General features: G+C 45.8%; 2 protein-coding genes, 2 long non-coding RNA genes and 2 other non-coding genes across 8 annotated transcripts; 3 read left to right on the forward strand and 3 right to left on the reverse strand.

Annotated features, from left to right (window-relative positions):
- The first annotated feature begins 20,169 nt into the window (after window positions 1–20,169).
- On the forward strand, window positions 20,170–50,016 carry Fbxo47 (F-box protein 47). Of its 3 annotated transcripts, XM_048450852.3 has the most exons (11): window positions 20,170–20,308; window positions 23,544–23,748; window positions 26,652–26,819; window positions 31,487–31,563; window positions 35,060–35,137; window positions 37,933–38,041; window positions 39,471–39,647; window positions 43,163–43,309; window positions 44,488–44,630; window positions 45,429–45,588; window positions 46,563–50,016. In XM_048450852.3, exons 2-11 carry the CDS (start codon window positions 23,568–23,570, stop codon window positions 46,673–46,675), a joined length of 1,353 nt encoding a protein of 450 aa, XP_048306809.1. In that variant the 5' UTR covers window positions 20,170–20,308; window positions 23,544–23,567; the 3' UTR covers window positions 46,676–50,016. The 3 variants fall into 3 exon arrangements, with proteins under 3 accessions (XP_048306809.1, XP_048306810.1, XP_085551860.1); XM_048450853.3 differs by lacking the exon at window positions 43,163–43,309; XM_085695734.2 differs by lacking the exon at window positions 35,060–35,137.
- Window positions 50,017–56,345: 6,329 nt separating this feature from the next.
- LOC125411011 (uncharacterized) lies at window positions 56,346–58,035 on the reverse strand. Its single transcript, XR_007235221.3, has 2 exons — window positions 57,743–58,035; window positions 56,346–57,218 (listed from the first exon to the last, which is right to left on the reverse strand). It is a non-coding gene; the product is annotated as an uncharacterized LOC125411011 (long non-coding RNA).
- LOC146893274 (uncharacterized) lies at window positions 57,214–59,363 on the forward strand. The gene is made up of 2 exons (XR_015003803.2): window positions 57,214–57,348; window positions 57,658–59,363. It is a non-coding gene; the product is annotated as an uncharacterized LOC146893274 (long non-coding RNA).
- Window positions 59,364–60,578: 1,215 nt separating this feature from the next.
- Window positions 60,579–100,149, reverse strand: Lasp1 (LIM and SH3 protein 1). The gene is made up of 7 exons (XM_087910038.1): window positions 99,946–100,149; window positions 93,400–93,494; window positions 84,016–84,100; window positions 74,345–74,452; window positions 65,551–65,701; window positions 65,106–65,197; window positions 60,579–63,193 (listed from the first exon to the last, which is right to left on the reverse strand). The coding sequence occupies exons 1-7, from the start codon at window positions 100,012–100,014 to the stop codon at window positions 63,020–63,022; spliced, it is 774 nt and encodes a 257-aa protein (XP_087766164.1). The 5' UTR covers window positions 100,015–100,149; the 3' UTR covers window positions 60,579–63,019.
- A 657-nt stretch (window positions 100,150–100,806) lies between these two features.
- Window positions 100,807–100,878, forward strand: Trnac-gca (transfer RNA cysteine (anticodon GCA)). The gene has a single exon. It is a non-coding gene; the product is annotated as a tRNA-Cys (tRNA).
- A 1,655-nt stretch (window positions 100,879–102,533) lies between these two features.
- Trnac-gca (transfer RNA cysteine (anticodon GCA)) lies at window positions 102,534–102,605 on the reverse strand. The gene has a single exon. It is a non-coding gene; the product is annotated as a tRNA-Cys (tRNA).
- Between the last annotated feature and the right edge of the window lie 10,098 nt (window positions 102,606–112,703).

Genomic DNA, 112,703 nt, shown 5'->3' on the forward strand with positions numbered 1-112,703 from the left:
GGCTAAGCCCAAGCTCTCCTGGGAAAGGGAGAGGATGCAAGAGCAGGAGGAGATCAAGAGGAGGTGACTTTAGCTGAGTCTGAAAGACCAAAAAGGAAAGATTGACTGACAAGTGAGTGACAGTCCCGACAAACAGGATTAGTATGCACAAGCCTGAGCCTCTGGGAACCGTGACCAATTCACTGTTCCGGAAGACAGGGTAGGTGTGGCTGGGTACAGGAGAGCAGGGTGCCAAGACAGACGGGGGGTGGAGGAAAATGGCACAGTGTGCTGACGAATTGTAATGTTTTCCCTTGATCAAGCAAGGAAAAAGGATCAGATTTGCATCCTAGGGCAATAGCCTTGGAGATCTCCTGGGAGCAGCATGGAAAATGGATAAAAGGAGAGAACCACGCGAAGCCAAGGAACCAATGACAGTGCAGGTAGCCTAGGCAAGAAAGGACGGACTGAGGCGACAGATGTGTAATACAATAGAGAATGAATATATAGTATGTTCATATATGTTTATGTGCACACACTGTAAGTATGTGTGTGTGCATATACACAGTATGGTGGTTTGAATGAGACGCCCACATTGACTCAGGCATTTGGATACTCGGATCCCAGTTGATGGCATTATTTGGGTAGGTTTAGGAGGTGTGGTCTTGCTTTAGGAAGTGTTTCGGGGGAGGACGAGACAAGAGGTGGGGGGCACTTGAGGTTTCAAAGCCCGTGCTGTTCCCAGTTCACTCTTTTTCCTGCTTGGGGCTCAAGATGTCAGCCCTCAGCTTCCAGGTCTAGCCACCATGCTTCCTCCACTCTACCGTCATGGCCTCTTATGCCTCCAGAACGGTAAGCCTAAATCCTGCCTCTCTAAGAGGTCTTGGTTACGTTGTTTTAACACAGCAATAGAAAAGTGACTGAAGCACACAGATACTCACATATATAAACATACATGTATGTGTACGTACACATGTGTACACATGAAGCAAGTCTTGGCCAGCCTCAGAGGCTCTAAGCTGGTGTGCATGGTAGTTCCCTCCTGCCGTCTCAGCATTGGGAGCTGAAGCCAAAGGAGGACACTGAGTTCAAGCCAGAGGTCCTGTTTCAAAACAGACAGACAGACAGCATGATTACCAGGTATGGCTCGAACAGAAACAGATGGGGAAGTGGTACTACAGGGTGGGGAGGACTGGGGAGAAATAAATCCAGGATGCTTTGGTTGAGAAGCCTGTGACTGTCCAGGAGGAAGTGTTGGGCCAGCACGTGGATGTGAGGGTCTGGAGCCCCGGGAAGAGGCGGAGCTGCGTGGGAGTCCTTTTCATAAGGTAGTGATTGGAGCCACTTGCGGGGTGAAGACAGCCAAGCCCCACTCCACACACACACACACACACACACACACACACACACACACACACACACTCTGAGTAGTGGCCGCATTTATGGAGTAGATGGAAGAGAAGGATGTGAGAAGGGGAGGCTGAGAGGGAAGAGAGGAAAGGAGAAAAGGATGTCCTCTATCAAACACACAGAGACCCAGGGGTCACATGAGAAGTGACGCTGAGAAGCAGACATGGCGCTCACTTGTTTCCTTTAAGAAGAACAGCTTTCCTAGGAAGAAGGAGGAAGAAGACCCTTGTGCCCTAGGAATGGAAGAAGAAAAGTGCAATCTCTAGACCCTCCCCTCCCCTTACATCCCCTCCGCTCTTGACTCTCCCCTTCTCTTTCATCCCCTCCCCTCCTCTCACATCCCCTCCCCTCTCATTTTCCCCTCCCCTCCCGCCCCTCCCCTCCCTTCTCTCCTGTTTGCTTGACTCAGGCTACAGTAAGCAGTACATTCACAGAAAATGAAGCATGGTGTTTAACAAAGGCATTGAGTCAGAGGTTCCAAATGTTTCCACTGTGTACTTCAAAACTAGACAGGCTACCAATGGAGATCATCCAGTACGATCACGCTGTCCCTAAAAAGTCCCTTTGATAATCATTAAACTGTTCTGTTTACCAGAAATGTTCACGAGGAAAATAAACAACAGGGCCATTTAGGAGAATTTCAAAATTGAAGCTTAAACCATAAGAGAAAACAAGAACAGAAAAAAATGTTTTAACTGAGTGAACAGTGCAGACCTCAGCTGCCCCTGAGTATTTTTCTCCAGCTAACTAGCATTACATAATTCTCCATCAGCGAGCAGTCTCTGATGCTAAAATTCACAATGTATGTGTCATACTTAAAACAATAGAACCAGGTGGTTGTGGCGCACACCTTCAATCCCAGCACTTGGGAAGCAGAGGCAGGTGGATCTCTGTGAGGTCAAGGCCAGTCTGGTTTATAGGGCAAGTTCCAGGATAGCCAGAGCTACGCAGAGTAACCCTGCTGCCTTTTGTTGGGTTTTGGTATTTTGTTTTGTTTGTTTGTTTTTAGTTTTTCAAGACAGGGTTTCTCTGTAACTTTGGAGTCTGTCCTGGAACTTGCTTTTAGACTGGCCTCAAACTCACAGAGATTCACCTGTGTCTGTCTCCCGAGTGCTGGGATTAAGGGTGTGTGCCTAGCTGAGAAACCTCTTTGAAAAAAAACAAAAACCAAAACCAAAACCAAAAACCAAACAAAAAAATAATAATTAAGGAAAAACAACCTGTAAAGGGGCTGGCAAGATGGCTCAGCAGTTCAGAGCACTGCTCTTCAGAGGACTCAGGTTCAGTTCCCAGCACCCACATGTGGCTCGCCCGGAATGAAACTTCAGTTCCAGAGGGCCCGACACTCTCACACAGACATACACATGCAGGCAAAACACAAATCACATAAAACCCTACCAACAAATGCTAAAATAGAGAATTATGGTATGTTCACACACATCAAGACTCAACGTTTGTGAAAATGTCACTTCTCTCAATTGGAATCAGTGCAATCTCAGTAAAGTAAAAAAAAAATGTAAACTGGAGGTGGTGGCGCACGCCTTTAATCCCAGCCCTCAGGAGGCAGAGGCAGGCGGATCTCTGTGAGTTCGAGGCCAGCCTGGTCTACAAGAGCTAGTTCCAGGACAGGCTTCAAAGCTACACAGAGAGAAACCCTGTCTCGAAAAACCAAAGAAAGAAAGAAAGAAAGAAAGAAAGAAAGGAAGGAAGGAAGGAAGGAAGGAAGGAAGGAAGGAAGGAAGGAAGGAAGGGTGAATTTGAGACACTTATTCAAACACATAATGGGTAGAAAGGCCAGGAAGAGCCAAGACCAAAAGAGTTCCCTTCCCGATCCAGCCCTTTCAGAGGCAACAATATTTAAAGCGGGGTGATGCTGGACCAATGACACACAGTGCTCCGTGGCCACGTGGGGAGTCCTGCAGGGGAGTGGGGCAGATAGGGAAATAGGGACATTTTTTTTACACTGGCAAAGAAAATCGAATCGTGCCCTACTTTCTGCCATTCCACTCCAAGTGAATGCAAGAGACTCGAAGGTGAAAGGAATAACCAGGATGATGTCGAAGACTCGTTTTAATTTATATGTACGTGTGTGTCCATGTGCAGCGTGTATGCCACCTGCATGTGGGTGTCCAAGGAGGCCTGAAGAGGAGCCCAATCCAGGTCCTCTGGAAGAGTGGTGTGCGCTGTTAACCACTGAGCCACCTCCCCAGCTCATAAGGAATTTAGAAAAGAATGTTTCATGACCTTGGAGGAAAAGAAGATTTCTTAAACCCAAGGCAGAAAATTACCAACCTGCTGGTTGTCTCAATTTGGTTCCTGCCTCCAAAGGATGTCTGGCAATATCTGGAGGCAGTTTGGGTTGTTACGGCTTGGTCCAAGGTGTGCTTTGGTATTAAGTAGAGACGCTGTGGGTGCTATAAGTTTCCTGCGATGCCCAGGCCCCTCACTCCTACGCACACCAGACAGATACTCCTGCAAATGTCAGTATTACAGGTCTGAGATGCTCTACTGCATTAACCTTAGCAAGTGTCTGCTCCACAAAACAAACCACTAAGAAACAGGTAGAACTGGGAGACGCTCAGCTGGTGAAGTACTAGGTGTTCAAGCTTGAGGACCTGAGCTCAGGGCCAAGCACCTGCATAAAAAGCTAGGTGTGATTGTCATGCCTATCAGCCCAGCACTAGGGAGGCAGAGACAGCCAGAGAGCTCTCTAGGGAGCCATCCTCACCTATTGGGAGGTCCGTAGGTCAGTCTGTGATCCCAATGCCAAACAAACATACAAACACCCTTGAAGATGAACAGTGCCTCAGAAACCTGACTTTGATTTTTGCCACTCCCCCCAACCCCCACCCAAGGGGGATGGAAAAGAGGAGAGAGAACGTATCTTACACAGGACGCAGAAGGACCCAGGCTCAAATCTAGCAAGGCTTAAACAAAATAATATTAAGTATTAAGCCAGGCAGTGGTGATGGCCACCTTTAGTCCCAGCACTCTGGAAGCAGAATTCAAGGCCAGCCTCAAAAAAAAAAAGTATTATAAGAGGTTGGACAGAGGACTCCATGGTTAAGAACACTTGCTGTTCTTCCAAAGGACCCGAGTTCAATTCCCAGCACCCACATCAGGCAGCTCACAAACACCTGTAACTCAACTCCAGAGGATCCAACACCGTTTTCTGGTCCTCAATGCACACACTAATACAGATGCATACACATACACATAGAAAAACATCTCTAAAAAAGCAAACAAAAGGGCTGGAGAGATGGCTCAGAGGTTAAAAAAGCACTGACTACTCTTCCAGAGGTCCTGAGTTCAATTCCCAGCAACCACATGGTGGCTCACTACCATCTATAATGAGATCTGGTGCCCTCTTCTGGGGTGCAGGTACGCATGCAGTCAGAACACTGTATAAAATAAATAAATAAATAAATAAATAAATAATCTTTAAAAAAGATATTTAAAAAAAGCAAACAAAAGAAATAGCTAGGGATAGGCTATAGGAAGCCTGAATTATCATCATCATCATTATTAGTGTGTGTGTGTGCACACACACACGCTCACATACACTTGTGTGATGTGACGAGCATCTGGATATCAGGGAACAACATTTTAAAAGTTGCCACAGGACTGAACGCTTAAAAGTAGTTAAAACGATGAGTTTCATGTTGTGTGTACTTTCCCACTATAAAAATGGTTACCATAAAACCACAGACAACATCGTCTCCGGGATGAAGGGAGGAGACGCAGCTGCTGGGGATATGGCCTCTCGTGACTTCCCAGATGTGATGCTGCTTGCTTTCTGGGCTGGCCACTAACTCGTTCCTGATCATTTTATTGCTGTTTTAATGCTGTTCTTTTTCTGGGACAAAGCTGTGTAGCCCAGGCTGGCCTGGAACTCTTGTGTGGCTTCTGCACCCTCTCCCTATTCCCGCTGGGAATTTGGAGATTACAGGCTTGCAACATCAGAGCTAACTTGTGTACATATATTTTCCTTTATTGTTCAGTACACGTGCTGTACTAATGTTGCTATTTTTGTTTCATTTTGTGTTTTTGTTGTTTTATTTTGGTTTTTTTGAGGCCCGTTTTCTTTATGTAGTCTAAGCTGGCCATGAACTCACAGAGATCTGCCTGCTTCTGCCTCCCAAGTATTGGAGTTAAAAAGGTGTGTGCCACCGTGTCCAGCCTCTTGCCATTTTTTAAATTATTTATTTTATGTGTGGTTTGCCTGCCTTTATGTCTGTGCACCACGTAAATCCCTGGTGCCTTAGGGGGCCCAGAAGAGGGTTCCGATCTCTCAGGACTGGAGTTACAAACTCACCCAGTGATCTCAGTTCTGCTGAGTTTCTGTTGTGTACTACAGATAAATGGCTGACAAACTGAACAAACAGGAATGCAGAACACTAGGAAAATTTTAATTTCAGGTTTAAAAAAAGTACAATTTATGCCCGGCGGTGGTGGTGCCCACGTTTAATCCCAGCACTCGGGAGGCAGAAGCAGGTAGATGGATCTCTGTGAGTCTGAGGGCAGCCTGGTCTAGAGAGTTCCAGGACTGCCAGAGCTACATAGTGAGACCCTGTCTCGAAAGAAAAATAATTAGTCAATTAATTTTAAAAGTATAATTTAGGGGCCGGGCGGTGGTGGCGCACGCCTTTAATCCCAGCACTCGGGAGGCAGAGGCGGGTGGATCTTTGTGAGTTCGAGGCCAGCCTGGTCTACAAGAGCTAGCTCCAGGACAGGCACCAAAGCTACAGAGAAACCCTGTCTCGAAAAACAAAAAACAAAAAACAAAACAAAAAAAAAGTATAATTTAGCTGGGCAGTGTTGGAACACGCCTTTAATCCCAGCACTCGGGAGGCAGAGGCAGGGGGATCTCTGTGAATTTGAGGCCACCCTGGTCTACAGAGCAAATTACAGGACAGACTCCAAAGCTACAGAGAAACCCTGTCTGAGGGGGGGGGGGGAGTATATTTTAAAGATACTCAAAAAGAAAAAAAAGTCAGAAAGTTGAGACAAGAAGATCAGTTTGAGTTCAAAGCAAGCCTGGCTATAGAGTAACATTCTGAACTCATTTTCTTTTTTTTGTTTTTTTTGTTTTTTTTGTTTTTTTTTAACTCATTTTCAAATAAACAAAAGCAACCAAACAAAACAAGTCTAGAGAGAGGGCTCAACAGTTAAAGGGTACTTGCGGCTGTGTGATGAGGACGGGCTTTCGATCCCAGCACCCACACAGGGCAGTTCACAAAGCTAACTTGAGCTCAACAGGACCTGACAACCTCAGGCACCTGCGCACACACGCACATACACAGAGACAGACAGACAGACAGACAGACAGACACACACACACACACACACACACACACACACACCACACTTTTGAAATAAACTAAAAACAAATTAAAATTAAAAAGGACTGTAGCTCCCTGGTAGTGTGCTTATCTAGCATGCTCGAGGCCCGGGGCTCTTTCCAGGACAGGCCATGTGAAGACAGACCGGATTCCCTGGCAAGTTCCAGCCAGTGAGGGATGCTGTCTTAAAACAAAACAAACAGACAACATTAGATGAGCTGTAGGCTAGCCAGGGCTTCCCATTAAGACCTAATATCAAAAACAACTAAAACGAAAACAACAAAAAGGAAAGCCAGACAATCTCTCTCTGAGGCTGTTTCCTCCATAAACAGAGGGCGCTGTCTTACAGCAGAGGTTGCTGGTTTTCTGCCTTCCAACCGCAAGGAAGAACAGTAGTTCTTGTACGGCTCTCTTCTGCCACCTGCTGGACATAATGTCACATACCACTCCCAAGCTGTTGTCACACAGTCCCTCTAATATCGTGGTTTGTTTACTTATGGCTTCAGCCAATTCATGAGAATTATCATTTCCTGGCTTTTCCGCCTTTAAGAGTTTCCAGTTCGTAACTCATTTCAAGTGAGTCAAGCCTGAACTTTGCTCATCTGGAAATTAATATTTTAACAGTTTTTCCCATACTGGAATGTTTTTCATAATTGTATGGTGTCTTGCAGTGACTTTCCTGCTAAGTTGATTCAAAAAACTTGTTTTAATAATTTACAAGAACAGAAGAAAACTGCTTAAATTCTGCATTGTTGTTGTTTTGACAGAGGGTTTCATAATATAGTCCAAGCTAAGCTTAAACTCACAGCAATTCTCCTGCCCCAGTCTCTCAAGCAATAGAATTATAGGCAAGCAACACCACACCTAACTTTACATTATCTTTGAAAGATTTCTGAAGCTGGGTCTAATGGTACAACCTGTGACTCTAGCATTAGGGAAATGGAGGAAAGAGGATCAGGAGTTGCCTGCTAGCCTGGGCTACATTGTGAGACTCAGTCTCAAAACCAACAACTATTTCTGAAATGCCCTTCTGCTTCTTCTTTTTATTATTTATTTATTTGTTTCCAAAACAGGTTGGTTGTGTGTGTGTGTGTGTGTGTGTGTGTGTGTGTGTGTGTGTGTAGCCATGACTGTCCTGGGACTTGGTCTGTAGTCCTATAGACCAGGGTGGCCTCGAACTCACAATCCACCTGCCTCTGCCTCCCACATACTGGGATAAAAGGTGTGTACCACCACTGCCTAGCCTTTTTCTTCTCTTAAAAAGTATTTTTCCATTTCCCCAGGAGGCCGAGGAGGGGAATCTGGAGTCTGAGACCAGCCTGGGCTACATAGGAAGAGTGCTTCAAAACATAATGGGCAGGGAAAGGAAAGGAAGGATGGAAGAATGAGGGAAAGAAAGGCCGAGATGTCTTCCTAAGTGATCGAACTACTTGTATGCCCACGGCACCAAAGGACCCTTCCTTACCCTTTGCACATTCTCCAACCGTTTGTGTTATCAGTGGTAGGGACGTGGCCAGTCTAATAGGTATAGCATTGTATCTTGTAGTACTGTACACTTTCTGTTGCCCCCATTCCCCCAGTGTGTATGTGTGTGTACGCGTGTACATGTGTGCAGCATCTTTTTGTGGTGGAACGTGTGCATGTGCTTGTAGGGAATCCATGTCTCATGTCCATGCTGAGTATTTTTCTTCCATCTCTCTCCATTTTTTTTTTATTTTTTTGAGACAGGGTCTCTCACTGAACCTGAAGCTCATGTATTGGGCTAGGCTGTGTGGACAGCAAACTTCAGAGACTCACCTTTCCCCAAACCCTCATCCCCAGCACTAAGGATTGCAGTGTGATTTCTAATTGGTTTTACTAATAAAATCCCAGAATCATATATTGGGGCAAATGCTGAGAGATCAGAGAAGTAAAAGACCAGGCACTAGAGAGACCTTTTACCTCTACCAAATCCTTAGATCAAATGAGCAGAATCCTATTTCCACGAATCCTCAGGCTGAATGCTGTCTCTATGAAACCTTAGACTGAATCCTGAACTCCTATCCCTTCCCGCCTTAAAGTCCTCTCTCTGCCAAGCCATGTTCCTTACTGTCTCCACCTCCCTAGTGCTGGGATTAAAGGTGTGAGCTATCACTGCTTGGCTCTGTTTCTCTTTCAGACTGATTCAGTCTCACGTAGCCCAGGGTAGCACTGAACTCACAAAGATCCATCTGCCTCTGTCTCCCAAGTACTGGGATTAAAGGTGTGTGCCAACAGTGCCTGGCCTCTATGGCTGACTAGTATGGCTAGCTCCGCACTCTGATCTTCAGGCAAGTTTTATAGTTAAGACACAAACAGATTACCACCACTAGAGACCAGAGTGGCTGCTTTGGGTGTTGATTCCACTTTCCAATATGGCAGAGGTCTGCTTACCACCAGCTCTGGGAACCATGTTTACCACCCCAGCACTGGGAAGCGGTTGGCTCATGCTGCCATCAAGCAACTTGCAACGTGCTGCCCTTAAGCCCCATTCCAAAGGAGAATCTCGTCAAAGATTCCCTCTGTGCTGCCAGCACAAACCAGGAAGTCATTTCCTAAGGAAACAGCACATCTGTTTGCCTCCAACAAATAGAGTCTATCTGGAAAAAAAAATGTGACTACCAAGAAGCTGTGTTTGGCTCTCATTTTGGGAGTCTAGAAGTCCTTTTTCTTTTCTTTTCTTTCTTTATTTCTTTCTTTCTTTTTTTTCTTTTTTTTAAAGTTTTTTAGGTCTTATACGGATCCATGCAAGAAGGTGGGTGCCTTTTGTACATGAAGATCACTTTTGTTTCCTGGCTGCCCTGATTCAAATAATCACACAGAAACTATAATAATTACAACACTGTTTGGCCAATGGCTCAGGTATATTTCTAGCTAGCTCTTATATTGCCACGGACCGGCTCAGGGGAGCCACTCAGACCGTGGGGGAACAGGATGAAGGCTCAGGAGATTTCAGGATACGGCAGAGGAATGACAGATAGACCATCCTCAATGTATTTGAGAATGCTGCTGCGATTTTACTTTTTTCAGTGCAGGATTATATATTTTTTACAATCAAATAACTTGGCAAAGGTATACATCATCAAATCATAAAACAGAAAAGAACAGCATAAAACAGTTTACAAAAAGAATCTTTGAAGATGCTTTGACTTGGGCACAAGGACTTCTGCTCTCTCATATTTTGTAAAATAAACTCTTTTTCTTGCCTTCAGAGAGGCTATTGCCCTTGAGCTAGACTATCTTTATCAGCTTGCACAGGTGGCTGGCTGGTTTGAGCTAAGTGACCTTGTGTGCCTGGGTGGGAAAGAAGAAGGCTACTATCTTCCTGGGAAAGCTTTCTGCTAGGAAATTTCTAAGACATAGTCTCGAGCCTCTCTGAAACTCACTCCATATCACTAACCTCAACTCTCCTCCCTTCTCAATTCTCAGGCTCAGATATTGTCAGCTTAGGTTAGGTCTTTTTCTTCCCACGAGAAAGGTTTCATAGGCCTTCTATTTACAACTGTACATATTTCCCAGGCAAATGCCTAAGGCTTCTAAAGTTTTTCCTGGTAAAATTAACTCCTTTTGTTCCACATCATCAAGGAATTATCCTAATGATGACCCTGCCAATTCCCAGAACTGGCTACTTCGTTTAAGGCTTTAATGAATGGTGGGGCAGAGCTCAAAAATGTCCTTAGCAGTCTTGTTTGTATCGGCAACTGCCTGGATTAGTCTGATCTGTTAGCAATATGCAAGGATCACAAAGAACACAAAGACAAGGAAAAAGACAGACATATATGGTGCCAAGGACAGTCAGGCCGAGTCAGTACAGGTAGCAATTACAGGTGGCATCATGACCATAGCTGATTGCCAAGGGACTGCCTGGAATACAGCTCCAAGAAGCACAGATCCCAATCCTCCGGCAACACTTGCCTGCCTAGTCAGCATTTCTGCTACACTGGCAAGACAGCCGTGGATGTAGCATTATATCTTGACCCATTTTTATTATTTTATCATGAAGCTCGAGCTTTGTTACCTCTTGCATCTTGGGCAGCTATATGGTGTCTACTTGACTCAGTCTTCTTTCCTTTATCTCTGCTTGAACTTCCTACCTTACTCTATTCTGCCCTACCATAGGCCAAAGCATCTTCTTTATCAACCAATGATAACAAAATATATTTACAGCATACAGAGGAGAATCCCACATCACCCGGGTAAGCAGGAAGTACAAGCAAGCAACTTCCCAAATATATGAGAAGTGACAGAAACAGTTGGCTGCCTGGACAGTCACCCGAGGTTCCTCTGCCATGTTGGAGCAGCCAGCTTCAGTCTACAGGCTAGCATATCTGACAGACTTTTCTGTGAAGCCAGATATTAGGAAGGGCTGTCCTACCTTGTCTTGGTAAAGTTCAGCAGACCTTTCTTTTGTGTTCTGCTTGTCCAATTTGGACAGCATATTGTCGAGGCAAGTATACTTTCTTGCCCATGGCTTACTTTTGCCATGAAGAAAGTAAATTCCATATGGTGTTTCTTTGATGCCTATCATTGTCTCTGAAGTAGATTGGTGCTGCCAGGAGCAGACATGTCTCGTCTCATAAAAAAAAGAACCTATGTTATTAAAACATCTTAAATGCCATATTCTGTAGATTTCAGAAGTGTTTGAAGATGACCTGTCTATCTAAAATATATCTCTGTTTGACCTTCAAAACCTAATATAACTACAAGTCCATTGTAATAGGTGACTAATTACTAACCTGCATTTCCTTATTATTCTAAATAACTCTCAAGGACTAGAATTTAAATTAAATTGTTAAATTAGCTATATAGGTAAAATACCTTGAACAAGATTAGAAATGTATATACAGTATGTTCTAAGAAAAATAACCTTAGGGGACTGGAGAGATGGCTCAGAGGTTAAGAGCATTGCCTGCTCTTCCAAAGGTCCTGAGTTCAATTCCCAGTAACCACATGGTGGCTCACAACCATCTGAAATTGGGTCTGGTGCACTCTTCTGGCCTGCAGGCATACACACAGACAGAATATTGAATACATAATAAATAAATAAATAAATATTTTAAAAAAAGAAAAGAAAAGAAAAATAACCTTAAATTTGTATCAGGATACAAAACTCCGTATCAGTGTAAAATATTTAAAACTAGTAGTTGCTTTTTTGTTTTAAAAGCATGTTCAATACTCTACCTTTTAGCCTATTTGTATATCCCTCCTTTTTTCTTTCAGAGTAAATTCAATAATCTGTTGTTATATCCTATCATAGCTATATCCCCCTTTTTCTTTTCAAAACAAGAACACTGAAGCTGAACTCTTCTTAAAATTACCTCCTGATGTTGGGGAGCACTTTTAGGGATCTTGAAAAGAAAAATTTGGGTTCATTGTCAACTCCTGGAAGAGGTAGCTGTATCATTTGTTGTACAGTCTCTACATAATGGGAAAGAACAGGACTTGTCTCAAGTCCTGGCTAGAGTAGTCTGTGAGGCTGGATCATCTCAGCTAGCCACCTCAAAATTATCCTAAGCCAATCTTTGTAGTCCAAAGCCAGTCTTTAGGTGGTGTTTGTCAGCTTAGTGATATTATCACAGTGCTGGTGCAGCCATTGTTGTGGGGCCCCATCCTCCTTTATGAGACTGCAGAGGTTGATGTTAGGCATGATCTTGGTTTACTGCAGAAAACTTAAACATTTTAAATGTCATATGCAGGATTGGAGAGATGGCTCAGCCATTAAGGGCTAGACTCACAACCAAAAATATAAATGTCTTATGCAGCAGATCTCAAAGTTGTTGAAGGATCATATTTCATTATGTATTTCCAATATACAAAAATTTAATTTCTAGTTACCTGCTACCTGATATAGACGCAAACCTGACATCATATACAGGAAACTAGATGAAGTTAGATGAGTACTAAGTCTAGTTATATGACCATTAATATAACGACAAAAAGTTTAAATATATATATATATATATATATCTTATAAATTTTGAGATAATATTTATACCCCAAGAAGAGCTTTTAGAGAATCAAAATGAAGCCAAAGGATTATGAGATTGGAGGCAATAAAATAATATTTTAATTTTGGTTTTTCTTCTGTCCCATATCAGGTGGCTCTTCTGACATGAGACAGAGATTTTGGGTTTTACTTTAACAAGCAAGCATGCTTGAGTCTAGAGAAGAGGAGAGTCATGCTACAGCTCCAAAGCCAGCTTTAATTTTTAATCAGACTGGGACTACAAAAAGGTGATTTGCATTCTGTCTTTGTAGAGAACAACAGAAACAAACATTTGGGAAGATTTATGAAGTCTTATCCTGTTGGAGATGTGATAGACCAATTTACTCATTTTCTTGGCACCTTTTTTTCTGGAGAATTTTTCCCTTTTCTTTAGATGTCTTATTTGTCCAGTAGTCTTCAGATTCCTTACCTGAATGTCTTCATTTTCCTGAAAAGACAAAAAACAAAGCCCTTCCCCAATCCTAATCTTGGAGAGGTTCCTTTCTGGCAAGTTATATCTGATCAAATGAAAAGTATTTGTTAGTTTTATAGGTTAGTTTAGATTGAACAGCCATGTTGTTTGATGAACTATCATCTCTTCTAATTAAGAGATCTCTCTTGTTCAAATCAAACCTTTATCAACCTTGATGGTATCAATAGCTTTTCTTCTCCTGTGGAAACAAAAGCAAAACCCCTTCCCCAATGTAACACATATTCTGGTTTCCATTCTGAGGTAAGTACATCTTTAAAGTATATCAGTTGATTTAATTCCGTAGTTTTTTTTTTCTATAATCCAATGTCTCTCTGCAGCTTTCATTCCTTTCTCATTAGCTTTTTGAAAATTCAAAGTTAATAAAGCATTATGCAATCTATTTCTGGGGGGTCTTTATTTTTTTTAATATTTATTTATTTATTTATTTATTGTGTATACAATGTTCTTTCTGTGTGTATGCCTGAAGGCCAGAAGAGGGCACCAGACCTCATTACAGATGGTTGTGAGCCACCATGTGGTTGCTGGGAATTGAACCCGGGATCTTTGGAAGAGCAGGCAATGCTCTTAACCACTGAGCCATCTCTCCAGCCCCTCTGGGGGTCTTTATTACACCTTTCTGTTTATGTAGCATATCCTTTAGAGTTCCAGTTGATCTTTCTATAACTCGTTGCCCTTTAGGGTTCTATGGTATACCTGTAGCTTGTGAAACAGGCACCTTAAATTTTCAATTTTTATAACATATGATATATGTTTGGTTGGAACCTCCAGCTCAGTCCTGTACAGTCTGAGACGCCCCATTCCTGTTTATCCAATCCCTGTCCACTCAGAGAAATCTCTGAACAAAGCACCCAAAACCAATCCCCCATTACTGGCCGCTACTGCAGCTCCTCCCCTGAAGTTGCCAGCAGCCCAAGTTCTGGCCTAAAACCTTCAGCTTTTGACCATACTTGGGCACAAACCCAGCTTGTGGCAGACATGTCCTCAACCATTGCCTACAGGCTATGTATATAATCTCCCTGCTTTAGTTTGGGCATCTGGCTTCTCTGGCTCCGAATCTCTGGGACTGGAGAACCTACCCGGGAGTTGCTTGGCTCAAATAAACCTGTTCTTATACTTTTTTCAGTTCAGCTTGACCTGGCTTACTGTATAAGCAGAGAAACCTATTATTGGGGGGACAGAAAACCTATTAATATAGATCATTTTTCGTGTTTATTTGTCATGTGTGTATCTTCTTTAATGAGGTAGGTATCTGTTCAGGTCTTCTGTTACTTTTTTAATTGTACTGGTCATTTTATGAAGACTTTTTTTTTTGGTTGTTGTTTTGTGTGTGTGTCCTATATGGATATGTTATATATACAAATTGTGCTCCTGTGCACAATGTGTGGAAACCAGAGGTCGAGGTCGCGTATCCTCTGTAGATTTCCACCTTATTTTCTGAGACAGAGTCTCAGAAAGCCTGGAACTCCCCATTTGGTAGATTGGATGGCCAGCTAGCCCCCAGGATTTGCCTGTTTCTGTCCACTGGCTCAGGGCTTACATAGTGCACTGCCACAGCTGGCTTCTTATGTGGGTATTAGGGACCCAAACTCAGGTTCTCATGCTTGGACAGAAAGTGCTTTATCCTTTCGACCACCGCTCCAAACTCTTGGGTGTTGCTTGTTTTGGGACAATTCTCTGTCGTCCCACAGTCCTTGAACTCCTTAAGTAACAGAATCTGGCCCTGAACTTCTGACAGGTATTGACCAACTTTCCCTGACAGAGGCTCATTTTCTTCTTTTGAGGGATTGTTTTGTCTTTGTTGTTGTTTTGAAATGGGTCTTGTATGCATCCCACTATGACTTTAAATTCACTGTAGAGTAAGAACAATCTCGAACTCCTGCCTCTACCTTCCGAATGCTGCGATTACAGGCAGGAGCCACCACATGCAGCAGGTTGTCCCTAAGGCTTTTTGCTTTGATTCATTTTGTTTTTTGAGACACAGTCTCTCTACATACCACACCCAGTTCCTATTGCCTGGAGCAATGGCACATGCCTGTACTCCCAACACCTTGAAGACAGAGGCAGGTGGACCTTGTGAGCCAGCACAGGCTACATAGTGAGCTGCAGGCCAGCTAAGGCTACATAATGAGACCCTCTCTCCAAGAGCATACCAACTAACCAACAAACAGAACCACATTCTTCCCAGAATTCGCACCCACCACTGTGTTAAGATATAAGATGAATGAATGCATGAATGAATGAATGAATGAATGGACTTTCTGGATGGAGTTCCTGAATTCCCGCTATCTCAGAATCCAAACCCTATATTTTTCTAAGTGTGTGTCGGAAAGGGAGCTCTTCTGAGAGGGAGTCAGGAAAAGACCCTGGGAAAGCAGACAACACCCACTGCCCACTCAGTGCTGTGCTCTTTGCCCCGCTGCCCCGTGAATTCCCAGACAGCTGTCATTGGCCTGCATATTTTAATCCTTCCATTTATTGCAGTTTATGATGACATCCATTTAAAAATATCCCCAAATACTTTCCTCCACTATCTCTTCCATTTGTGGTAATGTACAACAGAACATAGTTTAAATACTTTTCCTAATAGATAAAACACTATGGGCTTGGGAGTAAGTTTAGAAAACTCGGACAAGAAATATAGAAAAATATAAATCTCTCTTAATCTTTTTTGTTTTTGTTTCCTGAGACAGGGTTTCTCTGGGTAGCCCTGGCTGTCCTGCAGCTCACTCTATAGACCAGGCTGGCTTTGAACTCAGAGATCCCCCGCTGCTTCTGCCTCCCGAGTACCAGGATTACCAGCACATTACAACTATAAAATAATATGTACAGTATTCTACTGCATGGCATAACACTATACATATTATTTTATAGTTGTCTTTTTAAAATACCATTTTCCATCCAAATTTAATGTAACGAATGAAACTGTTGAAAGTTTTGGGAAAGACATTGACCTTGGAATTTGGTGACCTCATCTGAGAAAAAAATAAAGACTTTCTAATCATAAAGTGATTTTTTGCTTGGTATGAGTGCTCTGTCTGTATGTAAGCTTGCATGCCAGAAGTGAGCACCAGATCCCATGATAGATAGTAGTAACCCACTATGTGGTTGCTGGGTATTAAGCTCAGGTCCTCTGGAAGAGAGACCAGTGCTTTTAGTCACTGAACCATCTCCCTAGCTCCCCCATGAAGCTATCTTTATACCAAAGTCTTATTTAGGGATGAAATCTAGTCAACCCGATATACTCTAAGGCTCTGTCTGCAACAGCCCCTGGTTCCACACACTCTTCACTTGTGTATGTTTATAATTTCACTGTTGTTGTTGTTTGTATAAGATATTATTGACTACAATGGTGTTATATGTTGTTAAACTCACTGCAAACTGAAAACATAACTGCAGGGCTGGAGAAATGGCTCAGTAGTTTGGAGCACTGGCTGTCCTTCCAGAGGACCTGGGTTCAATTCCCACACTCACCTGGCAGCTCACAGCTGTCCATAACTCCAGTCCCAAGGGATCCAACATCAACTTTGGCCCATGTGGTACACAGGCATACATGCAGGCAAACCACCTATACACATAAAATCGATAAATTTTTAAAATTTAATTTAATTTAAAAAAGAAAAGAAAATGTAAGTTCAAAGTTGATTTCAAGGGCTGAAGAGATGCTCAAGGAGTAAAATGTTTGCCAGGCAAGCATGAGGCCGAGAGTGGGGTCCCACCACACCTTGCCGTGTGCTGTGCACTTGTTATCCCAATGCCAAGGATGCGGTCACTGGCTAGCCAGCCCAACCTACTCGCTGAGTTAACGGTCAATGGGAGACCTGTGTCAAAAAGCAAGGTAGATGGCACCCAGGGAATGACCCAAGTGCAAGAGCACACACATACTGTAGAATGATCTTTTGTACACTGTGAAGATGTGTCTTTGCCAAGGCACCTACTGACTGGTTTAATAAATTTCATACTTGAGTAGAACTGTCAAGGGGCAGTTGGTTTTAAGATCTGAATGTTGGGAGAGAAACCCCGAACTAGAGACAAAAATTCAACATGGTGATGTTAGACATGGTGATGCAGACCTATGATCTCAGCACTTGGGACACTGAGGCAGAAGGATCACAAGCTAGAAGCTAGCCTGGGTTACATAGAGAGCTCCTGTCTCCAACTATGAATAGGTCTGCTTCCTGAGTGTGGATGCAGTATGATCAGCCAGCGACTGGTTCCTGCCCTGCCACGCTATTGCCACGGCCATGATAAACTCTATTCCTCTGGAACTATAAACCAAAGTAATAAGCCCTTTATCCATAAATAAATAAATAAATAAAGTCTGCATTAGAAATGTTCCTTCCTCTGCATATGTCAGTAAACGTATTTCATTTCTACTGACTTGCCTGGAATTTATTCCTGTCTTCTTCCTCTCTGCCAAGCCTGATGACCTGTGTTTGATCCCAAGAAACCACATGGTAGAAAAAGAAATGGGCAGGGGGCTGGAGAGATGGCTCAGTGGTTAAGAGCACTGGCTGCTCTTCCAGAGGTCCTGAGTTCAATTCCCAGCAACCACATGGTGGCTCACAACCATCTGTAGTAAGACCTGGCGTCCTCCTCTGGCATGCGGGCATATATGGAGGCAGAATGTTGTATACGTAATAAATAAATCTTTAAAAAAAGAAAAGAAAAAGAAATGGACAGAGAATTATGGCACATTCCTTGTGTCCTAGCCCCTTGCGTCCTAGCCCTCTCAGCTGGCAGGAGGCAGAGGCAGGAAGATCCCTGGGAGTTTCAGGCCAGTCTGGTCTACAGAGCAAGTTTCAGGACAGAACTATAAAGACACAGATGTCTTAGGATTTCTTTTTGCTGTTGTTTTGTTTTTTGAGACAAGGTTTCTCTCTGTAACAGTCTTGGCTGTCCTGGAACTCACTTTGTAGACCAAACTGGCCTTGAACTCACTGAGATCCACCTACTTCTGCCTCCCAAGTGTTGGCATTAAAGGCTTGTGCCATCATTGCCTGGCTTGTCTTAGGTTTTCTGTTGCTGTGAAGAGACACTATGACCATGGCAATTCTTATAAAGAAAAACATTTAATTGGGGTGACCGCTTGCAGTTCAGAGGTTCAGTTCATTAACATGGTGGGACATGGTGGCGTGCAGGCAGACATGGTGCTGGAGAAATACCTACTACATGTTGATATGCAGGCAGCAGGAAGTACACTGGGACACTGGGTGGTATCTTGAGCATATATGAGATCTCAAAGCCCACCTCCATAGTGACACACTTCCTCCAATAAGACCAGACCTACTCCAACAAAGTCACACCTCCTAATAGTGTCACCCCCTTTGGGCTCATGGGGGCCAGTTATATTCAAACTACAACACAGAGATCCTGGGGTGGGAGAGGGAAGAAAAAGAGCTATTAAGAAATCATGGATAGGTATTTGTACTAATGATATGACAGCATGTCGAATCAACCCAGATTTTTGTGAGTGTCTCACGTAGCCCAGGTTCAGTCACAGTGTGCCTCTGTGTGTGTGTGTGTGTGTGTATGTGTATGAGCACATGTGGTGTATTTTGTTTATACATTAAGAACTTTTGGCTTTAATATAAAACTGATCACTCTGAAATAGGAGACTCTTTTCAATCTTCCTTCAGCCTGTCCCCAATAGGTGCCTTCTCCATCAATTTCTCAAATTAATTATCACCCTCCACAAAGAGACCTTTATAATCCAGACCATCTCTCCTAGCTCATCCTCCAACACATGTCCGTCTCTGTTGCCTTATTTCCTCTGTAACCCAGCTACTTTGTTCATTCTTTTTACTGCAATAGTTTTTAGTAAAACCCCTTACGGCAGGAAACATATGTATCATTCTCTGTTGTGTCTAAGGCTTCCACGGACACTGAATCAATCCCGGAGTGTTGGTGTATGCCTATAATCTCAGTACTCTAAATGACTAGAGTCAGTGTGTTCAGGCTAACCTAGGCTACCAAAGGAGTTCTTGTCTCAAAAAAAAAAAAAAGAGGAGGAGGAGGAAGAGGAAGAAGAAGAGGAAGGAGGAGGAGGAGGAAGAGGAAGAGGAAGAGGAAGAAGAAGAAGAAGAAGAAGAAGAAGAAGAAGAAGAAGAAGAAGAAGAGAAGAAGAGAAGAAGAAGAAGAAGAAGAAGGAAGAAAGAGAAGCCGACACAGGATCTGTAAATACATGAGAACTTAACATTGTTTTGGGGGGTACAGAGGTACAGAGGTACAGAGGTACAGGCTGGTTTAGTCCTCCTGCCTCCATCTTCTCTGTGCAGGGATTATAGGGATGTGCCATCACACCTGGCATCCAACAACCTTTGAGAAAAGCTCTGTGACAAACCCTGTTGACTTGTGGGTGGAGGGAATCGAAAACGGCCTTAAAACCGAGTGTAAAGAACCAAATGGAGGCCGGGCGGTGGTGGCGCAAGCCTCGGGAGGCAGACGGATCTCTGTGAGTTCGAGGCCAGCCTGCTCTACAGAGCGAGTTCCAGAACATTCAGCTACACAGGGAAACCCTGTCTGTCGGCGGGGGGGGGGGGGGGGGGGGGGGGGGGGGGGAGAAGAAGGAAGTAAAACAACGAAGTGGAGCGGTAGGCATGTGACGCTCCCACGTTTGAACTCTTATTTGACACCTTCGCTCCTCCCGACCATAAAGGTCCGCAGCTGGGCGCTGAACCGGTGGTGGCGAGGCTAACGCGTCAGGCGGCGGCAGGGCACCATGGGAACCTCGGGTGAGCACCCCTGAGGGGCGGGGCCTCCGGGGGTTTCCTGGGAAGGCGAGCCGGCCAGGTCCCCGCTGTTGGCGAGGGGGCGGGGCCTCCGCCCGCGGGGGCTCCTGGGAGAATTCTAAAACACTCTTGAGGCGCCAGGGGCGCCCGAGATCTGAGAAGGCAACTCCGGAGCGGGGCGGAACAGAGCGGAGCCGAGCGAGATCCTCCCCTGTTCTCTGGCGGGAAAACCCTGAGGAGATTTTTCTTTTCTTTTTTTTTTTAAGTTTTGTGAAATCTGAGGATGGGGAGTCCAGACGACTAAATCCCACTTTCCTGTGGCACTGTAGCCGGAAAACTGTCGAGACCTGTGGTAAAGAGTGTTTTATCTTCCCCGATACTTTCCTGTGGAAATGGTTCCGTGTTCTTCAGCGCCTCCTGTTTGGCTTTCGTGTTGGCCAGTTTCCTCTGTGGTCCCCTAGATGACCTCTTTAGAGACAGACGTTTAGGGCTGGCATCGGAACGTTCAAACAAATCCCGGTATTTTGCTGGGTTCTTTACCCCCCTCCGGAAGGGAATGCGGGGACAGGGACGAAGTTCAGGCCCTAGACAACCCCCCCCCCGCCGCGCCCCTTAGTGGGTGGGACGAGCTGGCCTGTCACCCAGCTCTGTCGAAGGCTGAGTGAGGCAGACAGGAGATTCAAGAGTTCGACACCAGCCATCCAGAAGGGGGAAAAAATACCCTATTGTCGTTTGGGTTTAGGAGCTCCATACTCTAGAAGGCTAAGAGGAAACGAGAAATAGTTTGGTGGGCACCGTTAGTGTTTCAGAAAAACCTGCCCTCCTCCACCTCTAAAATAGGTCTGAGTGAGGAAAATAAGAGACTTAAGGCTTTTGGGATTTTTCGAGGCAGTGGTTCTCTATGTGGCCCTGGCTGGCTTTGAACTCACGCTGTAAACCAGGCTGGCTTCAAGCTCACAGAGATCCTCTTGCCTCTGCCTCCTGAGTAGTGGTATTAAAGACATGCCATCACTGCCTGATCGAGACTTAAGTTTTGAAATAACTGGGGCCGTTATTTTTAGTCTTTCAGAGATTTAAATGAAAAATTATACATACACATGTGTCTACACTGTTAGCAGATGATAAAGCCCCCTGGGAGGAGGCGGTCAATGACCCTTTGAAGGGCCCACAAACCCCACCCTAGCCTGACTAGGGTGGAAGTTCCTGGAAGAGGCACAAATCAGAAACTTAAGTCAAATTTATATTTTGTTATAGTGAAAATACTTTAAAATTCTGTTAAAAGTTAAAATTAAGTCGGGTGGTGGCGGCACACACCTTTAATTCCAGCACTGGGGAGGCCAGCCTGGTCTATAGAGCGAATTCAAGGTAAGTTAGGGCTCCGTAAAGATTACCCTTCTCAAAATATAAAACAAAACAAAAAAATTAAAATTTAAAAACAACATCGTTGATAAATTCAATCAGAATTCTTCCACTTGGAATTACATGAAAATACTAAAATACATATTCTTATAGAAAAACATGTATTGACACATAATTATAACTGTTACTAACAAATACTAGAAAGAAGGAAAATGTGTTGTTCACCTCTTGTGTAACCTTATTTTTAAGTATTGCATCTACAGTTACTGGGTATCCTCCACTGATGCAATAAACCAATCAAGCCATTTTTTTTTAATCAAGCTGAATTTAATAAACAGAGCAAAGCAACTCCCAGGTAATCCTCAGAAAGACAGGGGAGAAAAATCACATGTAGGGGTTGGCAATCAGGTCTTAAATACCCTGTAGGCGTGGTCATGAACAGCCCCTGGGGAGGAGCTAACCCTTGGTGGGCTGTCTTTGGGCGGGGTCTGGAGAGCTTGGCGCTGCTGAGGGCAGCGTTTGGAATGTTTTCCACCCCCATCCCCCAAGCTGGAGATTCCCCAACACTTTTAACTTTAATTTTTCGCAAGATGCTTTCAGTGGTAATACACTTTTTATCCCAGTACTTGGAAGACTGAAGCAGAAATTCATCAAATTTGACAACAACTTGAGCCACATAGTTAGATTCTATTCTCAAATCTCCTTAAAAAATAATTGATTCGGCCTGCGGTGTTGGCGCATGCCTTTAATACCAGCACTCGGGAGGCAGAGGCAGGCAGATCTCTGTGAGCTCGAGTCCAACCTGGTCTACAGAACAAGTTCTGTATACAGAGCTATACAGAGAAACTCTATCTCGAAAAACCAAAATAATAATAATAATAACTGATCTGAATAGATATTTCCAAAACTTCAATGTCACTGCTTATTTGTGTATTATTCAGTACACAGTTTGTAATTGTATTGCTCCCAGCTTTAATTTGTTAAAGGTGGTACATTCAAATTGCTCTAAAATTAAAATGTCTGGTTTTTTTTGTTTTGTTTTTACTGTTTGTAACAGAAGACTGTCAGTACACAGTTTTAATGAAACATAAAAATATTTCTTAAAATATTTAAAGCTACATTAATACTTTAATTTTTTTGTCTATAAAAGTTGTAAAAGTAAGCCAGCCTAATGCCAGAGGCCTTTAATCCCAACATTCAGGAGACAGAAATAGGCAGATCTCTGAGTTCAAGGCCAGCCTGGTGTACAGAGTGAGTTCCAGGGCTATGCAGAAAAACTCTGTCTGAGGAGGGGGAAAAAAAAACTGTAAAAGTAAATTAGGCCTGATGGAGCATGCCTTTAATTCCAACACTCAGGAAGGAAAAGCAAAGGAATCTCTGTGAGTTCAAGGTCAGCCTGATCTACACAGAGGTTCCAAGACAACCAGTGCTAAGGGAGAGAACTAGTCTCAGAAACAAAACAAAAAAAAGAGTAATCGAAATATATTGATGATAGATGTTTCTTCATACTTAACAAAATTCATATTGGACAGTGAATTCAGGTTGCCAAATGTCTTTTTTGTTTGTTTTACACATAGGGTCTCAACAACCCTGCCTTGCCTTGAATTTGTGATCCATTAGCCTCCACCTCTGGAGTTACAAACATGTGACTCCACACCTAGTTTTGTTTTGGTTTGTTTTTGATTTTTCAAGACAGGGTTTTTCTGTGTTTTTCAGGGTTGTTTTTTTTTTTGAAGTCTTCTGGAACTCACTCTGTAGACCAGGCTGGTCTTGAACTCACAGAGATCCACCTGCCTCTGCCTTCCGAGTGCTGGGATTAAAGATGTGCACCACCACCTCCTGACTAAATGTTTAATTTCTTACTAAAAGTCTTATTCTATCTAAAAATAGATAGGATGCCAAAAGGTGATAAGGATTTAAAAGGTTTTTCAAATAATGCCAAGATAGATAAGTAGACTCCTGATGCGTGTACCGCAGTTACACATCATAGTAAGTATTTTCTAGTGTGGAAAGGCAGCAGGTGTTGCCCATCACTGTGTGCACCTTAGACTGGAGCTGGACCTCACTTGGTAAAGTGCTTGTCTGGCCTGCCTAGGGCCCAGGGTTTGATCAGCAGCACAAGGGTGGGGGGGAGGAAGAAGAGAAAGTGTAACTCCCAACCTAAAAAGAAACAACTTCATTGCCTTAATTTTTTTTCTTTGTGTCTTGTACTTTATTTTTCTAACCAGGATAAATTCATGGAATAAGAAAAGATGGCGTCTAGAGTAAATACCAGTTTAACTTTGATACCCAACCAGAAATGTAAACGTACTAACCACCAGTCCAGCTATTTTTTCAACACCCCTGATTTAGATCCTCAACTCTTATCTACGCTTGGAAATTTTAAAGTCTTACCATTGGAAATATTCCACATAATTTTAAGATATTTGTCAGGTGAGATTTGGGGAATAGAAATATGTTATATAAGATATTAGAATATTATAATGTCCTCTTTATTTCAGCTATATTAATATCTTTCGAGAATGCTGATAACATTCATAATGAGTTCATTTTTCTAAGGGTCCACCACCCACTTCTCTGTCTTTTAGCTAAGTTTAAGTGTAAAGTTCCACCATTCTTGCTTCCTCTCCTCTGTCTCTCTCCTCTCTGTCACTTTTACTTTTTTTCTACAGAGAAGTTTACTTAGGAGACTATAAGACACAGCCGGTGTGGCGGTACCATGAGGACTGTCCACAATAATATTAAAATTTAAAAAAAAAATCGTAGACAGGATACAACACTTATCTGTAGTTTCAGCACCAAGGATGCTAAGGCAAGATCACAATATCAGGCCAGCCTGAGCTACATAACAAGATCCTGTCAAAAAACAAAAGTTTTGCCAGGCATGGTGGCACATGCCTTAAATCCCATCACTTGGGAGGCAGAAGCAGGAGTATCTGTTTGAGTGTCAGACCATCCTGGTCTACATAGCAAGCTTCAGGACAGACAAAACTTACCCAGTCTCAAAAAAAAAAAAAATCAACACCCAGCAAGTAGTGGCACACGTCCTTAAATGAAGCACTTAAGGATAGAGGCCAGCCTGGTCTACAGAGTGAGTTCCAGGATAGCCAGTGCTACACAGAGAGACTCTGTTTCAAGTAAAAAAACAACAAAACAACTACTACCACCTCTGAATTATCTGAATAGTAATAATGTGGTAGCTCGATTGTTAGTTCCCAGCATGTTTCTAATGAGAACTAGGTGGTTTTTTTTTTTTTTTTACATTTGACAAATTCAAAGAAAATGCTCCATATCTATCCTATCTTGGTGAGTCCAAAGTCCTATATTTATTACTTTTTATTGTACCAATTTACTTTCTATTATAACCTGCTTTCTGCCTCAAGTAAACAAGGAAAACTATAACTATCTAGTCTTCAACTCCCTTAGAGTCCCAAAAAGGAGATAATATTAACTGTGTAAGCAGGAAGTGCAAGCAAGTAACTTCCAAAAAAAAATGTGAGAAATGACAGAAACATCTGACTGTCTGGACAGTCACCCAAAGTTCCTCTGCACTTTTCTGTGAAGCAGGATATTCTGAAGGACTGTTCCCCCTGTTTTGACAATGTTTGGCAGTCACTTTCTTTTGTGTCCTGTTTGTACTATTAGGACAGCATGCTGTCAGCAGTTGAGGCAAGGGTATTTTCTTGCCCAGTGGCTTACTTTTGCCACAAAGAAAGTAAACTGCGTAGCATCTTCAATGCCCATTATCTTCTCTGCAGTTGATTGGTGCTACCAGGAGCAGACATGTCTCATTGCCATAAAAAAGACCCTGTGTTATTACAACATCCTAAATGCCATACTCTTTAGATCTCTGAAGTGTTTGAAGATGACTTGTCTATCTAAAATATATCTTTGTTTGACCTTGAAAACATACCTAATGTGACTACAAGTTCGATGATAATAGGTGACTAATTATTAACCTGCATTTCCTTATTATCCTAAACAGTTGGTAATAATAACTTTCAAAGGCTAGAAATTTGTATTACATTGTTAAATGAGCTGTATAGGTACAATACTTTGAACAAGATTGGAGACATATGAACAGAATGTTTTAACAAAATTAATCTCAAATTTGTATCAATGTACAAAAGTCCAATCCAATGTAAAACATTTAAAACTAGTAGTTGCTTTTTTTTAATTGATATTTATTGAACTTTACATTTTTCTCTGCTCCCCTACCTGCCTCTCCCCTCCCTTCTTCAATCCTCCCCCAAGGTCCCCATGCTCCCAATTTACTCAGGGGATCTTGTCTTTTTCTACTTTCTACTTCCCATGTAGATTAGATCTATGTAAGTCTCTCTTCGTGTTCCTATTGTTGTCTAAGTTCTCTGGGATTGTGATTTGTAGGCTGGCTTTCTTTGCTTTATGTTTAAAAACCACCTATGAGTGAGTACATGTGATAATTGTCTTTCTGTGTCTGGGTTACCTCACTCAAAATAATGTTTTCTAGCTTCATCCATTTTCCTGCAAAATTCAAGCTGTTGTTATTTTTTTCTGCTGTGTAGTACTCCATTGTGTAAATGTATCACATTTTTCTTATCCATTCTTTGATCGAGGGGCATCTAGGTTGTTTCCAGGTTCTGACTATGACAAACAAAGCTGCTATAAATATAGTCGAGCACATGTCCTTGTGGCATGATTGAGCATCCTTTGGATATATACCCAAAAGTGGTATTACTGGGTCTTGAGGAAGATTGTTTTCTAATTTTCTGAGAAATTGCCACACTGACATCCAAAGAAGTTGTACCAGCTTTCACTCCCACCAGCAATGCAGAAGTGTTCCCTTCCCCCCACAACCTCTCCAGCATAAGTTGTCATCAGTGTTTTTGATCTTGGCCATTCTTACAGGTGTAAGATGGAAGAGAACTAGGTTTAAGACAATGTTAAGATCTTTTTAAGCACTAGGTTTCTTTCTTTCTTTCTTCCTTTCTTTCTTTCTTTCTTTCTTTTTTTTTTAACAGGTTTTCACGCATAGCCCAGGCTTATCCTGGAACTTACTCTACAGCCCAGGCTGGCTTCAGACACCTGGCAATTTGTCTCCCTCAGCCTCCCAGGTGCTGAAATTACAGCTGTAAGTCAACACACCTGGCACTAGGTTCATTATTAATAAGTTAATTTATAAGTTAATAGACTTTAGTAATGGTGATGCTTTTGTATTTAAGTCATTTGTATTATTAGTGAGTTAACCTAAGTTAATAGAGTATACAAACAGTGATTTAAATCATTTGCACCCATATTTTATATAAATTTATTTGTTTTTCTCTTTGGTTTTTGTTTTAAATTTATTTTTTTGATAGTGAAGGATATTGGCATGTTAAGCATGGTGTCCAAAACAGTCAGCCAGCATATAATTAATTATATCTCAACTTCATCTGGAAGTAGAAGACTTTTAATCCAGAACTTTCATAACCTTGATCTGTCTGGCACAGAAGATACTCATCTACGGGAGCACTACAGAGCTCTAGGTAATTTATGAAATGCAAACTACAACAAAAAATATGTATATTTTATTATATAATTCTGTAAAACTATTTCCTGGAAATTTTCCTTTTTTCTATAGCATTTTTATTTTCAATGTAAAATCCTTAACAGTAGTCCTACATACTTTAAAGATGAAAGCTGAACACAGCGGCTCACAATTGTAATCCTAGCATTTGAAAAACCCAAACCCAAGAATCATAGTTTGAGCCTAGCCTGTGCCCTACAGTGAGTTCCTAAATTCTAGGTCAGCTTGGACAAAGCTGTGAGACTCTGCCTCAACACCTTTCTACGACTGAGAGTGTAGCTCAGTTGCTTGAGTGCTCGCCTAGCATTCACGATTTCCTGGGTTTTATCCCTAGCACCAAATAAACTGCCTGTTTGTGGCACTTGCCTGTTACCCCAGTACTCAAGAGTTAGAAGATAGAGGATCAGAAGTTCAAGGTCATAGTGAGTTTATGGCCACCTTCATGAAACCTTTTCGGGGGAAAAGGAACAGATATTTAATCCTAACTAAATTAAACAAATAATCTTTAATGTAAAGTGCCTGTCTTTGAAATTTTACATGGATATAGTGTAACCTGTGCTGTTATTTAGGTGATATAACAGCTTAGGGTGTTGATGTGTTTTCTATGTGTTTTATCTCTGTTTCTTGTGACTTAGAGTTTTTGCTTGTTTGTTTGTTTGTTTGGTGTTTCTAGACAGGGTTTCTCTGTGTAAGAGTCCTGGATGTCCTGGAACTTGCTTTGTAGACCAGGCTGGCCTCAGACTCACAGAGATCTGCCTCCTCTGCCTTCTAAGTGCTGGAATAAAGGTGTGTGCCACCATGGCCAACTAGATTTTATTCTGTACTTATATTCCTTTTCAGCCATAATCTAGTCCTTAAAAGTGTAAGAGTGCTGGTGCATGACTTTGACCCCAACGCTTGGGAGACAGATGCAGGTAGATTTCTGAGTTTGAGGCCGGCCTGGTCTACAGAGCAATTTCCAGGAAAGCCTGGGCTACACACACACACACACACACACCAAAAAAAAAAATCCTATCTTGGAAAACAAAACAAAAGAAAGTATATTTAGACACCTTATTGGAAGATCATTACTCTCTTATCAGAATCTGTGATTTTCTTTTTTAAGTACTCTATTTAACTATAGTATAATGACCATTATACTATAATTAAATTGACCTTAACAAGGAAATACTATATCATTTTTTCTTCTCTTGATATAAAATAATTTGTATCTTTTACTCCATTTATTGATTTTATTTTCCCTAGAGTGCTGAAATAAAATTCTAATTTTAGTTTGACTAATGATAGCAATTTATCTCTGAAACTAAAATATAATTAACCAACACATGACAATAAAAGCAAATATCAGGATGTTGTTGAGATTTAAATAAACATATGATAGTAAGTCGAGTGAATCTTACCTTTAGTGAATCTTGCCATTCAGAAACATAAGAATGCCTAGCTTTAAAAGAGAGAAGTAATATGCAGATTCCTCAAATATGGCTTGTGGTATAGGCCTGTAATATCAGCTATTTGAGATGCTAAAGCAGGAGGATTGGAAATATAGTACACTGCCTGTACTATAGAGTTCAAAGCCAACCTGAGCAATTTAGAGAGACTCAGTGGCAGAACCTGCTCTAGCAAGCATGGAATGAGAACCTAAATTCAGTCTCCAGCTGCACCAAAAAAAAAGAAAAAGAAAGAAAGAAAGAAAGAAAGAAAGAAGGAAGGAAGGAAAAAAAGAAGGAAAGAAAATAATCTGGGCTGGAGAGATGGCTCAGAGGTTAAGAACACTGACTGTTATTCTGGAGGACTTGGGTTCAGTTCTCAGCACTCACATGGTAGCTCACAACTGTCTGTAACTCCAGTTCCAGGGGATCCACCACCCTTTTCTGACTGCCTCAGGCGTGTGTGTGTGTGTGTGTGTGTGTGTGTGTGTGTGTGCACGCGCGCGTGTGTGTGCATACATATACATATACAGGGAAAATATAGACAAATAAGTAAAATTTTTAAGAAAATAGTCTCAATACAATATTGTTGGTTCAATGTTTAGAAATAGATTTGGGAAAGCCTGGAACTGAATATGGCAAGTACTTGATGATTGTTTTTTGGGTTTGGTCTAAAGGAATTTTTTTTTTTTTTTTAACTGACCAAGTCTTAACTGCTTTAGCAAACCCAACGATATTGTCTGGGAATTGAATCCAATGGCAGAGTTCTTGCCTAACTGTGGTCCAAGCTTATTAATCATAACACTATGGAAGTGAAGGCAATAGAGTGAGAAATTCAAGGCCAGTTTTAGCTACATAGTGAATATGTGGCCAGTCTGGGCTACCTGAGATGGTCTCAAATAAATAAATAAGGTCCTAGGTTCTATCATCAGCACCACATTGAAAACAAAAAATAGTTACATGGGTAATTCAATTAAAAATATATAAACATTGACCTTAATACCTAATCTTCAATAAAGGTTTGATTAATAAATTAACTTTAATTTTCTGTTCAGGTTTTTGTAGATACCTGCTTTATGACTGGTTTTTTTGGTAAATGTTTGACTCACTCGGCATTTTTCCATGCTTTCCTTCTTATTTGATCTGTTCCTGTTTTTAGATATTAAAATAACATTTTTCAGAACCTTAACTTTGAGGATTATAAATTTAATTTGCATTTTCTACTGAACAGAGCAGATGGCCAATATGGAAAGAATACTGCATCTGACATTATTTTACTAGGAGAACTTGGTCTCTAAAAAAGAGTACCTGTGTTTAGAAAAAAAAGTCAGCTAAACAGTAAGGTTTTATGATAAACCGCAATCCTTAAAAATAGGAAATCTGCAGTAGAAAAGGCAAGCAGTATTCAATTATAGCTTGCAGTTCCAGTATGATATAGCATGAGACACAATGCCAAAACATGAAAGGAAAAGAATGCAGACTAAAGCCAAACACTGAAAATACTTCCTATAAGCAAGAGGGTTTATGTTTAAAGTTCAGTTCTGGTCATGTGTTACGCAAACATAGCAACTTCTAAAATTAAATGATTCCTATAGATCTTCAGGATTATATAAGCATTTTATTATGTAAAGAGTAAATGTAGAGAAGTGGTGGTTATATTATGTAAGGAGTAAAACTGGAGAAAGTGGTGATATTCAAGAGTATCTTCCCCTACCACACATACCATTTTTAGTGAATGCCATTTGTCCTTACAGGAATGTTAACAATGTATTGCCATTTTAGGAAAACAAACTATTTAGGGGAAATAAATTATACACTTCTTGTCACTATAGTTCAAACAGCATCTTACTGAGAATTGGAAGGGTTTTTTTTTGTTTGTTTTCAATGTCATGAAACAGAATCCTACACCTTATTAACATATATGCCCTGCGAAATATCTTAGAGAAGGAGAGGTAGTTCAGTGACTAAGAGCACTGGTTGCTCTTGCAGAGAAACTGGGTTTGATTTCCAGCACCCACGTGGTGGTTTGCAACAGTCTGTAACTCCGATTCCAGGGGATCCAATGCTCTGTGCACATAGCATGTGTCAATGAAACACTTATACATAGAAAAGTTAAATAAAGCCAAGTGTGGTGGTGCATACCTTCAATTCCAGAACCCGGATGCAAAGGCAGACAAATCTCTATGAGTTCAAGGCTAACCTGATTTACACTGCTAGTTTCATGAGTTTTATGTAACAAGGTTACATAGAGAAACTCTGTCAAAAAAAAAAAAAAGTATGAGAAACTCTGTCAAAAAAAAAAAAGTATGAGAAACTCTGTCAAAAAAAAAAAAGGTTTAACTCTTTGAATCTTTGGAGAGAGATAGGTATTTAATCCAATCTGTATTGTTTATGTCAGCAAAACTGAAACTGACTTGTAACCTCTGAAATTTTAAATACTTAATGACACTTAAGAGAAAAAAATTTGAGACAGAAAATATATAGCCCTAGCTGGCCTGGAACTCAGTATGTAGACCAGACTGGCCTCGACTCACAGAGATCTTCCTGCCTCTGCCTCCCAAGTGCTGGAATTAAGGGTGTGCACCAACACTACCTGACCACATACTTAATTTTAAGGAAACGTTGTACTAGACTGTTGCAGAATATTACTTTAACTATCTAAAGGTGTGTTGCATTTGTTTGTGCTGCCTTTGTTTAACTATGTAAAGATGTGTTGCTATCTCACCTTGCCTGCCTGAGGTACCTGAATGGTTTAATAAAAAGCTAAATGGCCAACAACTAGGCAGTAGAAGGATAGGTGGGGCTGACAGGCAGAGAGAAAAGTAGGAGGAGGAATCTAAGGGAGAGAGAGAGATAGTGCGCATGAGAGAGAAAGAGAGGGAGATGCCCAGGGCCAGTCAGGCAGCTAGCTGCCAGAAGTTAGACAGACAGGAAGAAACAGGAAAGTAGGAAAAACAGAATGAAAGATAGCTAAAAAGCCCTGAGGCAAAATGTAGATGAAAAGAAACAAGTTAAAATAAGTTTTAAGAGGTAGTGGGACAAGCATAAGATAAGGCCAAACATTCATAACTAATAATAATAGGTCACAGTGTCATGATTTGGGGGCTGGCAGTCCAAGAAAGTCTGCTACACTATGCTGTTGATAACTTTAATTAATTTCAGTGTTGTCATTTTTTCTAATGTCTCTTTCCTTTCTCAGGTCTACTATTTAAAAGATGCACCTTGCTGCTTCCCACCAAGGACAGACTAAAATACATTCACAAGATACTCTCAGAAGTAAGATCATATACCAGAATTAGTTCACATTCTTGATTTCCAGTAAAGATAACTTATCACTAATGTCATATGTTATTTATAAGCCTATCTTTTAAAATTATATGTATGAATGTTTTGCATATGCATCATGTGTGTACCTGGTGCCCATGGAAGCCAAAAGAAGGCATCATATCCCCTGAAATTGGATCTACAGGCAGTTGTGAGTCACCATGTCGATGCTGGGAGTCAAACCTGGATCCTCTGCAAGAAAAGCAAGTGCTCTTAACTGAGCCGTCTCTCCAGCTCCAAACCTATCTTTTAAAAACAGGATTTATTTTATTTTTTAATTACATGTAAGTGTATGTCTCTATTTATAATGTGCCAATGGAAGCCAAAAGATGTCAGATTTTTGTTTGTTTGTTTGTTTGTTTGTTTTTGTTTTCAAGACAGGGTTTCTTTGTGCAGTCCTGACTGTCCTGGAACTCACTCTGTAGACCAGGCTGGCCTGGAACTCACAGAGATTCTCCTGCCTCTGCCTCCTGAGTGTTGGGATTAAAGGAGTGTGACACCACCACCCAGCTAAAAAAAATGTCAGATTTATAAATTAAAGCTTATCATAGCTATGTACATTTAGGGAAAGCGTATGGAGAGATGATTCAGTGGTTAAGAGTGCATACTATTCTTGCAGAGGACCCAACTTTGATTCCCAGTACCTTAGTGGGGTAACTCCCAATCTTCTGTAACTCCACCGGCAGGTGATCAGCAGTTTTAGCTGTCCTGGAACTCGCTCTGTAGCCCCGACTGGCCTCGAACTCACAGAGATTCTCCTGCCTCTGCCTCCCAACTGCTGGGACTAAAGATTTGCACCACCACTGCCCGGTTGGCAGCCCTCTTCTTCCCATGGATTCCAGGACTGAGATCAGGTTCTCCTGCATGTGAGACAAGCACTTTACTCGCTGAGCTATCTCTCTCACAGTCACCAAAGTTATTTAAAGTGCTGACTTAGAGGCTGGTGTATGCCAGAGGCAGGAGGATCTCTGTGAGTGAGTGTGAGGCCAGCCTGGTCTGCAAAGCAAGTCCCAGGACAGCCAGGGCTACACAGAAACCCTGCCTCAAGCAAAACAAAACAAAAAGGGTGACATAGGGGCTGGTAAAACAGCTCAGTCCATAGATTATTTGCTTATAATTTGGTCCCTAGCACCTCTTAAACTAGGCACAGTGGCACAGGTCTGTAATCCCAGCAATCAGGAGGCAGAGGCTGAGGCTCTGGAAATCACAGTTCAAGGCCAGGCTAGACTACTAGAGACCTTGTCTCAAAAATAAAGCAAAGCAGTCCTTATGAGCCACCATGGAGTTGGCTGAGGAATCAGGCACATCTTCTCCGCTTCTGTCTCTTTCTCCCAGATGTGGGGCAGAGCCTCAGCAGGCTTTTTGAATCCTGTGGGCTTCCTTTCTTTTTCTCTGAAGCTGGCTGCCTTCCATTGGTTGTTTGTCTGCATGTGGCTGACCTCCATGCCAACTTAAATGGCATGACTTTTCTTCCTTCTCTCCTCTCCTCTCCTCTCCTCTCCTCCTCAGCTGCTGAGATTTATAGCTTACCTGCCCTGGGTGTTTTTCTTTTAAACTTTAATAAGATTTAAAAGGAAAAAAAGTAAAGATTTAGGTATTTTATTAAAATGAAATAATTTCTAAATGTTAAAATCTTTATGTAAGTGTACTAAACTATAAAGACTTGGGATTTTTGTTTTGTTTTGCTGTGCTGAGATTGAACCTTGGGCCTCTTGTACTCTTGTATGCTATATAACTATAACTGAGTTATACCCTTAGGCTGAAATTGTGTGTGTTTGTTGTTGTTGTGTGTATGAACCTGTATATCACTGTCATGGCCACAGCTGATGTCAGAAAACTTCTCGACATTTTTGTTCTTGTTATTGAGACTGACCTCAAACACAGAGCTCTGCCTGCCTCTGCCTCCTAAATGCTGGGATTAAAGGTATGTGCCACCAAACCTGGCTCTCCACTTTATATCTTTTTTTCCTCTTTTATTTCTTTAATCAGTTTATATCTTTTAATAAGATTTTTTATTCATGTGAATATTTTGCCTGAGTGTATATATGTGTACTATGCGCATGCCTGGTGCATGCAAAAGTCAGAAGAAGGCAAAGGTTCCCCTGGAACTGGAGTTTATGGATGGTTGAGTCATCATGTGGATTCTGAGATCTGAGCACAGGTCCTCTACAAGAGCAGCAAGTGCTCTAATCTGCTGAGCCATTCTTCCAGCCTCTCAAGTTTATGTTTGTTTGTTTTTTATTGTTTTGGGAGGGGAGTTTTTTTTGGTTTTGTTTGTTTGTTTGTTTTTGTTTGGGGTTTTTTATTTTTGAGTCTTGGGGAGCCTGGAACTCTATGTAGACCAGGCTAGCCTCAAACTTATGGAGATCAGGCTGTCTCTGCATCTCTAGTGCTGAGATTAAAGGTGTGTGCAACCACACTAGACTCCATCTTATGTTTTGGAGACATTTGTTGCTGAACCTGGAGCTCCAGCTTGCTGTTTCAGCTAGTCTGACAGACCTGAAAGCCCTGGGGATCCACCTGTCTCTCTTCAAACCCATCCCTAGCACTGGGGTTACAGGCTCTTATTACCACACTTAGCTGTTATTACATGGATGTTGGGAATTCTGCCTTCCTTTCCCCCTTTTTCCTCCAACCCCTCTCATATACCCGCTTCTTTATCTCAAATTCATGCCTTCTTTTTTTCTGTTGTATATACACACATATACACACTCCTAAATATATAAATATAGCCTTCTCAGTTCGTATACTGTTATTTGTATATACATTATTTTAGGGGTGACCACTCATTATTGGATAACCAGTTGGATGCCTCTTCCCTGGGGAAGGCTATTTCTCCTGCTCTTAGCATGCCTCAGTTGCCTTTTTTGTTTAGGTTTGGGGTCCCGTGAGATTTCCCCTTTCCCTGTCAGCCTGTCTATTAGTGTCTTCCTTGTTCAGGTCTTATTTAGAGAGCCATGCTGATGAGACTTCATGGGTGTGGCTTCCCTGATATTTCTAGGAAACACTCTCACAGCAGAGTTCCTGTTCCTGTGACTCTCACAGTCTTTCCATCCCTCTCCCTAGATGATCTCAGATTTGGTACAGGAATTGTGTTGGAGATGCATCATTTGGGGCTGGATACCACAGAATCCCTTGTTCCTCTGCATTTTGATTTGTTGAGATTTTCTGCAATGGTCTCTGTTGCAAAGTTTCTTTCTATAATAAAAGCTAGACCCTGTCTCAAGGTACCGCCCATTTCCAGGCATGGTAGCACAGAGGCCTTTAATCTCAGCAGAGGGAAGTAGAGGCAGGTGGATCTTTGAGTTCAAGGTCAGCCTGAACAGCCAGGGTTACACAGAGAAACCCTGTCTCAAAAAATAAAAACAAAACAACAACAAAAAGATATCTCCAGTAAACTGAGTGTAAAGTTATTGTATAGATCCACTAACAGTTGCTCTCTTTATAGGTTTCCTGTTTTAAATTCAGCGGCTGTTCAGCTCCTTTGCAATGTTTAGGATTACCATGTTATGGCATATTTTTACAGGTACATTGTTTAATGAAAGAATGATTTTGAACTGTTAACAAGAAGAGTATGGAATTTCTATGTACATTAATAGAAGCTCTAGTAAAGCAAAATAACATTGTAAAAATTTGTTAAGAGTATATTTGACTTTTTTTAACTAGTGAGAATGTTTAGCATTTATTTACTTTATACAAATGTTTTTAAGTTTTGTTTGTTTGGTTTTGTGTGTGTGTGTGTGTGTGTGTGTGTGTGTGTGTGAGAGAGAGAGAGAGAGAGAGAGAGAGAGAGAGAACGAGCTGAGGATTGAGTCTAAGTCATTAGGCATACTAGGTAAGCACTTTATCTCTGACCTGCAACCCAAGCCACTAGCCATAGGAGACTAAAGGCACAGATGTGTGCATGTGTTTGTAATTTATTTCCTTAGTCATGGTCTCACTATGTGGCCCTGGCTGTCCTGGAACTCATTATGTAAATCAAAATGGCCGCGAACTCAGAAATTTGCTGCCTCTGCCTCCCAAGTGCTGGGATTAAAGTAGTGCATCATTACACCCAGCTTTTTTATGAGTATTTTCAGTTTAAATTTATGGACTAGTTTCCTGGAATGTGACTTTAGAAATCAGATTATTATTTCAGTAATATTTACTAATCTCTTTTAAACAGATTAAAGTTAAAGGTGCCATTTATTAAGCTTTATACTTTGTGCCAGACACTGTCCTAAACAGTCTTCATGATTATCTAATTAAAATTTACAGCCACCTTAGGCTCTTACCACATCCATCCTGAAAATCTTATGCTGTATCCCAGGCTACCAGCCACCAGCTCTTATGCACCCAGAGTCTAGGACCCTACTGGCAATCTTACAAAACACTTTTTTACTTTTTTCCATTTATGTTGTACTTTCTATCTTTGGATTAAGTATTAAGATATGCATTCATGTAAAATTCAAAAGGAACAAAATATTTAAAGTAAAAGTCTTCCTCCCAGGCTTATCTCCCATCCTCTGATTTCCTTTCACCAGAAATAATCACTGCTTAGCAATTTCTCTCATTCTGGAAGGAATGAAGTTAAATCATGGAGTGCTGGGATTGAAGACTATTTTTGATGTGTGTAGGTCTGGAGAGACGATCAGCAGATATGGGCTGGCTGCTCTTCCAGAGGATCCAGCTTCAGCTCACAGGATGCACACAGTGACCCATAACCATCCCAACTCCAGTTGAAGGAGGTCCTACAGCCCTCTTCTGACCTTCTTGGGCATCAGGCACGCACAGTACATATACATATATGCAAGCAAAACACTTATACACATAAAATAAAATAAATCTAAATTTTTAAAAACGTTTGTATCTGTGTCACTGTAAGAGTGACAGCTTGGAGGAGCTGTGCTCCCTCCAGTGTGGGCGGGTGTTCCCTTCACCTGATGAGCCATCCCACTGTCCCAGAAGGTTTAGTTTTTAAACCACTGAAATCCAGTTATTTTAAGGATTTATATGGGGGGGGCTAAGAGTGGTGGTGAACACCAGTACTCTGGAGACAGAGGCCAGCCCAGTCTACTTAATGACTTCTAGGTCAGTCAGGGTTGCATAGTGAGACCTTGTAAATAAATAGTAAAAAGTAAGTAAACAAATTAATAAAGTACATAATTAATGAATTTATATAGTTGTATGCTTTTTAAAATCTACTTTTTATATATTTGTATATTTTTATATTATCCAGACAGTTATTAAATTGTCTGTTTTTTTCATTTATTAAAAACAAACAAGTTATAATCAATTGCCATATTAAAATAATATCATTATCAATTGTAAGCAATATCAAAATGGCAGGTGTAAAAGTCTTAGACAGTCTACTGTAAAACCAAGCCACAGAAGCTGAAAGCTGGTCCAGTAGGTAAAGTAATTGATGTGTAAGTTCGAATCCCCAGCTTCCATTGTCATGGTGACCTGTAATTTCATCCATGAGGCTTACTGGCTGCTAGCATAGCCAAAAACTACAAGTTCTAAGTTTGGTGAGGGAGTGTCCCAAAAAAATAGGATCATGTAGAGGAAGACACCTGACATCCTTCTGTGCTGTATGTGTGGGCTCTTTGGTCACACACACACACACATATACACAAAAATTAATTAATAATTAGTTTAGAGTTTGATTTAATTTAAGTTTAAAAACTGATTCACAAAACCAGGACTAGAGTCCCATTACTCAGACTTCCTACAGGCAGAGCTAGGGTTTGAGGCCACTCGTAGCACAGTGGTGAGAGAAATACAAACTGAGAAAGCTATAGAGACCAGCTAAGAACACTTGATGTTCTTGCAGAGCACCAAAGTTTGGTTTCCAGCAGCACATCAGGGCAGCCCACAATTGTCTGTAGCTCCCACTCCTCTCGCTTCCACAAGCACCTTCACTTGTGTGACATAACCTCACAGAGACACATACACATCAATAAAAATAAAAATAAATTTATAGAAACCTTAAATTTTTCTGGGTATTTGTGGCACACAAACTCAGGAGAAGCAGGCAGATCTTTGAGTTCAAGGCCAGCCTGGTCTACATAGTGAGTTCCAGGACAGCCAGGGCTACACAAAGAAACCCTATCTTGAAATAAATAAATAAGTAAGTAAGTAAAACTTTCTTCTAACGAAAAGAAGCAAGATTTTGGAGAATTTCTAGGTTGTGACTATATAGATTTCTTGTGAATTGAGGGCAAAAACTGCACATCACGTAGGTCGTATACTACAAATGGCCTGTTTTTCCTAGAAAGTAGTGGCTTACCCTTCCAATTTGTGTCTGAACTTGTGCAATGTTTCTTCTGTTTTCCTCAGACCTTAACAGCGGGTTGGGATGAACTTGAGTGCCACCGTGTTTATAACTTCTTATGCGAGTTGACTAATCTCTCCCGTAAGATGCAGACTGTTGTCTGTAACAAAGCAGGTAAAGACCTTCACTTCAAAGATAATATTGTATAGAAGTAAAATGTTCAGAAGAGGTAGAATTCAAAAGTATGCATAAGACAAGTTGTGGAGGGGTGGGATGTAGCTCAGTTGGTGGTGGGTTCAATCCGATCCCAGCACCACAGAAACCAGGATACCATATGGATGTGATCTACTTCCTGTTGGTTATTTCTCTGACAGCATAGAAGGGACAGGGACAAACTCTAAATCCAAGATGGTGATTCTTCTGGGGAAAGTGATTGGAAATGATAAACTAAAAACTCAACATTTCTAATATTTATTTATTTTAAAACCCAGAAGCAAACATAGATATAAAACTTTGGCTAAATTACTTGATTTGTATACTGTATTTCTCATTCTATTTTTCCTTTCTGTCAACTTGGAACATTTCACTTTTTAAAAAAGCGATGACTCAGGCCGTGTTGGTGCACGTCTTTAATCTCAACACTTGGGAGGCAGAGGCAGGCAAATGTCTGTGAATTCAAGGCCTGCTGAGTGCTGGGATTAAAGGCATGTGACAACACAATTTAACATGCATTTTCTCTGATAAAAAAACTTCTCCCTAACATATTCAAAATAAAATCTAAGCTATATAAACTAGCCTTCAGATTCTGGTCCCCACCTACTTTCTCAAACTCATTGTACAGACCTTTAATCCCAGCATTCAAGAGGCAGACTCGGTGAATCTCTGTGAGTTTGAGGCCTGGCTGGCCTCTATACTGAGTTCCAGGATAACCAGAGCTACACAGAGAGATTCTGTGTCAAAAATAATCACACTTCCTGTGCACTGTTTTAGTCTGATTTGAACATATTGTTCTTTCTGTTCACTGTGTCTCCAATGCCCTTTATGCCTTTGTTGTATCTCACTGGGAACCTTTTTCATTTTCTCATTTTCCTAATACTATTTTTCTGTCTCATGCTTTAAGAGTCAATTTGGGGTCTGGACATATAGTTCAAGTGGTGGTAGAATGCTTTCCTAGCCTGCCCCAACAATGAATAAAACTGATCGTGGTGATACATGCCTATCATTTCAGCACTTTGGAGTGAGAACCAGGCGGGTCAGAAACTCACAGTCATCCTTAGCTATATACTGAGTCCAAGGCCAGCCTGGGATACAGGAAACCCTGTCTAAATACATAAATCTAAAACTACATAAGATTCTGGTAAAATTGAGTATGGATTTGACTTAACCATTATTCAAAGTATTGAAACTAAATAAGGAAAGTAAGCACAAGAAGAAAGTCAAACTCCAAAGTTAGGGCACCTTTTACTTCTTGGTGACTTCCTGTTTACACACTCAGTTTATGATCTCTCTTTTAACCACAGTGGTTAACACCTGGCTCTGATCACTATCCACTATGAAACTTATCTTTCTAAAAAAAAAATGATTTACAACTTTTTATCTATAGGAAGTGCCCGAAAGCTGGAGTTAAGGATTAGACTGTTCTGTAGAAATGTTCTCCTTGATCACTGGACACAACGAAGTGATTCTGCATTTTGGTTGACTCGAATATTAAAACCATGGCCAATGGTGAATCAGGCAAGATTGCTATATATTATCTTTGGACCAACATCTCCTCAGGATGGTAAGCACCATTTTTTTTTTCAGGGATGTGTGTTATATACCTGGTTAATTACTTTAACATTAAGAAGACTTTTAAAAACTCTACGAGTTGATGCACACTTTTAGTCCCAGCACTCCTCAGGAGGTAGAGGTAGCAGGTCTCTGTGAGTTCAAGGCCAGGCTATTCTACACATCTTTTTACCACTCTAGGGGCAGTGGGACCTGGAAGAATGGAACCTAAAAATGAGGCAGACTAAAATCTCACACAATAGCCAACTTTATTCAGAACATCAGACAATTTCTAAAAAGAGTCACATGAAGCCAGGCGGTGGTGGTGCATGGTTTTAATCCCAGAACTCAGGAGGCAGAGGCAGGCAGATCTCTGTGATTTAAGGCCAGCCTGGTCTGCAAAGTGAGTTCCAGGACAGCCAGGGCTGTTACACAGAGAAACCATGTCTCGAAAAGAAGAAGATTTATATTACTAAAGTGTTATATCACAAGGACAAGCCATACACAGTAAAAACATGTTTTTCTATAGAGGCATATAAACAAATAACAATTGCTATTTGTAACGAATAATCTGAAATAAATTCACTTCTGTCTGCTACACCTGGGAAAAGCATGGAAACATATCCCAAGAAAAATTTCATACTTTTGAAGAAACTGAGTCCCTCGGTTGTTTTATTGGAGGTTTCTCACAAGTACCCAGAATTCTTCTCACATGACACCATTCTTGGACTGTATTCTGACACACGGAGTTCCGGACTAGTCAGAGATGCATAGTAAGTGACTTAGGGTCTATAGCTGTGTAGGGACACCATGGCCACAACAACTCTTATAAAGGAAAGCATTTCATTGGGGCTGGCTTACAGTTTCAGAGATTTAGTCCATTATCATCATGGCAGGTGGCGTGCAGGCAGACACAGTGCTGGAGAAGGAACTGAGAGTTCTACATCCTGATTCTCAGGCAGTAGGATGTGAACTGTGTCACACGTGGGCATAGCTTGAGCATATAAGACCTCAGAGCCTGCCTCCACAGTTGCACCCTTTCTCCAACAAGGCCACACCTCTTAATAGTGCCCCTCCCCATGGGCATTCAAATCCATGTATCTTTGGGGGGTCATACCTACTCAAACCACCACAGTAGGACTTTTTCTCAAAAATAAATAATTACCGTCTATTTACTATTTATTTTGTATGTGTGTAATGTGCATGTCCGTGGAGATCAGAGGACATCTTGCAGGCATCACTTCTCACTTTATACTGTGGGATTCTGGGATGGACTTCAGGTCATCAGGTTGACAGCAAGCATCTTTACACCTTTACCCACTGAGCCACGTTAAAGACCCTGGGAAGGTCTTTTGTCTTTACTCAGCTTCATCATTGCTAGTTTAAAATGTGCTTCACAGTTTCAAAACATACTGCATTAACTTGTGCATACCCCGAGCTTCGAGACAGGAATTGTTCTTCTCTGGGTCAAAACCAGGTATATTCCTGCCCCGCCCCCTTTCTCTTTTTGAGAGAGGGTTTCTCTGTAGTCCTGACTGTCATGGAACTCACTCTGTAGACCAGGCTGGCCTCAGACTCACAGATCTGCCTGCCTCTGCCTTCCAAGTGCTGGGATTAAAGATGTGGGCCACCATATCTGTCTGCTTTTCCATCTTAAACATTAATGTAACTCAAGGTTGTATTTGCAACTTAAGGGGGCTAATGATACTAAAAAACAAAACAGATTCATAACTTTTTAAAAAGTTTATTACCTAGGCTGTGCTTACATTAGTGTCAAAAATTATCTTACATTTTCTTATTCTACTTTTATCAGTAGAAAACCAGTTTTAATGCATATTGGTTAGCACCCAGGACTTTTATTTTAAAATTAAAATGTTGTTGTGTATAAGCTGCAGAGAAGATTGTGAGAGATAAATAATAGATGCCTGAGCTACTCTGTTGTGATGTAAATGTTTGAAAGATACCAATAGAAGCAAGCTCCTTTCTAGAAGGATACCAATAGATTTTACTTGATTATAGTAAAATTATAGCAGTTGATATTCTAATCTGCATTATAAGGTAATATCTTTGAACTAAAAACACTATTCTTTGAGGCTGGGAGATAGCTCAGTAGATAATGTGCTTTCTGTGCAAACATGAAGAACTGACTTTGGTCCCCAGTACCCAGGTAAAAATCTGGGTGTAGGGGCTGGCAAGATGGCTCAGCAGTTAAGAGTACTACTGGCTGCTCTTCAAGAGGACCTGGGTTCAATTCCGAGAACCCACATGGCGGCTCACAACTGTCTGTGACCCCAGTTTCAGGGGATCCGGCATCCTCACACAGATAAACATGAAGGCAAAACACTAATGCACACAAAATAAAAATAAATTATAAAAATAAAATCTGGGTGTAATGGCTTGCGCTAGTAATCCCAGCACTGAGGATGCAGCAGTGGGCATATCCCTGGGCCTCCCAGCCATATTAACCTGAGCAGTGAGCCCCAGGTCCCAGTGAAAGACTCTGTCTCAAAAAAAAAAAGCAAAAAATAAAAAAGTGGATGATTCTTAAGGAAGAACACCCTAGCCTTCATATGCATGGACACTCACACATGAAAAGGACAAAACAAATAATAAATAGATAAAAGCACTGTTCTTGTTTGTTTGTTTGTTTGTTTTGTTTTATTTTGAAGCAGAATTAGGGCTTAATAAATATATGTTAAACCGGGCAATGGTGGCACACTCCTTTAATCCCAGTACTTGGGAGGCAGAGGCAGGTGGGTCTCTGTGAATTTGAGGCCGGCCTGCTCTACAAGAGCTAGTTGTAGGACAGGCTCCAAAGCTACAAAGAACCCTATCTCAAAACAAGCAAACAAACAAACAAATAAATAAATGTATGTTAATATAAAAGGTTGGAGAGATGACTCAGTGGCTAAGAGTACTGACTGTTCTTCCAGAGAACCTAGGTTTGATTCCCAGCACCCACATGGTAGTTCAAAACTATCTGTAACTTCCATAACAAGGGGATCTAACACTTTCTTCTGACTTCTGCTGGCACTAGGCATACACATGTTGTATAGACATATATGCAGGCAAACATTCATACACATAAAATAATATAAAGCAAAACCCCTATAATCCCCAGTAACAAAAATTTAAATTAAAAATATATGTTAATATAGGCTTAAGCAGAGAGTTAAGAGAACTCTTTCTCAGAAGAAAGTAACATGACAACATGAGTGTGGGTTTCTCAGAGAATTGCTGAAAGGAAGACTTACCAGAGCATGGGTACAAGCTCCTCAGGAGAGAGAACAAAAACACTGTTCTTCAAGTTCCAACTCTTTTAGTTGCTTGGTTTAGAAACTGTTGCTGTGTTTCATCACAGTTAATGAGAAACTCAAATTTATAATGATATTAGAATTTACATTTTAATGATGAATGTAGTTTATATAAGTAATGGGATTGTGTAATTCTTTCCATTCTAAACAAATCCTGAAGTCTTTTTCACAAAACTATCTATTCTGTCATAGCCTACTTATTGTTTCAATCCAGGGCAGGTGATTTGGCAGGAAATGGTGGAAGGGCCCACAGATGAATCCAGTCTGAAAGGTTTGGCTAATGCCATTAAGCTACTGTATGACACAGGTACCAAAGAGTGGACAGCAGATGATGTTATCAGTCTTGTAGATGAACTATCAGGTAAAATGTGTATTTACTAATATAGAGTAATAAAAATTTATGTTTAGAATACAGCTATAAAATTATATGGACAATTCCCTAGGTAATAATTAAGAGAGTATTAGAAATCACTAATTGCTCAATATGTAGTTTTAAGTATGTTTTGTTACTTACTGCTCCGAAACATTTTTAGTTTTATGTTTGTGTGTGTGTGTGTGTGTGTGTGTGTGTGTGTGTGCGTGCGTGTGTGTGTGTGTGTATAGTATGTAAATACATGTGGTTTAAGAATGTGTTTATTTCAATTTGCAATTTTTTGAATTAAATTTGTTCTTTGACAATTTCATGCATTTATATAATGCATTCTGATTATTTTTGCTCCTCACCCTCTTTTAGCTCCCTCCCCCCATAGACTCCCTTCCTCCTCCCTATAAGACTTTCTCTCTATCATATCTTTTTGTTTTGTGACTCACTAAGATTAACCAGGTCTGTCCACATGACCATGGGTATGGAACTGTCACTCGGAGCCTGTTAGACTCCCCAGTGGGTACACAACTGAAACAATGACTCCCATTACCATAGCAGCCATCAAAGCCAACAGTTCCCCAGGAGGAATTCAGTTCCCAATTTTATATATAATATAATTAGGTCACTTCATAGTTTAATGAGTTTGCTTGCTCTCATTTACGAGTTCTCACACATACATACCCTTTAGATTATATAAAAGCCCTCTGGTGCTGTATGGGAGGGGTTAAGTAGTTACTCTGATGTTTACAGGGGCTTTGTCCTTACATGGCATGTCACTTTGCCTGCTGAAGAATGTGAAGAAAAATTGCTTTGACTCAGCTATGGCAACACAATGGTAAAACGCCATGACATGGGGTGATCCCTGTCTCTGGCTGAATGCTGTAATTGACAGACACAGTGACAAACACCTTTAATCCAGCACTCATGAGGCAGAGACAGGCAGATCTCTGAAGTCAGTCTGATCTACAGAGTAAGTTCCAGGACAGCCAGGAATGCACACAGAAACCCTGTCTCAAAAAGGAAAGAAAGAACAAACCTAAAACATTGTTTCTGAGTATTTCCCTTAGCACTAATTACATTTCCAATAAGTAATATAATGTTGAATGTGTTTAAAGATGTTTACTACAGCAGTTGTGTAATTTCTCATTAAATAACTGTTCCTCCTCTGATAAAAGTGGTTCCCAGGGAATGGCTGCTGGAGAATAATGCACGCCTTCTAATCCTGAGCGGGAACAACATCTGCTTCACTTTCATGGCTAGTAAAGCTGTGAACGGAAGGGCCATCGAGCTGGCAAGACTCATAGTCTTTTTGGCTTTGGTAAGTAAAGACTAAGGTTTTCTCTGACAAGTTATTTAGCATTCATTTGACCCAGCAATGGAGCTGCTTCCCTGGTGCTTACAAAGCCCCAGGCCGCTCTCTCTCTCTCTCTCTCTCTCTCTCTCTCTCTCATACATACAAACACACACACACACACACATACACACATGCACATATACACACAGTCTACCCAGGAACTGAGATTTAGAGAAAAAAATTATTAAAAAATTAAGTATTGATGGACAGTCATGGCATACACCTTTAATCCCAGCACTCAGGAAGCAGAGGCAGGTGGATCTCTGTGAGTTTGAGGCCAGCCTGGTCTACAAGATCTACTTCCAGGACAGGCTCCAAAGCTACAGAGAAACCCTGTCTCGAAAAACAAAAACAAAAAAAAAAGAAAGAAAGAAAGGAAAAAAGAAAGAAACCCTGTCTCAAAAAACTAAAGAAAATAAAAATAATATTACATATTAAAATACATATTTTATTTGTTTGTTTTTGGTTTTTGAGACAGTCTTATATTGCCCAGGCTGGCCCCAAACTCACTGTGTAAGCAAAGGTGACCTTGAATTTGAATGCTGGGATTACAGGCACATGCTACCACATTGTCTTACGCACTTACTGAGCATTTCCCATTGCAGACTCAGTGGGGTATCTTATTCAATAAACTGCTACATCATCAGCCTGCCCTGTGTAGTAAACTCTGCTACATCTAAGCTGTCATTGTCACTGCCACTTTAAGCTTTACAGCTTTTGTCACATGCAGACTGATAGTAGTGCTTTGTGCATCTGACTCAGGTGTGTGAGAAGGAGCTGTACTGCATGGACTGGACAGTGAGAATGATGCAGAAGGTCTGCAAGGTCTTCAGCACTGCAGCAGAGAGAAAGAGCTTCCTGCAGAGCGTGGCCAATGCCTTTGCCTGTGTCACCATGGAAATGCTGCAGCCTATCATGTCTGGTAAGTGAGAGTGTAGACAGCACGTAGGAGTGAGTGATAGTGCCTTCGGGTCTCAGCCTCAGATGCAACAGGCGGGGCTTGGTTGTGCATACCTATGGTCCGTCTACTCGAGGCTGAGCAAAGATCTGAAGTTTAAGCCAGCCTGGGCTACAAAGTAAAACCGTGCCTGGGAGATTAATTTTGATTTTGTGAGATAGGGTGTCTGTCTTTCTGTCTGTCTGTCTGTCTGTCTGTCTGTCTCTCTCTCTCTCTCTCTCTCTCTCTCTCTCTCTCTTTCTCTAGTCCTGGCTGGCATGGAATTCGCTATGTAGACCAAGCTAGCCTTGAACTCACAGATAGGTAACTGTGCCTTCCAAATGCTGACACTAGAGGCATGAGACTACGAAACTGGACCTTATATAGGTTTTAATAGATACTAATTTAGTTTACTAGGGGACCAACATGACAATGAACCCTGTTTTTTGGTTGGTTGGTTGTTTTTTGTGGGTTTTGTTTGTTTGTTTGCTTTTTGTTTTTCAAGACAGGGTTTCTCTGTATCTTTGGAGCCTGTCCTGGAACTAGCTCTTGTAGACCAGGCTGGCCTCGAACTCACAGAGATCCACCTGCCACTGGGATTAAAGGCGTGTGTCACCACTACCCGGCTCTGGCTGGTGCTCTTTACCAATAAGCCATCTCTCCAGCTAATTAGCCTTGTGTTATAGATGAGAAAAAGGAAACATAGAAATAACCTGACTTTCCCAAGGTCATAAATTAAAAGATGCTAAAGCTTAGACCAGAGTTCTTTCCTGTTTTCTATCTAGTGTCTAATTTCATAGCTTTAGTGGTGAAAGCCTGGCTTAGTAAAGATCATCAACAAAAATTCTTCTCTTTAAATATTATTAGAAACACTTAGAACAACTTGCATTCCTAAGCCATGTGCTCAAATGTTTAACTCTTTCCTCTCCCTGCGGTCTGTTCCTGTATATGTGTCACAGGAGAGCGTGATGATGATGACAGAGGCTTCCTGAATTTGTTCCATCTCCTGCATGCTCAGGCGAACTTCCACAAGGAGGTGCTGTACTTGTCCATGAGTACTTCCTCCTCCTAAGTCAAGAACCTTGTCACTTAAAGACCGTGTCACCAGACTAGTGCTTAGGAGAGTGATGATTTTTCACATCCAAGGGTAGCACCTGTTGGACTTCTGATAATCTAATTAACTAGAAACTCCAGCTGCACAGGATTATAGCTGTAAGTGCTTTACTCTGATTAATGTCAAATAACAAGCAAACCCAAGAATGTGTTGTTACTTTTCTAGAAAATGAGCTCTGCCTCTCCAGGTCTTGGTAAACTCAGAATGTTAAACTGTCCAAGAGTCTGCAGCCTGCTTAACCTATTTGTGTGACTCTTCAGGAGCTAATTCTGCTTTATTCAGAACAGATTCACATTTGCTAACTAGTGCTATCTGTTCACTTTGCTTAGGTTGAGCAAATATGGCCCAAATGTTTGTGAGGATTTGTAATATTGTTTTAGAATGTTCTTTATGTAAGTCACATTCTTTACCACCTTCTCAGCATATGGTTACAAAATAAATCTTATATTTCATTTATATTTTGTATGAACTAACAGAATGCATGCTATATGTATATTTTATACATATAGACACATATACAATATATTTTCTGCAAGACAATCATACAAAAGGTCTACAAATAGAGGATCTTCAGATAATGGAATCATCTTGTAATTTCCCTGGGGATTAGAGCAGAGAATTGAAGCAGGAGATAAACATAATGAAAGTAAATTGCCAGAACAATCTTCACAAGTAACTCCCACTTCTTGGTAAGCCTGTCCTCCCTATCCCAGAAAGTAGGCTTTGATGATGGGAACTGAAAGCATACATGCTCAGAGTAGCCAGAGAGCAGAGACAGGCAGAAAGAACTCCAGGCCAATTGAGAAGACCTACCACTCCCTTCACCTCCACTTCCTAGGAAGGGACCTGAACCGCAGGGAACTCTAGAGCTCTTGCTTTCTCTTCCCATGCCCTGGTCCCCGGCCCCCAGTCAAATGCAAGGCTTTGTATGAGCTAAAGGAGCCCTCTACCTCTGAACTGGATCCCTAGCCCACCAGTACCTTCCCACTGGACTTCTTTTCCTCAAAACACTGGGAGATAAGGAAATTGTCTTCAATGGCAGGGTGTAAAGAAAATTCATGAATTTAACAAAAGGGCTCAGAAAATTTGATAGGACTGGGGAGCAGTGAAAATTGTGGAGAAATAAAAATTGTGATAACACCGTCAATACAGAAGGATCAAAATTAATTGCCTTTGTGCTGTCCAATTATAATTCTACTAGTAGGAAAATTTTTTTTTGACTAGTAGGAAGTTTATTTGAAGATTTGGGGGTGGGGGAAGAGTCTTGCTTTTATAAACCTCATTCATTTTCTTCTGCTCAGTTGAAGAAATGATCTGTAACAATTAGCCTGGGCAGCCTTTGGTAACAGCAAGTACTAGAATACAAAGTAACACCTCAGAGCCCTTAATATTTCCTCTGTCTGTGATATTTCCATAACCACTTTAAAAAATAACTATTTTTACTTCTGAAGCACTAGTGATTTCAATGTGACCTTATCTTGAAAAGGAAAAAAAAATCAAATGTTACTATGAACAGTATTTTAAAGATTATACTTATTTATTTTTATTTATTTTTGATTTTTTTTGACTCAAGAGTTTCTCTACATACCACTAGTTGTCTTGAAACTCGCTCTGTAGACCAGGCTTGTCTCAAACTCACAGAGATCTTCCTGCCTTTGCCTCCCACGTACTGGGATTAAAGGTTTATGCCACCACATCCACCTCTAAAGACTTTGATAAATAGATAATTTCATTTTCTGGGGCTAAGAACTGACTGTTATTACAGAGAACTTGGGTTCAGTCCCCAGTACCCACATAGCTTAAAACCATCTGTAACTCCCATTCCAGGGGATCCATGCCTTCTTCTGGCCTCTGCAGACACACATGGTGCACATCCACCTATCCATCTATCTAGGCAAAACACCCGTACACATAGGATAAATATAAATCTTTTTCTAAAAGATAATTTTATTTTCTTAGAGACAGAAATGTGTAATTATGAAGTTTGCTTTAATTCCTTGAATGACACATAAGTTTTCACCAAAGTCGTTTTTAGAAATTTTATCAAAGAAGCTTTTCATTGTTGTTGTTGTTGTTTTGGTTTTTTTGTTTTGTTTTACTTTTTTGAGACAGGGTTCTCTGTAGTTTTGGAGCCTGTTCTGAAACTAGCTCTTGTAGATCAGACTGGCCTCGAACTCACAGAGATCCACCTGCCTCTCCCTCCCGAGTGCTGGGATTAAAGGTGTAAACCACCACTGCCTGGCTCTTTTTTCTCTCTCTAAAAAGTAAATTGGCAAGTTTTTCATTTAATTGTTAATAGATAAAATAAATTTGGAAACAAATTTGTGATTTCCACAATTGTGATCCAGTTGATTTTGCTGAGTACATTTATCATCAGAACTAAAGTGATTTTGAGTTTTAACTGAAGGAAGCATTTGTTCAGGGGGATAAGTAACAGGCCGTCTAATTAACCACAAAATAATGGAGCCTTTGAGAATGAGGAGCCGAGAGCACTAGGCCTGACTAGACTAGGACGGCCACAAAACACTGAGCCCATTTTCCACCAGAGACACAATGTCTCCCGTCTCTCCCAAACCACATCAGTCTCCACGATCGCTTGAGACCCAGGGTCCCAGCACGCCTTTCCTTTTTCCAGTGCTCCCCTTGGCCTCCTTTGGCTTTGATTTCTAGGGTGGGCTTTCCTTTTCCATCATAGCACTACTCCTTGTTAGTGGTGGTGTACACACAACATAACTACTTGTTTTAGAACTGAAGTTTATATCTTGTGATGACTCTTTTAACCATGTGAACCCATAGATTCCTCTCACACTGTTGTGGATGACACCATCTGTCCCCCTCAGTCAGTACGTGGCAGCTGGTGGGATCCAGCGGCAAAGTTGGGCACTGCTCCTCAGCAGCTGCTTGTGAGTTCCTTATCCTGGGCTGACTCTGACACTTTCAGGACTTTGTTTCTAGGGTAACTGCTCACTTTTGGAGAGCAGAGCCAGCGTGAGGAGCCTAGGAGAAGGTGTAATGGCAGAACCACTTTATGTCTAAGAAATAAACACTACCGCCTTTGTGGGATTATTCTCAAGGTCAGCGTCCTTATGTAAATAGTACTCAATCAAATGATTGCAGGTTTGAACATGCCTTTGACAGCCTCTGTGTGTTCTGGAAATCTTATCAGCAGTCCACTAGCAGTGTGCACTGTTATCTCAGAAGAACTGTGTTGTGCTAAATGTTTTTGATACCTAATGTTGTATTTGCTAAACTTTATTTAATTCCTTATTCATTTTAATAAAATTAAGTTTAAACTGGAAGTATTTTGATTATGTTCAGAGTTTGTCATTATTCTAGTCATTAACTTTCTTGAAATGTACTTCTCTTTCTTTAAGCTGTTAATTTTTGTCTCTCTTTTTAAAAATGTTTATTTATTTATTATGTATACAATATTCTTTCTGTGTGTATGTTTGCAGGCCAGAAGAGGGCACCAGACCTCATTACAGATGGTTGTGAGCCACCATGTGGTTGCTGGGAATTGAACTCAGGACCTTTGGAAGAGCAGGCAATGCTCTTAACCACTGAGCCATCTCTCCAGCCCTTGACTCTCTTTTTTTAGACAGGATCTTACTATGTAGCTCTGGCTGGACTGGAACTATGTAGACCAGGCTGGCCTCAAACTCACAGAGCTCCTCCTCTGCCTCCTGAGTGCTGGAACTAAAGGCTTCTGCCACCACTGCCTGACTACGTTATCAATTAAACTCTACAGTGATTTTAAAAACTGAATTTTAGAGCTGGTTGCGTGCCTATAATCCCAGCACTTGGGAGGTAGGGGCAGAGGCAGGAAGATTGCTGCTAATTTGAAGCCAACCTGATGTACATACCAAGTTCTAGGCTAGTCAGAACTGCATACACAGCAAGGCCTTGTCTCAAAACAAAACAAAACAAAACTGAGCCCTGTTTTCAAACACTGGGGTGGGAGCCGAAGCCAGCGCCTTGCACATGCTAGAAAAGCTCTGTGCCAGTGACCACATCCCAGGCTGTGCCTCTGTTCAGGTGCTGAGGATGGAGCTCAGGCCTCAGGCATGCCAGACACACACTCTACTCCTAGGCTACAGTGCAGGCCCCAGGGAAGCAGGCAGTTCTAATGTATCTATCTTGTCCTTAATAGTGTAGCATCCAGAGATTAATATCTTCATTTGCTAGCAATTACTCATAAATTGAGCAGTAATCTATAAGTAAAACAACGTTGTATACTGTTCTCTTTAATTCAGAGAAGTCTCCAAGCATCATTCCAATTGCTACTAAAATAGAGATGTTAGAATTATCAGTTTAACCCCAGTTCCAAATCCCTAAATAAAGATGATGTGTTACCAGTAACTTCCTGAAACTTCAAGACTTCAGTGTGTGTCTGTCTCCTTCCATTCAGTTGGGATGGAGGCAGATACAACCCAGGACATTGTCCAAGATAACTAAGTGATCCATATGTGTTTTAGTTGGGCATAGTGGTGCAAGCTTTTAACTCCAGCACTTGGGAAGCAGAGGCAGGTGGATCTCTGTGAGTCTGAGACCAGCCTGGTCTACAGAACAAGTTCTAGGCTAACCAAGGCTACACAGTAAAATCTGGTTTTAAGAAAAAAATATTAAAATTAAGATGAGATATTGATTCTAGGCCTAACAAAAGCCAAGTTCAATAAATAGACAGTTTCCACCTCAGCTATGCTAAAGTTTCTAAGGGAAAATGTTCTTTATAATTTCAGATCTAAATGACATGTTAAAGGATTTTAAATTTTGAATAATGCTAAATTTAAACATCTTTTTTGAAAAGCAAGGTCTCTTTTCTGAAATTTAATAGATTTTTTTTCAGCCCCATTTCAAGGGCTGAATTCACACACTCAGAAAAATACATTGAAGATGTCTGGCTTTGCAACATTTCATTCCTCTATTTAACTTTCTCAAAATTTACCCTTTTAACAATTTTCCTAAAATAAATTATATCACTTTCTAGACTTTCATAAAAAAACTATTAGTGTAGAGCCAGGTGGTAGGGGAGCATTCCTTTAATTTCAGCACTTGGGAGGCAGAGGCAGGTAGATCTCTGTGAGTTCGAGCCCAGCCTGGTCTATAGAGCAAGTCCCAGTACAGATTCCAAAGCTACAAAGAAATCCTGCCTCAAAAAATCCATTAAAAAAAATTAGTGTAGGGCTGGAGAGATGGCTCGGTGGTTAAGAGCATTGCCTGCTCTTCCAAAGGTCCTGAGTTCAATTCCCAGCAACCACATGGTGGCTCACAATCATCTGTAATGAGGTCTAGTGCCCTCTTCTGGCCTGCAGACATACACACAGACAGAATATTGTATACATAATAAATAAATATTAAAAAAAAATTAGTGTAATATTTCTTAGGATTATGTCATCTTAAATTTTTCAGCATAATTTTTAGTGATTTAGAACCATTTTACTGCATTGGCATGAGCCAGATTTAACTCCCATCTTTCTGAATATGATGACACTGGAACAGAGATCTGTAAAATGTATACAAAACTTTATATTACACAAATAAAAATTTTAGTGTTAGGAGCTGGAGAGATGACTCAGCTGTTAAGAGCACTGGCTGCTCTTCCAGAGGACCTGGGTTCAGTTCCCAGCACCCACATGGCAGCTCACAACTGTCTGTAACTCCAGTTCCAAGGGATCTGATACCCTTCACACCAGTGCACATAAAATAAAGTTAAATAGCCAGACAGTGGTGGCGCACGCCTTTAATCCCAGCACTCAGGGAGGCAGAGGCAGGTGGATCTCTGTGAGTTCGAGCCCAGCCTGGTCTATAGAGCAAGTCCCAGGACAGATTCCAAAGCTACAGAGAAATCCTGTTTCAAAAAACCAAAAATAACAACAACAAAAAAGTTAAATAAAATTTAGATAAAAAGAATGTTAATAAAAAATTTTAGTGTTTTATGGTACTTGAGAATGCCAATATACATGTAGTTTAAATATGAAATTTAGCATTGTCCAACTAGACAGAGTAGTAGTTTATGCCTGTAATCCCAGTACTTGGGAGTCTGAGGAAAGAGGATTGTCACAAGTTCAAGGCCAGCCTAAGGTACATACAGATTCTAAGACAGCTAGAATAAAAGATAAAATAAAATAAAATAAAATAAAATAAAATAAAATAAAAAGGTTTATTTTTTTCTAACTATTGGAGAGGCAAGAAGATCACTTGAACCCAGAAGCTTGAGATTAACCTAGACAGAGCTTGGAGACTATCTAAAAAAAATAAAATAAAATGTTATCTGGGTAGTGGTGGTGCATACCTTTAGTCCCAGCACTCAGGTGGCAGAAGCAGGTGGATAGTCTATGAGTTTGAGGTCAGCCTGGTGTACAAAATGAGTTTCAGGATAGAGAGACCTTGTCTCAAAAAATATGTATTTAATATATTATTATGTGTAATATATTATTATATAGTATTTATTATATATTATATTATAAATATATACATTACATATATATACATTACATGTGTATATATCTATATATAAATAAAATGTTTTGGTTTGGTTTTTTTTTTTTTGAGATAAGGGTCTCACTATGTGGCCTGGGAATTCACTCTGTAGACCAGGCTGGCCTCAAATTCATACATAGACCATCACCTGCCTCTGCTTCCTGCTGATTAAAGGTATATGCCACTATGGGCAAAATAAATTTATCAGGGCTGAAGAGCTGGCTCAGCAATTAAAAACAATAACTGCTCTTACAGAGTACAGAGTTCAATTTCTAATACCACTTGTCGGCTCACAATTATCTGTAGTTACATTTCTAGGAGATCCGACACTATCTTCTGACCTCTGCTCCACGGGCACCAGGCACACGTGTGGTACACAGACATGCATGCAGACAAAACACCTCTATACATAAGATAACAATATAAGAAATTTTAAAACTAAGTAAGTTTATCATAACAAAACAATTTTAGCACTGAGGAGGTTGAAACAGGAAGATGAAGATGAGGCCAGCCTGGGCTATTTAGTGAGACCTTGTCTTAAAAAAAGAAAGAAAAAAAAATAAAGCAACATAACAGAAATCTATTGTAATTCCTGAGTGTATTAGTGTGTGGGTGAGTAGGCACAAAGTAGCAATTCTTTTTTCTTTCTTTCTTTTAATTTTTTTATTTTATTTTTATTTTATTTTTTGGTTTTTCGAGACAGGGTTTCTCTCTCTCTGTTTTTGGCTTTTTTGGGGGGGCTTTTTCAGATTTGGTTTCTCTGTGTAGTCTTGGCTGTCTTGGAACTCACTTTGTAGACCAGGATGTTCTCAAACTCACAAAAATCTGATTGCCTCGCTCTCCCGAGAGCTGGGATTAAAGGTGTGCACTACCGTGCATGGCTGAAGTTTATTTCTTAAAACTATGGAGGCTGAAGAGATATCTCAGTGATAAAGGTGCCCATCTGTCACACCTGACGACCTGTTTGATCCTCCGGACCCACATACAGACTGTGGTGCCCACGCACACACAGACAGACACACACACATACACACACACAATTTTTTTCAACTATGATGTTTTATTTTATAAACAGCATTTTTAAAAAAAGGCTAGTCTGGGACAGGAGAGATGGTCCAATGGTTAAGGGCGTTTACCTGCTGGCTCAGAGGACCCAGATTCAGTCAGTCCCCAGCACCCACATGGTGGCTCACAACCATCTGTACTCCAGTTCCAGGGGATCTGACACCCTCTTCTGACCTCCCTGGCTCCAGCAGGAACATTGCATAGATATACACTCAGGCATGCAACACATACATACAAGTTAAATTTAAAAAAAATAGAGGATAATCTTTCTGTTCTTATGTTGGGCTGATGTTTAGAGACTTAAGTTACCTTGTGTATAACAGAGATCAGCCCTGCCCTCCCCTTGAGTTACTGACAAGGTGTTTCAGTTTTATATTGATACAGACTGCACAACTTCGGTTTCATAAAACTTCAGAGTGAGCTTGATTAGAGACTACACCATAAACATTTAACCACCGTAATTAACTCTGGACTTTGGATTCCTTCCAATCTTGATACTTGCTTAGGTAAGGATACAGACCTGCTACCTTGATAGAAAATTGTAGTCTGGGCCGGGCGTGGTGGTTCAGGCCTGTGATCCCAGCTCTCGGGAGTGGAGGCTGCTAGGATTTCAAGTTTGAAGCCAGCCTGGGCTGCATAAGAAGACACCCTCCACCTCCTGTCTCAAGAGAAAAGGGTTAGGTAAGGAAGGAGAGGGAAGAAGGGAGGAATTGGAGTTTGAAATAATAAAATTATGCTAAAATAAGAGAAATACTTCAGCAGCTTGAGCCGTGGCTCAATGGCCAAGAGCGCCTAACGCTCTGGCGGAGGACCCGGGTTCGAGTCCCATTTGGTGCTCGATACTAGATCGCTATCAATAATCGGAAAAAAAAAAAAAAGTTTGCCGGGTGGTGGTGGCGCTTGCCTTTAATCCCAGCACTCGGGAGGCAGAGGCAGGTGGATCTATGTGAGTTCAAGACCAGCCTGGTCTACAAGAGCTAGTTCCAGGATAGGCCCCAAAGCCACAGAGAAACCCTATCTTGAAAAAAAACAAAAATAAATAAATAAATAAAATAAGAGAAATACTTGAAAGGGGAAAAGTCAAGGTGTCCCTGAAGATCACCCCTAAATATATCAGTGTTTAAAGCCATGCTTATTATATTGGTGAATCTGTGGGTTTCTTGTCTTAGATCCACATGGTCATGTAGTATTATATTTGGTACAGACAAATTATCCGACATAATATTTGCAATAAGTAAGTAGATTTTCTCCTCAAATTTATCTTGCAGTTGCATTTTCATTATAAGGTACTGTGTTAAGGTGGGCACACCTTGTCACTTCAGCACCCGGGAGTCTGAGGTACGAGGACTGAGTTTGAGGCCAGCCTGGAACAATTGTCTAGGGATTCTGCGCTAAGTTTTCTCATTTCTAAAGATTATGTAGCCAAGAGTTTTAGATTTGTTTTTCAGGGAGTGTTTTGTTTTATTTTGTTTTGTTTTTCAAGACAGGGTTTCACTGCAGTTTTAGAGCCTGTCCCGGAACTAGCTCTTGTAGACCAGGCTGGCCTCGAACTCACAGAGACCTGCCCGCCTCTGCCTCCCAAGAAATGGGGTTAAAGGTGTGAGACATTTTTAAATTTTATGTGCATTGGTGTTTTGCCTGCATATATGTCTGCATAAGGGTATCAGATCTTAGAGTTACAGACAGTTATGAGCTGTCGTGTGAGTGCTGGGACTTGAACCCCAGTTCTCTGGAAGAGTAGCCAGTGCTCTTAGCCACTGAGTCATCGCTCCAGCTGTGGGTTTGAGGCCAGCCTGGTCTACAGAGCCAGTTCTAGGACATCCAGAGCTATACAGAGAAACCTTGTCTCAAAAACCCAAATAAAGGGGCTGGAGAAATGGCTCAGCCGTTAAGAGCACTGACTGTGCTTCCAGAGGACCTGGGTTCAATTCCCAGCACCTACATGGCAGCTCACAACTGTCTGAAAAGGGGATCTGACACCTTCACACTAACGCACACAAAATCAAGATAAATAAATCATAGAAAATTAAAAAAAACCCAAATAAATAAATTCAGCAACTGAACAAAATACTATCACAAGAAATTCTTAATTAATCCTTTTTCCTTGTTTATTCTTACACTAGAGAAGAAAACCATTGTGGAACAGTTACGATGGGGTCTTCAAGGGAATAACAGACACCACAGATGGGGGCCAAATCCACTCTGTTTCCTAAAACATGGGGTTGTTTTCCAACCCTAACTGGAAAAGGAAATATGAAAACAGTTTTGTTTTGTTTTTAAATCCTAAAGAACATTTAACAATCAAAAAAAGTTTTAAAGCCCCTTCCTTAGAGGTAAAACTTAGTTTCCTAAATTAATATACATTTGTTTCGATGCTTTATAAGTAACCACAAAGAATAAGAACTTCACAACCATGTCTCTCATCAAGTAAGAAGCTGGGGACATATGGAGTCAGGAGGGAGGAAATGATAAATCTTAAAAACTGCAAATGATAGGGGCTTTTTTGGGGAAGACTGGAGATAGAGGGAAACCACACAACCTCAGACTGTACAATCTATAAAGACGCTGATAAGACAGACAAGCTGAATTTGCCCTTGAGTTTACAAGGGAACGCCTGCTCATGAAAATAGAAAGGACAGAAAATTTTGGCATCGCGTGCAGTTACTTCGTTTAGACCTAAGGAAAGGCTGCCTACATGAATGTTTGGGCAGTTCTCCACTGACTTTACTGATTCTGCGATTCAACCTTCCACATTCTCAGTACACCCTGTCTACAGCTTAAACACGTGCAGCAGCTGCCAGTGGCGTCCTTGAACTCCTGACGTCCCCAGGAGCCCCTCTGCCTCACAGAGGCCCTGCTGGCCAAGGGTTAGCCGTCTCCGGACACACTGGAAGAAGCCAGGACCTCGGGAGTCCTGCTATTGGACAGAGCCCTCTTGCTGGCCGGAACACCGGAGCTGTGGGAAACCCAGAAAGAAAGTGCTCAGCTGGTCAGGAGCTCTGGAGAGAGCTGAGAGTCCTCCCCTCTCCTCCACAGCAAATTCCACAGCTGGGAAAAGTGGGCACCTCCCCCAGGCCTTACCGCAAGTCAATTTCATTCGCTATTGTTTCTCAAGTGGGAATGGATCACTAGTGAGTTAATAATTAATGAATGCAGTTAAGCAGGCAGATTTGGAAACCACCCCGCCCCATCCATAAGGATGTACTATAATCATTGCCAGTAAAAAATGTCCAAATGGAAGAGGAACTTAGGAAATGCTAGTCGCTCTCTACCACATACATCCCTCCCTCCCACCCTACCTAAACCCCAGTGCATTGTGAAGTTTATTTTTAATTTTAAGCAATCACAGTTTAAATTGGTTCCCAAAGGAACCTTGCCTTTCTTGTTCTTTTCAGATTGATCCAAGAAATGCTGCCTCAGTGGGTCCGAGAAACAGATACAAAGACAAGCTCTCTTTTCATTTTGTTTTTGAATCAATACCCGAATAATGACCAGAAGCAAAAATCCACCGGTGCGTCAGCAAGCGGGATGCTCGGCGCTTCAGCTCCATCCTTCCCCTCGCAGCCCCTGCAGCTCCAGGCCACTAGAGCAGATAGATAATGTAGGACAGAACCACCAGGCCTATGATGGCAAAGAACATGAGGATGAAAATATCCAGCATGGCGCAATACTAAGCAAAGGAACCGCCCGGGTTCCGGGGAAACGGGAGCTGCAAGCGTGGAGGTCGGTCAGCGCAGAGAAATGGCTCCTATTCCCTCCCCCTTCCTGTTCCCTCCCCCACCTCCCGGGGACCTGAGGTTAAGGGATGCTGCAACTCCATCAGCAGCTTACTCTCCACCTCCATCATCACAGTCAGCCAATCACAAAGCCCACGGTGGGTATCCAGGGAACAGCTACTTTTAGACCAGGCAAAACCGGAGAGGTTCAGTTTTTTCCCAGGAAGTCAGCCCCGCCCCTTTGCGTGGAACCACTATCTGGATTTAGATAGAGTTTCCGCACTGAGTGGGCAGCTCGGGGAGCTGAGTGGAGAAACTCTACAGACCCTTGAGGATCTGATTCTCCTGCCGGCCTTCCTTCTCCCTCTCGCACCTCTGGCAATTTAGTTCAGAAACGAATTGTTATCACTTGTGTGGGCCATCGGCTAGTTCAAAGGACTCATGTGGTCTCAGGGGACATCCCTGGCACGGACACAAATTTTACACTGTGCCCGGTATTGCACACATCGGGTAATTTCAACTTGTCTGAAGTCTGTATAGCCTGGGCTCAGAGGTGGTCAGGAGCTTAGGATATTTCAGTTTGTCAACAGGGGGCAGGACTCAAAGCAAGGCTCTCATTTCTAAATTTATTTATTATTATTTATTTATTCATGGTTTTTCGAGACAGGGTTTCTCTGTGTAACAGTCCTTGGTTGTCCCGGAACTTGATTTGTAGAGCCTCCTGAGTCTTGGTATTAATTAGAGGCATGCTCCACCACCACCTGGTCTAGATCAGTAGTCACCTCACACTGGCTTCACTGTTGGTCTGGGGGAGCCGAGAGCCTAGGCTCCTTTGTTACATGTGGTCTCTCCTCCACCTTTTCTGTTCTGTCATTACCTGTATTTGCTTTCTTTGTCTCTTCAGAGGGGCTAGCCCAGGGTCATCCTCAGAGAAGACCCTGAGAGACCCACACACCCACTCCTGGGTAGTGAGTGTCCAGAAATGCATAGTTAAGTGGGGTTTTTTTTCCCCATTTTTTAAAATTGTTTTGTTTTGAGAAAGTCTCATGTAGCTCAGGCTGACCTTGGATTCACCAGCCTCCACCTCTCGATTTCCTGAGTATTAGATTACAGCTGGCTTTCAAGTATCTTTTTCTGAGGGAGAAAAGATGGTGTCTTATTAAAAATCAGTGGCATCAGGACCAACAATAGGGCTCAGAGAGCAAAGGTGCCTTGCACAAAGTCTGACGGCCTGAGTTCAAACCCTGTGCCCCACATGATGGAAAACACATGATGGAAAACACAGACCCTTCTCCTGTAAATCGTCCTATGATGTCACCCTGTGGTATAAACACATACACATTTGCACACACACACACACACAATAAAAAAAACACAAAAAACCCACACCTCAGTGATATATTTTGGTGATTTCTGCTGTGTGCACCAACTATTTATTATTATCTATTATAAAAGGGAAGATTTCCTGTGGGCCACCTCTGAGGACTAGTGGTCTTAGCCTCACCCCAAATATTTTATTTGTAGGGCCCAAGCCTTGAGATATTAGTTATCCCTTTTAACAGGAGGCCTCAGGAACATAGGTCACTCCCAGAAAAGCAGGGCAGTCCAGCAGGTGACAAAGTCAAGCTTCCAGGAAGGGATCTGGAGCAGGAAGACAGGCACATTGACACCAGGCAAGCAGGCTATTCTGCTGCTGTTGGGAACCACAAGCTGACAGCTTCTTCAGGGCTAGCTCAGCATGGCCTGGAGCACTCCCTACATCTGGAGCACTCCCTGCACCTGGAGCTCTCCCCACACCTGGAGCACTCCCCCCTCCTGGAGTACTCCCCACACTCCTGTTCTGCTGGGTTCACTCTGGCCATTCTGATGACATTTAGCTCTTTGCCTCTTACCTGCTGCTCCCCTGGGGCCAGAGAATCCTTTCCTGTGTGGCCCCAGTGGAAAATGCCCCTCCCCACAAAGCCTCCGGACAGGTAGCTGATGACCAGGAGCCAGGGTCCAGGAGAGCTGTATCGCCTACCACAGGTCTCTTCCCAGACCCACTGAAGGAAGACACGGCTGGGAGAAGATAGAAAAGTGCGAAGACTGCCTTGTATTGCCTGCCAGGCCACCTGATGGAGGGTTTATCCAGGCTCTGCGCACTGTGCAACGTCCTAGTTGCTAGCATTTTACACTTCAGATGTGGCAGCTGTACACACTGGGCTAGACTGTGCCTAGCTGGGCTGAGCTCACTGGCTGCCTTGAAGGCTCCTTCCCATAGCCAGACACCAGGAACTTGAATGAGCCCACCAACAGACCCTGAGTACCCTGGGTAGGAGGGAGGAAGATGCTTAACGGGGAACAGAGTGAGGGGTCTCAGAATGCAGGGAACACCGGCCTTGCATGCGGCCAGCCTTGCGAGCCACCATATCCTAGGGCGTCACTGGTGGAAAGCACTGGAGGGCGGGGCCACATCCTCAAGGCGGAGGCAGGACTGATGAAGAGCCAGCATCCTTTGGTTTCTGGGTCAGTCCTCCTCTTTGAGGCGTACCTGGGCTCACTGTGGGGGACCAGACAGGACACACACTGAAGTTACTTTTAGAGCCAAAGAGGAAGCCCAGTCGCAGGTAAAAATTAGATTTTTATTTGCGTCACCAGGATAAAGATTCCCTTTGTGGTTCAAGTCAATGTTCAGATTCATAACAGGCCAGAAAGAACTGATCCTGAGCACAAGGCCAGGAGGAAGGGGACCAAACAGACCAGAGAAAGATGACAACTCCATATAAAGGATGAGTGGGCGGCTTCACACACACACACACACACACACCACACGCGTGCACGCACTCACACACACAGATGAAATGTTGGACAGAGGCGAATTTCACAGGGTCACTTCTGTTTCCTTTTAAATACAGGCTTTGCAGGGTGGTACTTTTTATCTTGTGTCCAGCTATTAACAAAGAAAATGTTCCCTGGAGGAACGTGAGGATGGAAAACAGGAAGCGGTGTGGGGAGAGTTCACGCCCCTCACCACGGGGCTTCTTGCATTGCAGGATTGGCCCACAAAAGTTAAGTTCACAGTCTAGCCAAGGTGCCTTTCTTTTCCTGGGTTTTGATTGGCTGAAAGACCTTTCTGAAGGAAGAGACACGGGTTTGGGGATCCTGTGCTCTTCTAGGGGTGGATGCTTCTGGAAAAAGAATATGGACTCCAGCTGGGGCCCTCAGCACCAATAGATAGTTCCTCTTCCCTCTGCGGGTGTGTGAGAGTCTCCCCATTTCTAGGGCAATAGAAGAGCAGCTAGCTTTCATGTTGGGAAGGAGGCTCAGCTGACTGGAACCAGGCTTGGGGAACCCCCAAACACAGGCCCTTCGAGAGCGAGTCCCTGACCTCTGGTCCCTGGAACCGCATTGTGCTTTGAGATCAAGAAGAAATGGAATGGACTGGCTGACCCCTCCCTGGGGTTCCTGGTGCTTCGACAGGACTCTCCCCATGCTTGGGGTCACCCAGGTTAGGGTCAGAAGGAAAGGTGACCAGGAAAGAGGGTGGTCACTAGCTCATCTAGCAAGCCCTCGCAGGTTGTCCTGACCACGACATCGCTGACCTGACCAGTGCCTTCAGGTTCAAACCTCATCTGTAGCAGGGTCTGTGTGCAAAGGGGCCTGATATGAGACTCAGAGTGAAGACGGGAGTCAGGAGACCCAGGAGAGATGAATGAAGCCACATGAGGACTGTCCCAGGCCCCAGGAGCAAAGGAGGAACCTGAGTTTAGCACCAGTCCAGAGATGGTGCTGCCTGCCAGTCGTGGAGCCCTGGACTCTCCCCCTGGCTCCAAGGACAGGAGAACCTCGAGGGAGGTGCCACAGTGTGGGTGACTTGGTCCTACTGTACTCTGTAGCCTCAGACACAAGGACAGGAAAGCCTTCCCCCACCTCCCCAGTGAGTGAGAGAAAGGAAGGGGCCTCCCGTGTGGCCGGGAGACTGTTTTCACTTTCTGGCTTCGCAGAGCTACAAGCTACAAGCCCAGCCGTGTTCAGGGATGGAAGGCCACAGGAGACCCAGGGACCTCTTCCCAGGGGAGCAGGAAGGAACAGCTCGGTTAACTCAAGTCCCAAAGGCATCCCTTGCCCTAGCCTTCACAGCAGGCTCGAGGCCAGGGAGATAAAGAGAGTTCCTGGAGACTGGGGGAGGTGGGAAGCAAATAGGCCTGAGGAGAACACCCTGTTCCCTCCTTCCTGCTGCTGCCCCTAGAACTAAGGCAAGAACTTGACCCAAGCTGTGCTTCCTGAGGAGCTCTTTGGCCACCCTAGGTTTGTGTGGGCAGGACAGCACACTCAGTGTGTGAAGGAACACACACAGGGTCAGGAGGGAGGACTAGCCGAAAGGTAAACTCACCACATTGGTTCCAACATAAATGAGGCCTAATACCTACCCCCCGGGAATATGCAGAACCCCATCTGGAGGTATGAGGAATATGGGGCTCATCCCGACCCTAGGATGTAGGGTGCCAAGGAAGCTAGGCCAGGGGTTTTGAAGGGCCTAAGGCAGGAAGTGAAGCTGGAAGCTAACCAATCCACCCCTCCCCCACACAGGGTCTCACCACATAGCTCAGGTTGTCCTGGAACTCACGATGTAGACCAGGCTGGCCTTGAATTCAGAGATCTGGCTGTCTCTGTCCTCCAAGTGCTGGGACTAAAGCTGTATGCCACTATGCCTGCCTAGCCTATCCGGATCTCTTTAATGGGTCTCCCATTTCAGCCCAGCCCTGTGAGCCCACCCTCCCCAGAACAATCCTGCCCTCTCCAGAGTGCCCAGCCTATTCCATCCAGAGAGAAAAAAATCAGTCAGTTGGTCCAAGGGAAAATCTGCCGGAGGAAGGAGCCCGAGACAAAGTGGCAGAACAAGGCTTGGGTTGGCAAAAGAAGCTGGAAGGAGGGGTGGGAATGAGGAAGCAGTCGCATGTCTTAAGACAGAGACACTGAAGGGAGGGTGGGTCAGGCTCCAGGACAGATGTGATGCCATGGAATGCATTGAAGACAGAGGGTGGGGTAGCACAGGCAGGGCTCAGATGGCCTCCACGTAGTTGGCTGGCAGCATCCCTGTGTCGCCGGTGCGCTCCACGGTCCCATACATCCAGCCGTCATCAATCTGCTGCACATTGACGATGGTGTCCCCATCCTGGAAGGAGACCTCGTCCTCATCGGCAGCACTGTAGTCATACACAGCTCGGTACCGTTTCTGGGGAGTACAGTCAACAGTCAGCCTGGGGATTGGATGGGGGCTCCCTCATACCCAGACCTTCACCAGAGCCAGGTAAGTGCTCGACCAAGTGGCTCCCAGACCTCGTGCCTCTCTCTATCCCTCAGGGACCTCAGGTAGTGGTGGTACACACCTTTAATCCCAGCAATTGGGAGGCAGGGGCAGGCGGATCTCTGTGAGTCTGAGTCTACAGAGCAAGTTTCAGGGCAGCTAAAGTTACACAGAGAAACCCTGTCTCCAAAATACCAAAATCAAATAAAATGTGATATGCCACACTGGACGTGGTAACAGAATTTTTAATCTCAGTATTCAAGAGACTGAGACAGAAGGATCCTGAATTCAAGGCCAGCCTGGGCTACATAGCGGTCTGAAATAAAACCCCTGGTATGTTCAGGTCTTGGGTTTGATTCTCAACACCACAAAACAAAAAGGGGTACAGGTGGTCACTATTATTCGAAGCGTTTTCAGTAGCAATGTTTTCTTTTCGAAACCATTATTAGTCTGACTTCGGTCTCAAGTAGGGGACAAAAGCATCTCAGAGATTGTGCCTTCCAAACATCACGACATGCCAACAGATCCTGTCCGTCTATTGACCGTGTCCTTCTCTCCAGCCGAGCTGCCTATTACAGCCTGTGGCAATGCTTCAACACACCAGCCCCCTCAGGCTGCTACCGCATCTTTCCCCACACAGGCACCAGGGAGAACTTTTTTTTTTCTGCCTTTAAAAAACAAAAACAAAACAAAACAAAAAAACCCAAACATGCCTTTAATTTAATTCCAGCACTCGGGAGGCAGAGGCAGGAGGATCTCTGTGAGTTCGAGACCGGGCTGGTCTACCAAGGGAGTGCCAGGACAGTCAGGGATACACAGAGAAACCCTGTCTCGAAAAAACCAAAACCAAAACCAAACAAAAATCCTCCCAGAAAACCAAAATTTTGAAATAATACCTAGCTATGTAACCAGGCTAGCCTTGAACTTGCAGTAAGGCTCCTGCCTCATACTTCCAAGTGCTGAGATTACACCCCTATCCAACCACCAGGGTGATTTTCATGAAGCAAGAGTCAAGCACACGGGTCACAAAGGCTTCCAAGTCCCCAAAGGGCCTGACCTCATCTGCTTCCTTTTCCCTGTCTCCAGGAACCTGGACCTTCCCAAAGGATACTGGACCTTTCAAGGATGCTCTGCCACAGGGCCTTTGTACCTGCTGCTCCCCTGTACCATCTCCTTTCTTGCTCTAATAAGGACTGTCAGGAAATGCTACAGCTTGACTCTGCTGTTCGAGAGCCCTTGCCATGCTGTGTGCAAGCCACTCCGTATCTGAGCCTTCACTCAGCCTCTTGGTGCCACCTATTCTAGGCTAGTTTATTTGGCTTCCACCCTGACATGAACTGCTTTGAATGCCCAAGCGCCCAGCAGGGAGATCAGCCTAGAGCACCCTAGAGGGAGGTACCCTAGACCATCAGGGCGAGCAAGTTCACACCAGGACTGCCAGCTCCTTACTGTTGCTCATTTTCTCATCCAGAAAAAAACCGATGGGTCCTACGATAGGCCTGGCTCAAGAGGGCAGCACAAGGTGACTACTGCCCACGCGGGGACACAAAAGCTGCAAATACATTATTGTTTTCTGGGGGAAAGGGACACGGTACTGGGAACAGAACCCCAACTTGCATGCTGGGCAAGTGCTCTACACTTTTATCCTGTGTGTGTGTGTGTGTGTGTGTGTGTGTGTGTCTGTGTGTGTGTATGTCTGTGTGTGTCTGTGTGTGTCTGTGTGTCTGTGTGTCTGTGTGTGTCTGTGTCTGTGTGCGCGCAAGAGAGCCCACACACAGGTGCATATAGCTGTGATGAACTCTCTTACCCCAGGGTCTCTCCAGTCCAGACAGATACTCACCCCGCCGCCACCTGGGGCACTACGCGGTATGGAGACAGGGGTGCAGCCTCCGTAGGACTGAGTCAGCTGCTGCTGCTGGGGCTGCTGGTAAGCTAGAAGATGGAAGAGAGGACTCAGGAATTCTATGTCTTCCCAAGCCCTAGGAAGCCAAAGGCATGACTTTTCAATCCCACACCAGCCTTGTTCAGCAACCCTCCACGAAGGCTTAATGGCTAGGCGTGCACATTCATTAGGGTCTTGGACCTTCACGAGAGCTGTACGCCCCTCATACTGGGACCACCTTCCCAGATCCCCTGCACTCACACCCTTAGCAGAGACAGCAATGCGATTCTGGGGAACAGTTCTACAGGCACAGATGCCTGTGTGGGTGCAGCCACTTTCTCACTGCCCCACTCCCCTGCCCAGACCACCCTCAAGCCTGCCCGGGTCCCAGGCTAACACTCACCTGGGGCATTGGTTGGGATGTGATGTGGCTGTTGCTGTTCCGCAGGCCTCCGGTAGCTGCTGCTGTCCTGGGGTTCTCTGCGCTCTGACTCCACCCCTTCACCTCCACTGGGTCCCATGCGGCTCTTTTCAAACTCCTCATGGTATTTGATCTGCAGTGCAGAAGGAAGGGATGAAGGGCTCCATTGCAAGCCAACCAGTCCTCTCCCATTGGGTATGCTACCTATCATCCTAGCAACTGAGGCAGGAGGGAGGAGCTGGGAACTAAAGGCAGGTCTGAGCAGCAGAGTGAGACCCTTACACACACACACACACACACACACACACACACACACACACACACACAGAATGTAAGAGACTTCAGGAGAGCTACAGACAGACAGTGCCAGCTGTCTAAGTAACCAAGTAACTTAACCACAAGCCTCAACTAACCTTTCTTGTTTTTCTTCCTTCCTTTCTCTCTCTCTCTTTCTCTTTCTCTCTCTCTTCTTTCTTTCTTTCTTTCTTTCTTTCTTTCTGTCTTTCTTTCTTTCTTTCTTCCTTTTGAGACAAGGTTTCATCACATAAACCAGGCTGCCCTTGAACTCAGCAGATGTTCACCTGCTTCCTGGCTTAGCTAAACCTCCTTAAAATGGATCGCGGATGTGTATGCAACAAGTTACTACAGGGGCAATGAGATAAGAGCCAAGTTCATGCAAGGACCGGCTTTGTGTCTTGAGGGCTGGTTTTATAATTCAGTTGATGGGGTGCTTGGTCTATTACAGCATGCACAAAGCCCCACATTCTGCACCAAATCAGCCATGGTCTATACCTTTAACAGCCGCACATGGCAGGCAGAGACAGGTGGATCTGAGTTCGAGGCCAGCCTGGTCTACATAGCCAGTTCCGGGATAACGAAGACTGCACAGTGAGACCCGATCTCAAAACGAGCAAAAGTTCAAGACTGTCCTTGGCTACACAGAAAGAGCAAGAAGGCGAGGGAGGAGGGAGCGTGTGGTAGGGGCTGAACCTTTCTAGCTCCCGCTATGGTCAATCCTAACCACCGGAGTCACGTCTTTGGTTCTCCCTATGGTCAAGCCCTGTGACACATGCTGGGTTACTATCACAGCCTGCTCATTTTACAGGATCAGAATGTGACACAATTGTGCCAGCCCCTGTGCTTGACAAAAGACCAGCAGAATAGTCCCTGGAGCGATGTTAGCCAATCCTCACAGGGCACATACTCCTTTAAGGATAACACAGAAACAGCACTGCACTGAGAGAGTGTATCCTGGAAAAGGTGCACATGCAAAACTATCGACACGGCAGGCGGGTCTCTCGGGGGACACACCCTCACCTCCCCGCTCTCCCACAGAGGGAACTGGTGGGGAGAGCAAGCAAGGGGACAGGAGAAGGCCCAGGGTTGGAGTTGAAGGAACGAGAGGCAGAGACAAGCTGCTCCTCATCCTGGGAGAAGAGTGTGGTGACTGTGGTACCGTAGAGAGGCCTCAGGCCCTGCCTAGGAGGCTATTCCTTGCTTGTTTACCAGGACCCTGCCCTGCCCTCTCCTGACTCTGGAAAATGACAGTGGAAAGGAGTAAGGGAGCTGGGCAAAGCCTATTTATTTTCTTAGAACAGAAAAGAAAGAAGTGGGGCTGGAGGGATGGCTCAGAGGTTAAGATCACCGACTGCTCTTCCAGAGGTTCTGAGCTCAGTTTCCAGCAACCACATGGTGGCTCACAACCATGTGTAATGAGATCCGGTGCCCTCATTCTGGCCTGCAGGCAGAACATTGTATACATAATAAATTAACCTTTAAAAAAGAAAAAAGAAAAGGAAGAAGCGGAGCCCTGGCTCTGGAGTCCTGGTGAGGGCTGTAACCATCCACTCCCCACGCGTTCTCTGCTGCCCCCTCCTAACATTCTCTGTGCACGGAGCTGTGGCCAACTGGGGTCACCTGGATCACTACCACTGGCTAAATATAATGGTTATTACTGTAGCCCGGGCTGGCCAGGGCAGCAGCTGGCATGGAGTGTGGGAGGAGTGTCAGCTAGATGCAGGGAGCTGCTCACTCTCAGAGTTTGGGTGGAGACTAAGTTCTCTCCCTTTCACGCCCAGATGGTGAGACAGGATGGGATTGGATTCAAACTCCACAGGGTAAACCCCTAACACCACCTGGAAGGGCACCCAGGCGTGAGGCATGCACAGACGCAGGGTAAAGGGGGAAATCCCTTCAGCTCCAGTTCCTTATTGCTCCATGGCCAAGGAGGAAACAGGGCATCTAAAGCCCTGGGTTCCAGCTGGTGGTTGCAGAGCAGGTGGCCCTGCATGAAGGCCTTTCCCTGAGCGGGGCTCCATGTTATCAATGGGGTGAAAGGGAGCTTTAAAAATGTGTGTGGGAGCCGGGCAGTGGTGGTGCACGCCTTTAGTCCCAGCACTCACAGAGGCAGGCGGATCTCTGTGAGTTCGACGCCAGCCTGGTCTACAGAGCAAGTTCCAGGACAGCCAGGGGGCTGTTACACAGAGGAAACTCTGTCTTGAAAAAAAAAATCAAAAAAAATAATAAATCAAAAAAAAAAAAAAAAGGAAAGAAAGAAAGAAAAAGAAAAGAAAAACGCATGTGGGGCCCACAGCTCCTCCGCCACAACAAGGGCTCTTGGGGAACACAGGGCCCCATCACTGTCCTATAGGCTCAAAGGGTGGTAGGCCCCGCCCATAACTCATTCTTGAAAGACAGGCAACCTGCACTGTTTACTACTGCCCCGCATCCTCATTCATAAGTGAGGCAGCAGTACCACCTACTCCCATGTAGTCCTGGGGATGCCCATCAGTTCCTAAGGCAGGTGTGTGGGCACCTGTATTTCCACATTAGCTCCACCCACCGTACTCCTCAGAAGTCATTTCGTGCTGCTAGGCATGGTGATGTATGCTTACAAACCTAACGCTCAGGAGGTGAAAGCAGGAGGATGCCACTTTGAAGGCCAGTCTGGTCTTTTTTTAAAAAAAAAAAAAAAAAAATGGAAGTTACTATATGTGGGAAGATGTGTATAAGATTAGATCCCAAAGGCTCAGGCATCTTACAGTAGCAGCCTGAGCACAAGACGTCTTCATCCTCCTTGACTCACAGACGCCATTTGCCACTGTCAATAAATATTGGCAAATCAGGCAATGGTGGCAATGGAGGCAGAGGCAGGTGAATCTCCGTGAGACCAGCCTGGTCTACAGAGCGAGTTCCAGGACAGTCAGGGCTACACAGAGAGATCCTGTCTTGAAAAAGCGAAAGACAAAACAAAACAAAACAAAACAAAAATACTGACAACCTTAACGTCTGCACAGCTCTTCACACCAAGGTCATAAAAGCATCCCACGCTTTATCTCTCTGGCCCGGACAACAGTCACCCTAAACTATAAGCAGGGGCCTGGCTTTTCAAGGTGTTCTCTGACCTCCACAACACACAAGCTAAGTAAGCGATAATTCAAGACGGAGACACACTTTCATTTCCATTTCAGAGAGGAGGGGGAGGGAGGAGGGCTTGGAGATCTCCATGACGGGATCTCACTGGGACAGCGGACACTGGGGACAAAGTCCCAGGTAGACAGACAGGACTTTGCCTGAGAACAAGCGCGGGGTGGAGTTGACTACACGCCTAGCCACCATCCTCTCTTCTGCCCAAACACTGAGGGTGCCTCCAGCCCCCTCAAAATGGGGAATGATCACAGGATCACCCTCTCCTTGGGAGGACCTAGATCTGCAAACAAGGAGGGGAAGAATGGGGCACAATGGCTGAAAAGCGGGCCCTGCTCGCTCAGGCTGGCCACTACCTTCCACTTCCTTTCCGGCAAAACAGGGAAGCTGCGTGACTGCTCCTGGCCCACCTAGAAGTTTCTTAAGCAAACAGACAAAGCAGCATCCTCCAGAGGGGCCTCCGACCATAATCACGCGTGACTCTGATCCTTTTGCTTTCCCCTAACTTTATTAGTTCATGTGTGTGAGTGTTTGTCACATGCCACATGCTTGGTGCCTTCAGAGGTCAGAAGAGGGCATTGGATCCCCTGCAACTGGAGTTACAGGTGGTTGTGAGCCAGCATGTGGGTGCTGGGAACCAAATTAGATTCTCGGCAAGAGCAATAAATGTTCCCCAAAGTTCTGATCCTTTTTTTTTTTTTTTTTTGCGGGGGGGGGGGTAGCCCTGACTGTCCTGGAACTCACTCTATAGACCAGACTGGCCTCAAACACAGAGAAAGAGCAAATGAGGGCAGGCAAGGTCCAGGGCTTCTAGGGAAGGAAGCCAGTCATCTACTGTCCCATGAGGTCTCCACGCACGTGGGTTTAGTGACTAGCACTGAACGACTCTCATTGGACAAGCCCTTGGTGTGACTAGGTAGGGTCCCCTCCAAGGCTCGCTGGCTTATGTTCTGCTTTCTGAAGCACCTGCTTCCTGGCTGCGGTGGAAAAGTCTGACTGGCAGCATGTCTGTCCCCACATGACGCTGCGTCATGGTTTAGCCAGTAACATCACGCTGTAAATGGACTAATCGGCTTGCTCTCCTAAGCTTGCCCTTTTGAGAGGGAGGCGGGATGCAGTTCTACATTGTGCCCTATACATTACTCCTTTACTTTTCTCCCCTAGCCCAAGAATAGCATTTCACTACTGTCTTCATTCCATAGCTGGGGAAACCAAGGCTGAAGAGACAGGGAAGTTAAACACGCCACAACAGAACCTACTACTAACCTAAGAGCCTTAGTTCTGTACCACCATGTAATATGGCTTCCAATCAGAGACTCATGTCCCACCCCACCTGAGACAGGGTTTCTATGTGTAGCCTTGGCTGCCCTGGAATTTACTCTGTATGCCAGGCTGGCCTCAAACTCAGAGACCCATCCACCTCTGCTTCCTGAGTGCTAGGATTAAAAGCATGCACCATCACCACCTGGCTTTTTTCTTTTTCTTTAAGTGGCACTGAAGATCTGGCCCAAGAGCTCATGCATGGAAGGCAAGTGTCCTACCATGGCTTACACGCCTAGCCCTTGATTTGCACTGTGGGAGAAGGAGCTGTTTGCTGTGCCTGTGACGGTGTGGCTCGGCTCCCAAAGGGAAAAAAGACAAAATCGGGGCTGGAGGTACAGGCGTGTGAACAAGGGAAACAAGGCTCCCAAAAAAGGCTTCAGCAAAAAGCCATTTCTCATTCATTAAAGTCCTCAGCAATGGAGAGATGGCTCAGGGGTTAGGAGCACTGACTGTTTTCCAGAGGACTTGGGTTTAATTCCCAGCACCCACATGGCAGCTCACAACTGTCTGTAACTCTAAGATATGACACCCTTACACAGACATATAGGCAAGAAAAACACCAATGCACATAAAATAAGAATAAATAAACTATTTTTTTTTTGGTCCTGTGGAGCCGACACAGGACCTCCAAAAATTGATTAGGATCTTGTTTATTAATACAAATTTATAATAAACTATTTTTTTAAAATATGTATTCATTTATTATGCATACAATATCGGCCTACATGTGTGCCTGCAGGCCAGAGAGGGCACCAGATCTCACCACAGATGGTTGTGAGCCACCATATGGTTGCTGGGAATTGAACTCAGGACCTTTGGAAGAGCAGGCAATGCTCTTAACCACTGAGCCATCTCTCCAGCCCCCTAATAAACTATTTTTTAAAATTAATAAAGTCCTGGGCAATCTGGAGCAAACATGTATGTGAACTTTAAGCTTCTGTACACAGCACAGGGCCAGGGCACACGTCCAGGAAGACAGAATCGTAAGAGATACACAGCTCCCTCCCTCCTCTCCCCCTCTCTCCTGGAGATCCACTCCTGGCCTCATATAATGCTAACTCCACAGTCTGCCGCAGAGCGGACCACCTTTTCTCAGTGCCGAGAAACACTGACAGCTCTGAACACTGACAGCTCATCACTGAGCGTGCACTTGGCATGCCCCCGGCAGTCACGTGACTACTCTTACTTTTACAGAGGAGTAAACTAAAACTCAGAGGGGTCCAGCAACTGTGAACGGGCAAGACGGGAGCCCTCACGCCAGCCGGCATGCCCACGTCTCCCTCACCCTCTCGCCTTACACAGCAAATATCACCATCCCGGGAGAACAGGCGCTTGGTTTTCAACCGCCCCACCTATAGGACAGTCTGACCTTTGGGAACCTGTCATTAGGTGCTAATCTGGGAAGGGACAAGCCACACACAGGGATGTCATTTTCGAACCACACTACAGGGTGGCTCTGAACGGCAGCCTTCCCAGAGTTCTGCTGGAGGTTGGCACAACTTAGTCACAGTTCTGCCTGTGGTTTAAAGTTCCCTCAGGGTTCTGGGACACAGCCAGGCCTGGCGTTCTCTGACTGAGGGGCTGGTGAAACCTTTTGAGCTGAAGTGACAACTCTCTCTCAGTAAGGCTCACAGTAAGCCAGGGGTTGTGTTTACAATGGTGAATCTCCGGCTCCAGGCCAGGGGTGCCAAACCAGAATGCTGGGGGAACAGAGAGCCTGCATTTTCACCAAGTGCCCTATGATGGCCGGGGACCCTTTGTGCGTATATGGAGGAAACTGAACCCACAGGTCTTTGTGCATGCTAAGCGCTCTACCACCGAGCTACAGCCCAGCTGACTGTGGGGGGCTCTGACAGAGACAGACTTTAAGCAAAGGCTTCTAGAGGCGCAGGCTCTGTCTGGCTGCTCTGAAAGCCCACGTCAGGTTCAAGGTCCCTCCCCCAGTTCAGAACCAGGACAATCAGCTAATTGCAGCCCTGAGGTGGCTGATAAGATGCTATCTAGCTCCAGTGTGGATATCTTGGACACAGCCAGGTTTTTGTTACCAGAGCTTCTCAGGCATTAATGTGTCCAATGTTCGCTAACAGGGTGCAGGAGGGCAGGTGAAACAGACTGGGTGTCAGAAACCTCCCAGCACGGGATGCAGGGCAGACCAGGGCTTCACTTGTCTCAGCTGAGTCTCCAAACTCACAGGGTTACATCAACGAAAGAACGCCCCAGAAGTTGGCAGCATCGCTTGGAGGTATCTCAGGACACAAAGCTGCAGTCCAGCCCTGTGAGCCATTCCACGCTTCCCCAATCACCCAAGACCACACCACTTCCCTTCTTCCCATCTAGGGAGAGCTCCCTGACACACCCTTTGGCCCTTTGTGTGGTCTGAGCCAGAAAGGAAACTCCAGGGCATGTGGGTCGGGCCCAGGTTGGAAGAGGGCAACTGTAAGAGGGCTTCTTGGGGGCCAGATGGGGCCTGAAACAATCTGGGGCTCACCCTCCAGCCCAGGAGAAGCAGGTCATGTCCTCAGGCCGTTCATTTTAGACTTCAGCTCAACAACCGGTGGTAAAACTCACTTTTGGTTAGACTGTCCTTGGCGTTTTTTTATGAAACAAGAACAGAAAGTATCTGAATGAGCACTCCAAGTACAAAGCACTTATTCATGACAGTGGTTTCCTTTTTTCCTCTTTTTGGTGCTGAAGAGGGCACTCTGAGCCCGGTGCATGCTGGGTGAATATTTTACCGCGAAACTACATCCTCAGTCCTCCTTCAGAAAGTTTTCTTTGTTTCATACAGGATGATGGTATAGCTTCAGCCTCTTGATCTTTGCCTCAACCTCCAGAGAGGCTTTCAATCCATGACTCTCCTACCTCAGCCTCCCAAGAGTGGGGATTACAGGCATGCACCACTAAACAAAGGAAATGTTTTTTTTTCTAGACAGAGGGCAGAATTTGAAAGCTATTACCCTGGGCAGAGGTGGTTCCGTCTCGGCCCTGTGTTTATGGAATCTACCTGACCCTCCACTATAGCTCACCAGGGGGTACAGCCCAGCTAGCCTATGAGGGTGGCAGGATGGAGAGGGATGTGGAGCCTAGAGAGGGGAGCTTAGACGGGCCATCTGAATCTGGATCCTATCCACCCATCCTCAGACCCTCAACCCAGAGTGACAGAGGTATCTGGTGGACCCTTTCCTGGACAACGGCCTGCCTCGTCCTTCATTTATAGGAGTCTTGCTGCAGCTGACTGGCATGTTCTAGAGTTCTGTGCCCAGGCACGTGCCCATGCTCTGTGATGTCACTCACAGCAGCACCCGACTCCCACACACACCAAGTCAGGCCCCTGCAAGCCCAGAGCCACCCCAGCTGCTAGTCTGTGGCTATACAAAGGAGGAAACTGAGGCCCGTTCTCTAGCCCCAGAGGCTCTGAGGGACCACACAGAGATTGTCACTACACAACCCACTCTCCACACCCGCCCATCTAACAGCTGACACCCAACAGACACCGGTGACCAGCCCCAGCTCCGGCCTGAAAAGGCCTGGAGGGGGGTGTAGGGCCGGCGGGCAGCGCCAGCTGGGTTTTCACACAGGAAGGAAGAGCAAGCTGAGGTGGGAGGCTGGTGAGGGAGGGCGGAAATGACTGCAGTGTTAGCACCAGAGGCAGACAGGAGGCTCAACCCCCCAACCCCAGCTTTGATCCTGGTGCTAAAGCAAACATCTGATCTGCACTCTGATCCCCACCATGCCCAGGCAGTGAGGGGAGCCTGCTCTAGAGAGCGGGAGATAACACACACACACACACACACACACATACACACGCACGCACGCACGCACGCTCGCACAAACACACAGGCACGCTAAAAGGCCAGTCTCTTTAAGGAGGAAATGCCAGTTGGGCAGAATGCCTAGCAAAGAGGGGGAGCAAAGAAAAGGCACTTGGGAGCCTGCACTTCTCCCTTCCCTCTATTCAAACCACCACCGCACAGGCCCTCCTGGGGAGCAGATGAGAGAGCTTGGGTAACAAGGGGCAGAAGCTCACATTGCTGATCTGGTCCTGGGTCTTCTTGATTCTCTGCAGCTCGGGTGTGTCTGCCACCACGCTGAAGCCTTTGCCCTTGTTCTTCTCAAACTCCTCCTTGTAGCGCACCTGGAGGCCAAGAAGGAAGAGAAAAGCCTGGGGTCAGGCGGAATGCGAGGCTAGGCAATGCCCAGCCTGAGGCAGAAACCTCCATAGAAAGCAGAAGCCTGAGTCAGAAATGGTCGGAGAAGTAAGAAGTAAGAAGCAACTATCTAGAATGCCCATAAAAAACTTCTTGGGGCCTGAGAGATGGCTCGTTCGTTATGAGTACTATCAGCTCTTCCAGTGAGCACTTAGAACACAAAATAAATATGGAGGCATTTCTGCTCTAAGTCTTGACATCAGAACATGGTGACACCAGAAAACATCTAGGCATGGTGGTCCATGCCTTTAATCCCAGCACTTGAGGGTCAGAGGAGGGAGATCTCTGTGAGTTTAAGGCCAGTCTAGTCAACATAGTGAGCTTCAGAACAGCCAGGGCTACATAAGGGGGACCCTGTCTTACCGGACAGTCCAGCACTCGGGAGGCAGAGGCAGGTGGATCTCTGAGTTTGAGGCCAGTCTGGTCTACAGAGAAAATTCCAGGACAGGCTCCAAAAAACAAGGAAAAAAACCACACACACACACACAAACAAACCCACAAGTCTGCAAAAATGAACTCCGGGCAGCTTGGGAGACTCGGGTCTCCAGGGTACCTCAGTGCACACAAACCGTGAATTCTAGTGACAAGGGACCCTTTCTAATGAACGGATTTCCCACCAGAATCTCATGCCTCTGCGTGGCTATGACCTTGGTGACTTTGGTGACCCCTGAGTGTCAGACATCCTGGTTGACCTGGCTAAGTATAATTGAGGCCATGAGCAGCTGTCCTTTTTCCAGCAGGGGACATGGTGGCTTGTTCTGCAATGGGCTTGGATAGGACTTGCAACCTACTTATACCAACTCTGTTCACTGTGAGTGGATATCCAAATAGCTGTGGATCTACTCACTGTGAGTGGATGGATATCCAGATAGCCGTGGATCTACTCACTGTGAGTGGATGGATATCCAAATAGCCGTGGATCTACTCACTGTGAGTGGGTGGATATCCAAATAGCCGTGGATCTACTCACTGTGAGTGGATGGATATCCAAATAGCCGTGGATCTACTCACTGTGAGTGGATATCCAGATATGCGTGGTATCAAGAGCTAGAAAGCTAGATTCATTCACTGGGAGTTACTCACTTTTCCTAAAGTGTGGCATGTGACCAATAAACCATTCGTTCAAAATAGACACCAGACTGTCTCTTGGGTACATGTAACCCACGTGGTGGCTCACAATCATCTGTAACTCCAGCTCCAGGGGCTCCGGGGCCCTCTTCTACTCTGAAGGTACAGGGCACATACATATTACACAGTAGGCAGGCAAAACACCCAGACACATAAAATAATATCTTTTTGTTTGTTTTTGTTTTAGAAACAGGGTTTCTCTGTATAGCCCTAGCTGTCCTGGAACTCACTCTATAGACCAGGCTGGCCTCCAGAGAGCTGGATTAAAGGTGTGTTCCACCACTACCCAATAATACACACACACACACACACACATGTTTTATAAAAAAGGTCATGTCTCGCTGGGCAATAGTAGCGCACGCCATTAATCCCAGCACTTGGGAGGCAGAGGTAGGTGTATATCTATGAGTTCGAGGCCAAGACAGGCTCCAAAGCTACAGAGAGAAACCCTGTCTCGAAACACACACACACACACAAAGTCACTTCTCCAGCCTGAAGTCACAAGACTTAGTAGCAAATGTCCTAGGTTCCAGGACACCTGACTCCTAACCTTCTACCCCTCTTGCCTAGAGCTATAAGAAAGTCCTTGCCAGATCTGAGGATTCAGCAGCCTACAACCCAGCCACAATGCGGCGGAACCCACCAAGAGTGTGAGGGAGTTTTTCAGCAACCAACTAGGCAAGGGTTGTACCAAAGGACAAAACCACTCATTGCCCAGGAGAGTGGTGACCCCATCACCGAGTCTTTGAAAAGACCGAACAACTTCCTGGAGTCTGACAAAATGGAGAAAACTACAGGCCAGAGAGACAGCTGCACAGGCAGAACCGCAGATCAGGGGTACGAGCTCTGGGGAGAGCACCACGCCACTGCTGCCCCTTCTCTTAAGAACTCTATGGAAAGCTAGAGACACTCAGGATATACTACAGAAAGGACTTCCCCGACACTGAAGGAACAGCTTGTCCTTCCCTGGGGATTTTAGAAAACAGAACAGAGGCTGGGAAGCACTTGCAGGACAGAGAACTGTTTCTTGGCTTTGAATATCCACGATTCCACCGCAGTGTCTGTTCCAGGCCGCACCAGCTGCCTGGATTTCCTCTACAGTGGCTGCACTATCCTGAAACGGGTCAGCCCAGGACATAGGGGCCAGGATGTTGGGAGTTTCCAGGAAGCCCAGGCAGCTCCCAGGCCTGGAGTCACTGGTCATACACTGAGCTGTTGCACGGAGGATTTACAGCTTGTGTACTCTGTCCGGTCCTCCACGGTCAGAGTCACAATTTTGGTGCATCCTTCCTCTTTGATGCAGATTTAAAAAAAAAAAAGAAAGTCTAAACCGGTTTGGTAGCTCAGACCTGTAATCCAACATTCAACCAGCAAGATTAGGATGTATGTAGAGACCAAAAATATCTGGTGGTTTGAGTGCAGTGAGTTCACAGAAGACAAGGAAATGAACCTGGACTGACAGGCTTGGGAGAGACGCCTGAAGCTACAGAAGAAAGGTTCAGGCCCAGGTCACCCAGATGGCTGTTAGGTGGATGCCTAACATTCACCCTCCTAGGAAGGCCTGAAATATCACATGACCACTAGAAGGCCCTTCAGAAAGAGAGATCTGGAAAAAGAAGAAAAATGGAGAGCGCAGAAACCCGGAAGGGTCCTACCTCGCCGTAGATTCCTGTAAAGAGCCATCACAGATACTGGTTAAAACATGAGAAATGTCAGGGGTGGCAATACACGCCTATAGTCACGACACTCGCAAGGTAGAGGAAGGTAAGAGTTCAAGGATGTTGGGCAGTGGTGGCACAGGATTGTAATCCCAGCACTCCAGAGGCAGAGGCAGGTGGATCTCTGTGCGTCCGAGGCCAGCCTGGTCTACAGAGCGAGTTCCAGGACAGCTAGGGCTACACAAAGAAACAGTCTGGGGAAAACAAAAAACAAAAACAAAAAAGAGTTCAAGGACAATCTAGGATGTGTGTGTAGATAGATAGGTAGATAGATAGATAGATAGATGGATGGATGGATGGATGGGTGGGTGGGTGGGTGGGTGGGTGGGTGGGTGGATGGATGGATAGATAGATAGATAGATAGATAGATAGATAGATAGATAGATAGATAGATAGATAGATAGTAGAGACATATCAAAGTCAGTTTGAAGCCAGCCTGATCTATATGAGACTCTGTCTCAAAATATGCATACACAAGCACGCATGCGTGTGCACACAGTGGGTTTGGTGACGCATTCCTGTAACATTATGAACAGAGGTAGAAGCAGGAAGATCATGAGTTTGAGGCCAGCCCAGTTTAGACAATGAGATCAGATTCTCTCTCCTTCATGTAAAAAGACAGGAGATTTTCCTGTCACTAAATATTGGCCCAGAACCAGAACCTGCTGCATAACCTTGGACTGGTGGCTTAACCTCTGAAGTCTCAGGATCCACATCTGTAAAATGGGCAATCATTGGTGGCGCCAGTGCTGAGGCAGAAGTGCTGTGTTGCACACCGCATGAGGGCAATTGTGCAGGCGCTCTGTCAACGCCAATGTGCTGACCCAAAGCCAAATCCCACTCCCTCCAGTTTCCTGGCTCTGTTCTGCAAGGGCCAGGCCCCTAATCCAGGGAACAATTACCATGGCAACACTGCGGTGACATCAGCTGGTTCCCAGGCTTAGGAATGGCTTTTCTGCCTCACTGGATCCTATCTACTTCCCCCTAACTGGGTGCCACCCAGTGTGGCTACAGGTCCCAAAGCAAGCCAGGGCCCCTCTTGAGGTTGGGATGCAGGGAAGGAAAGCTGGCTAGCCAATCTCTAAGGTCCACTTGTCCTGAAGTCTATGGCCCTACCTAAGCAGCTTCTGGCCTTAACGGAATAGAGGTGAGGAAAGTTCTGAGAGATTTCTATCGCTAAAAGGGATAGGCGGTAGGCCCTCGGGGAGACTTTCCCTTCACCCAGGCAGGAGGGCCTGCATTTGTCTCCATGGCTCACCAGCTGTGACAGGGAAGCGGTGGGGACAGAGTCTGCCAGGTCACTCAGCCCAGTTGTCAGTTTGGCTACAATAGAGCCTGAACTTTGGCCAGATGACTCCATCCCTGCTTGGTGCTGCCAGGGCCTCCCTCTCTGGAAATTCCCACAACAGCACAGGGCATGACGCCCAGACCCCGGTGTCCATGAAGCTCTACCTTTGTCACACAGGTTTGGTTACCCTCTCATTGGTCCCAGCTGAGAGCAGGCACACACCAGTGTTTGCCGGATTAATAAGCAATGAACTGAATACAGAGACATCATCCATCATGATCCAGCATAAAGAGCCAGGCCTGGTAGCACACAAGTAATCCTAGCGAGGCTTGGGCCGACTGAAAGTTCTAGGTCAGCCTAGCTACATAGCAAGTCATCTTTCTCTCAAAAAGAGGGGGGTGGGGGTGGGGGTATGTGCACACCTTTAACCCCAGACAGGGGCAAGTAGTTCTCTCTGAGTTCCAGGGTCTCTTGGGCGAGCCCGAGGCCAGCGGGGGGAGGAGGCAATGTATTAAGAATGTCTTAACGCAGAAACACTCTCTCTACCCACCACTCCTCCCTACTGCAGTGCCATGACCTCATCCTGATGTTGGACCCACACTATGTAACCTGTTCCCTTCTAACAAAAAAGATCAAGTGCATTTTGTTTACATCAGACCCACAGACGCAAAGAGCTCCTGAAAGGTTGGAGCTGGGGGTGGGGGGGTCACCGTCATTGCATCCATTTCCGCTCCCTTCAGAGAGAACAGTAAAAGGAAACATTTATCAAGCCCTGGCACCGCGCCAAGAGTGGCAAACACCTAACACATACTAACATCCCCACAGCCAACCCCAGGGGAGAAGATCCCCACTTTACACAGGGTGGCCCCGTGGTAGGGTGGTTAAATAACTAACATCCCCCCTCCCCCCAGTCACAGTTAGGGGTAGCAATTTAAGATTCAGCCTTAGGCTGCGGGCTCTGGTAAGAATGAGGTAAAGTCTCAGTACATAGCCTAGGCTTGTCAATCCTCAGTGTGTGCACCTCCAGGACTGGCTCAGACGATTAGTAGAGCATCTTTAGAAGATTCATGTACACGTGTGCATGTTCATGCTCGGGTGTGCGTGTACACGAACACGCGCGCACGCGCGCGCGCGCGCACACACACACACACACACACACATATGCATACATCCAGCACGTGTGCACACAAGTACCAAGCACAACCCCAAATGCTTCCTCACGGATACCTCTCCTCCTCCTTTGAGACAGGGTTTCTTATAGATCCAAAGTTCACCAATCAGAACAGAGTGCCAGGAATCCGCGGGTCTTGGGCTCCCAGCAGAGGGATTTTAAGCAAGAACTAACTACTCCGGCATTCTTTATCTGGGTCCCAATTACTTGAGGGGGCAAGGTCTTTACCACTGGAGTTGGGGATCGCAGAGAGGTGCTACCACACGTAGTAAGAGCGACACTCTTCGACACTCTTTGGGGTGTGCCACTTTAGTGCTGGTCTTGGGGAAGCACCCGCCACACACTTCCCTCCCCTCAAGGGCATCTCCTGAAACACTCTACAAAGGTGACAAGGAAGAAAAAAACCCAGAGAGACACTCCCAGCACTTCTGCCTGGGAGAGGGCCTGGACTCAGTCACACATACATCCTCTACCCAGCCCCACCCCAAAGCTGGGGCCTCCGTTTGGTGGGCTGCAAGTGAGAAGAGGGGGACCTGGGGACAAGTGCCAGCTTTGACAGCACCACTCCGAGTGTCATTTCTGAGCAGTTCTGGGGCTGGAGAGGTTACAGATATCCCAAACACCCAAAGTGGCACTTTGGGAACCAATATAGCCGTGAGGAAACAAAACTGAAATGGTCCTGGCAACTCCCCAAAGGAAGAAGAACCGACACACGAAGCCAGGCCAGTAAGGAGCCAGCCCTGAAAGAAGTCCATGGCACCCTGCTGGGGCAGGGCAGCAAAGGGGCAGAAGGCTCCCACTTTTCTTCCAGCCAGCCACACAAAACTCCCACTAGCTCTATCCCCACAACCCCCCAGCAGTCACAGTCCTATAGCCAAGCCAGTCATGCAGGCCTGTCCTTCTGGGCCTCACAGCAGGCCCCACCCCCAGAGTCCTCGGCAAACGGGTCTCTGTTGTCCCCATTTCACCACTCACAGAGGTGGGAAAAAACTATGAGGGGGAAAAGGGAAAAAAAGCCTCAGACGGCACAGATGGTAGGAGGTGGGAGAGACACACACTGCAAAGGGGACCAGGCTCTTGGCTTTGCTGCGCATCCTCCTCCAGGTCCCCGGGTCCAGGAATAGAGCTGTGCCCCCAGTGGAGAAGGTCAACGCCTTCGCCTCCCACTCTGTTGACTGACACGAATCCTCCAGTGTGGCACCACCCCAAAGCTCTACCGGGCTCCCACCTAGTCAGCAGCCCAGCAGAGCAAGCTTCCAGAGTGCCCTAGTCTGGGCATGTTGGCACATAACCCTCAGGAGGCTGAGCTTGAAGGATTAACGGGGTTTGAGGCTAGCCTGGGAGAAGCTCCCGTAAGCTAGTGCGACGGGCAGTCAGCCCTATAGAACAGTTCCAGACATACACTCTGAGGCCTGACCAGCTAAACGCCAAATCTGCCTGCCTTGGAGCCCTCCCTGGTCAAGTGGTGTTGAGAGACAAGGCATTAGATTCCCCAGTGGGCAGAGAGGGAGCAGAGGTCGTGACTGGATAACAAAGATGCATCAGCATGACCTCCCCAAACCTCAGTGGCCCCCTTCTTTATAATAGAGACAATCCCTTCTTAGGCTAGGAGTGGCAGCTCACACCTAAAATCTCAGCACCCAGGAGGCTGAGGCAGGAGAATTCCAGCTTGAACTACATAGGCAATTTCAGACCAGTCAAGGAGAAAGTGAGACCCTGGCTCAAAAAAAAAAACCAAAAAAAATAACCAAAAAAAATCTCTCATCAGTCAGCCGGTCAGTGGTGGCGCACGCCTTTAATCTCAGCACTCGGGGCCAGTCTGATCCACAGAGTTAGTGCCAGGACAGGCTCCAAAGCTAGAGAAACCCTGTCTCGGAAAAACAAAACAAAACAGAAAACCAACAGCCAAAGAGGGGGCCCCTCAAAAACGGAGTTTTCCCTTTTTGATATCATGCATGTTTGTGAAGACTGATGCGCACAGATTGTGTGTGTGTGTGTGTGTGTGTGTATGTGTGTGTGCGTGCGTGCAGGGACTGTCCCCTACCAAGAACCTAAAAGAATGAGGCTGTTCCTACTTACCTGCAGGAGCCTACACCAGGCCCCTGATAGTCCAGGGCATCCAGATCTGTGTGGGGGGAGCAGAAGAGCAGAAGAGCCCTCCCAGCTGCAACCCCAGCCCTGGTACAGAGGCAGGAGTGGGTGAAGGGCAGGGCTGGCTGGTTCCTGATATTGGCCCCACCCCATAGGGGTCATATTCCAGAAGAAAAAAGGGCTGAGGGTGAGCTTGGGCCCACAAGGGCAAGGGTGCTGACTCGCTCCTTGGAGCAGGATGTAGAAAGGAAAAGAAAGGTCTCTTGCCTGACCCAGGCATCTGGCCCTCTGACCCCTCTGCCTACTGGAGGCAGCTGGAGTCTACGCTCTGTCGCTTCCCCTGGATCTCCTAGGGGACAAGCAGATGTCTGTCCTGTGGAAAACACTGGAGGGTTCACACACTCAAGGCGCCACACCTGTGTGTGTGAGTGAAAAAGGCTCAATGTGGCCTGGAACTCTTTGGAGACTCGCTTTCCAGCAGGGACAGGAAGGAAGCTACCTTCCACCTACCCCTGGAGCTGCATCAAGGACAAGAAAGGAGACGTAACTACACCACTTGTTAAGTTTCAGAAGTTCTCAGCAGCAGTAGAGACTGTTGTGTGTCTTTTAAGAGGGAGGAAGGAGACTGTTCCCATCACATAGTGGACGGAAAACCATAAAGTCGCAGGTGTGTTACAACCTACAATCCCAGAACGTGGGAGGTGGAGAGACAGGAAGATAAGAAGTTCAAGGTCACTCCTTTTCCCCCTCCTAAGATTGTTCTGTGCATTGGTATTTTGCCATGGATGTCGGGTCCCCTGGAACTGAAGTTACAGACAGTTGTGAGCTGCCACGGGTGCTGGGAATTGAACCCGGCTGGGTCTTTTGAAAGAGCAGTCAGTGCTCTTAACCACTGAACCATTTTTCCAGCCCCTCTATGATTTTTTTTATCCTGCCTCTGCCTTGGTTTTTTAAGATAGGTTTCTCTGTAGCTTTGGAGCCTGTCCTTGTGGACCAGGCTGGCCTTGAACTCACAGAGATCCACCTGCATCCGCCTCCTGAATGCTGGGATTTAAGGCGTGCACCACCACCGCCCAGCTAAATTTCTTTCTTTTATTTTTTTTTAACATTCAATTATATGTAGGTGTATGTGTCTCCATGGGGCTATCTGGATGTGAATACAGATGTCTATGGAGACCAGAGGCTTCGGATTCCCAAGAGCTGGAGTTACACCGGTTGTAATGACATGGATTCTGAGCTCTTTCCACCCCTCCCCGCCACTCCCCCCTCCAGCCAAAGGCAATTTTTTAAAAAGGGCTACGTGACATAATCATCTCAAAACAACAACCAGAACAAAAGAACCACCAAAAGCAGTCCTGCAAAGGACGCCTCAATTCCCATGGATGAGGAGTGAGTCCTTGTGGCCCAGCTGGCACCACCCTGGGCACCTTGCCAACCCAGCAAATTCCCCCACTTGTATTCTCATTTAATCTTTTAATCCTTGCTGAGGCAGAGTAGGCTGGTTCCAGGCAGGGTTTGTTAATAAGGTCTCAGGGCTCCAGGCCACCCAGCTCACTGTAGCTCAGTATCCCTAAAGGACAGAATCTTCTCTGAGCCAGGGAAGACTAGGTCCCCTTCTCTACTGCAGGAGCCTGTGCCACTCAGGAAAGCCAGGCTAAAGAGGACGGGCCTCCTCACACTGTCCTCTCTCCCAAAGGATGCAAAAGGCTTCTAGACATCTGGTTACAGAGGGCAGGCTGTGTAACCCAGACTGGCAAGTTTCTGGTTGGCTCCAAGCCCTTCTGTGCCAGGTGTGAACGGAGAGGCAGGCAGAGGACAGCTTCCTGGAGAAGGCGGGCTGTAGGAACCCTAGCAGAGTCAAACAGATGCACACACTTCTCCAACCAACTTCAGGTAGGTAGACAGTATTCGTCCCTCCCTATTCCCCTCCCCACAGAAGTCAGGAAGTGTGAAGTAACTGAGGAAAGGTGGGGGTGGGGAAACAGCAGGGCCCGGGATTTCAGCATCTCAGGCCTCAGAGACCACAGAAGCCCTTGCCCAATCCGGTTACATAGGCCCTCCCCATCCCCCAGCCACAGAGCGCCCGCCCCTCACCTGACTCTGCAGCTCACTCTGTTGCTTGAGGCGGAGGTTTTCCGGAGTGTCAGCCACCATGGTGAAGGACTGCTTGGGGTAGTGTCTGCCGGACAGAAAAAAGATCGGACATCACTCTGGGTTTTCCAATCCTTAGACAACCCCGCCCGCTGAAGGGAATCAGGAACTTCCCAGACACAGCCTAGGCTAGCTGAGAGGGCAAGACACAGCAGGCCTGAGTGACTGTCTGGCAGACTGAACTGTCCAGGGCCACAGGGAGGCTTCTAAGGGTTTCTGATTACCCTTGTTTCAGGTAATCCACGCCTTGGAGTCTCCCATAGAGGATCCCAGGGAGAGATCACCCAGGAGGGGCCTAGTCAGCTGTGCAGATGGACACAGGGTCAGAACTGAGACTAGCAGTGAAGACCAAACACACAGAGGAAAATGAGAGACCCAGGACTGAAGGAAAAATGAATACCAGATACCCAGGAGGTTCCCTGAGAAGTCTAAACTGGTGCGCTAAAAGAACACAAGTGCCGGGCGGTGGCGCCAAGGGGTGGTGACACACACTTTTAGTCCCAGCACTCGGGAGGCAGAGGCAGGAGGATCTCTATGAGTTCGAGGCCAGCCTGATATATGAAGTAACTTACAGGACAGCCAGGGCTACACAGAGAGACCTGTCTGGAAAATGAAAGGGAGAGAGAGAGAGAGAGAGAGAGAGAGAGAGAGAGAGAATACGTGTCCAACATGGTGTTTCAAGGAGCTAATAGCATCCAAATCACAGAGTAGCTGGGAAGATCAGCTTGTGGTTAGTCACATTCACATTCTAGTAACAGGTAACAGCAGTTAATATTGTCCTGCGCTCAGGGCTTATGTGAGTTAGTTTATCAAACTCACTGTTACTTCATGAACTGCTGTCACCGTTGTCTGACAGACAGAGCAGAGGCTAGAGAGGTTGAACAGTATAGCCTAAACACACAGAAATGGGTCCGAAGTCTGACCCTGCAAAACCAGTCCCTTAGAGATGGTCCAGAAGCCAGCCTGCAAGGACCTGAAGGATAATGTCCTTACTGACAGCGGTAACAGTGTGTGGTACTGGCGCTTGTCACTCAGCGGTCTGAGTTCATGCGTTCACCACACCGCCACTCTCTCCTCCAGTTCTCCACGGGGGGAGAAAAGGGGTTTTGATCACTTGTCTATTGATTGGTCTAAGCTTCCAGAACAGTGGTTGACGCTCAACAAATACTTGAAAGAACAAATGTCATGCCAGGTGTTGAAGCTGGGTCAGAACCAGAGAACTCCTTCACAGCCTCCTGTGTGTCACAGTGAGGTGCTGAGGTAAACCAGCCATGATCTGTGTCTGGTGCTGGAATATGATAGGTAGGGTCCACGTGGACCTCACCCATCTCAGGGACCGGTGGGTGGCTGCTCCAAGCAAGAACTGTAATTGACAAGTCTGACCTGGACGTTTTTAGTTCTGGGTGAGTGCACATATCACAGCAGTGACCAGTCCAGACCCCCTGACTCACAGGCAGCCAAGCACCAGGTAAGAAAGAGACAGATGGCCCAGTAGGGCGTTTTTCTAGATACGACCTATGCAGGCTGGCCGACATGCTCACAGCAGGTCATGAACTCCCACATGCTGTATGCTTTAGCCAAACCCAGCATGTTCTCCCATCACCTGTACCAAAATATGACATGCCCCTGGGCCACTCTGGATAGAGAGGACAACCAAAGAAGGTGTGTCTAGAAGGGACACAGTGACGGGCTCCATTTCTAAGTGACCATCTTCACCCCCTTGCTGATGTCACTGTCTTAGGCCTAGGTGATGCCCATGTGGGTCCTGGTCATCCATCCCAGTGAGCCAGATAAAGTGCTCTGCTAGCAAGAGGAGGGAGATGATGGGAAAAGCAAACACAGGTGCCCGCAGCTGGCAGCTGGCATGGCTGTGGATGAAGGCAGGCAAAGACAAGGTCCCACCCCCAGGTCTGGCCCAGTGCCCTGCAGCCAGGCCACCCACAGCTCAGGAGCCCATCCAAAAATTCCTGCTCCTGCCCAGGGCCAGGAGGATCAAGCAGGATTCTGTTCCTAGAGACAAGAAGCGAAGAGAAGGAGAAATGAGCTGTCCAGGTCCTGAGAGCCCGGGAAATAAGACTTCAGAAAGGACCCGCCACACAAACTGGGCCCACTCTGAAGGGAAGTGGGACACAAACCAGGGTGAGCGGGGTATCTGTCAGGACAGATGCACACAGCAGAAATAGGGGACCCGGGATCCGGGGAGCTCTGGCCAGCTGTGAAGGGTGAGGTCTGAGAACCAGCTAGCATTATGTAGGACAGAACGGAGGCAGCCTGGAGAGAGAAGGCAGGAACTCAACAAACACACAGCCCCAGAAGCCATCCACAAACCCTGGGCATTGTTCTCCTTTGGCCACATGCACAGACTTAAGGCAGAAAGCCACCTCCATCGGCCCAGGGATCACCAGACGCGTGCAGACAGTCACACCCTCTCCCTAGTTCTGCAGCTCCCCGTACACACAGCATCCTCCGCGGGAGGGATTAACACATAGATGTGTCCTCTCAATTGGCGAGGTTTCCTGGATGCGGAGCTGGCAGCTGTGGACCCTCCACGTTCACATGGCTCCTCCACCCACCCTGTCCCTCTGCTACACCCTATACGCCATCAGAAGATCCCAGGAGCCACTCCAACAAGCACCAAATGCTTCACTCTGGATGGGATTGGGGGTACTTCATTACCTCTTTGTAGCCACCCTCTAGAGCAGGAATATTAATGGGGGGCAGCCTACACGTGGATTCCAGAGTGCTAGGGATGGGAAAGGACTTTAATCCAGTACAGTTCTAGTGGATTAAGGAGCTCCAGCGGGCAGCTACACCCAACCCCAGGGCTCCACAAGGGCGCCACTGCATTCCTCCTGATGGGTTAGCCCAGTCCCCTCCCCACAGCCCCCAACCCTGGGTGAGACAACCCTGCCTTTCCCTTCTCCTGCTAGCTGCTGTGCTTCAGGTTCCCATGGCAACCTCATCCTCAGCTCCAGGCAGGAGAGCAGAGAAAGGGAGAGAGGAAGGAGGGAGAGAGAGGTCTACGGGGTATGGGGGCAGGGGAAGACAGCCGGCAAGAGTATCTTCAACCCAGAAGATGCCCAAGGGGCCTGGGCTGGTTTCTTGTAGACAGCTGTGCTCAGGTTTGTTTCTAGAACGCAGGACACCAGAGCCCAGCGCGGCCCCTCCCCCAACACGGTGGTCTTTGAAGAGGACTCCGAACGACCTTCCAGAAGCCATTGCTAGGATTCTACTTTTCTCCTCCTTCTCAGACCCCAGGCTGAAGTCACCTTTCACCTTCAGATTCAGGGGGGTAGCGGTGGGACAGGAGCCCACCAGTATGGAAGACCACAAGACCACCCACCCCAGCCACATCTCCACGCTACAATAGAAACAAAATGAGAGACAGTGTAAAGGTACAGAGGCAGAGCCGAGACCATAGAGCACAGCTGCTTTGTCCCTTCCTTGGTTAGCCCCTTATCAATCATTCCCAGGGAGTGTGGTGCCTTCGCTAGAGGCCTCGCCACAGACCTGTCTTTGCCTATGACAGCTCTGGCGGAGGTGGGAGGCGGGAGAAATGACACATAGAGAGGCCAGTAGGACAGGAAGCTGGGTTGGGAGGGACAAGGAAGCTACCTGGCATCCAGGAAGATGAAAGCAGGAAAAGCCTGTGGTATTCAGAAGGTAGCTGGGGAGCTGGGCAGCTGCTTGGGGGCAGGAACGGGGAGGCATAGACACAGACAGACGCCACAAGTTCACAGCTCAGCTCCTCCATGGGCTGTCAGGTGCACAACCCTCCTCAAATACCCAACGAGGCTGGAAAGGGCAGGCATCACCTGGATGCCAACTTTGCATACAAGGAAACTGAGGCTTGGAGTTGAGGAGAGAGACTTTGGCGTACTGTCCTCTGCCCCACAGCTGCCTGACCGGCCAGCTGAGGGCATACAGACCTGTTAGGGCAGATGGTTCTGGTCCAGCTCCAGCTCCCAGAGCTGTGTGAAAGCTGTCATGGGCAAGGTGGCTGCCAAACACAGTGTTTCACCCCTCAATCCAGCCTATTTCCCAGTCTGACCTTTGAAACCCTTGAGAGGGCAATGACCTAAGGGGTCAGGAGAAGTGGCCTCCATCTCAGGCAACGAGGACCTACGACACACTCTTCCGTGGCAGGAAGACATTGGGAAGCTGCTCCAAGATGACAGGGGTGTGTGGGACAGCGTGGGCAAGAGTTGTATCCCAGAGACTGAACAAGGACAGGCCACAGATTCTCAATGCCCAGCTCCCCATTTTTGCGGGGAACATATCCCTTCTCGGCTGGGACCTCTTTTAAAAAACCACAGCTTTGTGTTCAAAGAGGAGTAAAAATACATCAGCAAAATACAAGGAACTTTTGGGTTTTACCAAAAGGAAGGAGAGGAGAAAAAAAGCCCTAACATCCGGCCTCTGGCTCCCCGCAAAGCCCCTGCTGGGAACACTGCCCATAAGCAGGCAGAAAGGGCGGGTTCCATTAGCCCTGATTCTTACCAGCTAGCCCCCTCCACATCCCCACACCCCAGCCTACAGGACTAAAGTATTAGGGATAGGAAAGAAACAAGGGGGCATTGTTTGACCAGAGGGTCAGAGGGAGCACTCCAGAGGATGAAGAGCAGCCTGGATGAAGAACTCGGGCTTTGCGGACGGAATGAAAACCTGCACCCTTCCCACTCTTTTCTTCATCCACTAACAACTTTAAACAATGGCCATACTTTTTCCTGTTGGCAATACTTAAAGAAAAAAACTGTGCCAAGCTAAGTAAGGCATGGAACTGGGGCTCAAATTCCTTATCAATAAAAATGGGGCTTTGGGAGAGAAGTGGTCCCCATGATTCCCTAAGGCCCTGACCTGTCTACGTGAGGGGGGTGTGGCAGACGAGGGGCTTGATGACTGCATTTGATACTCTGTCTCCCTGTTTCTGCCGGCCTCCTTCACCCCCAAATATACCACACACACCCCTCAGACCTGTTTCTCCCAGCTCCCCAACACATTTGATTCAACTTTCCCAGTACGAAGCAGAGAATTTGGGGGAGGTAGGCAAGTCTGAGATGCCACCAATGCCCCCCACCCCAGGACGGTAGCGAGGCACAGGGCCCCAGGCATAGCAAGACCTATCTCAAAACAAACCAACCTGTGGCTACAGGTGGCTCGGTTGTGGAATGCCTGGCCTAGCTGGTACGTGCAATGCTGCAGGTTCAAACTCCAGCCGTGAACAAACCAGGTGAACCAGCACACACCTACCACGTCTGCACTTAGAGGTGGAGGCCGGAGGATCAGAAGTTCAAGGTCAAGCAAAGAAGCAAGACAGCTCAGCTCTACAAGCCTTACAACTTCAAACCCACAGCAGAAACAGAGAGAGACAGAGAGAGAGAGAGAGAGAGAGAGAGAGAGAGAGAGAGAACCCACTCCTGCATGTCACCAATAAAGTTCTACCTGAATGCACTGGCGTGTGATTGCCAGCACTCAGACCTGCACCTCTCCCCTACACACACACACACACACACACACACACACACTAAAGTTCAAGATCATCCTTTGCTACGTTGCTTAAGGCCAGCCTGGGCTACCTGAGACTCTTTCACGAACACTGAGTCTGGGATTCGGATACCAGAATAGACTGACTACCCTAGAAACGGGTAGAGTCACAGCCCCCAGCAGCAAGGACATCTCCACTCTGCTCAACTCAACCCCTCATCCCACAGTTCAGAAAACTGAATCAGGAACCCAGATTTCTGCGGTCACTCTGAGGGGAAAGGTTCTACAGAGGTCTCACTTCCTTTCCTAGCCTACAAGCGGGCCTGCAGGTCCCCAAGGCAATTAGTCCCCATTGCCACCCCAACCCCAACCCTGACCTCCACACTGTGGCTTCTTTGCATAGAACCAGCGGGAGGAAAAGGGTTTGCATGAGCCAGGGTTCCAAAGATAATGATGATGATGATGATGATCCAATTTACAAAGCAAATAATCCGGGGCATAAATATTTCTCTAGCCAACAAAGCGGACCCATTCCACTCACCTGGAAGCTTCATGAAAGAACAGGTGAGCAGGCGCACTTGGGCTGCTGTACAGGTAGGAGTGCGCCCCCCCCCCAACCCCACAATGAAGAGCTGACTTGAAGGAATCTCAGTGGGAGCCCAGAAGGTGCCCAGCGGAGGAGGGTATGAGGCCACTCCAGGACAGTGTGTAACTGCATGACTGTGGCTCGCCACACCAGGCGGCTGGCTGCGAGCGCTAGCCTGTGTTCATGCCCCTGCCTTGGCCTCAACCACAGCGGTGTAAGGAGAGAAATAGAGCCCTTTCCACTGTTCAGTCACTTTCTAATATTTTGGAAAGATGGAAGGGACATGCAGCTTGCTTCTCTCATTCCCTCCTCTTCCACGGGAGCCTATGCTGCCCCCAGGCTCAGACACTAGTCAGGAACAGGCAGCACACAGAATTTCCCTGCACACCAGATTCAGCCCACACTCCCTGGGTGGCCTAGAGCCTTGGCAAAGTGCCAAAAGATGTCACCTGGTCCTGTGTGTCCCCACCCTAGCCAGGCTTAGTCCGATGGAGGGAAGTAGCACCCTGCAGCAGGAGGCCTTCCCTGGGGCCCACAAACACACACCCAGGACTGAAAGGAGTCTGGCAAGCAGGAGGGAACTAGTCCCCAGAAGCCCTGAGATTCAGGAACCTGAATGCACATGGGCTCAGAGACAGCTGGAAATGGGAGAGAATAAAGTGACCGTTTGACCCAGGGCCTTGCACACAGCAGGAATCTGGTCTAGTTCAGACAGGTGCAGGGGCCACCTATCTGTGTTTGGCTGGGGACAAGGAGCTCAGCAGACAGCTCCACAGACACAAAGCCAGCAGGGAGCAGCAGCCAAAAGGCTGATGCAGCTGGGATGAAGTGCAGCACAGCTGAGACACACACAAGCATGCAGGCGTGCCAGCACACACACAAGCATACCAGCATGCCAACACTCACACAAGCATGTGCACGCACGCATGTCAGCACATGCACGCATGCCAACACACACACAAGCATGCAGGCATACCAACACACACACAAGCATGCAGGCATGCCAACACACACGATTCAGTGAGGGTCCTTTCCAGCAAACACCCACTGGGCCAGAGGTCAAAGGTCACCTGTATAGGGCTGAAGTTAGGGGAGATACCAACCTGTTCCCTAGCCGAATGTCAGGAAGGGGATAGGACTGGTGACTGCCCAAACAGGGAAGACTTCAGCTCCTGCTTCTCCCAGAACCCCAAAGACAGGCTCTCTTCCTCTCCCATTTGCTGCCCATCTCCCCCAAGAAGACTAAGCTAGAACTCCGGTACCAGGGCTACGGGCATTCTGATAGAAAGCATTGCCTCTCCAGAGCTCACTGGGCAGAAAGTAACCTGGGCTCACCAAAGCTCAGTCAGACTTCTGGGAAGTGGAGGACCGCACAGAAGATGCCCACAAAGGAGGCTGGCAGACCAGTCTGAAGCAGTCCAGCACCCAAAGAGTTAAGTGCCCTGGTTTTTCTGAACCCCACCCACCCCACTCCCCAAAGGAGGGAGGAAGTGGCAGAGAATCAGGGTTTGTGTGAGCCCTTAAGAATTCAAAGAATGTCCCATTTCCCTTGGGGCTGGGAGGACTGGGTGGGGGGGAGGGCTGGGTAGGCCAAGGAGCCATAGAAATCGGGAGAACTGAGGGACCAAAAAAACTGTGGGCCTTCCTCTGCTCAAATCCACCGTGGCCTTGGCCTTTAGAAGGAACAATGGTCATGCTGCCTCTTGAGTTTGAGAGTTTATCAGAAATCAGGTTCCCAGCACCTGAGGCAGGTTGGCACACAGCAGAGGGCGGGCAACAAGTGTCTGGTGAGTGTTCAAGCCCCCAAGGCCCTTGGGCCAAGGAGATGGGGCATATGGCCTATCCTCAAAGAGACAAGTCTCCAGTTTCCCTTTGCGTAAACTTTGGCTAAGGAGAATTCAATTAAGAGACCAGCTGGTTAGCCGGGCGGTGGTGGCGCATGCCTTTAATCCCAGCACTTGGGAGGCAGAGGCAAGTGGATCTCTGTGAGTTCGAGGCCAGCCTGGTCTACAAGAGCTAGTTCCAGGACAGGCTCCAAAAACTACAGAGAAATCCTGTCTCAAAAATCAAAAAAAAAAAAAAATCAAAAAAAATTAAAAAAAAAAAAAAGAGACCAGCTGGCCATGGTGAAGCGTGTTTAGGAACCCACACATCCGGAGGGGAAGGCATGGAGAACAGGAGTTTAAGGTTATCTGCCCGCAGCTACGCAACGAGTCTAGACTAGCCTGGAATATATGACAGTATCTGACAAACAAACTTAACTGACTACTGACCACAGCCACCAAAGGTCAGCTGCTGCACCTGCTCTGGACCCAACGCCGAGGTTGCGTTTGCTACTCATGAGTCCCCTTAGAGACAGAGTTTCAACCCTATCTCCCCCTGGATGGTGTCCCTCTAGGGTAGGAGACAGTGGCCTCTCTCCCCAAGCCCTGCATCCAGTTGGCCACAACACAGGATTCTATATAAGGAACAGAACCCAAGCTAGCAACTCTCAAAATAAAGGACAGTGTCAGGCCACACCCTTCTCCATCTCAATATACGATAAGGGGACTGAAGAGATGGCTCAGTGGTTAAGAGCACTGGCTGCTTTTGCAGAGAGCCTGGGTTCAGTTTGTGGCACCCACATAGAGGCTCACAACCACCTATAACTCCAGTTCCAGAGGATCTAATGCCCTCTTCTGGTCTCCATGGATACCAGGCACACAAGTGGTATCATACATATATGTACTAAAACATTCATATACATAAAATAAATGAACAAATCTTTTATGTTTTTGTATTCTCAAAAAGAGAGAAAGGAAAGAAAGAAACAAGAGGTCTCTAGAACCTTCTAGAAGGGACAATAGAGAAAAGAACCACACCCAATGAGAGAGAGAGCCATGGGGAGTCTCACACTCCCAAGCCTGGATACAATGCAGCAGGCACAGGACAGGCCTCTTAATCCCTGCTGTGCCCTTTGCACAACAGGGTACAATGGAAGCAGCCCACTGGCTTTACTGCCCAGAGGCGATCTACAAGCCAGCCTCACGTTGGCCTTGCCAGGTGATCCTGGGAAAGTCTCCTCCTGCCCCCCCGTGCCTGTTTTCTCATCCGTAAAATGGGGACAGAACACTCTGCTACAAAGGGACAATGTGATTACAATCTATCAAGTAGGGTGTGCAAGTGCTACAATGTCACCTTGGGCTATCAGAGGGGAAAGTGAAGCTTGGGAGGAAAGTCAGGTGCCCAGAAAACTCCTGTGCCCCCCTGAAACTCACGCATTGCAGTAGGGCTTCTTCTCATAGCCCTTGTAGTTCTTCATGTTCAGGGTCATCTTGCAGATCTCGCAGTGAAAGCATGCTTTATGCCAGAACTGGGCAGGAACAGAAGGGAGACGTGATTAGACAGCAGGACTTCCCTAGGCACGGGCACTCCAGTCTCCACCCAGGTAGACCCATGCCCAAGACTGAAGGAACACCTGGGGAAGCTGGGTGGTGGTACGCATCTTTAATCCCAGGGACTCAAGAGGCAGAGGATCTCTGAATCCCAGGCCAGCCTGGTCTACAGAGTGGAAAGTTCCAGAACAGTCAGGGCTACACAGAGAAACCCTGCCTTTAAAAAAACAATAACAAAAAACAAACAAACAAATAAAAAAAAAACACCACCACCTGGTGAACATGGCCATTTCAGGTCACAGGCTTGGGCAGCTGACACTCCCCTCCCCCATCATGCCCCACCAGGTTGTCAGGACAGCGAGTAGATCAGATCTGAGAGTAAGGGGCGGGGGTGGGGAGAGAAACCCAGTCGTGAAGGAGGTAGCAGCCCCCAGAAAGGCTATCTCCTCTTCCCCAGACCACGCCAGGCCAGAATTGGATGGGCCTCATTGATTATGCAAAGCGGCACTCCGTTGCTAAGCAGCACATTGGGAAGGAGCATGTCCTCGGTTACCAAGCCTGGAGAAGAAAGCCCAGCCAGTGACACAAAGCCCAGACCAGGGCACACCTATCCTCCATCTAAATGGCTGACCCTCCTGAGCTACGCTCCAGGATGCTCTAGCTCAGTTGGCTCTCACTTCCCAAAGGATTCCGACTAGAGGAGCCCCAAGTGCCGCAGCCACACCCACATCCTGTCCAGTGCCACCTCTCCCACCCCCATCTGGATAAGGGTGGGAGACACCCTGCAGGGGCAGAAGAGACCTTTGTCTTAAAGTCCTGCAGCTAGACTCCAGGTGTGTCCACAGCACCACCCCACCCAGAGAGCTGGATGACCTTGGCCTCACCCCTGTCCACACTGCACCTGGGAGTCTGATTCTACTTCCTGTCTGCGAAATACAATAATGCCAGTCCTCCTGGGACTGTTAAAGATTCATGAGAAACCACCTGCCCCCAGCAAAGCACCTGGCACCTCCTTCTTCCGTGCAGGTGCTGGACACTGGAGGCGTTCACACAGCCCAACCTGAGCTCATGTGGACATGGGACAGAGGAGCCTGGTAGACCCAGAGTTCTAGAACGAAGCCAATAAGACTAATCCAGGGTGGTTGATGGCGGGGGGGGGGGGGGGGGAACCACGCAGAGAGACTCCATTCCAGAATCTAGGCTGGCTGGGCATCTGGCTGCTTGTATCTGCCTGTCTCAGCAGTCAATGGAGACACTCCTGACCCCCAAAGGAGGTAGCCAGAGGTCAGGGAGCGGCCAGGGAGACCTCAGAAAGTGCCTGAGTGAACAGTAGGTCTGATTCCCAGCCATCTGTCAAAGGACTCCAGCAAAGCCCTTTTTAAAACACGTTTCCCAAACTAAGAGAGTTTCAGACACACTTGGAGGAGGGGCCAGAAGAAAGGAAGCTCAGTCGCTGGGACTCCGCCCCTACACCTCAGCACACTTCAACCAGACACCAGGGCTATTTCTGGGGGCAATCGTCCTCTATTGGGACATTTTTCCTATCAAGGGGACCCGAAGGGGGAAAAAATCTAACAGAAAATGTTAGCAAGGCAATGCGGGAAACAACTCTTTGGGAAGAAAGCCAGCTGTAAGTCTGGAAGTAAAGGGTCAGCTGGTCTGAGCTTGGCCCCACCCCCACCGGGGTCCACCCTAGAGTCACTGCCTACACCCCCACCCTTGGTAACTTTCAGAATCTTTACTGTTTGGGGTGGTGTCACAGAATCCCGACATAAAAATCCCCAGAAAAATCACAACAGGGTGGTCCTTCCCCCATAGAGTCCCCTGACTGGGAGGCATTGGCAGATTGCCTCAGCACTGTCACCAGCCAGTCTGTGCCTCGGACTGCATGCCCCTGCCTGGGCCCCTGCCTCCCCCACCCCCGCAGGGGCCTGCCAGGAAAAACATTCTGCAGAATCCAGACCGTGACCCACTTTCACACAGTAGGCAGGAATACACAGTCCTAGGGCTAGGGACCTCCAAGGCCACCTCTGTCAGACTCTGGATCAGGAAAGAGATCTCTAGCAGATGGCCAGACCTTCACCCTAGAGCCAAGCCCTGGGAGGAAGAGCAACACCTGGCCTGGAGTTCCCTCAGGAGACTCCAGGCTGCCCCCAAGAGTTTGCTCCTGTTAGCGGTTTACCCCTAGAGATCCTAAGGGATCCAGTGTTCTCAATCTGATAATCGGTCTGGGACAAGGGAAAATGGTTGTCTGTCCTTTTGTTGGGCTGCTCAGGAGAAGAGTAAAAGAAACCAGAATGGGTTGAGGATCTGTTGGGTAACTCACCAAGGGAGAACTAACTCCACTTCTGTAAAGTAGGGACACAACAATTATCTCCCCCAGGGACTGTAGGAGAACCAAAAGGCCACTCCTTTGGGGAGGCAGGAAATGGCCATTCATTCAAAAGTGCTTATGAACCAACTCCAGAATGAGAGAAACTTCATCCCATCTCTTGTCGGGTATGGGGGAAGGATGCTCAGAGAAGAAAATGGTACTATCCCAAGAGGGCCTAGGAGCCTTAGTTCACAGCAAGAGTGACCGTTTGCAAGGTCCAGAATAGGCTTTGGGCATGCGCTCCTGGGATTTGCAACACCCCTGGGGGCATAGCACTCCAAAGGTGTCCCTCATCACAGGTGATGCTGCTCAGTCAGACCCCAGGCGCCAAGACGTTCCCGTCATTTCAGTGACTCCACAGAAAGACAAACAGGCCAGTGGGGACAGAAGCCCCCACAAGCACCCAAAGTCCCTGGAGCCAGACCCTGTGACTCCAAGGCTGTAGAGGAGAGCAGAGGAGCTTCATTCAGGTCCCTGTACCTGCAGCCTGTCACCTGCTCCCTAGGGTGACTGTGACTCAGGGCTGGAGTATGAGACTCCTCCCTTCCTGTAGCCTAGAGTTAGGGTTGGCCCTTCGTTAAGGTCATCACCACCAGCACCACCCAGGCTCAGACTTTCAGCCTAACTTGGGGCCTCCAGTTTATAAACCCAATGCACTTCTACACTTCCTTTCAAGTTAACCTGAAGCTCCCTGAGCCACAGCCCTCAGGGTCCCGGGCCCACCCCTAATCCTCCAGACAGGATGAGGAAGGGTGGGACCTACTCCTTCCCCACCTCCCCAGACAGGGTTTCACTGTGTAGCTCTGGCTGGCCTGGGAATACCCTATGTAGCCCAGACTACTGGCCTCAAAGATAAAATCCTGCGTTCACAACTCAGCACTGCAAAAACTGTGTGTGGGGGCAGAACTCCTTGGTATCCAGCACCTGGGGGGTAGAGGCAAAAAGAGGTTTGGGAGTTCAAGGATAGCCTGGGCTACATGAGACCTCATCTTTAAAAAAAAAAAAACTTTACAAGTCATAGTAACACATGACTGTAATCATTTAGGGAGCTGAGGTAGGAGGGTTAAAAAAAAATAAAAGATAAAACTTTAGCTAAAAGGAAGGAGACTGACTGTCAGCCTCCTCCCTCTGGGTGGGGAAGGTCATCAGGAAGTGAGGACATAATACAAAATGGCAAACTTAACATAGTATGAGAATTTGGAGGGGTTTTTTTTTGCAATTTGAGCAACTCGATTGTATATTTCTCTATCAAGAACTTTGTAGATGACAATGTCATGCCCCAATGTCAAAAGGTTGGACACTCTTGCTTATAGGGCTGGTAGCCTACCTATTGGAGCTACCTTCCTCGAATCCCACCCCCATTTGCCTGACAGCCATTTAGGGCAGGAGGCCCTCTCTACTGGGACATTCCAAAGAGCTGTCAGTGGGCCAACCCCCTAGCCTTCCTGACTGCTTCCGCTTGTTTCCAGAAGCTGAGGGAGACAGAAAGTGAGAGAAAGATGTGGCAGATTCTCAACAGTGTAGGTCACTAGGTACAAAGTAGGTGTTCAATAAATATTTGCTAAATGAATGAGGTCACCCTGGCTCTCCTTCCTGCTCTAATCCCAGACACCCTCCTTCCTCAAACACCATCATGGGCACTACTTAGCTATCCAATCTCTGCAGCCGGTACTAGGGGTTGGGGACAGAGTGGCTTTCCTTGGTGACAAGGTTTACCCACTTCTGCCTTTGAGAGATAAGGCTCAGGGAAGAGAAAGACTGCCATCAAGGACACAGCCCTGCTCCAGTCCTGCTGCAGGTTGCAGGCCACGGGGGCTGCGGGAAATCAGGCCAGCCCACCTGACTCTCCCGACTGTGGAGCAGAAGGAAGCCTTGGGAAGTTGAGCTTTCCCCACACCCAAGGACTCAGTTCAGCACTCTCCTCCCCTCTGTTCTTACTGCCTGGAGGGCACGGAAGAGAGAGGGAGAAGGAACAGCAGGATTTTCCAGTTGGGGGGTGGTGGTGGAAGGGAGAGGTAGATGCCTGTCCAGGGTCACTTCCGCTAGGGGGAGTTCTAAAACCGGAAAGGAATCACCCACTCCCACTTCCCAGGGCAACCCCAACTTGAATATCTTCTTCTAACTGGGACACATAGGATCCCTGCCCCCTTTCCCATGACACAGAGCACCGAAGGTCTTTACAAGGAGCATGGCTGGAGTACTGGGCAGAAAAGAGAGGAAAGAACAGCCTTGACCACACTCCCTGCACTGCCCACCTCCAATTGCCCATGGCAATGAATGACATCATCAATACACATCTGGTGACAGGGAATACGGAGGCCTGGAACCATTCATAAATCTCATGGGCACAGACCTGGAGCTAGGACTAAGTCCCCCACTTCCCAGGCTAGCAAACCCTTTCACCATTCATCGCTTCTTGATGGCCTAAGGAACTGCAAATGCAGGGGTCAAAACATCTGACCAGGAACGGCAAAGACCTTCATGTAAGGACAGTTAATCTCTGAAGGTTTGGGGGTTTTTTTTGGGGGGTGTCTCAATCTAATAGTGCCAAACTCAAGCCCTACCCTCCAGGGTCTAGTACAGTGACTGAGCAGGTGGGCACCTTCCATACGCTCCTCCAAGCCTCCTGTCTCGCAAACCCCGTGTCACTTTCCTCCAGAAAAAAAGTTCAAATATTTCAGAACGAGTCCCCACCTCCTAACCTGAACTCGGGGGGTCAAAGGTTCCTCAGAATGAACTAATCTTAGCCCGGAGAGGAGAGACAAAGTATCCAATGAAGTATCCATTTTCAACAAAACTAGATCCCCCTCTTTCAGGCGCCGGCCTATCGCCTGTTCAGACATAAAGGTGGAAATAGGTAAACTCGGATTCAGCCTGGGAAGCTAGATACAATGTACCTATGAGGAGCCAAAACCAGAGAGGCGCCCTGCAGAGGGGAACACAGAGACGGAACAAGTTGCCTTAGGCTTTAGGACGTTCACTGCAAGGCAGAAGGGTCCCACCTCAAACTATACCGGAAACACCCAGACCTACTCTTCAGTCCCCCTTGCAAAAGTGTAATGGCAACCAGATGAACGAGTCCAGCCTAGGCTGGGATGTGTAAGAGCCCCTAGGGGACTGCTAATTTCCAGAAGGTTACCCTCTCCCCACACTAGAAAAAAGGAAAAAAAATCCCGCTTTCCTTGGCTTCCCCAGAAGTCAGCCAATCCCACCCTCCATTGATGAAACCAGCTCTGAAAAGTTAGCTCTTTGTTCTCCAAGCTGGTCTCCAGGCTGAGCACAATTTCAGATTTCGGAAAAGCGTCCTCTCCAACCCTCCCCACCCCAGCACCCAACCCCGCCCAGCTCCTGAAGGGCTGCCCAGCACCCAGAGTGGCTTGCAATTTGAATTGGGGATTGGGAAAGCTACGAAGGAGGTCTGAGGGTTCCCCAATCACGGAACCAGCAAGGGGGGCAGTCCAGCAGGTCGTTCAAAAGAGGGGGGTCTTGAAATGAGATTCCAGTGCTGCCCCTAAGTCCCTTTCACCACAACTGGCACACGTTGGCCGATGGACCCGACCCAGCTTCCAGGCCAGGAAGCCGGACTACTAAAGCCCAAGCCCGGAGGGTTGCGCTGGCCCCAGCCTCCGCCCCGCCCCCGCCGCCCCCTCCCCCCCACCCAGCGCCCCGCGCTTCCGCCTACTTGGCGCTGGGCGCCGCGGGGAAAGGGAGCGGCCGTCTCCTCTCTCACTCCCGGCCCCGGGGGGGCGGGACTGCACCTCTAACCTCCAGCACACACCCCAGCGATCCTGGTTCCCTGGTGCCCTCCCGCCCTCCCAGCCCTCTCAGCCCCAATGCACAGAGCCCTTCTCCAGCGGTGGCTGCCCACCGCCTCGCCTTAGATTTCTCAGGTTCCAGACTGGGGTCTGTCCCCGCACCCCAAGTCACCTCCCGCCTTCTTTCCCTGCTAAGGGAATCACAGGGAAGAGCCCACAAGGACCTCGTCCCTCTTTCCTTCCCCGATTGGGAGCGGCACTGGAACTGCCTAGCCCGCGGCGCCGGTTGCCGGAGCTCACCTTATCCAGACAGTTCACCTTCTCCGTGGGATACACGATCTTGCCGCACCGGGCGCAGTTAGGGTTCATGGTTCCGGAGAAAGACTGGGGCGGGGATGCCCGAGATCGCGCGCGTTCCCTTTTCCTTGGGCGAGCGGTTTGGAGGCGGCGGCTGCAACTGCAGGCGACGGCGACTGGAACTGGGGAACTGGCCTCCGCCTCCGCCCTCCTTCCCCTAATAAACACGGTGGGGAGGAGGGGCTGCACTGGCTGGGGCGGGGACGCGCCCGGGCGCGGAAAGGGGCGCGCGCGACGAGGCGCGCTCCCCGGGAGACGTGGGGCTGCGTGGGGGCGGGTTCCGGGGAGGGCTGCAGGACGTGGGTGCTGAAGCCGCTAAGTCCCTAGGTTCCCCGACTGACGGCAGCCCCTGGCCACGGCCCTTCCCCCGTTGAAGACACGTACACCACTGCGGCAAAGCCCGATCTCCCGTGAGAGAGCCGACCCCACGCACCCGACGAGGGTGGGAATGATACGGATTCTCCAGATTCGGGGACTTTCTTTATACCAGTGGGTACCCAGGGTGAACCTGCGGGGAACCCCACCTGCCCCGCCCCGTGCCCCAGCTAGTTCCCTTCCGGCCCACGTCCTCTCCTACATTGGTACCTGCCCCTTTCCCTTTGGACTCAGCGCGTCCGGGTGTTCACCCTCACTACGCCTCTGAACTGCAGCATTTCTGGGGTTCCTAGGATCCAGGCATCCTCTACTTTTAGCTTGATCCTCTTTTCTCTTTCATTCTTTTCCCTTACCCTTATAACATCCATGTAGCAACTGCAACAGTATCTTACTACTGAAAAGAATTTGCTCCAAACTATGTTGCGGCGCGGGGGTATAGCTCAGTGGTAGAGCATTTGACTGCAGATCAAGAGGTCCCTGGTTCAAATCCGGGTGCCCCCTCGGAGCCTTTTAATGGCCAAACAAAAACATTTATCATTTCAAATGTGATCTTGATTCCAATCCTGGGTTAAAATGTGTAAAAAAAAGATTAATATTACTGTTAATTTTACAGTCTAAGCAGAAAACTTTCCTTTTGCCTTGTACGCAGAGAATGCGGCGTATTTACGTACATCTGTCAGGAACACGTCCTCATTTGACTGGCGCCCAAGTGGTAATTTCTGCCCAGGGTACCCTTGAGGGTTTTGATTGGGTGGTTCCACACTTTGGGTTCAGGAGTCAAGTTCACTCCCCAGGTTGGCGTTCTGTGTCCCGAGAGGGCAAGGGTAGGTCAGGAGAGGGAAACTCACAGACGTCGCCCTTCTCCAACCTAAGCTTTCTTTTCTCCTGTCTCTTTCATCCTGTGCTCTTTACTATTCTCCGTTCTTCTCAGGCTTCCCTGTTGCTTGGTGATGGGGACCGAGTAAAAGCGCTTCCAGAACGTGAAACCCGCAGATGCGCACCCATCAGCTCTCTACAGAGCCAAGGAGTAGGATCCCAAAGCCAAGAAATATGAATTAATGCGGTGGTTTTCAAACTCGGGCGTGCTCCAAAGTGATCTGGAAGGCTCATTAAAACATCCCCGGTTTCCGACTGTGTAGACCTGGAGTGAGGCCTTGCCAGTTAACTTTGACAGATTTTCCAGGTGAGGCACTCAGGGACCCGAGGACCACTCTGAGGATCACTGGAGTGTTCCTACAAAGTCATCGGGTTTTAAATCCTCAAAATGGGGACAGGTGTTCATCCGCCGAGTGTTTGGCTTAAGGTATCTGGACTGGAAGAAATCTCTGTGAGAAGAGGGGATCAAAGGCAGCCCCCTCTACTAGGTTTTGCCCAAAAATAGGAAAAAGAGACATGCAGAGGCGTGCTGCCTGGGTCAGGGTGCGGCTGTGGTATTTCAAACACGGAATCTGGTTGTGTCATCCCAGGACCCCAGGGGAATACTGTCGTGCATTTTTTGCCTCCCAGTTCCCACCGCGGTTCTCTGCTGGGCTGAACAGAAAGGGGATAGAACAGAGCTGCAGGGGAAAGCCGAGAAATACCTGACTTGTGCTTCTAGCTTCCCAGCTTCCCAGCTTCCCAGGCACTGGGCTCAAAATTGTACTTTTCAGGCTTCAACTTCTCAGTGAAGAAGGTTCTCATTTTTATATCTTTTGATCGTGTCTTTTCTTCTCCCCTCCATACAGAATGTCATGTAGCCCAGGCTGGCCTTAATTTTGATATACGGGCCCTGGCTAAGTTTAAACTCCCTTGAAATCTGATCCTCATGCTCCGATGACTGCCACTAAGGGCTGGGATTAACAGGCATGTACAGCCGCACCAAGCTGTAACACATCTTAAACAAGTATATAAACATTCTGCATCTGGATTTATCCTTTGTCTTTTGGGTCAGGAGATAAATTAGGTAAAATACTGCTTTCACACCTCACACCCTTGTGGCCCAAAAAAAGAAAGAGAAAGATGTGACTGCCTCTAGAGCCCATTAGAAGAGCGGCAGGATTGCTGATTCTGGAGTACCAGGAACATTCTGATGAGGAAATTTTGAAGGGTAGACGAGATTTTTGAATTGCAAAGAAATTATATATATATATATATATGAAAAATAGGTAATGGCATTAAGGGGGCACCCGGATTTGAACCGGGGACCTCTTGATCTGCAGTCAAATGCTCTACCACTGAGCTATACCCCCTCTGCTGGTAAGAGCTTAGAAAAATCTTTTTACATGACTTGCATACTTTTCATTTTGAGACTTGTCTATACTTTTAAAAGTAGCATGTTTTTGCTAAGTGACATTTAATTTAACCAATAAAAAGGCATACATCTTTTTTTTTTTTAAAAAAAAAGGAACTAAAACCAAATTTTTTTCCTAGACTGGGTTTCCTCTGTGTAACACTAGCTCTGTAGACCAGTTTGGCCTTGAACTCACAGAGATCCTCCTGCTCTGCCTCGCGAGTGCTGGGATTAAAGGCATGCACCCCCACTGCCCCGCACACTAGCAGTTTAAAAACATGAATTTAGGTTGCAAACTCCTTTATTTCTTTTTTTAAAGCAGGGTTTCATAAGGTAACTCCATCTGACCTGAAATGCAAGCTTCTTTTGCTAGACTTAATACTTTATCCAATCTCCAATCATTTATCTTTCTCCTGCAAAACAGTATTGAAAGACTCCCCCCATAATACAAATGCCACCTCAAACAGACCACACACTGAGAGGCATTTGTAGTTTACAGATGGTTGCCCTCTTTTGAGTCTTAGAACACTCAGTGTGTCAGTCACTGTCTCAAGAAGCAGAACAAACTTTGAACTAGAATATAGAATGGTCCTAGCTCTCTCTGAGTTCACAATGTAGCAGAGACAGACTAGAAATAAATGCACAGATGAATTAACATAAATATTTGCCAGGGTGGTGGTGGCATCAGCGCTTGCGTGTACTCCCCATGCTCCGGAGGCAGAGGCAGATGGATCTCTGAGTTCGAGGCCAGCGTGGTCTACAGAGTGAGTTCCAAGACAGCCTGGGCTACACAGAGAAACCCTGTCTTGAAACCCACCCCCCAGGAAAAAGTACTAAGTAGTGGTAAGGAGAAACAGTTAAAAAAAAAAAAAAAAGACATGTCCAGCTAGTGGTAGTGCTGCCCGGTGTGTTTAGTGCTTAGTTCAGCCATGACTGAATAGCAAAACTCCACCAATAAGTAAATAATACTAAAAGCAAGATTCTTAGGAGAGTACCAGAGGGTTGCTTCGACTTGGGTAGCTATGTAAGGACTTTTTCTTCTTTCCTTTACTTAGTGTGATGGGAATCAAATCCAGACGTCACATGAGGTGGCAAGCACTTTACCATTAAAATGGCACCTTCCCAGCTGTGTGGAAAGCTAGGCTAGCAATTTGGCAGCAATAAGACCAGAAGGTCTACAAGAGCTAGTTCCAGGACAGGCTCTAAAACTACAGCAAAACCCTGTCTTGAAAAACAAAACAAAACAGAATAGTTAAGATCAGAACTCTAGGCAGAGGGAATGACCACTGGGCAGTCCTTAACGCTGAAAAAGGTTAGCCAGGGAAGAACAATTCAAGAGCTGCAGTATCAGGTGGCACACGTCTTTAATCTCAGAATCCAGAAGGCAGAGACAGGAAGATCTCTGAATTCCAGGCCAGCTGGGTCTACAGAGGAAGCTCGAGGTCAACCAGGGTCACACGGCGAGACCCAGCTGTGGGGGAGGTAAAGTAGCCAGGATGGTGGAGTGTGAATGCCTGAGGCCAAAGCAAGAATCATGGATTTTATATAAAATGAATGGGAATGTGTGAGGCCGCTTAAATGAAGAGAGTTTACATCATCACTGAGACTAATACAGAGATTTATGGGGAGGCAAGTGGAGCTGGAGAAACATCCTATACAGTGTTTTTAGTCTCAGCAAAGACATTCTGCAATATGCAACATGGTGGATTTTAAGGACCTTAGACAGACTATATAGGGAGACCCTGTGGGGGTGGGGGGAGAGAGAGAGGGAGATCCAGACACTGCATGATTCCAGTTACAAGGTATGCAGAGAAACACAGAAGTAGAAAGGGAATAGTGGTTAGTAGGGTCTGGGACAGAGAGAAAGAAGAAACTGTTTCAGTTATACAAAGGTTAGTGAGTTCTAGACAAGTGTTATACAGCTCTGTACCCTGAGCCCTGGGGTGTGGCTCAGTGGCGGGGGCTTGCCTGACAGATGACACCAGACCCTGTGCTGGGTCGGCAACAAGAAAATCCAAGATCAGTCTCGTGAGGTTTGATTTCAAGGTGTCTAGGTGTGACGGCACAGATCTGTAATGCCAGCACTTTGAGCGTCAGAAAGGCCAGCCTCAACTACGTAATGAGTTCGAGGTCAGCCTGGGCTACAGTAGACAGAGACAAAGAGAAACACAAAGAAAGACAGGAAGGATAAAATATGTAAGAAAATAAAAAGCCAAGCATTTCTCTTTGGAGCTAAGGATGAACTCAATGATAAAGTAACCTAGAATATTGAAGCTCTGGGCTGTGGATTGGATCCTAACACAAACACACATACCCTGTTTTGGGGAGCCGACAAAATCGTTCAAAGAAAGGTACTTGCTATTCAGCCTGATAATTTGAGCTCATTCATCAGAACCCATGTAGTAGAAGTAGAGAACCAACTCTTGCACGTTGTTCTCTGACTTCCACTCTGACCTAAACACTCAAACAACTCACACGTAATGAATGTAAAAAATGTTAATTAAAAAAACAAAAACAGGGGGCTGGAGAGATGGCTCAGGGGTTAAGAGCACTGGCTGTTCTTCCAGAGATTCTGAGTTCAATTCCCAGCAACCACATGTTGACTCACAACCGTCTGTAATGAGATCTGGTGCCCTCTTCTGGTCTGCAGGGACACATGCAAGTAGAATGTTATATACAAAATTAATAAATAGATCTTAAAAAAACAAAAACAAAAACAAAAAAAAAACATCTTTTTGAAAAATCTCAGCCAGATGTGGTGGGTCAAACCTGTAATGCCAGCGCTTTGAAGGCTGAGGAAAAAGATGGCTAGTGTGGGCTACATCGTTCGACCCTGCCTCAACAACAGCAATTATAGAAGTCTCATTCATGCCGGGCGGTGGTGGTGCACGCCTTTAATCCCAGCACTCGGGAGGCAGAGCCAGGTGGATCCCTGTGAGTTCGAGGCCAGCCTGGTCTACAAGAGCTAGTTCCAGGACAGGCACCAAAAACTACGGAGAAACCCTGTCTCGAATTTAAAAAAAAAAAAAAGTCTCATTCAAGAGAAAACGATAAATGCATGGCTCCTTGCCATATTCTGGTGTCACAGGGAACAGGCTCAATATAAAAGCAACCATACAAAGGGAACACACCCCCTTCTGTGTGTGTGTGTATTCAATGTTTTTACTCTTTTTTTTTTTTGAAGTGGAGAATTTATTGAGAGAAAGGGGAAGGGGAAGGAAGAGAGAGACTCAATGTTTTTACTCTTGGTGACACCGGGGATTGAGCTCAGGAGTTCAGCATGCCATGTAAGTTTCCACCACTAAGCTATATACAGAATAGAGACATTGGATGGACATTTAAGGCAGATGTTGAAGGCAAGGGCCACCACGGCTTCAGGATATTCTCTTTTTTTTAAAGATTTTTAATTACTTTTATTTTTCAGTTCACATGTATTGGTGTTTGCCTGTATGAAGCCGTCAGATCCCTTAGAACAGAAGCTACAGATAGCTGTGACCTGCCATGTGGGGGCTGGGAATTGAACTCTAGAAGAGCAATCAGTGTTCTTAGCCACTGAGCCATCTCTCCAGCCCCGCTGTGTGTATTTCCAGCACGGGAGTTGGCAACCCTACCAGTTTAGGTCCCCTATGGTTACTGTCTACCATCACGCCCTGCAACTGCTTTCTGCAGAAAGGAACGGGCGGGCGCTCTCTTCAGCTGAGAGGAGGAAGAAGAGAGAGCCTGGGAAGTTCAAGACACGAGAAGCCATATGGTGATCGTTTTGGAAAGGAACAAGATGGACATACTTGGGCAGAGGTCTAGGAACGCCAGACAAATCTTTGAGAGGTGGGCAGAGAGACACAAACATGCTTTTTCTCAACGACACTCAGCCACTGAGTGCAATCACAGAGCAATCCTGTAATTGAAGTTACGTAGCTTGTAGATTGACAAGGAAATACATCCTAAGGTTCACAGTGAACCAGGCAGGACGCCAAGCAAGGACTTTGGAGAACACAAAGGATGCAAAGCGATCCAGTACTCACAGTCCACCTGGACTTGGGGTGGGTGAGACGGCTCAACAGGTAAAGGTGTTTACTACCAGACCTGACAACCTGAGTTCAGTCCCTGAGGTCCACGTAGCATGAGTAGAGAATCAGTTCCCACAGCTGTCTTCAGGCTTACACACACACACACACACACACACACACACACACACACACACACACGTGCATTTTAAATGCAACTTAAAATATTGGACAAGCTATGTGTTCCACGTAAGAAGTACTTCAAGATGGGCAGTGGTGGTGTGTGCTTTATAATCTCAGGACTCGGGAGACAGAAGCAGGAGGTTTGGGTCATGCTAGGCCAGTGGTCTAACCGATTTTTACCCAATAAATGTAGTCTTCACCCCAATCAAACTTCTATTGCAATAGAGACCATTACAGAAAACACCACCAATCAAAATGCAGAGTTGTGGAGCCCAGGCCTAATGGCTACAATCTGTCTATGTGTGTTTATTGACTACCGGATCACTTGGCATCCTTTGTGTTCTCCAAAGTCCTTGCTTGGCGCTCTGCCTGGTTCACTGTGAACCTTAGGATGCATTTCCTTGCTACAGAACAACCCCTGCACCTAGGTCTCAGGGAACACTGCAGAAGAGGGGATGAGAGATTGTAAGAGTCAGAGGACCAGAGAATTTGCTGTGAGATTGTGTCACCTAGTAACATCAGAAGCTACATCCATAAAGTCTCAACAACATGACCACCCAAAGTGAGCTGGACAAGGACAACATCAATGAATATGCCAACTGGACAGGGAAAAACCCACAAGTCCTCAATCCTACATAAAGAATGTCAGAGCCAAGCACTGGTGGCGCACTCTTTTAATCCCAGCACTCGGGAGGCAGAGGCAAGTGGATCTCTGTGAGTTCGAGGCCAGCCTGGTTTACAAGAGCTAGTTCCAGGATAGGCTTGATAGCTACAGCGAAACCCTGTCTCAAAAAACAAAAACAAAACAAAACAAAACAAAACAAAAACCAACAACAACAAAAAAAGAATGTCGGGCAATTGAGTGAAGCTAGAAGCAGGAGAGCTGGTTCTCCCCAGGGACAAGTATAACAATTGGTTGTCCAGTTCCAAATGGTAAGTCTAAAAACATATGCACAAAATAACATTATATGGGTGAGACAGGCTATATTTAGAAAAATTAACGTATATACAAATATACATATGCATACAATAACAATGAAAAAAGAGGCAATGAATTCCAAAGGGAGCAGTATATAGGAGGGTTGGAGGGAAGGAAAGGAATCAAGAAATGTAAGTTCCAGTCTTAAACAAACACACATCACTGAAAAGCTGGGCTTTGTGGTACACATCTATAATCCCAGCACTTGGAAATCAGAGGCAGGAGGACCAGGAGTTCAAGTCTAGTGAGTTTAAAGTCAACCTGGGATACCTGAGACTCTGTCTGGAAAAAAAAGGGGTTGGTACACCTTTGATCTCAGCAATCTCAGCAGGCAGAGGCAGGTGGATCTCTATGAGTTCAAGGTCAGCCTGGTCTACAGAGCTAGTTTCAGGACAGCCAAAACTACAGAGAAACCCTGTCTGGGGGTGGGGTGGACATCAACAGGAATGTAGCAGGTCCCAAGTCATATTATCTTGGGCTATCTCATCCCCTAAGTAGAGGATTACCCTCTAATTACAGATGTCTATGAATGACCTAACATCCTTGTGACTATTAGGCAAATCCTTCTGGAATATAGGAACACCAATCAAAGGCTAAGAATGTCATCAGAAAACATTCCAGGACTATCCAAGAGGTTTCCCACTTTGATGTCACTTGCCTCCCTGGTGTTTTCACCAATTCCTTTTAAAAGTGTGTTAGGAGTAGGCAGGAAAGCACATGCCTTTAATCCCAGGACAAAACAAACATAGAAAAAAAAGCCTTGATTTATGTTTTTTCTTTGTGGGGTTTTTTTTTTTTCAAGACAGGGTTTCTCTGTAGCTTTGGAGCCTGTCCTGGAACTAGCTCTTGTAGACCAGCCTGGCTTCAAACTCACAAAGATCCACCTGCCTCTGCCTCCCAAGGGCTGGGATTAAAAGCATGTACCACTACAGCCTGGGAAAGTCCACTTTTCACCAGAGGAGCCCCCGAGATGGGCATGCAGTGCCAACATGATCTCCTAGTACTCAAGTGCCTGGCACTGCCTCCGGGGAATGGTCTTTCTACGGCTCCAGCACCCTGTGGTTTGATTGAGGAGCCTTAAGTTGGTTCTGAGATGGTGGTTTAGGGTGGATGTGTCACATACCTTTTGTTTTGCTTTCAAATGGAGATATTCATTCTGTTTGAAAGCATCCTGTGTGTCTGACCTTTCAGTTTATTTACAGTTTTTGTTTGTTTGGGTTTTCGTTGTTGCTTTTTTGTGGGTTTTTGTTTTTGTTTTTTTGAGACAGGACTTCTTTCTGTAACAGCTCTGTCTCTCCTGGAACTCACTTTGTAGACCAGTAGGCCAGGCTGGCCTCGAAACCTTGCCTGGAAAAACCAGAAAAGAAATTTTAAAAAGAAAAGATCTCTCCAAAGAACTTAATCCAGATGAGAGTGGTGATCCATCTTCAAAATGCACGGAAATAAAAGTCTGGAAAGGATTTGACAAAACATTCAAGTCAGACACCGAATAAAGCCAACAGGAAGAGGTAGGTAGCATGAAGCATCAGACAACTTCTTTACCTGGTTTACCAGCCATTCTGTGAAGGGGCAGGTGAGTTAGAAGAGGTCATCAAAGGTGATATTTGGCAGTCAAACAACTTGACTGGATAGGTTTTTTGTTGTTGTTGTTTCGGGGCAGGATTTCACTGTTTAGCTCTGGCTGTCCTAAAACTCATTCTGTAGACCAGGCTGACCTCGGACTCACAGAGATCCGCCTGCCTCTGCCTCCCGAGTGCTGGGATTAAAGGCGTGCGCCACCACTGACAGGTTTTGTGTTGGATAGTTTTATGTCAACTTGACACAGGCTAAATCACCAGAAAGGAGGGGACCTCAATTAAGAAAAAGGCTTCATCACATCAGGCAGATCTATAAAAGTTCAAAGCCAGCCTGGTCTACAGGTGAGTTCCAGGAAAATGTCTTTATAAAATCAAGCTGTAGGCAAGTCATTCGGGCATTTTCTTAATTAGTGACTGACTGGGGATGGCCCAGCCCATAGTGGGTGCTGCCATCCCTGAGCTGGCGGGCCTAGTTCTATGAGAAGGCAGCCTGAGCCAGATATAAAGAGCAAGCCAGTAAACAGTACCCCTCCATAGCTTCTGTATCACTTCCTGACTCCAGTTCCTGCCCTGCTTGAGTTCCTATTTTGACTTTCTCCAGTGATGAACAGTGATGTGGAACCCTGTCCTCCCCAATTTGCTTTTGGTCATGTTGTTTTATCACAGAAATAATAACCCTAAGACAGTGGCTAACACATTTAATCCCAGCAGTCCGAAGGCAGAGGCAGGTGGATCTCTGTGAGTTAGAGGCCAGCCTGGTCTAGGGTGAGTTCCAGCACAGCCATCCTTGTCTACATAGTCAGAGGTACACAGAGAGACCCTGTCTCAAAAAAATGTGACATTTGTTCAAATCCCTTGCAAAACTATTTGGTTGCTGATGAGATAATGAAGAAGGAGAAGCAGAAGATGATGATCGTGGAGAAGAATTGGAGGACATTAATGAAGAAGGGGGTGATTAAGGAGAGGAGGAAGGAGAACTGGAGGACAGAGAAGATGGCTAATACAAAAGAATACTGGTGGATTCCAGCCTCCGTTTTAGATATTTATTTTTCTGTTTAAATTTTCTCTAGTCTCAGGGAGCAAGTCACACTCATTTTTCATTTATCACCCCTGTGCTCGGTTCCTAAGATCTCTCTTCCCAACATAATGGCTCTCAAATGATTGTGGAGAAAATACTTTGTAGCCAGGGATACACAATGAGATTCTGTCTCAAAAAAAAATTAAGAGACCGGGTGATGGTGGCGCACACCTTTAATCCCAGAACGCAGGAGGCAGAGACAGGTGGATCTCTGTGAGTTCAAGGCCAACTTTGTCTACAAGAGTTAGTTCCAGGACAGCTAGGGCTATTACACGGAGAAATCCTGTCTTGAAAAAAAAAAAAAGCTGAGCATTGTGGCACAGTTCAATAATTCCAACTACTATCTGAACCAGGAGGATTACATATTCAAGTCCTGCCTGGGTCACAAGAGTGACCTCAAGGCTATACGGACAACTTATGGAGCAAATTATGAAAGACCTTGTCTTTTTTGAATTAGCTCTTGTAGACCAGGCTGGCCCCAAACTCACAGAGATCCACTTGCCTCCTAAATGCTGGGATTAAAGGCATGTGCCGGGGCTGGAGAAATGGCTCAGTGGTTAAGAGCAGTGGCTGCTCTTCCAGAGGACCCGGGTTCAATTCCCAGCACCCACATGGCAGCTCACAACTGTCTGAAAATCCAGTTCCAGGGAATCTGACACCTTCACACCAGTGCACATAAAATAAAGATAAATAAATCATGAAAAAATTAAAAAAAAAAAAGGCATGTGCCACCACCGTCCAGCTTCTTCCACAGGTTTTTATATTTGAATGCTGGGTTCCTAGTTGGTGGGGAACAGTTTGGGGAAGGGTTGGGAGTGTGGCCTTGTTGCAGGAGGTGTGTCCCTCAGGGTATGCTTGGACGTTCTAAAAGCTCCTACCAGGCCTAGTTAGTCTCTTGTTCTCCATCTCCAACTTGTGGTGAGATGTCAAACCTCAGCTGCCTCAGGTTCTCGTGCCGTGCTCCCTACCATGACAGTCATGGGTTTACCCTCTGATGGGAAGCCAGCCACCACTTAAATGCTTTCTTTTATAATTCGCCTTGGTCATGCTGTCTCTTCATAGACAGTAACTAAGACAGAACCTTAGACTTCGGTCTACGAGAACCAGAGAGGCTACCACAGAGTTTCAAGCAATGGGAGGCTGAGATTAGACTGCTTAGAAACTGCTGAATCAAAAGCAAACCTTGGGAAGCCTGGAAAATAGTTCAGGAAGAGTCAAGTCAAGACCTTGGTGATTAAATCTGAGTGCCTGAGAATCAGAAAAAAGTAATGCTCACTTTTTCCTAGTTATCACAGTGGTGTTAGCCCTAACCCGAAGGACTGTTCCTAAGAACAGTGAGACAGAGATCCAGAACCTTCTCATGTCCTCTCCATGTCGGTGGATGGTAACGTGTCCAGTCGTCCGGTGTCCAGGATGCCTCAGGGCCTTAGACACATCACGACTTGTTTCTTTCACATTCCACATAGCTTGGTTTTATCTCCAAAATGAATCTAGAATCTCACTCCATCGCGTGAATTCTCCTGCTGTCACTTAAATCCAAATCAAGCACTTCTTTCGTGAACAGTGACTCCGTAGCAACCTTCCTCTGCTCAGACTTTAATGGTTAGATCGTGTTCCTATTTTGCCTTGGAATCAGGCCACGCTTTCCGATTTCTCTCGGTAAATACCACATTTCTACAGCAGCAAGCCAATCTCTCCATGATCTGGTTCCATTACTCTTTTCATAATCTTCCATTCCTTGGATTTTTATGTGTATGAGTGTTTTCCTGCATGTGAATATGTGCACTACATACTTGCCTGATGCCCACAGAGCCAAAAAAAGAGTGTCAGAGCCCCTGGAACTGGAGTCACAAATGGTTGTGAACTGCTGTGTGTGTGTTGGGAACAGAGCCAGGTCCTCTGGAAAAGGTGTAAACACTCTTAACTATTGGGTCACTGTTCTGGTTTACCCCATCTTTCCTTCCTTCCTTCTTTCCTTCCTTCCTTCCTTCCTTCCTTCTTTCCTTCCTTTCTGAGACAGGGAATTGTAGGATAGCACAAGTTGGCTTCGAATTCCCAGCCACCCTCCTCCACTGCCTCCTAAGTCCTGGGACTTCAGACATTCCACCATTCTGTACTTAATTATGCTTTCAAAATCATTGATCATTATTTCCTTTGGTTACTTCTTGCTCCTGCCTCTCTGTTGCACCCAGATTCCTTGCTAGTCACGTTTTAGGTACTTTCCTGCCTTAGAACT

This window comes from Myodes glareolus, chromosome 9 (genome assembly GCF_982192425.1).
Source record: "Myodes glareolus chromosome 9, mMyoGla1.1, whole genome shotgun sequence".
NCBI classification, from domain to species: Eukaryota; Metazoa; Chordata; class Mammalia; order Rodentia; family Cricetidae; genus Myodes; species Myodes glareolus.

Coding starts and splice junctions, on each gene's coding strand:
- Lasp1 (XM_087910038.1), bottom strand. CDS start 100,014: ATGAACCCTAACTGCGCCCGGTGCGGCAAGATCGTGTATCCCACGGAG. Junction 93,495..99,945: donor AGGTGAACTGTCTGGATAAG/GTGAGCTCCGGC, acceptor GTTCCTGCCCAG/TTCTGGCATAAAGCATGCTT. Junction 65,702..74,344: donor CCCAGGACCAGATCAGCAAT/GTGAGCTTCTGC, acceptor TCTGCACTGCAG/ATCAAATACCATGAGGAGTT.
- Fbxo47 (XM_048450852.3), top strand. CDS start 23,568: ATGGCGTCTAGAGTAAATACCAGTTTAACTTTGATACCCAACCAGAAA. Junction 38,042..39,470: donor TGTTGTCTGTAACAAAGCAG/GTAAAGACCTTC, acceptor TTTTATCTATAG/GAAGTGCCCGAAAGCTGGAG. Junction 39,648..43,162: donor ACCAACATCTCCTCAGGATG/GTAAGCACCATT, acceptor GTTTCAATCCAG/GGCAGGTGATTTGGCAGGAA.